At 42.7% G+C, this 144,179-nt stretch overlaps 1 protein-coding gene across 1 annotated transcript; it reads left to right on the forward strand.

Moving 5' to 3' along the window:
• The first annotated feature begins 25,907 nt into the window (after nucleotides 1–25,907).
• On the forward strand, nucleotides 25,908–107,004 carry LOC126249629 (CREB-regulated transcription coactivator 1-like). Its single transcript, XM_049951302.1, has 4 exons — nucleotides 25,908–26,090; nucleotides 51,207–51,415; nucleotides 100,922–101,901; nucleotides 106,445–107,004. The coding sequence occupies exons 1-3, from the start codon at nucleotides 26,064–26,066 to the stop codon at nucleotides 101,859–101,861; spliced, it is 1,176 nt and encodes a 391-aa protein (XP_049807259.1). The 5' UTR covers nucleotides 25,908–26,063; the 3' UTR covers nucleotides 101,862–101,901; nucleotides 106,445–107,004.
• Nucleotides 107,005–144,179: the final 37,175 nt, after the last annotated feature.

Consider the following 144,179-nt stretch of genomic DNA (forward strand, 5'->3'; position numbering starts at 1 on the left):
TCGAAGGCGTGCGAACATCGCAGGTCACTGATGATTTTCCAATGCGCCTGCGATGTCAATTATGAGTGCGAGTGCATACTTCGTTGTCTAATTTTCTAAAATATAAAGAGCTCTGTTAACTGCATCATCTATAGACTTGCCTTTTCTGAATCGACAGTGACACTGATTTATACCCAAAAGCACCCTGTGCGCCTGCAATCGATCACAGAGCAAACGTTCCTGAACTTTGGCCAAGGCTTTTAATTTAGCAAATAGATCTAGAGCTTTCCTGGTATGCTGGGTCCTTGTCCTTTCCTTGTTAATCATTACTTCTCTAGCTCTTTTCCATATCGCCGGGCTCCTACCCATTCGCAACGCCTCGTTTAGTAATGCTGTCAAATATGGCACTATCAATGGACTTACCATCCACACGACCTCAGGGGAGATGCCATCCAGAATAGGAGCATTTCCAATTTTGATCTTTTAAACCGCGGCAGCAACATCTTCTTAAGCGAACCATAGTGAGACAACGAACTGTTACAAATCAATTACTTCAAGGACAGCTCCGAGCCAGACTCCCCGTAGCGTACATTCCACTGAACCCAACCTACCGCCATTTACGTCTTCAGTGGTGTCGACCGGGGGCACTATGGAGGGCAGGCTGAAGGTATCTTGCGTCTTATGATAAAAGTTGATTTTGCCTCGGTGCCAGTAACGGCCGTATGGTGGACAGAAGGAGGCCAGTTGAGAGCCTGTGATCAACCTGTCTGCGTGCCAGACATACTGGACCTACAACTGGAGTTATGGTCTGACATGCGATTTCATATGACAGCAGAAGCACTCTCCTAGATATCCCACACAGCCTGACTGCAAATCTGTACGTCAATCTGCTGATTCGACCTGTTGTGTCACCATTTATGAAGAGCATTACAGGGACTTTTTTCGAACAGGATATCGCTGACCCACATACCGCTGTTGTAACGCAACATGTGCTACAGAGTGTCGACATGTTGTCTTTGCCTGTTGAATAACAGGATGTGTCTCCAATAGAGCACATATAGGACATCATCCTGTGACAACTCCAGCGTCATAAACAAACAGCATTCACCGTCCCTGTATTGAAGTACCAAGTGCAACAGGAATGGAACTCCATCCCACAAACTGACACCCGGCACATGTACAACACAATGCACGCACGTTTGTATGTTTGCGTTTAACATTCTTGGGGCAACAACGGTTATTAATGAACCAGCATTTCACGTTTGCAATGGCTTATCTCACGCTTACAGTAACCTGTGATATTGCAAAATTAAACACGTAAATATGTTGCTTAGACAAATGTATTCACGAAATTTCATTATTCTACATTAACTATTTTTTGGTGTCGCGAATTTTCCGGCTCTCTATAACAGCCACCATTATAAATTCCCGAAAGAACCCGTTTCATGTGTACTAGCAACAATTTGACGTGCTGCATTACAGTCACGTCATGGAGAGGATGTTTTTTCCCAAGAATTTATACCGGTGGCTATCGTATGAAGACCTCGGATTTTGATATAGTTCCAAACATTTCTAGAGTAACGAATATTTTTAAAATGGTGAATTCTATCCAGAATTTGACTCTCAAAAATGTTAGTGGATACTTGACATTGGTTACTTGTAAACTGAGTGCACTTAACATCTGTTACCATTGAGTTAGCCTATGACTGTTCACTTCCTGGGCAAGTTAATGAGACATTACTGTAAAAGCCATCAAAATACAGATTCAACAGGTCCGCATTGTGTAAGTTCATGGTACTAAGATTTGTGTTAACTTTTTTTTGTACAATGAAGTACAACCCAAAAAATTAATCTGCCATCCAAAACAATAAAAAATTAATTCTGTCACCGTACTACAGCACGTATACGATTTTAAAGATGACATCACATTGTATGCAGCGTATCAGTGGGGAATCCAAGGGGGGGAGGGGTATGAGCAATGACAGTGGGTTATGGGCCTGCAACGCCCCCTAGAAAAAAAAATTGTAGCATTGGTTTCAGACTTAACAGTTTCGAAAATTTTCTCGCTATTGTAGTTGATATTTATAACACCTATTAAGAAAACTCCTTCGTTTACTCTAGAGAATTTCTATGAGTCAGCGCCCCTCCCCCCGACTCCCCCCTACACCCCCCCCCCCCCCCCCGAACCAAATCCTTGATTCGAGTCTGTGACGTATTGCGTTTAGACGGAAAGACGCATTACTGCAAAATCACACGACTGATGACCAGTCACTGGAAGCAGTCAGATACAGTATATTAAATACCTGGTCGTATGCATACGGAGAGATTTACACTGCTGTGACAAAAGTCACAGGATACTTCCCAATACCGTGTCGGACCTCCTTTTGCCTGGCGTAGTACAGCAACTCGACGTGGCATGGACTCAACAAGTCGTTGGAAGTCGCTGCACAAATACTGAGGCACGCTGCGTCTATAGCCGTCCCCAAATTCTTAAGGATTGCCGGTGCAGTATTTCGTGCTCGGTCTGAAAAATGGTTCAAATAGCTCTGAGCACTATGGGACTCAACGTCTGAGGTCATCAGTCCCCTAGAACTTAGAAGTACTTAAACCTAACTAACTTAAGGACATCACACACATCCATGTCTGAGGCAGGACTCGAACCTGCGACCGTAGCGGTCGCGCGGTACCAGACTGTAGCGCCTAGAACCGCTCGGCCACTCCGACCGGCACACGCTGTAGCAGCCTTGAGAGTTAATTACCTTCGACATTAGACGTGATCGATTGATGTTAATCAAGAATGACTTTAAGGCGGCAAGGACGCCATTATCAACATCTAATTATGTTTGAACGAGGTCGCGTAATAGGGCTATGGGAAGTTGGATGTTCCTTCCGCGATACTGCAGAAAGACTTGGCAGGCAGGTAGCCAATGAAAATTACTGCTGGCAGTGGTGGTCAGGAGAATGTATGGTTGCATGAAGACCGAGATCCGGACGGCCACGTGACACTACCGACAGGAAAGACCAACGTATTCTTCGTATGGATTGCCGCATCGTACTGCATCTGCAGCAGCAATTTGAGCAGCAGGTGGTGCCACAGCGACAATTCAGTTCAGTTCAATTAAATTTCTTCCTACTGATTTTAGACCCATTTCCTGGAAACTCTAAACAGGTCGTACATATGTTATTCGTTAATCTAAATGTTTTATATTTTGTATGTACTAATAAATCATATTGACAGCAACCGTTGATAATATTAATGTAGAAATAAAAAAAATTTATAAAATAAGAATAACTTTAAAAAATAACATAAAATGTACGGAATTAAGTCACGTTCCAACTGAATAACTTCCATCTTACATTACTAGATATTTTACTGGCAGCGTCGGCAGAACTCGAGGTTTGCAAGGTTTCCAAACATATTATTCTACATTAACCGCAATGGTACGTGCGTGCCTCGGGAATCCTCGAGGATACGCATACCCGTGTGGGTGACCATAGTACTCTTTCTTCCCTTCTCTTAACTAAATTTACGTGTGCCTATCGTTATGTATGGAAATGAAGTCCCATGCTTCTTGACAGAGCGTAGGGGAACGATGCGGGAGACCCGCGCACCGCCGTACTAGGCAAGGTCCTAATGGACGTGGTTTGCCGTTGCCTTCGTCCGACGCAATGGGGATGAATGATGATGATGAAGACGACACAACACATCCAATCATCTGTGGCAGGTGAAAATCCCTGACCCGCGGGGAATCGAACCCGTGACCCCGTGCTCGGGAAGCGAGAACGCTACTGTGAAACCACGAGCGGAGGACATCGTTATGTATAGTTGGGAAAAGCTTGTTGCTATTTGCTGACTTTTGATATTCAGTGTCCACCTGATCTTATAGCCTGTAAGTTAAGCAGTTGCCTTTTAGATATCTGATATGCTATCATACTGACTTTAGTCCACAAGTTTTTTTCATTTACAATTGTTTGCAGGTCGAAGTCTAATTGTCTGCAGTCTCTCTCTACCTAAAGAAGGGGGCATCTGAGAACGACATGATCAGCTGAACCTTCCTCTCCACATTTACAGATTGGTGTGTTACTACATCCCACTAGATGCAGAGGTTTTTCGGATATGGACCGTGACATGTTATTAGGTGCAGCATACCTCGAGTAGAGGCAATGTCACGCAGTTAGAGCCTGTTCCTGATGCTTGGGAATATGCTGTAAACACGCCTTGCAGTGCTCTTAGTGTCAAATGTTCGAATGTGTGTGAAATCTTATGGGACTTAACTACTAAGGTCATCAGTCCCTAAGCGTACACACTACTTAACCTAAATTATCCTAAGGACAAACACACACACCCATGTCCGAGAGAGGACTCGAACCTCCGCCGGGATTAGCCACACAGTCAATGACTGCAGCGCCTGAGACCGCTCGGCTAATCCCGCGCTGCTCTTAGAGTCCCAGTCATACTCCACTCAATTAACTTCCAGGCTCGTAAATGTCTTTTATTAGTAATATGCGTTCTTTGATCTCATACACACGGTCACATCGCTCACGTCCCAACGAACACAGCGCTACCCTGTAATGTACCACAGTCCACGATATCCATCGAACATACCTCGACGATCACCAGTAAACCCTCTACATGTGTAATGCGAAAGGCACTGGTGACCCTCGTAAGTACGCTCCCCTGAATTAGTCACAATATTGTTTTGTAGCTGCTTAGTCTAAGGCGATGAGCCCAGACGCTGGCAGCGAAGCCCACAGTGGCGTTGAAGATAGTTTCGTGGCATGACTGCACCACATGCAACGGTAATTTATAGTCAGCTTCGCTAGAACTGGCAATCTTATGTATAATTTGGGCCGCTTTCTGTGTAACAGATTTTAAGTATTCTAAAAAATTTCTTAACTCGTCTAGAAGAATGCCTAAATATCAACAAACAGTGCTGCGTTTTACATGTATTCCGTCAAGCCCCAGGGAAGGATTTCTGGCAAGAAAAAGTCTTCCCTTCAAAAGTATGTACACTCCTGGAAATTGAAATAAGAACACCGTGAATTCATTGTCCCAGGAAGGGGAAACTTTATTGACACATTCCTGGGGTCAGATATATCACATGATCACACTGACAGAACCACAGGCACATAGACACAGGCAACAGAGCATGCACAATGTCGGCACTAGTACAGTGTATATCCACCTTTCGCAGCAATGCAGGCTGCTATTCTCCCATGGAGACGATCGTAGAGATGCTGGATGTAGTCCTGTGGAACGGCTTGCCATGCCATTTCCACCTGGCGCCTCAGTTGGACCAGCGTTCGTGCTGGACGTGCAGACCGCGTGAGACGACGCTTCATCCAGTCCCAAACATGCTCAATGGGGGACAGATCCGGAGATCTTGCTGGCCAGGGTAGTTGACTTACACCTTCTAGAGCACGTTGGGTGGCACGGGATACATGCGGACGTGCATTGTCCTGTTGGAACAGCAAGCTCCCTTGCCGGTCTAGGAATGGTAGAACGATGGGTTCGATGACGGTTTGGATGTACCGTGCACTATTCAGTGTCCCCTCGACGATCACCAGTGGTGTACAGCCAGTGTAGGAGATCGCTCCCCACACCATGATGCCGGGTGTTGGCCCTGTGTGCCTCGGTCGTATGCAGTCCTGATTGTGGCGCTCACCTGCACGGCGCCAAACACGCATACGACCATCATTGGCACCAAGGCAGAAGCGACTCTCATCGCTGAAGACGACACGTCTCCATTCGTCCCTCCATTCACGCCTGTCGCGACACCACTGGAGGCGGGCTGCACGATGTTGGGGCGTGAGCGGAAGACGGCCTAACGGTGTGCGGGACCGTAGCCCAGCTTCATGGAGACGGTTGCGAATGGTCCTCGCCGATACCCCAGGAGCAACAGTGTCCCTAATTTGCTGGGAAGTGGCGGTGCGGTCCCCTACGGCACTGCGTAGGATCCTACGGTCTTGGCGTGCATCCGTGCGTCGCTGCGGTTCGGTCCCAGGTCGATGGGCACGTGCACCTTCCGCCGACCACTGGCGACAACATCGATGTACTGTGGAGACCTCACGCCCCACGTGTTGAGCAATTCGGCGGTACGTCCACCCGGCCTCCCGCATGCCCACTATACGCCCTCGCTCAAAGTCCGTCAACTGCACATACGGTTCACGTCCACGCTGTCGCGGCATGCTACCAGTGTTAAAGACTGCGATGGAGCTCCGTATGCCACGGCCAACTGGCTGACACTGACGGCGGCGGTGCACAAATGCTGCGCAGCTAGCGCCATTCGACGGCCAACACCGCGGTTCCTGGTGTGTCCGCTGTGCCGTGCGTGTGATCATTGCTTGTACAGCCCTCTCGCAGTGTCCGGAGCAAGTATGGTGGGTCTGACACACCGGTGTCAATGTGTTCTTTTTTCCATTTCCAGGAGTGTATATGGTTTTATGAACAGCTATAGTCAGTTTGTTGCTCTTGCACCAATGTTGCGTCTGAACAAGCACATCATTCGCCTCTTCCTCAAGTGAAGCCCTGCAGTCTGCAGACACAACTACTAGGATATCGTCTGCGTATGCAACTACTCCTTCAGTAGCATCTGGCCCGCCTAACAAAAATGGTTGAAATCGCTCTGGGCACTATGGGACTTAACGTCTATGGTCATCAGTCCCCTAGAACCTAGAACTACTTAAACCTAACTAACCGAAGGACAGCACACAGCACCCAGTCATCACGAGGCAGATAAAATCCCTGACCCCGCCGGGAATCGAACCCGAGAACCCGGGCGTGGGAAGCTAGAACACTACCGCACGACCACGTGCTGCGGACACCGTAGAGAGGTTCAATACTAAGATCACAGAACAGTGGACCACGGACCATTTATGGAGCCTTGAGGATAGCCGTTGGCATTTTTTTTATTATCCTGCTCTGCCTCGTAAGTTACTGGACACTACTTCCAACACAATAAACTATAAAGCTCTTAGACAGACATCTGGAGACCCTGAGATCTCGAAGGCGTGGGAACATCGCTGGTCACTAATGATTTTCCAATGCGCCTGCGATGTCAATTATGAATGCGAGTGCATACTTCGTTGTCTAATTTTCTAAAATATAAAGAACTCTGTTAACTGTGTCATCTATAGACTTCCCATTTCTGAATCGACAGTGACACTGATTTATACCCAAAAGCACCCTGTGCGCCTGCAATCGATCACAGAGCAAACGTTCCTGAACTTTGGCCGATGCTTTTTAATTTAGCAAATAGATCTAGAGCTTTCCGGTTATGCTGGCTGTTTGTCCTTTCCTTGTTAATCATTACTTCTCTAGCTCTTTTCCATATCGCCGGGCTCCTACCCATTCGCAACGCCTCGTTTACTAATGCTCTCAAATATGGCACTATCAGTGGGCCTAACATCCACACGCCATCAGGGTAGATGCCATCCAGAACAGGTGCCATTCCAGTTTTGAGCTTGGAAACTGCGGCAGAACTTCTTCTTGTGCGAACCGAAATGAGAGAACGAACTGTTACAAATCAATTACTTCAAGGACAGCTCCGAGCCAGACGCCCTGTAGCGTACATTCCACTGACCCCTAACTACCGCCATTTACACCTTCAATGGTGTCGAGCGAGGGCACTGTGGAGGGCAGGCTGCAGGTATGTTGTGTTTTCTGATGAAAGCTTGTTCTGCCTCGGTGCCAGTGACGGCCGTGTGTTGGACAGACGGAGGCCAGTTGAGAGCCTGTGATCAACCTGTCTGCGTGTCAGACACACTGGACCTACACCTGGAGTTATGATGTGGCATGCGATTTCGTATGTCAGCAGAAGCACTCTCGTGGTTATCCCACGCACCCTGACTGCAAATTTGTACGTCAATTTGGTGATTCTACCTGTTGTGTCACCATTTATGAAGAGCATTACAGGGGCTGTTTTCCAACAGGATATCGCTGACCCAGATACCGCTGTTGTAACCCAACATGTGCTACAGAGTGTCGACATGTTGCCTTGGCCTGTTGGATCACCAGATGTGATTCCAATAGAGCACATATAGGACATCGTCCTGTGACAACTGCAGCGTCATCCACAAACAGCATTCACCGTCCCTGTATTGAAGTACCAAGTGCAACAGGAATGGAACTCCATCCCACAAACTGACACCCGGCACATGTACAACACAATGCATGCACGTTTGTATGTTTGCGTTTAATATTCTTGCGGTTACACCGGTTATTAATGAACCAGCATTTCACATTTGCAATGGCTTATCTCGCTCTACAATAACCTGTGATATTGCAAAATTAACACGTAAATATGTTGCTTAGACAAATGTATTCACGAAATTTCATTATTCTACATTAACTATTTTTTGGTGTCGCGAATTTTCCGGCACTCTATAACAGCCACCATTATAAATTCCCGAAAGAACCCGTTTCATGCGTCCTAGCAACAATTTGACGTGCTGCATTACAGTCACGTCATGGAGAGGATGTTTTTTCCCAAGAACTTATAGCGGTGGCTATTGTATGAAGACCTCGGATTTAGATATAGTTCCAAACATTTCTAGAGTAACGAATATTTTTAAAATTGTGAATTCTATCCAGAATTTGACTCTCAAAAATGTTAGTGGTACTTAACATTGGTTACTTGCAAACTGAGTGCACATAACCTCTGTTACCATTGAGTTAGCCTATGACTGTTTACTTCCTGGGGAAGTTAATGAAACATTACTGTGAAAGCCCTCAAAAATACAGATTCAAAAGGTCCACATTGTGTAGGTTCATGGTACTAAGATTTATGTTATCTTTTTTGGTACAATGAAGTACAACAACCCAAAAAATTAATTTACCATCCAGAACAATAAAAAATTAATTTTGTCACTGTACTACTGCACGTACACAATTTTAAAGATGGCATCACATTGTATGTAACGTATCAGAGGGGAATCCAAGGGGGGGGGGGAAGGGAGGGGTATGAGCAATGACAATGGGTTATGGGCCTGCAACGCCCCCTAGGAAAATTTTTTTTTTGAAACATTGGTTTCAGACTTAAGAGTCTCGAAAATTTCCTCGCTATTGTAGTTGGTAATTATAACATCGCCGGCCGCGGTGGCCGTGCGGTTCTGGCGCTGCCGTCCGGAACCGCGGGACTGCTACGGTCGCAGGTTCGAATCCTGCCTCGGGCATGGGTGTGTGTGATGTCCTTAGGTTAGTTAGGTTTAAGTAGTTCTAAGTTCTAGGGGACTTATGACCTAAGATGTTGAGTCCCATAGTGCTCAGAGCCAATTATAACATCAATTAAGAAAACTCCTTCGTTTACTCTAGAGAATTTCTATGAGCTCAGGGCCCCTCCCCCCGACTCCCCCATAACCAAATCCTTGATTCGAGTCTGTGACGTACTGCGTTTAGACGGCAAGACGCATTACTGGAAAACCACACGACTGACTAGTCACTGGAAACAGTCAAATACAGTATATTAAATACCTTGTAGTATGCATATGGAGCGATTTACACTGCTGTGAAAAAAGTTACAGGATACTTCCCAATATCATGTCGGACCTCCTTTTGCCTGGCGCAGTACAGCACTCGATGTGGCATGGACTCAACAAGTCGTTGGAAGTCGCTGCAGAAATACTGAGGCACGCTGCGTCTATAGCCGTCCCTAAATTCCTAAGGATTGCCGGTGCAGGATTTCGTGTTCGAACTGACCTCTCGATTATGTCCCATAAATGATGGACGGGATACATGTAGAGCGATCTGGGTGGCCATATCATTCACTGTCCAGAGTGTTATTGAAACCAATAGCGAATAGCTGTAGCCCAATGATACGTCGTATTGTCCTCCATAAAAATTCCATCGTTGTTTGGGAAAATAAATTCCATGAATGGCAGCAAATGGGGTCCTAGTAGTCGACAATAACGATTTTCAGTCCATAACCGGTTGAGTTGGACCAGAGAACCCAGTCCGTTCCATTTAAACACAGCCCACACCAATATGAAGCCACCACCAGCTTGTTCTGCGCCTTGTTAACAATCTGGGTCTGTGGCTTCGTGGGATCTAAGCTACACTCGAACCCTACCACCAGCTCTTACCAACTGAAATCGGGACTCAACTGACCACGCCATCGTTTTCCTGCAACCGATATGGTCACGAACCGAAGACAGCAGTTAGCAATGGCACCTGCGTCGGCCGTCTGCTAGCATTGCCCATTAACTCCAAATTTCGCAGCACTGTCCTAACAGATACGTTCGTCGAACGTCCCACATTGATTTCTGCAGTTATTCCACGCAGTACTGCTTGTCTGTTGACACTGAAAACTCTATGCAAACGTCACTGCTCTCGGCCGTTAAGGGAAGGCCGTCGGCGACTGCGTTTTTCGTGGTGAGAAGTAATGCCTGAAATTTGGTATTCTCGGCGCTCTCTTGACGCTGTGGATTTCGGAGTACTGAGTTCCCTAAAGATTTCCGAAATGGAATATCCCATTCCACTAGCACCAACTAGCATTCCGCGTTCAAAGTCCGTTTATTCCCGTCGGGGGCGTATTCATGTCGTAAACCTCTTCGTATGAATTATAGGAGTATTAATGACAGCTCCGCCAATGCTCCGCCTTTTTATACCTTTTGTACGCGATACTGCCGCCATCTATACCATATTTATATGTATATATCGCTATCCCATGACGTTTGTCAGCTCAGTATAAAGTGCAACGACCAGATAAAACTAATCATAGGAAAGGTATATGCTAGAAGTCGATTCGTTGGATGATATCTCAAGATGCTGTAGTCCACCCACGATGGAGGTAGCATACGAAATCCTTGTTTGACAGATATTTTACTATTGTTTGTCAGTCTGAGGCCGTCACCAGACGGAACTGAAAAAGGTAGAAGTTGTCTCGCTGGCGGTCAGGCATGTGGGTGCCCCTAATCAACCTGTGCCTCTCAACAACTAAAAGACACAAAACCACGACTTCAGTGACACTGCTGTGAAATCTATGCACGAAGGATATCAATGCAACGACTATTAAGGTTGCAAACATATAGTGACACAAGAAAGAAACTGTGTTTCTCACTACAAGACTACTTCTATTATCTCCCACATGAGTAAATAAAATTTGTAAAGGTAATCACGGGGTCCTGTGAACCTGAATGAAAGGAAGAATTAAGTATCACGACTGATTTATTCAAAAAACGCTTGTTACATGGAATGTGTGTCAAAATAACATCTTGATTATGCCCCTACTATTATTCATAAAGTAGAATGATCTGACTGGCTGTTGACAAACTTGAATCGTGGATGATGACTCTTAAATGCGACTTTACAGGGATAATGCTATGTGATCTTGGTTAATACGACTGACAATGGTTTGGAACTTTACTTGGAAACAAACTACAACAATGCAGTTGGATTGGATAACGACTGCTGCTTCCATGGCATGCGGAAAAGTAAGAGCATTTTTCTAATGATTCCTAGTGCCTGCGCTGCGAAATGTTCACCATACACACATAGAAAACTCGAGATGCGATGCGTAGCTTGCTTCTGCGTCCAGTTGGACGATTGACATCCGTCACTTCCTCTCGCTCAGATCCAGCTTTGGCCAGATTCAAAGCCCAAAAACCAAATCTCCGTATCATTCGGACTCCTCACTCCTCCACGGATCACGAACGAATCACCTTCTCTCTGTCCACTATCTCCCAGGTCAGGTTGGCTTTCGCCAACAAACTAAAACAGCCAGTCGAAAGTTGGAAAAAACTAGTGCGCCAATTGCATGTCACTTCACGTACTGTATAGCCTTCCTCCAGAAGACAGACGGAAAGCATGTTCTTCCAATCGCAGTACATTGACAGGTGTCCACTGTGACGATTTAAAACAAGGAAATATCGATATTAGTGCAAACAGGATACAATACCGGGCCCCCTGCTGGAACATGGACTGTACTTCGCTTCACCCGGAAGCAGTCGCAGCTCTCACATTCCTACAATACTTCTACGAAAGAAGTTGAGCATTTCTCCTCTGCTGTTGCCATTCCACTCCGTGTGAACCAGAGACTCCCTGTGGCTCGGCCTGCATCCTTCGTGATGGGCACCGCCGCGGCAAAGAGTCGACCGACTGCCCTTCACGCACCTGTGGCCCGATGCATTCTCATAACCTGGGTTATGCAGCCTCACCTGCCACAGCCGTGGCCGTCCGACCAAAACAAGCGCTCGTCTCCTCCACCTATAGTGACTGCATGCATCTAGCTACGATTAAATTCAGCTTAGAACCTCTGTCAACCTACTCTAATACTCTCAGTGACCATAGGGCATGTGACTATCAGTTCGACCGAGCAAATAAGGCGGAGCAAGGGCGGGTCGAAAGGACCTGCCGTCTCTCAAAGGAAACAGAAAATATCCTATGAACAGCAGTGCATTTGGCCACTAGGTTAGTAAGTATGAATATGTCTTGGTGACACTCATTTAGCTCCAGTGGAAAACTACAAGAGTGGTCTTGTACATCACAGTGTGATTTACTGTTAAAATTCCAAGAGCATACTGTGACCGAATCGACGGTTTTATAGTCCGCTATTACTGTCGACAATACACAACCTAGGCTACTAGTTTGGTTCGCTTCAGTGTCGTAGTGGTCGCTCATACACCAGTGCTCTGATATCCAAGACTTTTCTAAGGAATTAATCCTGAAATCATGGTAATTTAGAAGGCACGTTAGAGAAATAATTTATAGATAAATAAAATGTGTGGATAAATCCTGTGTGATTAATAATATTTTCGAAACAGGATAATTGTTGTTTAAATCAAATAAACGTTTATAAAAATAATTCACATTTTTGCATATGCTGGCCTTATATAAATTAAGAATCAAATGAAAACAAAGATGAATAATAACTGAGGTAGTGTAGCAGAGCAACATAAATCTAGCAGGTGCAAGAAAAGTCCATTTAACATCCCGTTAATGACCTAATTAAAACTGTTGCACGCAAAATACAACAGCAAATTTTTCACTACTAATCGTAATGTAAATCTGAAGTTCATTATTCTAAATGACCACTGTGAAAATAATCGAAAAAGTCAGTCATACGTGAGTCTCAGTATTAATTGCAGTAAAATTGATAATGTTCTCATCTGCTTTTAAGTTGCACAAAACGGGTAAGTTCATATGGGCACTCAAAGCCCCCTACCAAAAATGATGCAGCACCCAAACAATGTTAAAGAGTTCAACTAATGCGGTTGTTTCGCCGCCTGATTATTTTGTCCAGCACTAATGCAGTCTCCAATGAAGAAAGACTATCCACTACAGGCTAAAGACAAAAGACCCCATGAGTAGCAGTTGGGGTCACACCCTAGTTTAATGACTATTCTTAAAGATCATTAAGTCAGCAGATGTAAACTAATGGCTGAAGTCATTTCGCTCGAAGAACACTTAAAATATTGTTAGAGGAAGGCAGTAAAATGAGTGAGAGTTAAATTACACTCAAAGCCAAATCTACACGGTATCTGCAGTCACCTTACAAAACACCCACCACATATTCTTCAAGATCAGTTGTATGTCAGTTCATAACTTGTTATATCTAGCAGTGCACTGGGTGATAGTTGCACTAAGCAACACACTATAGATAAATTTGCACATACCTTGCGTATTCAATCCGAGAGATTGCACAGATAGAATATTAATTTAACGTTGATGCAAAAACTGAAGCATTAGCAAAGAAGTTCAAGGAAAGGAAAGTACAAGAAGTAATGCTGTTTTGGAAGGTTCCTATAAGTACGAGCTGGCGCATCCGCCATTTTGTTTCCCAGAGCTCTGAAGTGTGAATGTTCTGCAGTGCTATAGGATTTGCGTCACGTCACTTTAGCACAAAATTATGGGTGGTTGTGCTGCCATAAACTGTTCTAACCATTCTAGATGTGGTTCGTTTTCCAGAAGATTCGAAGAGAAGAAAAATGGACTGTTAATTATCGTCGCAAAAACTGGGAACCCGGACGGAACGCACACTTTGGTATTGTAAGTGAATAATATTTAGTATGACCTGAAGCAATATTTAATAGTGAAAATCGTATGTGATATACGAATGTAGGTTTTTGTTTAGCTATCTTGAAAGTACTAACTCTTAACAGAGATTTTATCTGTAGGGGGTTAGCAGCCCCAAAATATCATAACACAGCAAAACATTCGAGAACATACAGTATTTAGAGTACAATATGTGTGTCTTTAGTATATTGACAGTCATTAATCAAATACAAGCCACGATCACTTAAGACTTTTATTTAGATGGCCGTTTTCGTCAGAATTAGGCCTAAACTGCCGTCATAGGATCTGTATCACAATAGTAATCATAACACTTCAGAGCTATGTGCCATTTCTAGAGTTGAGGAAGCTCGCCAGTTGCACTATCTGCATTTCACAATAGGAACACATAATGTAAAACATTAAGCCCCTGGGCTGATAGGGCATAGATCACGTCAAAAGCTATACTCAGTTTAATTCTGCCAAAACTGGTCATCTAAGTAAAAGTTTTAAGCGATCTTGGCTTGTATTTCAATAATGTCATCGATATCAGATAGCCCCCCCCCCCCGCCCCAGGAGCCACAAAGACGAACTTTGATACTGACCGTTCCTCTGCAGTAATGTTTGTTGCTGTGTCTGTAGGGTTATTAGGCCTGTAGTATGTAGGGCTGTATCTTGAGATGGGCACTTGGTATTGTCCAAGATAGGTACCTCATATCATTCAAGAAAAGTTAATATACAAAAACATATACAGTTTTACATAAACGTTATATATGAGCAGAGAACATATTCAACTTTGCGGTATTGAGCTCATCGTATAATAATGTATGTACCAGAACTTCAGTTTGAAACATACTACTGGAAGTTTAGCAGAATCAGCAGATCGAAATCTTTATTTATATAGTTGATTTATATTTCTTGTAAATGCTGACTTATAAAAATCTTTGACACCCACACACACACTGACACCCACCCACCAACCCACTCGCCCCCCCCCCCCCCCCACACACACATGCACATGCACATACACACAAACAAATTAACATAAAATGTATTCCCTTTCGAAATGTCTGAAAAGGTGTAGATTGTTGAGGCCTCAAATTAACTAAGATAGTTGATGGAGCCTGAAGTAGTATATTCAAATTTACATCTTTGACAAGTGGGTTGCCACTCAAATTTTCAGATAGAAACTAAGGAAGTCACTACTTAAATAGAGTTTGAAAGTACTGATAAGTGTCAAACTTGTGTTTTGATTTTCATATGAGGGTGTTCCTTAGTATACTTCCACATTTTCTTGTGTTAATTATGTATGCATAAGCAATCTTTAGTGCGGTGTCTTCACAATTGTTAATTTCTGTGATTAGCTTAAGTCTTTCAGTTATTCTCTCTCTAAGAGTTTTTACTCATGATTAAAACAACAGTAAAATTTTATTTATAGTTCTCACTTAGTTACAAGAACTAAAGAAAAATTCAACAAACAAAAATTATAGGTACATTTCGAAGAGTCTCAGTTTGAGCCTCGCAGACAAGATGACTGGAAAAGGTTAAAATTAACAGCAGTTCCAACAGTTTTTGATGCGCATAATCTTCCGCAGATCTGTCCAATAGCGTAAGAAAGAAATTGGCTTGCCAAAACCAGGGACGCTTTTGTACAGAACTTCAACAGCATCAAAATTTGAATTAAGTCAAGTCGCATTGTGCGTGTTTTCTTTTTATCATTATTCAGGGTATTTAATTTTTCTGTATTTAAGTAGTGGGAGGAAAAAATTTAAAGTATTTTCCATATCCAGCACCATTCAGATATGACCCTAATCCAATCACTCATTTAAACGTCATTCTTCCAAATACTCGTAATTTTTCTTATTTTCATCAGAATATTCCAGATGCTTGCAGTGTGAAGCAATCTATTAACATGAGTGCAATATTGCCATCAAATGAAGAAACAGCTGTAAGTTCTTATCTCATCTTCGCAACTGAAATAAACTGATATCCACATTTCATTTTACTAAAATTATCCCCTTACGTAGTGTCTACAAATAGTAAATTTGAAAAGAAAAAATTGTGTAATATTGATGTAACAATTTTTAACAGATTAAAATGATGAAAAACTTATAATGCAATATTAATCCACATTTGTAGTTACAGCCAAAATTGATTGGATGTGAATGAATTATGTTTTAGACAAAAATATATTTTTATTGAAGTGTTCACATTTTTAGTAACATTCTTGTATATTTCAAAATCGCTTAGTTACTATTTCAGTACAACGTGTTTAATAGTATAATTATAAAGTGATATTTCCTTTGATATTGTGAAACAATCTATTTGTACATATCCATTCTCTTTTGTATTTCTAGGCTGCAGAAACGGAATCAGCGGCTGCATTAAAGCGAAGAGTAGCAGATTGGAGGCAAAAAATCAAAAGTTAAAAAAAGAAGTGGAAGAAGAAGAGGAAAGTCTCTCATTTCTCTCAGAGGAACAAATTTCCAATGTAAGAAAAAATCCGAACTCTACTACACAGTGGTCTGATGCTTGTATTATAAAAGGACTCAAATTACGTTTTCAGTAAGAGAAGACAGGATATAATTATTTGAGAGGCACTAAATATCCATCATCATCATACAGCACTCTGAATCGGAAAATATAAAAGTAGATTTTGGTGTTATTAATTTACCGATGACACTTCTTCAAACCAAAGTGAACGAAAATGATTGAATGTGCTGTATGAGCATTGATGAGTTGGAAATTAGTGGTACAAAGGATTTTGATAACGTAGGCAAGAAGCTTGTAGGAAATGTTACATTAGGTCCTAAAGGAGTAACAGGAAACCATTACACAGGTGTTCCTCTTCGAGGTTTAAAAACACAATGGAAGCAAATAGTGGCCCATGAAACAACTGGTCCATCTATTAATGGGTCAGATATGAAGACAGTTTGCTACAGCTGTAGGGTTAAAAGTTAAAGCTGTAGTCTCAGATATGGGCAGCAACAACAAGGCCTTGTGGAATGCTTTAGGTGTGAACGTTAATAAAAGTGACAGAAACACTCCTTTCACAGCAGATGATAAGGAAACAATACATGTTCTCGCTGATCCACCACATGTATTAAGGAATATTCGTTCTTTTTTCTTATGTCATGTTCTTACTTTACCAGAAGATATTTGTAAAGAACATGGATTGCCATCCAAAAATGTTTCAGCATTGTTTATGAAAGAATCATGGGAAATAGAAATCACTTCAAAGGATGGATTGTCTCTGCACCACTTACACAAGGAACACCTGTTTCCTTCACATTTTGTCAAAATGAATATTGCAACTGCAGTTTTCTGTAAAAACCGTTGCAGCTTTGGGAAAAGCAGTACATCTCACACAAATACGTAAGGATGCGCTAGCCACTGCATGGTGGATACGAATGATGAATGAATGGTTTGACATAATGCCTGCCAGACACCGTAAAAGATCCAATACTCTAAGGAATAAAGAGAGGAAGATTAAGTTCCTTGAAAGTGTTGTGAATATCTTCCAGAACATGTAATTCGGCAAAGGTTGGAAGCCTACGCAAACAGGTGTCATATTATCAACCAATCAGTGTTATGAATCTGGCAAAGGAACTCTTAAGGATGGGATATGAACTCCTTATGCCTGGACGACTTTCCCTGGATGCCTTAGAAAATGTGTTTTCACAGATAAGGAAAAGGGCTGGAAAAAATGGCTCTGAGCACTATGGGACTTAACATCTATGGTCATCAGTCCCCTAGAACTTAGAACTACTTAAACCTAACTAACCTAAGGACATCACACAACACCCAGCCATCACGAGGCAGAGAAAATCCCTGACCCCGCCGGGAATCGAACCCGGGAACCCGGGCGTGGGAAGCGAGAACGCTACCGCACGACCACGAGATGCGGGCGAAAAGGGCTGGAATGATACCATCTGCTTCACAAGTGAGAAGAGTAATAAAGATCATTTGTGTGTCACAATTCGTTTCCGAAGTGCAAAACACAAATCATGCTTCGGACAGTGATATTTATTTACTGGATTATTCTAGTCTCAATAAGTGTACTAAATCTGGTGAAGGTGGACAAAATGATCCCATAATGTCTGGCAATGAAGAAGAGGATGATACTGAAGATATAGAAGGTGAAACAGTTACAGGTGACTTGTCACTTCCAGCTGAAAATGATATGTATTATATTGCTGGAGCTACTGTGAATGCTGTTTTGAAGCGGAAAATATGTGAATCCTGCATGGATGCTACTAACTATGTCAATGATCCAGAAATGCCGAAAAAAAATGACAATATCACATATCTCACAAAATACTCAGATTTAGGAGGACTTGAGGAGCTATCATCTGGTATTTACAGGTTATGTAAAGTAGCGGAAATTCTTTTGCAAGACTCTAAGGAATCACGTGTCGAAGGAGAATCATGTGTAGAAGGAAATGAGTCTTTTGGATCTGCCTCAGTATATAAGAAGCAGAAAATGGCATGAGTTGTATATTTCATAATTAATGTTCAAGTGCAGATGCATTTAAAATGCCAGCAAAGGACTACTATATTCAACTTTTCAGCCCAGAGAGGGACTTGATGTTTGCCCAGTAATCCCGTAATCCCGCTTTCTCTGGCTATGTTTCCCCTTTCTCTCCTTTGGCCAAAGGTCACCGGTCTTTTGACGAGGTGTTCTGTCATGAAACCTCTTTTCTTTTAGTATCCTTCTGAGAAGTGCTCGGTTTCTAATGTCACTTTCAGTTATGTTCAGTTCCTGGATGTCCTTCTTGACTTCTGTCAGCCGTGGTGTCACTATCTTCCTTGTGATAGTCTGTAGAAAGCGAGACGTCTCTTCCTGGTTACATCTGTGATTTTCTCAGTATGACTGTATAGCACCTGGTTTAACTGTCTTCTGTAATCACCATCTGTTTTGATCGGTCCCAGAATTTTTCTCGGTATCGTCCTCTCCTGAATCTCTAGTTTATCTGTCAAGCCTTTCCTGTTCAGATTCAAGCATTCTGAGGCATATAGGGCTTCAGAGCGGATAACTGTTTGGTAGTGTTTTAGTTTGGAATTGCGAGATAGGTATTTCTTATTATAGATGTTCTTGGTTAATCGATATGCTAATTGCAACTTATTAATCCGAGTTGTTAGTGCTGTTCCTTCTGATAGATTAGGTTTCAACCATTCTCCTAGATACTAGAATCTGTCAACTTTCTTGTTGCAGCTGTAGTTCACTTGGAGTATCACTGATGTTGGTGATGTGTTTTGTCTTTTCTAGTGACAATTGAAGTCCTTCCTTGGCAGCCTGGAGTTTGAGCATATTGAGCAGCTTTACTGCTACTTCTACTGAGCTTGCTGTACGTGCCAGATCATCTGCGAAACCTAAACAGTCTACTAGTAGTCCCTTCCGTTTGTGTCCCAGGTAAATACCGCGTGGTACACTTCGTATTTCCATTTCTATTCGCCACTCTCTGATCACCTTGTCCAGTGCACAGTTGAAGAGGAGAGGTGAAAGTCCATGTCCCTGTCTAACTCCTGTCTTTATCTCAAAGCTTTCTGAAAGTGTTCCCTGAACTTTACTCGTGATATAGTGTTACTCTGGGTCTTTTGTATAAGGCTGTGTGTTTCCTGGTCCAAGCCCATTTCCTGCAAAATTTTCATGAGAATATGTCTGTCGATTGAATCGTATGCTTTCTTGAAGTCAACGAAAGTGACTACGTACTGTTTATTCGCTAGCTTAATTTGATTTAATACTGGTTTCAAGTTAAGGATCTGTTCAGCACAAGAACGTCCTTTTCTAAAACCACTCTGACAGTCTCCAAGTTTTGGGTCCAATTGAGGTTCGGCTCTGTTCAGTAATGCCTTCGATAATATCTTATAGATGACTGGTAGCAATGAGAGAGGAAGTGTCACATACAGACCAAGACACTAAACAACCAATAATAAGGCTAACTACAGACAAAGATGTAATATGCGATTCTTACTTTTCCACTTCTTCCTGTTCTGCGGGGCTGTGCTGGATCTCGACTGCTGCTGCTGACACTTCATGGTTCTTCTGCTGCTGCTGTCTGGCTGAGTGAGTCAGACGGAGGCTTCGCAGTATTTCTTCCCATAAATGACATCTCGACGCCATTCGACCAAGTTCGTTATCCGACAAGTCCTACCTCAGTTGCATGGCGTTACTCACTACTTTACCCAAAAACATGCACTTGTCCTTTATCTACAGGTAGCGCATGACGTTTTCTGCAGCACTGAATACTTTATAAACTATCGATGTGATAGAAATATAACTCGGTTTGAGTTATTCTTTCCGGGATCTGTTACGTTTTATGATTTATCCTAATCTATAGAAGAGAAGGTTTATCAGTTTTGTAATTGTTACAGTCAACATATACTAATACACTGCACAACACAATTAATGGATCACTTTTTTGCAACGTCCTAATTGTCTCCCACTGCGACGCATAAGTTAGAAATTTGGCTCAAAGTAGCCTACGATCTTCCTCTGTAATGGTACAAAAGCATGTTGCAATGCGCCATCACCATCGGACTCGACGCCTCTTCAAACAGCGGGAATAGGCCAGGGCTCAGAAGCTCATGTGAGGTGTAAGGTGGGTTAATGATGTCGCATTTGAACCAAATTGCACCAAAATTCGTCCCATTGCCACTATTGGCGTGTCACACGACGGGAAGGTCGACAAACCCTCTCTGACACACTTTTCACGCCTTCTGTTGACACCTCTGCGATGGAGGTCCGAACCAAGACTCCCAGAGTTAAAATTACGAAGTTTTCTTATGGGTGGCCGTGGAAGACATTTCAGACACACCACCATTCAAAATTGACACGGAAAGGCTTGAGGGTGGGGGGGTGGGGGGGGGGGGACAGGAGGTGTAAAGCCCATCAATGTAATCACCCCTTTCTTTGGGGCGTTCCTTACCACATATTTCTCGTTCGTAAACAACAGTTTTATGATGAGCAACAGGACGATGTTCTTGACAACCTTTGACACTGCTGACACCCCTCTGACTATTCAGGCCTTCTCCAACGACATCGTCGTCCACCAACCCCACTGAAAGTGATCGCACCCCTTTGGAGTGCAGTGCGACCTCAACTGTTGCTCTGGTGTACAGGATGGACTAACTAGGAACCGTTAAAGACCATTCGAAGAAATTTCAACGCTATCCGAAACAGCAAACGGTGCTTCTGCTTTCTCAGCCCTCCTGTTTCTCGCCCTCATGTTGCGCGTCCACTGTGGGGTGTGACATTGACACATGTGAGAATAAAACGGCAGAGGGTCCCAAGACCTACTAGTTCCGCAACACACTCGGTGCCCTCTACGCGCTTTTACTGAACGCTTTCAAAATGTACCTGAACAGAGACAACCAGTGAGGATGTCCTAAGCGCGTGCAGACAGGAGATCAACTAGCAGGCTCAAGGGTAACAGCGTAACTTCGCTGCACGAGCCCAGAACTCTCGTTATAGGGTTTCTGTCTGCACAAGAACATTTTAAGGTACTCAACAATGATGGCTGGGTGGCACCAAATGTGTTGCCAAAGTAGGTGGCCTTAGAGCGATCCTTTGCCATTTTATTCATCCCTATGTGATCACGCCATAGGAGGGCACGAAATAGAAGAGCCGAGGAAGCGTAAGCACTGTTTGCTGCTTCGGATCACATTCAAATTTCGTTCGAATGGTTTTGAATGGTCCCTAGTGGTTCCACCCTGTAACATCAGAGCGGAAGTTGCGGTCGCACAGCATTCCAAAGGGATGCGATGACATTCAATTGTCATTAGACTAGGGTTGTATCGTCTGGAGTCCTCAGCAGTGTCAATGTTTGTCAAGAACGTCGTCGTGCTGCTCATCGCACTATGAACTGCCGTTTTAGACAGGAACATGTATGAGATTCAACGCCCCAAGGGAAGGGATTGTTTCATTGACGTCCTTTATACCAACCCCTACGGTCTTTTCGTGTCGGTTCTGAGGAGCGGTGTGTCTGGAACGTTTTCCTCGGCCACCCATTAGAAAACATAGTGATTTGAAAGTTGGGCGTTGCTGTTCTGACCTGCACAGCACAGGTGTTAAAACAAGGATTGAAATGTGGATAAGAGAGAGTGTGACGACCTCCTCTTCGTGTATCACGCCCAAGGTGGCATTTGGCAGAATTGTGGTGAAAACTGGTGTCAAAGTTACGTCATTAATCCACCTTAGCCGCGCGGGGTTAGCCGAGCGGTCTTAGGCGCTGCAGTCATGGACTGTGCGGCTGGTCCCGGCGGAGGTTCGAGTCTTCCCTCGGGCATGGGTGTGTGTGTTTGTCCTTAGGATATTTTAGGTTAAATAGTGTGTAAGCTTAGGGACTAATGACCTTAGCAGCTAAGTCCCGTAAGATTTCACACACATTTGAACAATCCACCTTACACCTCACACTAACTACTGAGCTCTGGCCTTTCTTCGCATGTGTCGACACCTTGCTATTTGAAGTATCGCCAAGCCCGAATATGACGTCGCAGGGCGCCATGTATCAGCACCATTACAGAGCAAGGTTATAAGGATTGTTGAGCCGCCGGCCTGGGTGACCGAGCGGTTCTAGGCGCTACAGTCAGGAACCGAGCGACAGCTACGGTCGCAGGTTCGAATTCTACCTCGGGCATGGATGTGTGTGATGTCCTTAGGTTAATTAGGTTTAAATAGTTCTAAGTTCTAGGGGACTGATAACCTCAGTAGTTAAGTCCCGTAGTGCTCAAAGCCATTTGAACCATTTTTATTTTTTTTATTGTTGAGCCGAATTTCCAACTTATAAGTTGCAACGGGATACAATTACGATGTTCAGAAAAAGTGATTTTTAATTTTGTTGCACAGTGTAGCTATGATGCTACTGACAAACTGAAGGCCTCAAACACGGCCAAACGATTCTACTCATATTTGGCAAGGTGCTTGTCTACAACCCAAAACGAAAAACTCTAAGATATTTTGGCTCAACGCCCCCCCGCTAACGTTCATGACGGGCAGTCAGCTCAGAATTAACTGGATCGATCGATAATTGAAAACTGAGCATTGTTCAACAATATACATGTGGTCTGCAAACGATTATTTTGCTAGAAATCGAGAAAAGAAACGTTTCCGACTGCCGCTGATGTAGCCATATGGTAGGGGCTGTAAAACGAATGTGCTGCTGGTGTCGCGACCAAGGTATATGACTCGGAAGCATAAAACCTGCATTTGATTCCCAGTTGCGTTCTGTGCTTTTTTTCTTGTTGTTTCCACTTTTTCCACGTCGAATCTGGTAAGAATAGGAGTGTTAATGAGGTAAGTAAATAAATAGTGAATAACAACGAAGTAGACATATAAATTTCTTAAGCGACTAGGGTTAGTAATACATTAAAACTTTACTCCTCGGTGTATGAAAACAGTTTCGAGTAATTTTGCTGCGAACACGAGCATTCGGCGTACATTACAGCATAAAGCCGAAAAACTAACCCTATTCGCAGTTAGTAGTGTACATGAAGTAACATGTTTTAGTACTTCCAGCCTTTATCGTCCTACAGTTTGAAGAATATTCATCAGCGTAAAATGAGAAATGGAGGCCCGGAAGCAATGGTTTGACAGTAATGACAAATGCGACACATGTTATCACTTTTACAATGTATGTAATGATAATCTCAAGGTAAAACACTTAGACTGAGATACTTTTGGACACACATTTTGGTATCTATTAAAGTCTTCTATGGATAAAATATGGTAATTCTATTGTGGTATTGCACAACCATAGATGTGTAAAAGACGGTCGAGGAATATTTTGTGCCACAGTACTTCAACGTGTTGTAGTTCGTCAAAGAATGTGGTCGTCAATGGAGACCACACGTGATGGACTGTTATCATGGTGCACATGTACTCGCGTAAGTCAGATGATCTTAATGGTCAGAGAACTAACGGTTTCTTTACGAGAGTCCATTTTGTAATACGAGAAGTTAGGAAGCGGTAGACAATGCGAATTTGGGTTTCCGATTGGACTGAAGGCAACGTAGCAGACAGGATTCGATACACTTTACTTAACAGGAAGAAGACACCACATGTGAAAGTAGCTTCTGGTGTGCCATTACTATGGATGACACGCTGACAAGTCAAAACATTATAACCACTGCCCACTACGAGACTGAATGACACCTATTGGCATTACAGGTACGTAACGAGGCGAGGAAGTGTAGCAGAGACGAATGAGGAGTGATTCTGGCCACCCACGATGTGAGTCGCAAATGGGGAAATCCACCGACATTAGCGACTTTGACAAAGGGTAGAATTTTACGGTCCAACATTTGAGAATGAGCATATTGGAAATAGTGAAGCAGATTGACTGTTGGCGTAGAAACGTCATGATTATGTGTGGTAATTGGTTGAAGGACACTGGAACCGCGAGTAGGGGACAAGTTGTTGGACATTCATGCCTCAACACAGAATGTGAATTCTGGAGACTTGCCCGTCGTGTAAAGGAGAATAGGTGGTGATCTATTTCAATTATGGTGCAGAACGTGTTGCTGGTGCAGGCCCACGTTCTTGAGAGCACATTGTTCAGTGCACATTGTTGAACATCTACATTTTCCCATGTTCACCCAACGACATCGACACTTACGGTAGCAGTGGGTATGGGATCATCGAAACTGGAGCGTGCTTCAATGGAAACGTTCACTAGGTCGGATGAATCACGGTTCATGTGACACAGAGTTGTTGGACATGTCGAGATACGACGTCTGCTAGGCATAGGGCTGCTCAAAATATAAACCACATCACGGATGCAGGCTGGTGGAGGCAGTATTGTGGTGAGGGGAACGTTCATCTGGGCTTTATTGGAATTGTTTTATTAATAGAAGTCACCATGACAACTGTGGACTACGAACACGTTATTGCAGGCCACCTTCACTCACAATCATGCCTGATGTCTTCCCCAAGAGCAATGACATTATCCAAAAGGATAACTGCCCATATTACAAGGACAGAATCGTCCTACGACAGTTTGAGGAGCAGGATAATGAACTCACGTTGCTATCTTGGAAATCAGATTACTCTCATATGAAATAAATGATAAACATCTGGGTTGCTACAGGGTTTCAGCACCGGCTCCACAGTCTACTGGCCAGTAATTTACGAGAGTTACGTGACCTGTGTGTAGACACCTGACACCACGTAACACGAAAAACCTGCCAATGACTTATCGAATCCATGCTACATGAAATCACTGTTGTGTCGTGTTCAGAGGTGCACCAACTCGCTATTAAGTTGGTGGTCGTCATGACTTTGCCCATCAGTGCGTACATATATGACCTGATAGATAATGTCAAAGACATAGTGAGGCTGATCGCACACGAAACTATTGCACATAGGGAAATCACAGAGCCTGAAAATTATAGGGAATGAATGAGGAGTAAGTTGTAGACAATTTAAATTGGTGGTAGAACCTCATCCTGATGAAATGCAATATTTTTACGCATAAATAAGCGGAAAAGCTCTTTGAAATTCAGTTTTCACAACCTGATGAAATGCAATATTTTTACGCATAAATAAGCGAAAATGCTCTTTGAAATTCAGATTTCACAATTTGTGATTAATGTTACAATGCATCCCGTTTGTTTAATGCCTCATCAAGTGCTTAAAAACATATATAATGATTATGCTAAGTATGGAACAATAATTTAGCCCTGAATTTAGGATTATTGATTCAAATTCCTAAAAAGAGAGTTCATATTTTGTTTATAATACTTTTTAATCTCTTGTTGTAAAGATTATCACGAAATTAATTCCATGGGTTACTCAGAGCAACCAAGAGTGAATTGTGGGGCAATCAGTACTGTTGATTCACTGCTCTGTTTTGATGTCGAAAGGTCTGAGCGGAAGGAAGTTTGCATCTCTAAGCTACTGACTCATATACTGCTTGCCAGTAATCAGGCAGTCGGTCGCAGGCCTGTACGAGTCTTTGTCATCAGCGTAGTGGGAGGGGGAATGGGTGAAGTCCTGGGGCAGTCTGCCGACATTCCACAGACCTTGTGCTCGTAACATTCAGTTCACTTCAGTCGCCTGCGTATAACAACGGGATAGAGCAAACGACTTAGAGGGCCTATGGATCTTCATATATTTACTCTCTTGGTAAGTACAACAGAAAATAATCGTAAGTCAATTGCCGTATGTGTGCTTATATAGCAAAAATTTGCGACTTAAAAAAAAAGCGTCAGAGTGCCTTACCTGTTAACGAAATAAATATCAGTTAATCAACAGTGCATGGAATCATCCACACGTTCATGAAGCGATCACGTACTTGATCCAATCGAATTTATTTTTTATTTATTTATTGTGCGGCCAGTGATCATTCGATTCTATGAACACCTTCCAGTCTGTGCACGAGATACATACTGGAATCCTATTCTTGCCATATGGGAGAGTATGAAGCGACATCAACAGCTTTGTTGTTCTCTCGAATACTTCATCCCTCTAAGTATCAGTAAAGTGCTGAAAAATGGTGATGGTTTATTTCATATCAAAAATAGAAGGCTTTATTTTATATATTATAATTTATTTTCATTTTAGGTTCACAGAAGAATGCAATCTTGTATGTCTCAACCAGTAACAGTTCTTGACAAAGAGGATTTGTTGCCCTCACATAAACAATAAAAAAGGACATAATATGTTTTAATTTTCCCGTTTGTAGAACATAATTTTAGTCATTGATTCGTAATGGTAGTTCATTAGATCACATTAAAATTATTGTTTTGTTTTGTTTTTTGAATGTATTTTGAGGCATTGTTCAGCAATAATGAATACATTACAGTTATAAATGAAAAGCACAAAGATGTAGTTGTTCCACGCTATACAGTAGGACATTTTTTTAATGTATTTTGAGGCAATGTTGAGCAATAATGAATACATTGCAGTTATAAATGAAAAGCACAAAGATGTAGTTGTTCCACGCTATACAGTAGGACATTTACAATTCTGTGCTTTTCGTCTGTAACTATTAAGTTCTGCTACCAGGAAAAGATGGAAGAATCAGTTAATACTGATATATTGCACACTGAGATCTCATTGTGACTCTATAATTCTTTCCTCCCAATATAACAAACCCAGCAATTTGAAATTTCTTCAGCCAACTTATATTGCTCAAGCTTACCAAATACTTAAAACAGACAACTGATTTCTGAACTAAACCTAGCAATTTTTCACTTTGTAGAATTCGTTACTATAATTCCATTGCCAGTTCTGAGGAGCTGTGATTATAGCGTTTTCCAATATTAACAGTAAAAAAGCTTTACAGAAATTGTTTACATACGAAACTGATATAAGAATCATATTGTCAATTACATATTTCACCAACCTAAACTTGTGTAAATGTAAATGATTGTTATGTACAAATTTCGGTGTGTTGTTTCCTACATACTATAAGAAAGTAGAGTTTGATAAGTGAGAAATTCAGAAATGAGCCTGTGTCTAACAGCGAAGTCAGACTATGACGAAAAAACCCAGTTGCTTTTCTGGTGGAATATATGGTAGCATTGCTTTCTAAGCCTTTGTAGGACAGTACTCAAAATTTTAGCAATTTCTACTACTGGCTTTTCAGTTGAAACCAGTTTCCGTTGTTACACTTGTTATTTCGGAAAGTAGGAGTACAATCAGTTGTTGAATTCTAAATCAGTTTATACTCATCGAAAAATGCTTGATAACATATCCATCAAGACTTTTTCTGTATAGCTCCAAAACATGGTTTTTATGTTTACATAAAAATACAGAATAATACTTTTTTAAGTGGTTGTCCTAATGCAGGGAGGTTAAAGGAAATCTGAGATTTCTGTGTGAGGATATAATGTAAACGACGTTTTTAAGTTATTCAGATTTATAAAAAAATTATACACTTTTAATTAGTTCTTAATCAACCTCTTGTGTGGAAATGTATTAGTACACGTGAATGCGTATACAATCCTAAAATACCCTTAGCTTATTTATTATCCTATGAGTAATGTATCGGAATGAGTGGGGACCTAATAACTACCTGTCTATATTGATACAGGCTTGTTGTGATTTTCGCAGCTGTCTTGATGCATAAGAGAGGATGGTTCCTTTGATATTGACATAGCCGATCCCTTCCTTATCCTTGTCTTACCTGAGCTTGTTCTCCGCCTATAATGACCTCATAATTGATGGGGCATCAGATTATAATCATCATGCCTCTCTCTTGCTTCTCTCTACGAAAATGGTCTCAGTGTAATGATGGTTTGAGGTGAATGACTATAAGCAGCACCAAGGAAGTCATCCTTATAGACCTGTGTAAGTCCATGTGGATGGTCATGGATGAATAGTATGTATATTCACCGAAGATTTCTGTGTGTTAGTTGTAGGTAACTTTCTCATACATGTTTCGCAAGCTGCGATATGGTCGATGATTAAAACAGTGATCCAGAAAGTGTAGAATAAATTTCATTTATTTCTATCAATGCTCACAAAAGTTTCGTCCTTTGACTACCGGTTTTTGTCAGCGATAACCAACTTCAGATACGTTTTATAACATGTCCTAACATAGTAAAAACACTCTTAGCTTATTTATTCACGTATGTGTAAGGCAGTGGAACGAATGGGCCCTAAATAACTACCTAGCTATACTGACCTAGGCTTGTTGTTATTTTGCAACTCTCTTAATGCGTAAGAGGGAATAGTTCCTTTTATATTGACATAGCTGATCTCCTTCCATTAGGACAAGTTATAAAACCGATCTGAGGATGCTCTTTGCTTACAGAAACCAGTAGTCTAAGGATCAAACGTTTTGTGATTAGTGACGGAAAGAGAAGAAATTTATTCATGCATGGTGTCGGGAGATAATAGGTTTTACTTCTTGAAAAGTGAATACATATATATTGCCTTCTGACTTATAATAAAGAACAGGTTCTCTGTGGTCTGCCGTCTAGTCTACACGACTTCTACACACTCTTCTCTCTCTCAGAATCTTTGGATGGTACATACATATGTGGCTGGACATGTATCACCTCCATGAAATTTTTGGCATACAATATTTGATGACGTAATGCTTCTGGAGGTTGCTGCAAGATTTTCGTTGGAATGACGTCACAATTCTTTTATTTTTAGTGTACAACATCCGATAGTGGACAAGGATGTACGTTTTAGCTTTTGGACATAAGTGGCTCAACAGTACTAATGAGGAACATTTTGTATGGTATAGTGGTCATAGATTATGCACAACGAAACGTTTCAGCAGTCTGACTTTGACACGCCCCTAGTATCTTGATAACGCTCCAACATATTTCTTCCCGTGAATAACACGACAATGTATTTGACCAAGTTGGTTAGTCCAATAGCGGTATGGCTATGGGGATTTTGGCCAACACTTCGTGTGTCAATTGCTAGTCATCACTGCAGTCACCGAGAGGTCCAAGATGGCACTGGCGGAAAATTTAAAAAAAGCAAGATAACGTTTGTGTAAAAATTAAAAAATGTAGATGGTGGTGGCGAAAAATGTAATAAATGTAAAAACCTAATAAATTCAAGATGGCGGAACTGGTCCAGATGTATGTACTTTGCAGCATCCTTCTTACATTACACTCCAAGACTGCGTCATGTCCAAAATAGCCGGCCGTTGTGGCCGAGCGGTTCTAGGCGCTTCAGTCTGGAACCGCGCGACCACTACGGTCGCAGGTTCGAATCCTGCCTCGGGAATGGATGTGTGTGATGTCCTTAGGTTAGTTAGGTTTAAGTAGTTCTAAGTTCTAGGGGACTGATGACCTCAGATGTTAAGTCCCATAGTGCTCAGAGCCATTTTTTTGTCCAAAATTATTCGATTATTTATGAAAATACATAAGCTTAGCCTAAGTTGCATAAATTGGCACTATGTTCAAACGATTTGAATTTTTTATGTCATGTTCCATAGTAATTATAAAGCAATTATGTGAAGCAGTACTTCCACGTCTAAAGCATGTAAGCTTAGTCATCAAACCACACTCACACAAACACACACACACACACACACACACACACACACACACACACATACACACAGACAAACACAGGCTACTGCGGTCTTAAGCGTTTCGGAGGCTATCTTACTCGTGGTACAAAGAAAAAACTACGGTCACTTTTTTAGGAAATTTTCAGTAATGCTGCACCTCACCATGCTCCAAATTAGGGGGAAGACGATAATGCGTCACGCGCCCACACACACACACACACACACACACACACACACACACACACATACACACACACTATTTTGATCTTAAGTCTACTTGAGGCTGTCTAACTCGTGGTACGAAGATTGAACATCATCATCTTTTTAGAAATTGTTCAGTAATGCTTCACCTTACCACCCATAAAATTAGGGGGGAAGAAGACAAAGCATCATTTTTTACACTAGAAACACACAACCGAACGGTACAAAATACATGTGACTGAAATATCACGAAATGCAGGCAATTAACATTTCATCCTAGGCACAAAAACTGACCAAACATGTAACTGTACAAAACACCTGTTAGCTAAAATAATATACTAAACAGGCAAAAATATAAGAAACGAGTAGCATGAATTGCGGTTCTACAACTGTAATCTATTGGAAGAGGGCTATTAATGTGTGGTGCCTCAAACGTGACTGTTTCGACGACACCTAGCGGTTATTGCTAGAGTAGGTGCTTTTCTAAACAGCAGTCCCTACGAGCAAACCAGCTGCGTTTTTATCTGTGGTTACTCGTACTTTATCTAGAGGGGCTACGCACGGCTCTGTTTAAAAAGATTAACTCGATGTAGTTATAGGGTTGAGCCGTGTATGTCAGCTTTCATGCCCTGCTGCTAAAACGCTGCAAATAATAAACTGTAGCTGTGATCCTGTAGTCAAACAGTCTATGCACCGGCTCGAATTACGAATTAATAAAATACAAAGAAATACACAATAAAAGTTAAATAATTAATTTAAGAACAAGGGGTTTCTTCTAATGTCTATAACTGATGCAGACGACATATAATTATGATGAATAATGTTTATCCAAGAAAGGACATCTCAAATAAATGGGAAATGGTCCTATGTTATTCAGTTAAAATGCAGATGGAAAATATCCTTATCAAATGCGGTAAAGTTAGGTTGACAGCGAACGAGAATGGTAACAAAATCCCCAAACTAAAAAGTAATCAAAGACTACCGAGAACTAAGTCCATTTCGTGATCACAATACACGAAAGATTCACCAGCTCAAAATAGTTTAGAGCTCTACATGGTGATTCACAAATTAATAAACACGATGCAAAGAATAGTAACTCATCCTCTGTCTACTCTCAGTTCCGTAAATCGAGCGGAAATAGAGTCCTGTTCTGGAGCGCATTCAGCCCTTTCGAAACATCAAGTCCCTTCAAAAGTTAGAGCATTGTAGCGGCCTTTCAACGCCCACAAACAATCACCTATATGACTAAATCGCACATGTTACAGGCTGGTTTGCCTTGTTCCAGAACTCACCAACAAAATGTTTAGAATCGCTCCTTTGAGCTGTCCACTCGACAAGTTCCAGTCACCACCTGACTTCCATAGTGTTCCACTGCCGCCCACTTCTCCATTGTCTGAAGGCAGTTCCCACCAAAAATGCATCGTTCTTAAGCTCTTAAGACATGATTTGTATCAACATGACCACTTTCCCGTAATAAACTAATATATTACAACAGTACTTAAATATAGATATGTTATAAATATTCAGTCACACTCAGAACATTCATAATAAATATATGTAAAGGTTAGATCACAAATAAGTAAGCCCGTGTTCTTGTGCAAATCCGCTCACGTAAAATGGCAGCAGATTACGTTAAATATGGCTCAAACAATTATTTAGGCCTGCCTGTCAAAAGGGACTTATTGTTCTGTTTTCAGCTGTGGTGTCCGTTAACATATGCGATTGACCACTTTTAATTAGCACAGTTTTTTTAATTCCCCCATGAACCATGAACCTTGCCGTTCGTGGGGAGGCTTGCGTGCCTCAGCGATACAACTAGCCGTACCGTAGGTGCAACCACAACGGAGGAGTATCTGTTGAGAGGCCAGACAAACGTGTGGTTCCTGAAGAGGGGCAGCAGCCTTTTCAGTAGCTGTAGGGGCAACAGTCTGGATGATTGACTGATCTGGCCTTGTAACACTAACCAAAACGGCCTTGCTGTGCTGGTACTGCGAACGGCTGAAAGCAAGGGGAAACTGAAGCAGTAATTCTTCCCGAGGGCATGCAGCTTTACTGTATGGTTAAATGATGATGGCGTCTTCTTGGGTAAAATATTCCGGAGGTAAAATAGTCCCCCATTCGGATCTCCGGGCGGGGACTACTCAAGAGGAAGTCATTATCAGGAGAAAGAAAACTGGCATTCTACGGATCGGAGCGTGGAATGTCAGATCCCTTAATCAGGCAGGTAGGTTAGAAAAATTAAAAAGGGAAATGGATAGGTTAAAGTTAGATATAGTGGGAATTAGTAAAGTTCGGTGGCAGGAGGAACAAGGCTTTTGGTCAGGTGAATACAGGGTTGTAAATACAAAATCAAATAGGGGCAATGCAGGAGTAGGTTTAATAATGAATAAAAAAATGGGAGTTCGGGTAAGCTACTACAAACAGCATAGTGAACGCATTATTGTGGCCAAGATAGACACGAAGCCCACGCCTACTATAGTAGTACAAGTTTATATGCCAACTAGCTCTGCAGATCACGAAGAAATTGATAAAATGTATGATGAGATAAAAGAAATTATTCAGATAGTGAAGGGCGACGAAAATGTAATAGTCATCGGGGACTGGAATTCGATAGTAGGAAAAGGAAGAGAAGGAAACGTAGTAGGTGAATATGGATTGGGGGTAAGAAATGAAAAAGGAAGCCGCCTGGCAGAATTTGGAACAGCGCATAACTTAATCATAGCTAACACTTGGTTCAGGAATCATGAAAGAAAGTTGTATACCTGGAAGAAGCCTGGAGATACTAGAAGATATCAGATAGATTATAAAATGGTATGACAGAGATTTAGGAACCAGGTTTTAAATTGAAAGACATTTACAGGGGCAGATTTGGACTCTGACCACAATCTATTGGTTATGAAATGGAAATTAAAACTGAAGAAACTGCAAAAAAGGTGGGAATTTAAGGAGATGGGACCTGGATAAACTGACTAAACCAGAGGGTGTACGGAGTTTCAGGGAGAGCATAAGGGAAAGATTGACAGGAATGGGGGAGAGAAATACAGTAGAAGAAGAATTGATAGCTTTGAGGGATGAGGAAGCGAAGGCAGCAGAGGATTAAGTAGGCAAAAAGATAAGGGCTAGTAGAAAATCTTGGGTAACAGAAGAAATATGGAATTTAATTGATGAAAGGAGAAAATATAAAAATGCAGTAAATGAAACAGGCATAAAGGAATACAAATGTCTCAAAAATGAGATCGACATGAAGTGCAAAATGGCTAAGCAGGGATGGCTAGAGGACAAATGTAAGGATGTAGAAGCTTATCTCACTAGGGGTGAGATAGATACCGCCTACAGGAAAGTTAAAGAGACCTTTGGAGGAAAGAGAACCACTTGTATGAATATCAAGAGCTCAGATGGAAACCCAGTTCTAAGCAAGAAGGGAAAGCAGACGGGTGGGAGGAGTATATAGAGGGTCTATACAAGGGCGATGTACTTGAGGACAATGTTATGGAAATGGAAGAGGATGTAGATGAAGATGAAATGGAGATATGATACTGCGTGAAGAGTTTGACAGAGCACTGAAAGACCTAAGTCGAAACAAGGCCCCGGGAGTAGACAACATTCCATTAGAACTACTGACAGCCTTGGGAGATCCAGTCATGACAGAACTCTACCATCTGGTGAGCAAGATGTATGAGACAGGCGAAATACCCTCAGACTTCAAGAAGAATATAATAATTCCAATCCCAAAGAAAGCAGGTGTTGACAGATGTGACAATTACCGAACTATCAGTTTAATAAGCTACGGCTGCAAAATATTAATACGAATTCTTTACAGACGAATGGAAAAACTAGTAGAAACCGACCTGGGGGAAGATCAGTTTGGATTCCGTAGAAATATTGGAACACGAGAGGCAATACTGACCCTTCGACTTATCTTAGAAGATAGATTGAGGAAAGGCAAACCTACGTTTCTAGCATTTGTAGACTTAGAGAAAACTTTTGACAATGTTGACTGCAATACTCTCTTTCAAATTCTGATGGTGGCAGGGATAAAACACAGGGAGCGAAAGGCTATTTACAATTTGTACAGAAACCAGATGGCAGGTATAAGAGTCGAGGGGCATGAAAGGGAAGCAGTGGTATTCAATCTGTATATTGAGCAAGCAGTGAAGGAAACAAAAGAAAAATTCGGAGTAGGTATTAAAACCCATGGAGAATAAATAAAAACTTTGAGGTTCGCCGATGATATTGTAATTCTGTCAGAGACAGCAAAGGACTTAGAAGAGCAGTTGAACGGAATGGATAGTGTCTTGAAAGAAGGATATAAGATGAACATCAACAAAAGCAAAACGAGGATAATGGAATTAGTCGAATTAAGTCGGGTTATTTTGAGGGAATTAGATTAGGAAATGAGATACCTAAAGTAGTAAAGGAGTTTTCCTATTTGGGGAGGAAAATAACTGATGATAGTCGAAGTAGAGAGGATATAAAATGTAGACTGGCAATGGCAAGAAAGCGTTTCTGAGAAGAGAAATTTGTTAACATCGAGTATAGATTTAAGTGTCAGGATGTCGTTTCTGAAAGTATTTGTAGGGGTTGTAGCCATGTATGGAAGTGAAACATGGACGATAAATAGTTTGGATAAGAAGAGAATAGAAGCTTTCGAAATGTGGTGCTACAGAAGAATGCTGATGATTAGATGGATAGATCACGTAACTAATGAGGTGGTATTCAAATGGTTCAAATGGCTCTGAGCACTATGCGACTTAACTTCTGAGGTCATCAGTCGCCTAGAACTTAGAACTAATTAAAGCTAACTAACCTAAGGACATCACACACATCCATGCCCGAGGCAGGATTCGAACCTGCGACCGTAGTGGTCGCGCGGTTCCAGACTCTAGCTCCTAGAACCACTCGGCCACTCCGGCCGGGGAGGAGGTATTGAATAGAAGTAGAGAGAAGATAAATTTGTGGTACACCTTCACTAGAAGAAGGGATCGGTTGGTAGGACATGTTCTGAGGCATCAAGGGATCACCAATTTAGTATTGGAGGGCAGCGTGGAGGGTAAAAATCGTAGCGAGAGACCAAGAGATGAATATACTAAGCAGATTCAGAAGGATGTAGGTTGCAGTTGGTACTGGGAGATGAAAAAGCTTGCACAGGATAGAGTAGCATGGAGAGCTACATCAAACCAGTCTCAGGACTGAAGACCACAACAACAACTGTTTTTTTAATACCACTTGCAGTCAACATTTAAGTAAAGTTGTTGGCAAAATAATGAACTGTTATTAAATAAAAACAGAAGCATGACGAAATATGAAGTACTGATGCTGTGTTCACTTGTTGTGTAAATGTGGAGACTGCTATGTTCTGACAAACTTTTGCATAGTAAAAAAGGTATAAAAGACGTCATAAACAAAAAAATAAAATTCACACAGATACGTAGCTTTCAGGGATGATAGCGATAGTGCAATGTTATCATCTGAGATACCGTTTGTTGAAATCACATGAAACAATTAAAAGCTGTTAATTCAGAAGTTCGTTGTGTAAATGTTTATTCCCTGTGAAATACTAATTTTTGTAGTTTTGAAGATATTTAAATACCAATGTGTCATTGGATGCGCTTCGTTTATCTGAGATCGCCGATGTATTCAGATTTGCACTAATATTTGATGTTAGTTATTGTCGAATCTCAAATAGCTGTAACGTAGCTATTTTTAAGATTGTCTGACACTTCCCCCTTTCTTGGAACATATTCTGCATAAAGAAAATGACAGTAAAACCCGTCCATATCCCCAGCCTCGGGGTTTTCCACCTTTCCGGCGACATAGCTAGTACCTGGACTCGTTCGTACCGGCCACCCACCGCAAGCCGGAACCGCCACGGTGCGCCCTGAGACCTGGGTCCGCTAGCTTACAGCTGTACAACACAATTATCTCACCTCGCAACAACACTGGGCGGCCGATTAGCTCACCTAAATACGGGTAACGTTACTAAGTGGACTCTTAAATTAAGTCCAATTATTGTAACTGCTTATCTGAATTGTTCTATACGTATACAAACACAAGTGGCTAAAGCAAACATGCGAAGAAGGCAACTGACACTTCATTTTAGGCGCAAATGATATTACACTACCGGCCATTAAAATTCCTACACCAAGAAGAAATGCATATGATAAACGGATATTCATTGGGCAAATATATTGTACTAGAACTGACATATGATTACATTTTCTCGCGATTTGGGTGCATAGATCCTGAGAAATCAGTACCCAGAACAACCACCTCTGGCCGTAATAACGGCCTTCATACGCCTGGGCATTGAGTCAAACAGATCTTGGATGGCGTGTACAGGTACAGCTGCCTATGCAGCTTCAACACGATACCACAGTTCATCAAGAGTAGTGACTGGTGTATAGTGACGAGCCAGTTGCTCGTCCATCATTGACCAGACGTTTTCAGTTGGTGAGAGATCTGGAGAAAGTGCTGACCATGGCAGCAGTCGAACATTTTCTGTATCCAGAAAGACCCGTACAGGACCTGCAACATGCGGTCGTGCATTATCCTGCTGAAATGTAGGGTTTCGCAGGGATCGAATGAAGGGTAGAGCCACGGGTCGTAACACATCTGAAATGTAACGTCCACTGTTCAAAGTGCCGTCAATGCGAACAAGGGGTGGCCGAGACGTGTAACCAATGGCACCCCGTACCATCACGCGGGGTGATACACCAGTATGGCGATGACGAATACACGCTTCCAATGTGCGTTAACCGCGATATCGCCATACACGGATGCGACTATCATGGTGCTGTAAACAGAACCTGGATTCATCCGAAAAAATGACGTTTTGCCATTGGTACTCCCAGGTTCGTCGTTGAGTACACCATCGCAGGTGATCCTGTCTGTGATGCAGCGTCAAAGGTAACCGCAGCCATGGTCTCCAAGCTGATAGTCCATGCTGCTGCAAACGTCGTCGGACTGTTCGTGCAGATGGTTGTTGTCTTGCAGACGTCCCCATCGGTTGACTCAGGGATCGAGACGTGGCTGCACGATCCGTTACAGCCATGCGGATAAGATGCCTGTCATCTCGACTGCTAGTGATACGAGGCCGTTGGGATCCAGCACGGCGTTCCGTATTACCCTCCTGAACCCACCGATTCCAAATCCTGCTAACAGTCATTGGATCTCGACCAACGCGAGCAGCAATTTTGCGATACGATAAATCGCAATCGCGATAGGCTACAATCCGACCATTTTAAACGTCGGAAACGTGATGGTACGCATTTCTCTTCCTTGCACGAGGCATCACAACAACGTTTCACCAGGCAACGCTGGTCAACTGCTGTTTGTGTATGAGAAATCGGTTGGAAACATTCCTCATGTCAGCACGTTGTAGGTGTCGCCACCGGCGCCAACTTTGTGTGAATGCTCTGAAAAGCTAATCATTTGCATATCATAGCATATTCTTCCTGTCGGCTAAATTTCGCGTCTGTAGCACGTCATCTTCGTTGTGTAGCAATTTTAATGGCCAGTAGTGTATGTACGAAAACGAACTTTCGATGAAGTCTGACGTTTACCGATCGTAACTATGGTCCCAAGCCTCTACAATGTTTACAGAATGTATTTCCTTTCCTTTCCATAATCAACTAATAAATAACACCAACATTCAATCGTAATGCTCCAAATATTAGATTTATAAACACACTACACGGCCAAAGACGAAGGAACTGACCGAGGCCATTGTTGCTGTGGGGGCGGGGGGGGGGGGGGAGGAAGAAGTTATACTGAGTACATCGTAAATGCATTGTATCACTTAATACTTTCGTAATAAGCGAGGAGCGATTCATAATGTATGAAATACGGATGTAAATGAAAAATAAACGCCTTCAGGCAATGGTCATACAGGAATCACACATGCTTCCCAGTTGGTTCAATTTCCATACTGTATTCACTAATAATCTCAGGGTCAAACACGTAGACTGAGATAGTACTAGATATCAATTTTATTATCTCTTAGTCTCCTATAGACAAAATACTGTAATAACTATGCTATGCTATGCCAAGCTGTTATCAGCAATTTACCTGATATCTCAATAGAATATACTTCCGTCGTCTTCATCTACATCTAAATTTATACTCCGCAAGCCACCCAACGGTGTGTGGCGGAAGGAACTTTACGTGCCACTGTCATTTCCTCCCTTTCCTGTTCCAGTGGCGTATAGTTCGCGGGAAGAACGACTGCCGGACAGCCTCCATGCGCGCTCGAATCTCTCTAATTTTACATTCGTGATCTCCTCGGGAGGTATAAGTAGGGGAAAGCAATATATTCGATACCTCATTCAGAAAGGCATCCTCTCGGAACCTGGACAGCAAGCTACACCCCGATGCAGAGCGCCTCTCTTGCAGAGTCTGCCACTTGAGTTTGCTAAACATCTCCGTAACGCTATCACGCTTACCAAATAACCCTGTGACGAAAAGCACCGCTCTTCTTTGGATCTTCTCTATCTCCTCTGTCAACTCGACCTGGTACGGATCCCACACTGATGAGCAATACTCGAGTATAGGTCGAACGAGTGTTTTGTAAGGCACCTCCTTTGTTTATGGACTACATTTTCTAAGGACTCTCCCAATGAATCTCAACCTGGCACTCGCCTCACCAACAATTAATTTTATATGATCATCCCACTTCAAATCGTTCCGTACGCAAACTCCCAGATATTTTACAGAAGTAACTGCTACCAGTGTTTGTTCTGCTACCATGTAATCATACAATAAAGGATCCTTATTTCTACGTATTCGCAACACATTACATTTGTCTATGTTAAGGGTCAGTTGCCACTCCCTGCACCAAGTGCCTATCCGCTACAGATCTTCCTGCATTTCGCTGCAATTTTATAATACTGCAGCTTCTCTGTATACTACAGAGCAATGGTGCGATAACACTCCCCTGTGGCACTCCAGAGGTTACTTTAACGTCTGTAGACGTCTCTCCATTGAGAACAGCATGCTATTTTCTATTTGCTAAAAACTCTTCAATCCAGCCACACAGCTGGTCTGATATTCCGTAGGCTCTTACTTTGTTTATCATGCGACAGTGCGGAACTGTATCGAACGCCTTCCGGAAGTCAAGGAGAATACCCTACCGGGGAGCTTGTATCTAATATTTTCTGGGTCTCATGAACAAATAAAGCGACTTGGGTCTCACACGATCGCTGTTTCCGGAATCCATGTTGATTCCTACAGAGTAGATTCTGGGTTTCCAGAAATGACATGATACGCGAGCAAAAAACATGTTCTAAAATTCTACAACAGATCGATGTCACAGATATAGGCCTATAGTTTTATGCATCTGCTCGACGACCCTTCTTGGAAACTGGAACTACCTGTGCTCTTTTCAAATCATTTGGAACCTTCCGTTCCTCTAGAGAATAGCGGTACACGGCTGTTAAAAGGGGGGGGGGGGGCAGTTCTTTCACGTACTATGTTTAGACCAGACATTCTCCTACCATGTTGTACACGTATTTGCTCTAGTCAGGGGCTTGACGCTTATTTATGAGAGTCCATTTGGTAACATGGGAAGACAGGATACAGCATGTAATGTAAACTTGCAGAATATCGGGATAGCTTGGCGATTGGAAGCAAGACAACGTAGCAGATAGGATTCAATGCATTGTTCTCGACACGACAAAAGCGTCACACGTGGAAGTATTTTCGGTGTACTATTACTACTAATGATAAACGGATGAGACAAAACATTATAACCACTGCGTAACACGTTGTTTCTTTAAGGGACGAAGTTATCACATGTGAAAGCAGATTTCGGTAAGTGTAATGGGGTTGTTACTGTTGAAGATACGCGTACATTGTCTGATGGGTAACGTGTGAAACACAATGAGGCTGCCCGCGGATGAAGCTGTTGCACATAGTGAAGTCTCTAAACCCGAAAATTATACAGAAATGCATGTGGACCTAGTTGGCTGCTATGGATGTCTAAGTGTTTTTTCCTTTTTTTCATTTGGTAAGTGTAACAGAAAATAGTACTTTCTAGGTGATTGTCGTATGGGAACACTTCGTAAATTTACAAAACTTTATTACTATAATGAATACAAGGCAATATGTACTGTGATTGTAAATTTTGTTCACTGTTGTTCCCCAAAACAAATTTTCCTCATCACACAAATCATGTATGACGCCTAATTCTAAGTCGTCACATTCTTTCAATTAAAAAAGAAAAGATATTTAAAAATATATTTAACGGCGATTTTGTGCTTTGATTATCATCAAACTTGGTTCTGTCTTACTTTCAGCGCACGACAGAAAAGGCAACTAATTTCGAAGCGTTCTGGTAGATATTCTCTCGTACGTAGCGCGAGCCGTGATATCTTAACACTTCCGTCACTTACTCTCAATAGTATAAAATGTTAAATGAACGCCCTAAACATATGATTCTGCTGTAAACGAGCATTCTTTAATTTTATTTCATTTTTCACAACACATGTAATAATAAAGTCAGAGTCAAACACCTAGAGTAAGATGGTTTTTTCTGTGCTGAGGCACAATCATATACGAGTATGTGTTGGAGATCCTCATCGAAGACAGTGGATCATAATACTTCGATCTGTTGCAGTTTGTCGAAGGATATTGGCTGCCAATTGAGATCAGACCACAAGGTCTCCAGTCATGTTGTGAATTCGCACAAGTCTTGTCATCGTTATGGTAAGGGCATGAGGTTTGCATAAGACACACCACTGAGTTACATGAGAAGTCAGTAGGCAGTAGATAATGTGTCCCTATATTGTGCTGTGTTCCATGAATTCCAGAATGCATCGTATACAGTCCCGCGCCGTAGACTAGTGAATAAAATATGAACATACGAAAACGGGACCAACTTTGTGACTGGATTAAAGATATTGTAGCAGATAGTAGGTTCAAAATGGTTCAAATGGTTCTGAGCACTATGGGACTTAACAGCTATGGTCATCAGTCCCCTAGAGCTTAGAACTACTTAAACCTAACTAACCTAAGGACATCACTCAACACCCAGTCATCACGAGGCAGAGAAAATCCCAGACCCCGCCGGGAATCGAACCCAGAAACCCGGCAGATAGTAGGGAATCCGTCATTCTTAATTCGACGAAATCATGACGAGCGAAGGCAACTTTCGTGTGCTATATAGGAGTGTAATACGGCTTTTGCTACTGAAGATACATATAATTCGGCTGATGGATGATGTCTGAATCACAGTGTAGCGAATTGCGCATAAAGCTGTTGCACGTACGAAAGTTGCAAGAACCGAAATTAAATGCTACATGCACGAGGAACCCGGAAAGAATAAATACTTGGGTCTGGTGGCAGAGCCTGAACATAAATAAATGCAACGCACTGCGCGCAAATAGGTGGAAAGGCCCTTTCCGGTTCGATTTCACAATTTGTGATCTATGTTGGTAGTTCAGTGCGTCTTGTTTCTATTGACTATTACACCTCTTTAAAAACGTGAATACACAAATAATATTCATGTTGGATATGCCAACATTCGTTCACCTTGAATTTAGGATTGTGAATACGATTTCCTTTAATATGTGTTTATTTTTTGCTTACAGTACATTTTAGTTATAATATTATTATCCAGTTTATCACCAAACACATTCAATGGATCCCTCATAGAAACAAAGAATGCATGCTGAGGTAATTGTACTGTTGAGTCATTGCTCGGCTTTGGCGCCGAAAAGTTTGAGCAGCAGAAAGCGTATATTTCAAAGCTACCATGTCATATGCTGCTTGCAGGTAGTTAGTCAGCAACTGATTAACGCAAAAATAAATTATTACCACCTTTTATATACATTACGTTATCAAACAGTACATGTCGGGCAACCTTTTGCTGGCGTGGGTGCTTGCTCAGATAATTGTCCTAAAAGGACAAATTATCTCAGCGGGACAGGGACCGCCGCCATCGCGACCTTGGGACCCCGCAGGGCCCCATTTTTTTTATCAGTTGCTGACCCTCGAATCATGAAACGACGCGACGCAGTCATGTTTCAATTCATGAGGGTCAGCAACTGATAAAAAAAATGGGGCCCCGCGGGCTCCCAAGGTCGCAATGGCGGCGGTGCCTGTCCCGCTGAGATAATTTGTCCTTTTAGGACAATTATCTGAGCAAGCACCCACGCCAGCAAAAGGTTGCCCGACATGTGCTGTTTGATAACGTAATGTATATAAAAGGTGGTAATAATTTATTTTTGCGTTAATCAGTTGCTGACCCTCATGAATCTAACATGACTGCGTCGTGTCGTTTCATTATTCGAGGGTCAATTCGAGAGTCAGCAACTGATAAAAAAAATGGGGCCCTGCGGGGTCTCAAGGTCGCGATGGCGGCGGTCCCTGTCCCGCTGAGATAATTTGTCCTTTTAGGACAATTATCTGAGCAAGCACCCACGCCAGCAAAAGGTTGCCCGACACATGTTGATAACAGGAGTTGTTTTAACCGGCTGTACTCGAATTTTAGTACATAAGGGGGGTGATTTGGAGCACAGCACATCATGTCCTCTGAACCGATAACGTCGACATCTACGAGCAGCAGCAGCAAGAGTGTGTGTGTAACCTTCTTTCAAGATGTATACTGTAATCTTCGACTGTCAAGGCTTCAAGACATGTGCGAATGAATTTGTTCCTAAGGACTTAGCATTCCAAATCCTGTGCGATGATGGAACAGTGTTTGCCTCTGGAAGTTACATTCTTCAATGTACAACACTGTATTACGAACTTGATATCGAATCAGCAAAATGGTTGGCAGAGAACCATCACCACTACAACATCAATTCAGTTGGAGTCTCGCTGCATAGTGCATTAAACTCCATCCAATCAGTGGTACCAACAAACTGCACTGTACTTGTTAAAGGTACTGATAAAGTGAAATGGGTAAGAGAGTTCTTACCTGACTGCCTAATAACTAATGTGGAGGAGAAAGGCTGCCCTTCACTACATGCTCTACGTAAGCTGAATGGTATTGGCAGGTACCAACCAGTAACTGAAAAATTGAATACAAATCTGCTGGTGAAGTGGTACAAAGAGTACTACTTAAAACATTAAGCCGAACAGTGTGGAGTAAAGAGCGTAATGGCCCCTCACAAAAGCAGGCAAGTGTGAACTGTTAGACAATTGTGAATCATGTGAAAACTGTGAAGCTTATTTGCATTTCCTAGTATTCAGGCCTTTTTTGTAAATGCTTTAAAATTCCTGATGTGTTGTGTGATGGTGTGCATCTGTGGTATAACTATTAGGAACTTGAAGAAGCAGTTGTTCGTTTGGTATATCTTTAAAACATAACTGTAATTTTTTATAATTCTTTAAAAGTAACTGTAAATTTATATAATAAAATTACATTTTATGTTACTGTAATCCAACTGTTATGTTTTCTATCAGAACCTAACCATTTCACAAATGCCTTATTTCCTTTCCTGTACAATACTTTATCTACTAGATAAGTATTGGGGTACTTTGTTTTCTGTAATTCATGACCATAAAACGCACCAGCAATATTATTTAGTTCAAAATCTTGCAGAGTGTATGTCCTAGGATTTGTTTCTTGGACTCCAATTATCTTAAATATTTCTGTAGACCAATTTGGTTTGTATCCTTTATCAAAAATGGCTTTGTTTTTACTGATTCTTACGAACTCTCCTACTTTAAATTTCTGCTTTGATTTGTCTATGGTACGTATTTTATTATATACTGTGGATAAAAGGTGATTATCATTAACATCGCAGGGTCGCATCTTGGACTTAATGTAGGACACATTGTCCGATACAATAATAAGACGAATCAAATCGCTCCTCAAGACGCCGTAAATAGGCGTATAATCATTGGAAATGAAATTTCATTAGAAGAAGGTGCTGTAGAGGATTTCAAAAAACTTTGTGAAGGAATTGCATGCAACATTCGTGTATAATATAAAGGAGATGCTATTTTAAGATGTACTCCATTACTGTTAATTTCTAATTCTCAGCCAATTGAATGTAGTCTTCCAGATTTCAACAATGTCCGTGTGAGAACTATTAGGTGGAAAAAGTTCGATGAATTGAAAAATGCAATAAAAAAGCCTTATCCTTTAGCTTTCTTTTCATTGTTGTAAATGTATAATATTCCTTAATAAATAAAAGACAAGAATTTGTACAATGTATAATTTTTATTGTCAATTATTACAACAAATAAAAATAAATTACAATTATCCTTTGTTCTGTACACGTTCAACTATTTTTTTAACGCCGTAAGCAGCACCTGCGGCAGCAGCAGTTGGCGCCGTGCCAGCCGCTATTGCTATCTGCCCTGAACTTGTAACACCAGCTGTGCTAATTGCGGCCCTGTCCGTGACACTTTCAGATAACAAGGGCACTGTTTCGCTAGCAGTTGCTATATCTGAACTCTGGTGACCTCGGGCACGATTTCGTGGTCTATTTGGTCGGCGCCGTCGCACTCCAAGATTACTTTCTTCTGGCCTTGTTTCAGGCACCCATTCAAATTCAACTGTTTCGCCACTCGTATCCAAATCGTCGAATGCTCGATTATCTCCATACCGTATACGATTAGCAGCATCCTCTCTTTGCACTGTTCGAATATCATTACTGCTACGTGAACGATTGACATTTGTTAATGGAATTCTTTCCGCCATTTCAATATCTTCCTCTGGTCCCGGATATAAAACACCTCCGTCGTATTGTATGGAGCCATGGTTGCCCGTGCTTAAATACAGATTTACCCAAGACATTTTGCTGACTAAAATAAATAAATCATTGCCACCTTTTATACACATAACGTTATCAAACAGCACATGTCGGGCAACCTTTTGCTGGCGTGGGTGCTTGCCCAGATAATTGTCCTAAAAGGACAAATTATCTCAGCGGGACAGGGACCGCCGCCATCGCGACCTTGAGAACCCGTGGGGCCCCATTTTTTTATCGGTTGCTGACCCTCGAATCATGAAACGACGCGACGCAGTCATGTTTCAATTCATGAGGGTCAGCAACTGATAAAAAAAATGGGGCCCCGCGGGCTCCCAAGGTCGCAATGGCGGCGGTGCCTGTCCCGCTGAGATAATTTGTCCTTTTAGGACAATTATCTGAGCAAGCACCCACGCCAGCAAAAGGTTGCCCGACATGTGCTGTTTGATAACGTAATGTATATAAAAGGTGGTAATAATTTATTTTTGCGTTAATCAGTTGCTGACCCTCATGAATCTAACATGACTGCGTCGTGTCGTTTCATTATTCGAGGGTCAATTCGAGAGTCAGCAACTGATAAAAAAAATGGGGCCCTGCGGGGTCTCAAGGTCGCGATGGCGGCGGTCCCTGTCCCGCTGAGATAATTTGTCCTTTTAGGACAATTATCTGAGCAAGCACCCACGCCAGCAAAAGGTTGCCCGACACATGTTGATAACAGGAGTTGTTTTAACCGGCTGTACTCGAATTTTAGTACATAAGGGGGGTGATTTGGAGCACAGCACATCATGTCCTCTGAACCGATAACGTCGACATCTACGAGCAGCAGCAGCAAGAGTGTGTGTGTAACCTTCTTTCAAGATGTATACTGTAATCTTCGACTGTCAAGGCTTCAAGACATGTGCGAATGAATTTGTTCCTAAGGACTTAGCATTCCAAATCCTGTGCGATGATGGAACAGTGTTTGCCTCTGGAAGTTACATTCTTCAATGTACAACACTGTATTACGAACTTGATATCGAATCAGCAAAATGGTTGGCAGAGAACCATCACCACTACAACATCAATTCAGTTGGAGTCTCGCTGCATAGTGCATTAAACTCCATCCAATCAGTGGTACCAACAAACTGCACTGTACTTGTTAAAGGTACTGATAAAGTGAAATGGGTAAGAGAGTTCTTACCTGACTGCCTAATAACTAATGTGGAGGAGAAAGGCTGCCCTTCACTACATGCTCTACGTAAGCTGAATGGTATTGGCAGGTACCAACCAGTAACTGAAAAATTGAATACAAATCTGCTGGTGAAGTGGTACAAAGAGTACTACTTAAAACATTAAGCCGAACAGTGTGGAGTAAAGAGCGTAATGGCCCCTCACAAAAGCAGGCAAGTGTGAACTGTTAGACAATTGTGAATCATGTGAAAACTGTGAAGCTTATTTGCATTTCCTAGTATTCAGGCCTTTTTTGTAAATGCTTTAAAATTCCTGATGTGTTGTGTGATGGTGTGCATCTGTGGTATAACTATTAGGAACTTGAAGAAGCAGTTGTTCGTTTGGTATATCTTTAAAACATAACTGTAATTTTTTATAATTCTTTAAAAGTAACTGTAAATTTATATAATAAAATTACATTTTATGTTACTGTAATCCAACTGTTATGTTTTCTATCAGAACCTAACCATTTCACAAATGCCTTATTTCCTTTCCTGTACAATACTTTATCTACTAGATAAGTATTGGGGTACTTTGTTTTCTGTAATTCATGACCATAAAACGCACCAGCAATATTATTTAGTTCAAAATCTTGCAGAGTGTATGTCCTAGGATTTGTTTCTTGGACTCCAATTATCTTAAATATTTCTGTAGACCAATTTGGTTTGTATCCTTTATCAAAAATGGCTTTGTTTTTACTGATTCTTACGAACTCTCCTACTTTAAATTTCTGCTTTGATTTGTCTATGGTACGTATTTTATTATATACTGTGGATAAAAGGTGATTATCATTAACATCGCAGGGTCGCATCTTGGACTTAATGTAGGACACATTGTCCGATACAATAATAAGACGAATCAAATCGCTCCTCAAGACGCCGTAAATAGGCGTATAATCATTGGAAATGAAATTTCATTAGAAGAAGGTGCTGTAGAGGATTTCAAAAAACTTTGTGAAGGAATTGCATGCAACATTCGTGTATAATATAAAGGAGATGCTATTTTAAGATGTACTCCATTACTGTTAATTTCTAATTCTCAGCCAATTGTATGTAGTCATCCAGATTTCAACAATGTCCGTGTGAGAACTATTAGGTGGAAAAAGTTTGATGAATTGAAAAATGCAATAAAAAAGCCTTATCCTTTAGCTTTCTTTTCATTGTTGTAAATGTATAATATTCCTTATTAAATAAAAGACAAGAATTTGTACAATGTATAATTTTTATTGTCAATTATTACAACAAATAAAAATAAATTACAATTATCCTTTGTTCTGTACACGTTCAACTATTTTTTTAACGCCGTAAGCAGCACCTGCGGCAGCAGCAGTTGGCGCCGTGCCAGCCGCTATTGCTATCTGCCCTGAACTTGTAACACCAGCTGTGCTAATTGCGGCCCTGTCCGTGACACTTTCAGATAACAAGGGCACTGTTTCGCTAGCAGTTGCTATATCTGAACTCTGGTGACCTCGGGCACGATTTCGTGGTCTATTTGGTCGGCGCCGTCGCACTCCAAGATTACTTTCTTCTGGCCTTGTTTCAGGCACCCATTCAAATTCAACTGTTTCGCCACTCGTATCCAAATCGTCGAATGCTCGATTATCTCCATACCGTATACGATTAGCAGCATCCTCTCTTTGCACTGTTCGAATATCATTACTGCTACGTGAACGATTGACATTTGTTAATGGAATTCTTTCCGCCATTTCAATATCTTCCTCTGGTCCCGGATATAAAACACCTCCGTCGTATTGTATGGAGCCATGGTTGCCCGTGCTTAAATACAGATTTACCCAAGACATTTTGCTGACTAAAATAAATAAATCATTGCCACCTTTTATACACATTACGTTATCAAACAGCACATGTCGGGCAACCTTTTGCTGGCGTGGGTGCTTGCCCAGATAATTGTCCTAAAAGGACAAATTATCTCAGCGGGACAGGGACCGCCGCCATCGCGACCTTGAGACCCCGTGGGGCCCCATTTTTTTATCGGTTGCTGACTCTCGAATTGACCTCAAATCATGAAACGACGTGACGCAGTCATGTTTCGATTCATGAGGGTCAGCAACTGATAAAAAAAATGGGGCCCCAACGGGTCCCAAGGTCGCGATGGCGGCGGTCCCTGTCCCGCTGAGATAATTTGTCCTTTTAGGACAATTATCTGGGCAAGCACCCATGCCAGCAAAAGGTTGCCCGACATGTGCTATTTGATAACGTAATGTATATAAAAGGTGGCAATGATTTATTTATTTTAGTCAGAAAAATGTCTTGGGTAAATCTGTATTTAAGCCCGGGTAACCATGGCTCCATACAATACGACGGAGGTGTTTTATATCCGGGACCAGAGGAAGATATTGAAATGGCGGAAAGAATTCCATTAACAAATGTCAATCGTTCACGTAGCAGTAATGATATTCGAACAGTGCAAAGAGAGGATGCTGCTAATCGTATACGGTATGGAGATAATCGAGCATTCAACGATTTGGATACGAGTGGCGAAACAGTTGAATTTGAACGGGTGCCTGAAACAAGGCCAGAAGAAAGTAATCTTGGAGTGCGACGGCGCCGACCAAATAGACCACGAAATCGTAGCCGAGGTCACCAGAGTTCAGACATAGCAACTGCTAGCGAAACAGTGCCCTTGTTATCTGAAAGTGTCACGGACGGGGCCGCAATTAGCACAGCTGGTGTTACAAGTTCAGGGCAGATAGCAATAGCGGCTGGCACGGCGCCAACTGCTGCTGCCGCAGGTGCTGCTTACGGCGTTAAAAAAATAGTTGAACGTGTACAGAACAAAGGATAATTGTAATTTATTTTTATTTGTTGTAATAATTGACAATAAAAATTATACATTGTACAAATTCTTGTCTTTTATTTAATAAGGAATATTATACATTTACAACAATGAAAAGAAAGCTAAAGGATAAGGCTTTTTTATTGCATTTTTCAATTCATCAAACTTTTTCCACCTAATAGTTCTCACACGGACATTGTTGAAATCTGGATGACTACATACAATTGGCTGAGAATTAGAAATTAACAGTAATGGAGTACATCTTAAAATAGCATCTCCTTTATATTATACACGAGTGTTGCATGCAATTCCTTCACAAAGTTTTTTGAAATCCTCTACAGCACCTTCTTCTAATGAAATTTCATTTCCAATGATTATACGCCTATTTACGGCGTCTTGAAGAGCAAATTGATTCGTCTTATTTTTGCATTAAGTCCAAGATGCGACCCTGCGATGTTAATGATAATCACCTTTTATCCACAGTATATAATAAAATACGTACCATAGACAAATCAAAGCAGAAATTTAAAGTAGGAGAGTTCGTAAGAATCAGTAAAAACAAAGCCATTTTTGATAAAGGATACAAACCAAATTGGTCTACAGAAATATTTAAGATAATTGGAGTCCAAGAAACAAATCCTAGGACATACACTCTGCAAGATTTTGAACTAAATAATATTGCTGGTGCGTTTTATGGTCATGAATTACAGAAAACAAAATACCCCAATACTTATCTAGTAGAGAAAGTATTGTACAGGAAAGGAAATAAGGCATTTGTGAAATGGTTAGGTTTTGATAGAAAACATAACAGTTGGATTACAGTAACATAAAATGTAATTTTACTATATAAATTTACAGTTATTTTTAAAGAATTATAAAAAATTACAGTTATGTTTTAAAGATATACCAAACGAACAACTGCTTCTTCAAGTTCCTAATAGTTATACCACAGATGCACACCATCACACAACACATCAGGAATTTTAAAGCATTTACAAAAAAGGCCTGAATACTAGGAAATGCAAATAAGCTTCACAGTTTTCACATGATTCACAATTGTCTAACAGTTCACACTTGCCTGCTTTTGTGAGGGGCCATTACACTCTTCACTCCACACTGTTCGACTTAATGTTTTAAGTAGTACTCTTTGTACCACTTCACCAGCAGATTTGTATTCAATTTTTCAGTTACTGGTTGGTACCTGCCAATACCATTCAGCTTACGTAGAGCATGTAGTGAAGGGCAGCCTTTCTCCTCCACATTAGTTATTAGGCAGTCAGGTAAGAACTCTCTTACCCATTTCACTTTATCAGTACCTTTAACAAGTACAGTGCAGTTTGTTGGTACCACTGATTGGATGGAGTTTAATGCACTATGCAGCGAGACTCCAACTGAATTGATGTTGTAGTGGTGATGGTTCTCTGCCAACCATTTTGCTGATTCGATATCAAGTTCGTAATACGGTGTTGTACATTGAAGAATGTAACTTCCAGAGGCAAACACTGTTCCATCATCGCACAGGATTTGGAATGCTAAGTCCTTAGGAACAAATTCATTCGCACATGTCTTGAAGCCTTGACAGTCGAAGATTACAGTATACATCTTGAAAGAAGGTTACACACACACACTTGCTGCTGCTGCTCGTAGATGTCGACGTTATCGGTTCAGAGGACATGATGTGCTGTGCTCCAAATCACCCCCCTTATGTACTAAAATTCGGATACAGCCGGTTAAAACAACTCAGTTGTTAGTCGATTACGAGGCTCTATCGACAGTGTAGGGGGAGGGAGGTCTTGGGACAGTCTTTCGACATTCCACAGCTCTTGTGATCGTAATACTCTAGTTCGCTCCAGTCACCTGTGTAAAACAGACGTCAAGTAGGGTACTGTGAATCTTTGCGTATTTATTGGATTGGTAGGTACAACAGCAAATAGTTCCACAAGGTATCTGTCATATGTGTGCACAGGATAGCAACACTTTACAGTTTACAGAACTTTGAAACTGAAATGAAGACAGCCAATGTCTTTTGCGATTGTAAACCGCGGACACTGTAGTTCCCAAAACCAAGTTCACTTCTTCGTACAAAGCATATAATTTAGTGCCTTATTCTATGTTGTCGCCTTCAATTAAGGTTTTTTACGTTGATGGTTATGTTTCATCGCTGTTGCGTTAGACAGCACAAATTTATTATGCTGAACCATTACCGAAGTAAATTACAGACCATCAGACAAAGCACGGAAATGTCTAAGCGCCATGTAGTGTCGACGAGTAGCGACTGAACCTGTCAGAAACCAAGCTGAAGCAGATGTTTTGAGAGCTGGAGTGTGACAGCGAGTACGTGGTGTGCCGCAGGCTCTGGTAGAAGCCTTCGTGTTGGAGCCCGGAATGCAGCGGCCGGGTAGTCCTCGACCACCCCCAACGCCTCCACCAAGGCCGAGGCCACCAAAGCCACCCCCGCGACCGCAGCCTCCGCCACCTACGCCGCCAGCAGCAGCTGCTGCTCCAGTTGTCAACCTTCATCCAACGAGGCGAATCGATCTGGGAATGTTTGAGAAAGAATCGTAAGTAATCCTTTCTTTCTGTCTATAGTAAAACTAGCTGAGTACCCGGCGTAGTCCCTGTACGTATTTATTCCAGCCTTTAATTAGACCATCTGCTCTCTCCGACCCTCTCTGTCTACCATCCCCTTCACCACCCCTTTGTCCATCTCCTCCATCCATCTCTCTGTCCACCTCCTCCATCCCACCCACTCGCTATCTCCTCCTGCTCTTCTTTCTGTCCATCTCCCCCTCCTCCCCCCCACTTTGTCCAAGTGTTTCTCCCCCTCTGTACATCTGCTCCTTACCTCTCTGTCCATCTCCTCCTGTCCCCTCGAATTCCATCTCCTCTTCCCCTCCTCTTGGTCCATTTCCTCGTCTGCTCTCTTTGTGCATCTCCTCTTCCCCTTCTCTCTGTCCAACTCCTCCTTCCACCTCTCCCTCTCCTTCTTCATCTCCCCCTTTCCTTTCTCTGTCCACCTCCTCCTCCCTCCTCTCTCTGTCCATCTCCTCTTCCTCCTCTCTCTGTCCATATACTCATCTTTCCTTTCTCTGTCCACCCCTTCCTCCCTCCTCTCTCTGTCCATCTCCTCCTTCCCCCTCTCTGTCCATATACTCATCTTTTCTTTCTCTGACCACCTCCTTCTCTCCCCTCTCTCTGCCCATTTCCCATCCCCCTCTCTCTGTCCATCTCCTCCTTCCCCCTCTCTGTCCATATACTCATCTTTTCTTTCTCTGACCACCTCCTTCTCTCCCCTCTCTCTGCCCATTTCCCATCCCCCTCTCCCTGTCCATCTCCTCCACCTCCTGTCTGTGTCCATCTCCTTCTTACAAGGGAACCTCCCCATCGCACCCCCCTCAGATTTAAATATAAGTTGGCACAGTGGATAGGCCTTGAAAAACTGAACATCGATGAATCGAGAAAACAGGAAGCAGTTGTGTGGAACTAAAAAATAATAATAATAATAAAAAATAAAAAAAAATACAAACTCAGTAGTCCATGTGCAAGATAGGCAACATCAAGGATAGTCGGAGCTCAGGAGCGTCGTGGTCCCGTGGTTAGCGTAAGCAGCTGGGGACCGAGAGGTCCTTGGTTCAAGTCCTCCCTCGAGGGAAAAGTTTACTTTCTTTATTTTCGCAAAGTTATGATCTCTCCGTTCGTTCATTGACGTCTCTGTTAACTGTAATAAGTTAAGTGTCTGTGTTTTGCGACCACACCGCAAAACCGTGCTATTAGTAGACGAGAGGACGTGCCTCTCCAATGGGAACCGAAAGCATTTGATCGCAAGGTCATAGGTGAACCGGGGTCAGGGATTTTCTCTGCCTCGTAATGACTGGGTGTTGTGTAATGTCCTTAGGTTAGTTAGGTTTAAGTAGTTCTAAGTTCTAGGGGACTGATGACCATAGATGTTAAGTCCCACAGTGCTCAGAGCCATTTGAACCATTTCATAGGTGAACCGATTCTTCCACAGGGAAACAGGTCTGATATATTCTATGCGACACTGGTGACGGCATGTGCGTCACATGACAGGAATATGTTGTCGACGCACCTAACTTGTACACTTGGCGAATGGGTAAAAAGATTCTTCTACCTTGCCCGATTTAGGTTTCTTGTGGATGTGATAATCACTCCCAAAAAATTGATGAAAACATAACAGTTTGTCACATAAACTGCAATAAATGAATGCAACAGTTTCACAGTCACACAGTTTTCCCTGTGCTCTATCAAAACATATGTTTTTAACGTTTTCAAATTTTTCCGTGTGTAGACCGTCAAATCCTGCATATGTCCAAGCAAATCTGAACATGTCCTGGAATTTTGGAGAGCGAAGTTGATTATGTGTGAGTGCCTGAACTTTGATAATTGTCTGAAAATAAAAAATTAAACTTTTCACTCGAGGGAAGACTTGAACCAACGACCTCTCGTTTCGCAGCTGCTAACGGTAACCACGGGACCACGGCGTTCCTTTTTTTTTTTTTTTAATGTTGAAACTTCCTGGCAGATTAGAACTGTGTTCCCGACCGAGACTCGAACTCGGGACCTTTGCCTTTCGTTTTTTTTTTTTAACAAGGGAACCACTTTATTTGCCAGGAATGAGGGTTTCCTTTTAAGGAAGGCAGGAGAAACAGAAACCTTTATTATTCACAAAATAAACATAGTACGTCCTGACACATGATAACTGTCCTGGAAGGAACCTCACTGCGTTCTACTATGCAGCATGAAATAACAACAAAATTAAAGTGGGGCCACCTCCGGCACCCTAAAGAAAAGTATTTATAGATATGAAAACAAAATATGAAGTACATCCTTTGCTAGCTATGCAAGCGTTAATTTTTCCTAGGTCGCATACTCGCATAGTGTCCTTAGCCGATCACTTTACTTGGTCGGTTTCACAACGACAGCACCGCCGCTCATCTTTGCGTACCCGGCACACCCCAAGTATATGGCGGGTGCGCAAAAACCGTTACTAGGAAATTGGCATACCAATCCTTGTACTTGTGTAGCCGTAATAGTTTTGTGTGTCCATCTTGCAAGTATTGCCAGTAATCCAGGACGTTCAGTACGTTCTGACGTGTGTCTCTATAGATGGAATGGACCGTCATACCTGTGATCTACGCCACTGCGTTCGTCTTATGACGCGGAAAATATGTTTCCTCTGAAAAAAATACTATGTCAGGAGAGACTGCTGTATAGATAGTGCGCCGCATGAACGCTATTATCTTTATTGCGAGAGTTCAGACAGCCAATGCCTCGCCGCAGACCAGCCGATGGTCGTCCGTATCCAGCACGCCGCATTGCTGACACAAGGGCGAATCCGCCAAATGTATTGCGTACTTTTTATCATTCGTAGGGTATTTTCGGTTCACGACAATGTACCATGTTGATCTGACTGATGTAGGTAGGTGGGGGTGGTGGACCGTGCACCACACCACGTGCCAATTAACAGCTGGCTGTTTCCGTTCCACCCTATTCCGGGCGATCTGTCGAAGAAGCAGATGGTACACGTCCTTCGATGTCGACTGCCGGGTCGTCGGTAAACGCTCTCGAACGTAACTGTGTTCCACGATGAACGTGCGCATATACGTTAACGGGGGCGCTATATGGCCGATACTGACTGGAGGAAGATGCGATGTTGGCACTAGTTCTTCGATGATCGTCCCCGTAAGCGAGTGATTCCTGTTGCGCCACCGTTTGAGCATAGTATTAATATACATGGCACGCGCTTTCTAGTGCACGTTCACTAAACCAACGCCCCCCTCTCGCGCTGGGAGGGTATCTTAAAGAGCTGTCCCAGGCATACATAGTACCCAAAAGCCGCCTGAATCCTCATAGCCATCGCGCGCGTCAAGGGGAGAAGGTGTGTCAGGTGGCACATCATGGGCGCGAGATAAATGTTGACGAGTAACACTCGCTGCAGCATATCTATTGACCGTAGGGCGTTTAGTCGTACTGCCGTGCGGAATCTGAGTAAAAGCCTTCGGTAGTTGTCCGCAGCCGTTCCCGCTGTCTCCTTATGAAAGTTGATACCAAAACAGCGGAGAGTTTGCACCGCAGGTAACGGTCCTTCCGTTCCTGGTTCTAGTCCACGCCCCACATGCATGAATTGTGATTTTCGGTAGTTGACCACGCTTCCAGCTGCCCTCCCATACGTCTGTAGCCAATCCAGTGCTGTTTGAGTCTCCCCCTCATTCCGTACGAGGAACACAATGTCATCCGCGTATGCTCTGCATTTGAATGATAAATGCCGTAGGGAGATCCCGGTAAGACGGCGGCGAAGGCCTGCGAGGTACGGTTCTAAGGCGATCGCATAAAGGAGGATCGACAAGGGGCAACCATGTCTCACTGATCTTAAGATCTTAAAATACTCAGTTCTCCCTCCGTTGACCACCATCGCTGATCTGGCGCCATGCAACAGTCGCACCACAGCAGTGGTCAATAAAGGCGAGACACCCATGCTGTTCATCACCGCCGCGAGGTACACATGATCCACGCGATCAAAAGCATGAGCGAAATCTACTGCAACCATCGCCCCCCGGAGGCGGCATGCAGCCGCGAGGGCGACGACGTCACGATAGTCTCCCAAGGCTGTGTGGGTATTACTGATGCCACCAAGACAAGTCTGATCGGCATGTATTCGATTCTCCAGCGACTTTTTGATACGACTGCCCAGGATGCGCATGAAGATCTTGTAGTCACTATTAAGGAGGGTCAAGGGGCGATAATCACAAGGCCGTTTGCCACCACGGGGCTTTGGTATCGGTATCATGAGCCCTTCCGTGAATTGAATGTGAACCGGTAATTCTTGCCGCAGAAGCTCATTAAACATGCATAGCCACATCGGTGTCATAATGGTCACAAAGGCACGGTAAAATTCCAACGGGAATCCGTCTGGACCTGGGGACTTGTTGCAGGCACCTCGTGTAATCGCTTCCTTCAGCTCTTCACACGTAATTTCAGATAACCCGTCCGTTTCCCCGTTCACACTCGTCGCGTCTGGGATTTCTTCCAGGACGTTCCCCAGCTCCCTCTGACCCTCCCCGTTGCTCGCATAGAATCTGCGAAAATGATCCGCGAACGCCTGTGCTATGTCCCTTTGTGCTGTAAAACGACGGCCATCGCCGAGATCGATATCATGTATTAAATTCCTTCGTCTTCTTCGTCTTTCCTTTATCACATAATGCATCGAGGGAACCTCATTGGGCAGGAAATCCTGCGACCTCGCGCGTATCATCGTGCCTGCCATCCTCAGCGTCACAAGTTGTACCAACTTCGCCTTAAATCGGTGGACGGCCGTCTGGCGTCCTGGTGTAGGTGGTTGAGCTAACAGTTCCCGGAGAGCCGTAAAGTAAAACTCAGTGGTCGTGCGCTGCCATTGAGAAACCTTCTTCCCGTAACCTATTAACGTCCTCCGTAAAGCTGGCTTCGCGCACTCGATCCACCACTGCAGGACAGAACCGAAAGAATTTCGTCGACGGAGGCAGCCATGCCACGCGTCCTCCACCATGCATCGGCATTCAGCATCTCGCAGGTGGGAGACGTTCATCTTCCAATTACCCCTCCGTCTCCATACCTGCTGTCTATCAAGGTTAACCGTACAAATATATGCCTCGTGGTCTGTAAACGCTGTCGGCCATATTTCTGCGTCCACCGTCGACATTGCTAACGCCCTTGAAACGTAGATCCGACCCAAACGGCTCGCGGAGTGGCTAGTAAAAAATGTATATCCTGGTTGGTTACGATACTTCAGGTCCCATGTATCGACTAATTCCATCCCGGTGACCAGCTCCCTAAGTTCTTGGCTAGTAGTGTAGTTAGGTTGTTGGTCCTTTCTGTCGAGCACACAATTAAAATCTCCGCCGAATATGCAAGCATCGTACCGTCCCTGGAACAACGGTGTAACCTTATGGGCGTAAAAATCTGCTCGGTCCCTCCTCTTATCCGAGCCTGACGGTGGGTATATGTTGATTAAACGTATTCCACCTATGGGCACGGCCGTACCACGGGTAGAAGGCAAATACTCTACTTCGTTTGCACGTATCCCTTCCTTTAATAGTATAGCTGTGCCAACGCCTCTCTCGTCACATGGGGAACAGTAAATGTCGTAACCGTAAAAGTCCGAGGGGGAAGTACCCGAACTTCCTGTAATAGTGCTATGTCTAAATCCGCAGCCTTTATTATGTCACTGAGCACCTTGATTTTTACCGGCGTCCCAATGCTATTGATGTTAACAGACCCTATCCGATAAGCTTGTTGCATGGCTGTCAACGTACATAGGCTGCTGTCGTACTAACGTCCCCCGCCGTCCCCTCATGTGGTCTACCGTTATTCCGTGCACTCTTCCGGTCTTACACCGGGAGAGTGCGTGGGCGCAGTTCCTCCGGCATCATCCGTTCCCCACGGGAGTGGGTCTTCTGACCAGTCCCCTAGTGTCCCATCGTTGTCGTGCGGTGCAGGCGCCGTAGCCTCCTCAGTAGCCTGTTGCCGTCGATCGAACTCCTTCGCTGTGTCTGGAGCATCGTCAGCGTGAGGTCGTGTCGCCGTCCCGCTGGCCACCGTTGCATCCACGCTAGGCAGTTCTTCTGTATCCATGGTCGTCTGCTCTGTATTCGTAAACGTCTCAGAATTGTCTGCTAGATTAGAGTGGTCATTCTCCACCGTGACGCGGCGCTTCTTCCGGCATTTTGGTGATCGCTGTTTACGTTGCCGGGCCTCGGAATCAGAGGTCAGCATGGTCTCCAGTTGTTCGCGGGGGACGTCGGAATCGTGCGTCGTCGTATTATCGACGTTTCGAAGTGCCGTATCTGAAGGGACCGCAAGCGGCACCGAAGAGAGGGCGTCCTGTGACTGCTGCAGGCGATCCGGCGCAACGTCGTCCTTCCGTGGCTCGCCACGATCTGCCGCTGTCTGTGTGTTCTGGTACGCGTCTGTCTCGCGGCCCGCGTCATCGCGTAATGCGGCGACATAAGTCATGGGGCGCACAGTCGGATGCGGCGTGAGGGGTGGATCATCCCGCGGCAGCTGTAATAACCTTCGTTGAGTACACTCAGAACGTACGTGTCCCTCCTTCCCACACCCAGAGCACGTCCTTGGTTGCCCGTCGTAGATGACAATCGCCCTACAACCAGCGATGTACAGGTATGACGGAACGTGTTTTCGGAGTTCGATCCGAATTTGTCTGACGCCATTGAGGACAGGATAAGTCTTGAAACTCGCCCACTTTTCAGCCATGTGGGATAGGACCGTTCCGCAAGGACGCAGGGCGTCTGTCACCAATTCTTCTGGCGCTTCGAATGGAAGCTCAGAGACGCGGATCGTTCGGAGTCCCACGCCGGCGTGTTCAACTGTTACCGCTCCAACATTCCCGTCCGAATGGTTCATATGGTTCAAATGGCTCTGAGCACTATGGGACTCAACATCTGTGGTCATAAGTCCCCTAGAACTTAGAACTACTTAAACCTAACTAACCTAAGGATATCAAACACATCCATGCCCGAGGCAGGATTCGAACCTGCGACCGTAGCAGTCGCGCGGTTCCTGACTGAGCGCCTAGAACCGCTAGACCCCGTCCGAATGACAGAAACGAAGTCCTTGTCGGTGTCGGAGTAGTAGTTCGTCACATGCCGCTTCATTTATGAGCTTGACATAGACCACGCTGCGCCGGCCGGTGTGACCGTGCGGTTAAAGGCGCTTCAGTCTGGAACCGCGTGACCGCTACGGTCGCAGGTTCGAATCCTGCCTCGGGCATGGGTGTGTGTGATGTCCTTAGGTTAGTTAGGTTTAATTAGTTCTAAGTTCTAGGCGACTGATGACCTCAGAAGTTAAGTCGCATAGTGCTCAGAGCCATTTGAACGATTTGAACCACGCTGCTGACTATAGGTAAGTGTATTCCAACTAGAACGTCAGATTTGATTTTCACCTCGTCCCCTAAATAACGTTCGATCTCGTAAGCCTTCGGTCGAGCATATTCGTTAACAAAACTAAATTTCAGGGTCGATTTGCGGAACGACAAGGCCATGATCCGTTCTATGTATACCGCGTCAGACCGCTACACAGTTTACGTAAACACCTCTCGCACAGACGTGCGGCAGGGACGTAAACACCGTCCGAACCGCTGCGCCGCTGAAGGCTAACTGTGTCCTGAGCTCACATTATCCTTGATGTTGCTTATCTTACGCATGGACTACTCAGTTTGTATATTTTGCTTATGTTTTTCGTAGTTCCACACAACATCTTCCTGTTTTCTCGATTCATCTGTGCTCAGTTTTTCAAGGCCTATCCACTATGCCAACTTATAACTAAATCTGAGGGGACTGCGATGGGGAGGTTCCCTTGTTAGCCCCCTCTGTCTGTTCATCTCTTCCTCTCCCTCCTCTCTCCACGTTATCACAATCACCTCAGTAGGAGGCTGGTGGTTCTTACCTCCATAATATTTCTTTCCAGATCATAAAAATGTGTACCAAATTTAGTTGAATTCTTTCCAGAGGTTTAGGATAAGCTTTCTACCCGTGGCTTTGCCCGTATACCCACATGTCAAATATATTACACATATATTTAACACGTTACACACATATTTGTACACCTGTATAGCTAGCGAATTTCGCCCTGCAGTTTCATTTTCACACACTCAATGTTTAAGACGTCGTATCTCCTGGGCTATGTGCTGTACAGTAATATAATTTGGCAAGAATATCCACTACCATAAGTTGCCACAATTTCTGAAACGTGTTGTGAATAGAGTAAGTAGTAAAGAAGTAATGCAGTAAAACATCATACACGATGCTGCGGTTTTTCACGAAATTCAGTATTTGACCTCATATCTCCTGAACTACGTGCATTACAGCGATATATTTTGTAGGCACATACAGTGGCTTATGTGTGTACCGTCTGCGAAAAGTGTTGCGAATATTGTTAGTAGCAACGAAGTAATAAATTTAAAAGTCTTGCATGATGTGGCAGTTCTTCACACATCTCATGTTTATGATGTCATATCACTCGAACTACGTGTCATAATTTTGATGGTACATTTAGTGGCTTATTTGAATACTGTCTGCAAACTGTGTCGCGAATGCTGTTAGTAGTAAGGAAGTAATAAATTAAACCGTTATGCTTCATACGGCAGATTTACTGCATGAACAGTCAAAATATAGTAAGCGATAAAATATTTTGTGGTGGTTATTAGCGAGAAAAAAACTCGCAACGGTTTAAAATTATGTGTAAAGTTTATCGAAACCCAAAAAGAGCTCTTATTCTCAAATACTGGGTGTCTAATGCATGGGTATTCACCCATCATGAGCTACGCTGCTTTTTGACCCCCGACCCCTTTGTTAGGTAAGTAATACTTCTACCCACAGCGCCTCTTCCCTTCCACTCATCTGTGCATCCCTCCATACACACATACATACTTATTCATGGAGATTCAAGTCCCCCAACCATTTTCGTTTTATTCAACCTGCAACGTTACAGCTGGCCTTCAAAATCCACTGGTGAGATTTTCGTATTCTCTCGCTCACTTCGAGCGAATTGTTAATCCCACAGAAAAAAATGAAGAGGACCTTTTTTGTAGTTAAATCTTGTACGTTTTTGCTGGAGGTCGCGGTTTTCGAGTAATTCAAGAAAAGTACAAAAGTGACCTTCAAATGCAACTCCACGCGCACACTCATCCCTCACGAGTCTGGGTTGCTAGTATGTTGTTCGCGGCAATTCCTCCTATCACCGTACATGAGCTATTCCCGATATTCGGCCAATTTTGGTCTCTGTTGATTCGACTATTACGCCAACAGCACAGTCGTCTATTTTGTTAGCATTATTAATGTAATCCTTCTCGTGAGGGTAATGAAAAAAAGTAACTTTTGTAAACGTTATGCTAAAGCTAATTACTTCGACAATTCGACGCAAACTTAACCCTTACAATCATAGTGGTTTCGTAGTCAGAAGGCCTGACAAATACATCTATGTAATCGTTTATTTCATGCTGTTAAAACACTCAAAACTGTTACGTAAAATTTACACAAGTTCAGTTTTACCATTCTTCTAAGTGCTCTACTAAGCCGGTGGCCCAATAAGGCCCGTCAATGAAAACCAAAAAAGGTGAAATGTAAGAAATAATTCGTGCAATTATAAGGTGATTATGAGGATTGTATCCTCGGCTGAGGGCCCCCCTTAGTATTTTTCGGGATTATTGCGGGCATTGAGTCCATGAGGTACAGAAATACGCGAACCACGAGCTATTAACCATCATCACTTAGTTCCTATAAAGACATTCATAATAACGTGCTCCCTACGCCGACCCGTCATAACTGTGTCTGACGTCCTACCACGAACAAATACGGATTTGTCAATACTCCATTGTGAATCGAAGAAGACATTCCGCGTCGGAACCACGCGCGTTGGTAACTGTTCTGCCCGTACAGGAGGACAGCGACGCGACTACAGGCCGGTTCCCACTAGGGCTGCCGCGCGTCAAAACCTCGCGTCAGCGGCGTGGTTGCCATGGAAACAGCGTCAGCGTCACGGCGCGGCGGGCTGTGCGTCGCGGTTTGACCATGTCGAACTTTCGCCGAACCGCTGGCGCGGACGTGGCGGCAGCTATGAAATACTTATCATCCGATTCCAAGGAAACTATTTGGTAGAAAAATTTGATTCTTGGGCATGTTACAGATTGATATCTTCTCTCGATAAAGGACCGAATTTCTTTTCGTTATTCGTCGTGGTTACTTGCTGTATCGCATTTACGTAAACCTTTACACGAAATTTGAATGAGTGTGCAGAGGTAAAAACACATTGCGTGGACTTTGCGTACAGTTCATTTTAGGTAATACATTATTGCGTATGAAATTTAGTCAACATATCGGAATTGTTTTTAAAGCTGAGAGCAGAACGATAGCTATCACCGTTCTCGAGATATTGGATGATATGTCGGCGGACGGGCTGTGTGGTGACCGCGCGTGGGTCGCTCGCAACGCGACCGATACTTTCGTCCTGCTCGTCGTAAACCATGTGGTTGTATCAACTGCAAATTTCGTAAACGGTTCAAGAAATCGAAACGTGTTTTTTGCAAACGATAACTTGTGAAGATTCATGTATTTCGTCGCATGATAAATATCCAAAATCTGTTTATCTACCGAGATATGAAAGAAACTAAAGTTTTTCGGAAGGGATAGATGAATTTTTTTAAACAGCATTTAATAGCATGTGGAATGAGAAGTTAAACCGAGACTAATTTGCTGATATGTCATAAGATGTAATTTGCTAAGTATCCACAGCTATTGATTATTTCCTTTGGAAGTAGCAAACGTTTTTTTCTATATCCAGTGTACTTTATTGGTTCAAGACGCGTTTTGCCTTTTACTTTAAGGCATCTTCGGTGGAAACTAGAATGATTCAGTTTTGTTTTGATATGTGATGGTTGCAGATTATAAAACAGTTCACATTTCTTTTTTTTATGTGAATAACTGATTACTTACAGTGAATCGAGTTTTTGGCGGACATCTGCGTTTCTCCTCACCTGGTCACAAGCTGGAGGTTGAACTAAAACTTAGTTTGTGGAACATAAGCACATTTTCATGTTCGCTCTTTTTTCTTCTGTCACTAGCTGTAGACATTTTACCGAAAACACTGAATTGAAGTCGTAACTAGTGTGTTCACCTTATGTCCCTTCCTGTTTGGTTTGTTTATGTAGATGTTGCCAACCTAAAGAATTATATGCTGAAAACTAATGTTTGTTTATCTCTGTTCTCCTTATATTTGTATGTGTGTGTGGCTAGCCGCTGATAGTTATAGAAAGTTGAAAGTGAATGCAGTAGTTGTCAGACAGTGGTTGAAAGATTTGGTGTTCAGCTGATATCAGTTTTGGTTTAAATGTTTTGTGGAGGAGTGCATGGAAGAGTAAATTCACTGCTTACATTAATAGATCAAATAGTAGAATAGCATTTCAACAGATGATTATTATCAGAATACTATCACCAACCCCTTTGTCCCCATTCGTTGACGCCTCATAATATATCCTGTCAACTTACCCCTCTTGTAGTCAAAGTTGTGCCGTAATTTCCTCTTCCTCCTCTATTTAATTCCGTTCCTCTTCTTTAGTTACACGATCCTCATATCTAATCTTCAGCATTCTTATTGATCACCACGTTTTGAAAGTGCCCATTGTCTTCTTGACAGAACTGTTCATCGCCCACATTTCACTTACATACAAGGCCGCACTCCACACAAATACCTTTGTAAAATAATACCCAATCATTAGAATTTATATTCGATGTGAACAAATTTTCTTTTTCAGAACGCTTTTCTTGCTGTTCACTGACTTCATTTTATATCCTCTCTACTTCTGCCTTCTCAATTACTGCTTCCCTTTCAAGTCATTGAAGTCTTAGAAATGCAGTTTGGTTTCGGTACAAGTTGTAGATAATCTTGTGGCCCTGTGTTTTATCGATGACATCTCCAGAGCTTCAAAGAATGTTTTAATGAAGATTGTCAAAATCTCTCTCTTAACATGCAAATGCTATAAACACAGTTTTGCAGTTCTTCAGTGTGTCTACTTAGCTAAGTGGTAGGATCAGTATTGCCTTGCGTGTTCAGACATCTCACAGGAATCTAACATTGTGCTTATGTTAGTTTGTACAACCCCTCCCCCTCTCCTCTCTACATACTCCTTCCACTTTCTAGCCTTCTCTTATTTGCTTAGTTCTGGCTTGCCAAATGAGTTCTTGACAGTTGCTTCTCCTTTGAGCAAAGTTTTCTTTGTTCTTTCTCATTTTCATTCCCTTATGTTTTCCAAGTGCAAAATCGCGTTGCAATTTTGGACTTTCTGTCAACGTCATGTTTAGACATTTCTATTTCCTATGGCCTACTTTATTTGCTGCATTTTTATATTTTTCTCTCGTGTCAAATTTAATATATCACGTTTTATGTAACGATTTCTACTGTACCTTCTTCCCGTTCACATACTCTGCTGCACTGACCACTTCTTCTCTCAGAGATATCCATTCGTATTCTAGCGGATTCCTTCCTCTGTTTCAGTCAGTCGTTGCATTACGGTAACTTTAAGATTATCGAATAACTGTGGGTCTTGACTTATTCAAGTTCCATTTCCTTAATTTGCCACCGTTTACTGTCTCTTTAGTTGTAAACCGCAGCTCGTAACCAATAAATTATTGTAGGTTTGCGTCTGCACCAGGAAATGTCTTATAATTTAAAATCTGGTTTCGAAAACTTTGTTCCAAATATGTATTATTCTTTCATGATTCTTAAGCAAGGTGCTGGCGATGATTACATTATGCTCTGTGCGAAATTCTATCTGGTGGCTTCCACTTTCATCCCTTCCCCCCAAGCCTTTGTGTTCTTACTGTTTTCCTGTACCTGCTACCATATCACATTTTAAATTTTTGTCTCGCTTAACTATCTGAATAATCTCTTTTGTCGTACATTGTTTCAATGTGTTAGGAAATAGTGAACAATCATGAACGGTAGTCATCAAATCTGTTTATGGGGAAATGAGAAAACATGAATAATGAAATATGTGAAAGAGTACATTGTACAGAACGTGAAAACATGGTATGTCTTCACCCAACTTCGTCTTTCCTTCATGTAGGTGTAAGATATAGTTATTCAAACGCACCGGGCGTTTCGGTGGGTCTCGCCCCGTACCTCAGTGGCTGTCCGTTGTTGGCTACCGCTAGCGTCTGCCGCTTCCAGATGGGAACGCCAATTCCACGAGCCGCCGCGTCAAAGCGGAAAACGCTTGCCGCTGCCGTTGCCGCACGACGCGCTGCCGCGCTCTAGTGGGAACCGGCCTTACTTGTGTGTGAGGCCCTCTGCCGCCGGCGGATACTGACACCGCAGTTCGTCAGCATTCCACGATAACGCCAACTCACACTCGTACCCGCACGTTGCGGCTGCGTCCAAGCCTGTGAAGCTTACACCCTCCCCCCCCCCCTCACCCCAAGAAGATGAGCTACCGAATGTGGCTCAAGACAACCACCTGGGCGTCATGAATCTGTTTCGCCAGTTCCTGCATCAGAAGCCATTGCACCGTTTATCCTGTTCGCAGACACACTAACGATTGATACTGACGAGCGGGCTTTCAAAGTCACAACTTGGTACATGACATACGCTGCAGGCACACGACACATCGATAAAAATAAGAAGTACACAATACTGACAATTAAGTATGGATTAACATTACTTGAAGATTCAAAAGACTTAATCCTATTTGCTGTTTCAATGAAATTCAAGTCATTGTTAGTAGTTGACTTATAGTAAGCATACAAATTATAAAAATTAACAAGGTAAACCATAGTAGATGTTGCATTTAGCATTCGTTCAATCTGTAGCAATATCTGTAAGAATTGGTCTGGATGCTAAAGTACACTGCTTAAGCAATAATTTGAACTACTTTCTAGAGCTGTTCTTAAATTGTAGCATTAGATATACTGTCAGTAATTCTTAAAAGCAGAGCGTTTAAATCCACGTGAGCACTCGCAGCATTTAATCCTTCAAAGAGCTCGTTGATGATTGCATTCATCTAAGCACGAATCATGTTGAAATGTGTAAGAAATTGCTTTACGATTTGTTCAATAAAACTATGTGATTAGCAACGGCTCTTTGCATATTCCTTAATACAATTATTTCATTACACATGTTAATTGAATTCGTACTAGACAATTATTCAAGCGCTACAATTTGGTCTTTAACCTCCAATAGATCTCGGCTTGTTAAAAGTGCCAAGCAGAGCACGAAGGACACTACTTCCGAAATCAAACCAGGCACGTTTGCGCCTAATCAAGATTTTGTGCGGCAAAAGGTTTAAGAAACAGTTAATCTCTTTTTCATAATTAGCAAATGCAGACTCTACCTGCATTTTTGCGGTAATCCAATTGTTATACCAAGACATTCTCATTTCCAAAACGGTGTCATTATCCTTGACTGAATTTATCAAATCAATTTGCTTCTTAACAGAATTGAATTGTTGTTGAATTTCACTCAAATTGTATTAAAATACAAACTTAGCATTATTTGTTGAAACTTCCATGTCTGATCGTGGTTCAAACAGAACACCTGTTGTCTGTGGTACTACTACTATAGCATTAACGGAACACATTGTCATAGTAAAAATTAGGATTACAGTAAATATGGATAATTATTTCTAAATATTAGAGTTAAACAATGAATATGACACAGATGTGTCTCTTGTGGTAACCTGTGGAATAAGATTTAGTTACACTTGCGCAGCCGGCGCAAGAAGTTTTGGAAAGGACCGTATCCGATATTTGAGGGTTGTCGCCAGTCATTCTTATGTTCCGCCTGCCTATTCGTTCTATTGTCGTTCATGCCAATCGTGTCAAGCCATTTCTGGGTAGACGTCATGTAGCATCGCAAGGCGACGACGAGGAGCAACCTAGAGGCCGACTAGCTGTTCCTAACTCCATAACACGAGATCACACTCCAGACTTCGAGGCCGAGGCGTCGCTACACACCCAGCGACCCAGTCCCAGACACTCCTACAATCTTCGTAGACGTGTGTAGTGTGAGTGAGTGTAAAACGTATGTTTATTTCTCAGCCATGGGCATATATGAATGTGTTGCGCAAATATAGATTGCAGCTGTTACATAAAGTGCGCAAGTGTTCAAAATTCAAATGGCTCCAAGCACTGTGGAACTTAACATCTGAGGTCATCAGTCCCCTAGACTTAGAAATACTTAAACCTAACTAACCTAAGGACATCACACACATCCATGCCCGAGGCAGGATTCGAACTTGCGATCGTAGCAGCAGCGCGGTTCCGGACTGAAGCGCCTGGAACTGCTCGGCCACACCGGCCGGCTTTTCCTTACAGTCTTTACGTTTATGACCAGGCTTGTTACATCTCTAACATTCTGCATTTTTGTTGAACACGCGACGCTCTTCTTTTCGTATATCATTCGGCCGTCTCAATGCTTCCACGAAGCTAATAGCTGCTTCTACTGCTTCCTGAAAGGTCTTACATTGCGTAAGTCTGACTGCTTTGCCCATTTCCTCGCCATACAACCCGTGAATGAATGTGTCTAAAAGCTCCCAGATCGGCTTCGAACAGCTGAATGCGAATCTCATTCTTGTCTTCGAGCAGCTCGTATGTTTGAGCGTGAATGTTTCTAATTAGCAAACAGCTCAATACATTCGTCCCGTCGTATCCGCAGACTATGCAGTTGCTCTCTGTGGAATTTGAAGCATATTTGCGTTTAAATCTATGATCAACTCTTGCTTTGAATTCATTGTAATCTTCTGATTTTATACAAGTGGGTTCCACGCTGATGAAATCCTGTGCGGCTCCCTGAATTCTTAATTTAGCAATTGATAATTCATCTGAATCAGTCCACGAATCCAACAAGGCAGCTCCTTCGAGTTTACTGAAGAATACTTTTACGTCTTCCTCGGGTTTGCCGCTTAACACTGGTACTGATGACAACAATGTAAAATTCTTTATCGGGCCAGCACTGCAAGAGCTATCACTTGACAAATCATGTGAAAGGCTGCGTTCATTTTTGCCTGCTTTTAAACTTTTAATCTCTTTCCGCAAATCGTTTATAACGGTTTGGAGATCGGCCATGTGAAGCAGAAGTTTTACGAATCCATCACTGCCATTCGTATTGTAGCCAAATTTGCGTAGACTAACTTGAATTTCAGAGCTGGATGACCCCGTGTTGTCGGGTGACGTCTACGCTGCTGCTGCTGCTGATGATGATGATTCGCTGAATCCCCTCAGGACTGTAGGATTTCCATGATTTATTCCCACGCTGACACCACTTTTATACGACATCAGGTTTGTGTCCTCCGCTGAGGGTCTCCATTGGTATTTGTCAGGATCATTGAGGGCGTTGAGTCCAAGAGGTATAGAAGTGCGCGAACTATGAGGTATTTACCATCACCACTTTGTTTCTATGAAGACATTCATAATAACGTGCTCACTACGCCGACCCGTCATAACTATGTCTGACGTCCTACCACGAACAAATACGGATTTTTCGGTACTCCATAGTGAGTCCAAAAAGACATAATTTCGCGACGGAACCACGCGCTCTGGAAACTGTTCGGCACGTGCAGGTGGCCAACGACGCGACGCGACTACTGTGTGTGTGAGGCGCTCTGTGGCCGGCGGATACGGACACCGCAGTTCGCCAGCATTCCACGGTAACGCCAGCTCGCACTCGTATCCGCACGTGGCGGCTGCGTCCAAGCCAGTGACCCTTACACAGATGCAAATACTTGTACAGTGTTAGAAGGGAGCGCCATTAACAAAATCCTAGAAATATTAATCGGTGGGGAGCTGAGTGACGGAGAGCAGTGCGTGTGAAGGTCAATTTTGTATGTTTCTCTTGGATAACTGGAAAAATACACACTCTAGCTGAAAAGAATCCAGGTACAAAATCCAACTACATTAAATTTTCTACAAAAGGGGTCCCATTATTTTTTTCTGTTGGACTAGTAGTTAGTGCGTAAGTATTGTGGTAAAGCCATTATGAGCACACTCTGCATTGTTGCCAGATGTATCCAAGATGGCGGCAATGACGCTATCAAATATGGCTGTTTGTAGACTTGGCAACAGCGCATGACATCATCTAAGATGGCAGCCATGACGTCTTTCAAGATGGCGGATTTTGCAGGAATTTGAATTTTGGCAGGAAGAAGGTCAATTGGGCTACCTCCACTAACCTAAGTCACCCGACCGCCACTTCTTCCTATGAACTGCCACCAAGTTTTAATTTTGGCACTGGCCGCAGTGGCCGCACGGTTCTAGGGGCTTCAGTCTGGAACCACGCTACTGCTACGGTCGCAAGGTCGAATCCTGCCTAGGGCATGGATGTGTGTGATGTCCTTAGGTCAGTTAGGTTTAAGTAGTTCTAAGTTCTAGGGAACTAATGACCCCCGATGTTAAGTCCCATAGTCCTCAGAGCCATTTGAACCTTTTTTTTTTATTTGGCGGTAAATAACAGTCACTTAAGCTTTCGCTAACACCCTAAGAAAATCGTGGGAAGACCGAGCGAGGTGGCGCAGTGGTTAGCACACTGGACTCGCATTCGGGAGGACGACGGTTCAATCCCGTCTCCAGCCATCCTGATTTAGGTTTTCCGTGATTTCCCTAAATCGCTTCAGGCAAATGCCGGGATGGTTCCTTTGAAAGGGCACGGCCGATTTCCTTCCCAATCCTTCCCTAACCCGAGCATGAGCTCCGTCTCTAATGACCCCGTTGTCGACGGGACGTTAAACGCTAACCACCACCACCACCAAATCGTGGGAAGATAGGCCATCTGGCCTACCTCCACTAATCTAAGTCACCCGACCGCCACCTCTTCCTAGGAACCGGCGCCACGTTTGAATTTTGGCAGTAAAGAAAGGTCACTTCGGGTTTCGCTACCAACCTAAGAAAAACTGCTGAAAGAAAGGACACTTGTAGTAACCTCAGCCACCTGACTGCCACCTCCCCCAGAAAAATGGCGTGAAGTCCAAATAACAACAGGATAATACATCACACTGCGGTTATCTCTACTAAGCTAAGAAAATCACGGGAAGATAGCTCACTTGGCCTACCTCCACTAACCTAAGTCACCCGACCGCCACTTCTCCCTATGAACTGGCACCAAGTTTGAATTTTGGCGGTAAACAAAGGTCGATTCGCGTATCTCTACTAAGCTAAGAAAATGGCGCAAAAGAAAGGACACTTATACTAAGCTCAGTCACCAGACCGCCGCCACCTCCTAAGGATTCTTTGGGAAAGGATTTGGACATAGGTGTTTATTTAATCATTTTCATGCAGTACTGCCATCCAGTGTGTTCACCATGAGGCCTAGTAAACATCGGCACCACCAGAGGGCGCTCTCATATTTGATGTAACCCAAGATGGCGGCAAGCAGTGCGTTCACCGAAAGTTCCAGAGTCCAACTGACTTAGTACACAGTACTGGCAACAGAGGGCGCTGTCGTCCGTGACATCATGATGACACGACTACCATTATTCAAGATGGCGGCATACATTGTGTTCACCGCAAGGCCTAGTACATATTGACACCACCAGAGAGCACTACCGTGGACTTGGAATGTATTTTCACGAATGCCACGCCCACCTGCACTTGAAAGGAAATTCTTAAACTATCCACCATGATCCTCAACCAACCACCACATCCCCTTATCAATCCATGTTGTAGGGCTAATGTACACTAACATGTACTAAAGTGTACTAAAGTGTACTAATGTGTACTAATGTGCACAGTGCATGACATCATCCAAGGTGGTGGGGAGAAATGGCGGGAAAACGACTCTGCCTATGATGAGATCTAGACTCCAACTGACCTAGTACACATTACTGCCACCAGAGGGTATTGTCATCCTTCCTGTGACCTAATCCCAGATGGTGGTCTGTAGGGGGAAAATGGTGCGAAAATTACTCAGGCTGCGCAGGGCTGCTGGGGAGAGTAAGAAAGCAGTGCACTCTATTTATTTTGGAACATTTTATTTCGGGATGGATTATATTTATTACACTGACACAAGATACTCGCCCTCAAGTGCTTGGGATCACAATACACAGTCTGCAGACAGTCAAACAACTCCTAATTATCCCGAAAAATTTCAGTACAGACCTGCAAACTGTTCCTGAATAATGTAGCACAGTGATGTGTAGACACGCTCAGTACTCAAAAACTGTCCAAATAATGCATAGCACAGCCTACAGACATCCTCGCAAAATAATACAATCAACGTGTGCTAGCACCCTCCACCACCCCCTGTCCAGAATAGCGCACGAGAGGTTTGCAGCAACCCCCATCAAGTGACGTGGCCTTCAACTGTCAAAGCAAGCACAGCTGCCCTCAAGCATGAGGTGGCGACATCCCTTTCATACTTGACACCTAACAAATTCCTATCCAAATATGTGTTCACCTAGACACCGGTGCAGACGCTCCCGGGGCGAGGACAGCCGCAAGCCGACGCCGGACGCAGGTGAAAGTTCCCCCTAACAGAACATACGAGATGCGTTCAGCCGTGCATACCCACGAAACATCCACATGTTGACTCGCCATCTAAAATATTCTGAATGTTATTCTTACTTCACATGGCTTTGTAAAAAATAACAGTCGACCCCTCCCGAATTGTATAGTGTCCCAGAAATAGTTAACGTTCGCTTTGTTGATGTCTCAGTTTGTATGCACGGAAATTCTTGCCCTAACAGAACCTGTTTACGAAAATCACGCCGAATGCACTCTTCCCAGCGCTCCTAACGTCATAGCCTTCATGCTCTCAACATACACAAATGTTCTCGCCGCTTTGTAGAGGCTCCTGTATCCCATCACAAATCATGTGAATGAATCGAGCATTATGATTGGCTCTTATCGAATTTACCTGCCGAATTACTGATGCCGCCGGTATCGAAACACCATCAGCCTTTTTTTCCTTCTGCAGACCAGACTCTCAGCCGTTATTTCACACATATCAACATTTTACAACGACAACTAAACCTCGCAAAGTGCCATACATATCGTCAAATACAGTAAGACTCTTACTCAGTCACACTGCTCTCCCACCGAGGAAAGCTGCTCGAATATTAGAACGTGAAACAGACCTGCGACCCGTCAATATATCACTGCGTACCCTACATAACGTCAAATACGTGAAGACTCCTACTCAATTACAGTGCTCCCCCTTTTACATCAGAGCACCCTCAGCGGACCGAAGTCGCACGCAGAACTGTTCTACAACTTCGCGATCGTTACCCCTGGGCTCAAACGCGTTACTGTTTCTGATCCGAACCTGCTTCTCTGCTTGCTCGCTTTTCTACGCACATCTCCAGACTCGGGGATTACAAGAACACACGTATTTTCACCATATTGTTATACAATTTTCGCGGTACTCCTCTATAGCAAGCACTAGACATCATCCTAACGATCGCTAGCGCAACATAATTCCCAACATATACACTGGAAATTATTTCTATTCAAACCCCAAATTTTAGTGAGGTGCACTGTGCTGTAAACCACTGAGTAACTAGAAACAAATAGAGGAATTTGATATTTTCAACCTCGAATACCGAAGTCGGCAATGTAACAGATTCCAAATTATTCCTATAATTTACGAGGGCTATTCCGAAAGTAAGGTCCGATAGGTCGCGAAATGGAAACCACGGTAAAAATCAAAAATGTTTTATTTGCAACAGTTAGATACACCTTGCAGCTACTTATCTCCATAGTCGCCGACCCGACTTAGACGTGTATCGTAGCGTTGTACCAACTTTCCCATACCCTCGCTATAGAAGGCAGCCGCCAGTGCTCTCCGCCAATTCTCTACGCTGGCCTGCGGCTCGTTGTCTTGTGCCGAAATGTTGTCTTCATAACCAGCGGTTCATGTGACCTGAGCTGAAACTCAGAGGGAGACAATTACGGGCTGTATTGTGGGTAATCTCACATTTCCATTTGAAAACGATGCAGGAGCATCTTCATTGCCCCTGCAGAATGCGGCTGAGAATTGTCTTGAAGACGAAACAGCACGACAGTTATGTAATGTTAGCTGCATAGCTTCAGGGGAAATTTCTCACCAGGCCCCCGTACTTGGCGGCAGACACTATTTTCTAGACATCTTTACGCACTCACTGCGAGCTCAGAAATGAGAAGAGCGACGTGATGCTAACTGGGGTTATACTAGAGACACTACCCAACACATCTGTGCAAAGCTTTATCGGATTTTCATAGTCGTTTCCATTTCGTGACCGATCGGACCTTACTTTCGGAATAGCCCTCGTACAAGCCAACTAAGGTCTTTCCCACGTGTAGATAACAGGCAAACGTGTTTTCCACACACCACAATCCATCTTCTCTCAACTAAATAAAAGGCGCGAAATGTGCAGAAGCAGTCAACCGAACAATTTACATGGGAGGGAATAACGGTCCAGCGCAAACGCTCTATCTTCTCAAATGTCCACTTGATCACGAAAGCCGCCCAACACATACTAAGTATTAATTCGCTATTCGGTCGTCTAGAGGACGGGAAAGTTAACTCAGATACATGCCTACACTCCAACAGGGCTCTGCACTCGGACGGCTGCTGCCGTTAACGGGAAACGGGAATCATTCCCACCACAGGTCATGCATGCACGGAATCATTCTAGAAAACCGGTCACATATATGTTTTATCATTATACTTACAATTAAATGTTACTATAGTGGTCTCATTGAACGGCATTTGACAAGGAGCCAAGAAAGATCGGACTAGGCCGTAGCAACTACAATCTAGGAAATCGTTCTTCAGATCGTTCTCAAAGGAGCAGCAATACTGACGTCGTGGGAATGGGCCGCCCAAACGATGCATCAGTTCAAACCGTCCCAGTCGATGTTTAAATTGATCAGCCTCAGCAAATTCCCAAGGGAGCAGGAAAGACAATCTGCTTAAGTTAAGTCACCCCGATGCAAAGAAGGAACTTTGTTATTAAATGAGCGATTCGAGAAAAGTGAGTTACTGGATGCAATGCATTGTTATGTTACTAGAAGTGTAGGTGTCGCTGCAATGGTGAGACAGGATGTCGCAAAAGTCCCGGTTTCAATAACGAATATGAGCAATGAGTATGTCGTTTTGCCGCGAGGAACAAAAGTTGTTGAAGTATCGAGCGCAAGTAACAGTGACGCAATACAGAGTCCAGATGAGGTAACAAATGCTGCAGTTATAAAAAACAGATTTTCGTAACAGAACCGCAAAATTACAACGAGGAGACGAAGTTAATTATGAATTGAAGCGCAAGATTTGGGAAAAGAACATTTAACAGTTGATGAACAGAAGATTTTAGCACCTGTTTTGTTGGAGTATGCAGATTTATTCCGAGAACGTACAAATTTACCTGTCACTCATTTAGTTCAGCACCGTATTCATACAGGGAATGCAGCCCCAATCACACAGAAACCTTACCGAACACCATTCAGTCAAAGACAGTTGGTAGAAGACATGGTTAAAGAACAGTTAGAAGCCGGAATTATAAAACCAAGAGATCCTTCAGACCCACCGTGGTGTTCGCCTGTTGTAATTGTAAGGAAGAAATCAATTTCTGGAGAACCACAGTTCCGTTTTTGTGTTGACTGCCGATCTTTGAATGCTGTGACCACACCCGACATTTATCCCTTACCAAATTTAGTGGAAACCTTGGATTACTTGGGCAGATGTTGATTTTTTTCAGTATGAGATTTAACATGTGGTTATCACCAGTTAACAGTGCAGCCAGATGATCGAGCAAAAACTTCATTTGTAACAGCAACAGGAGTACACTAGCATCTTCGGATTCTGTTTGGACTTCGTAATGCTGCAGCTACATTTCAACGCCTGATGGATTCAGTTTTACGGGGGCTCACCCCAACACAGCCACTTGTTTACCTTGATGATGTAATAATTTTTGGTGAAAACTTGAAGCAGCATACTGAGACACTACAAGCTGTTTTTGAGCGTATAAGAAGCGCAAATCTGTCTTTATCAATAGATAAATGTCATTTTGCTCAAAGTAAAGTTAACTATCTTGGTCATGTCATAACCAGTGAAGGTGTTCGACGTGATCCAAAATTAACTGAAGATGTAAAGAATTTTCCTGAACCACAGAATTTGAAAGAACTACAATCATTCTTGGGATTGTCAAATTTCTACAGACGATTTGTAGCCGGTTATGCGAATATAGCACTTCCAGTGACACAGTTACTGAAGAAAAGAGCCACATTTAATAGGTCAACAGAATGCAAAATGGCAATGGAAGAACTTAAAACTGCTCTAACCACAGCCCCAGTGTTAGCGTATCCGGATTTCAGTAAACCTTTTATTCTTTCAACAGATGCATCCAATTTTGCCATAGGTGCAATCTTGTCTCAAGAAGTTGATGGTTATGAACATCCAATCTCATTTGCTTCCAGACGAGTAAACAAAGCAGAATGTAATTATACTACCACTGAGAAGGAGCTTTGTGATTTGGTTTTTGGTATAAAACATAACAGATGTTTCTTAACAGGAAGAGAATTTACAGTTATTACAGATCATGCCGCACTTAAATGGTTATTGAGCTTAAAGGATCCAAGTTCCAGATTAACAAGATGGGCATTAAGATTGAGTGAGTACCAATTTAAGGTTATTCACCGACCTGGTAAACAACATGTGAATGCTGATGTAATGAGTCGAAAAGACAATGTTTGAATTACAATAAGTCGAGAAGAAGAGTTAAAGGCAGCTCAAGAAGAAGATCCACAATGTAAACAATGGAAAAATGATCAACGTTTTGCCGAAATGGATTCTTGTACAAAATCACTAGTAAGGGAAACCGCCTAGTTATTCCAGAAAGCATGGAAGAGCAAATCATGAGAGAACAACAAGTTTCTTTATTAACAGGACATTGCGGTAAAAAAACAACAAACATTAAAATAGCTTAAATGTTTTGGTGGACGAGCCGCAAAGTTGACGTTTTCGAGTTTGTTTTTCAATGTGATTCCTGTAACAAATGGAATAATGTTCGGCCGGCCGCGGTGGTCGGGCGGTTCTAGGCGCTCCAGTCCGGAGCCGCGCTGCTGCTACGGTCACAGGTTCGAATCCTGCCTCCGGCATGGATGTGTGTGACGTCCTTAGGTTAGTTAGGTTGAATTAGTTCTAAGTTCTAGGGGACTGATGACCACAGCAGTTGAGTCCCATAGTGCTCAGAGCCATTTGAACCATTTGAATAATGTTCGAAAAAGTAGAGCACCATTGCAAGAACTGCCAGAGACAAGTGAACCTTTTGAACTAGGACTAGATGTCGTAGGACCGTTGCCTAAGACTAAAGATGTAAACAAATACGTATTGACAATGTTAGATCATTTCTTTAGATACCTTCTCATGATACCAATACCTGATCAGAGCACTGAGACTATAGTTAAAGTTTTTGTAAAAGAATGGATTCTTAAGTTTGGATCACCATTATGTATAATTAGTGATCAAGGAACAAATTTTAAGAATGAATTACTTAAACAGACTTGTAAGCTCATGCAAATAAATCAGTTAAGGACTACACCAGCACACCCTGAAGGAAATGGAAGGGTCGAGCGAGTCCACAGAACAATTATTCAAATGGTTAGCCATTATGTGAGCAGCAAACACGACAATTGGGATGTCTGTTTACCGTACTTGGTAAGTTGTTACAATGCCAAAACGCACAGCTCAACTGGCCTAAGTCCATATGAGATCGTCTACGGAAGAAGAATGCATTCACCTTTGGACTTTGCACGATCGACTGCCGGAATCAGCAATGAACACGTAAGGGATCTAGCACGCAAGCTAAAGGAAGCATGGAGGGGAGTGAAACAGCGAAATTATCAATCCTTTCCTCAGCGAGCAAGACAACACGACCGCCAAGCGGCAGTGCCACAGTATCGACATGGAGATCTAGTGTATCTGAGCAACGTAGTATTAAAGAAGAGTCAAGTAAAAAAGTTTAAGAAGTTTTGGAAAGGACCATATCCAAACTTGAAGGTGTTATCGCCAGTCACTCTTAAGCTCCAACTGCTCTTTCGTTTGATTGTCGTTCATGTCAATCGTGTAAAGCCATTTCTGGGTAGATTTCCTGTAGTATCGCAAGACAATGAGGACCGACCGAGGGGCAGACCTGCTGTTCTCAAACACAGGAAGCGAGAATCGCGAGGTCGCAGTCCAGACTTCAAGGCCGAGGCATCGCCACGTTCCGAGCGATCCTGTTCCAGACACCCCTACAATCTGCGTAAACGTGTGATGTGTGTGAGAGTCCAATTCGTGTGTTTATTTCAGCCATGTGCTTATATGAATGTGTTGAGAAAATGTAGTATTGAAGCTATTGCACGAGTGCACAAGTGAAACTAAACCTTTTATTCCACAAGTTACCCCAAGAAACTCATTATTTTATGTTCATTGTTAACTCTAGTATTGAGAGCTAATGAACCATGTCTATTTTTATTCTAATGTTTGCTGTGACAGCGTATTCTACTAATGCTGTAGTAATTGTACCACAGAGTACAGGTGTTTTGTTTGAACCATGATCAGACATGGTAGTTTCAACAAGTCACACAAAAGTTGTCCTCAAGTACAATTTGAGTGTAATCCAGGAACAGTTCAATTATGTAAAGAAGCAAATTGACCTAATTCGTTCTGTTAAGGGTAATGATACAATTTTGGAAATGGGTACATCTTGGTATAATAACTAGATCACAGCCAAAATGCAGGTAGAGTCAACATTTGCTAATTATGAACAAGAGATTTACTGTTTTTTAAAGATTTTGCCACACAAACTTTTACTTAGGCGTAAACGTGCCTGGTTTGGTTTTGGAGGGTGTATGCGTCGTACTGTATTTGGTACTTTAACTGGTCGAGATCTACTGGAAATTAAAGGCAAAATATTAGCTCTTGAACAACAGTCCAGTACAGGTTCAACTAACCTCTCTAATGAAATTATCGTATTAAAGAATATGCAAAGGACCATTACTAACCACACAGTTTTCATTGAACAGATTGTAAAGCAATTTATCTCACATTTCCACGTAATTCGTAATGAAACGAACGCAAATATCCAAGGACTATTCCAAGGATTAAATGCTGTGAGTGCACACTTAGATTTAAACACTCTTTTGTTAAGGATTACTGATAGTTTATCGAATGCTAGAAATGATGCCCTTAACTTAAGAACAGCCTTAGAAAGTAGTTCAAATGATTGTTTGAGCAGTGTACTACTACATCCAGAACAATTTTTACAGATCTTACTGTCAATTGAACGAAAGCTAGATGCACCACATACTATGATTTACCCTGTTAACTCTCACAATTTATATGCTTGCTACAAGTTAACCACCACACACTCCTTAATGATTGAAGATGAATTAACTGTTATTGTTTCTATTCCCATTGCTGGATCAAAGCATAATTTTGAAATGTATAAGATTTATACTTACTCTGTGATATGGACACAGGCAGGTATTCATGTAAAGTACGCGCTGAATGATTATCTACTTATCAGCAAAAAAGAAAAGCACTCCATCTTCAGGCCACGAGTGGCCTACCGGGACCATCCGACCGCCGTGTCATCCTCAGAGGAGGCTGTGGATAGGAGGGGCGTGGGGTCAGCACACTGCTCTCCCAGTCGTTATGATGGTATTCTTGACCGAAGCCGCTACTATTCGGTCGAGTAGCTCCTCAATTGGCATCACGAGGTTGAGTGCACCCCGAAAAATGGCAACAGCGCATGGCGGCTGGATGGTCACCGATCCAAGTGCCGGCCACGCCCAACAGCGCTTAACTTCGGTGATCTCACGGGAACCGGTGTATCCACCGCGGCAAGGCCGTTGCCACTGATCAGCAAGAATCGAAGATTTTTGTGTCCCTAAATGAAAATGATCTGCATATGTGTAAACATAGTCATAAGTTAATTTGCCCTGAATCGGCAATATTCTTAGATGGTAAAGTGTACAGCTGTGGAAAAGAATTGTTTATGAATCATCCCCCAAGAGATGATTGGCCTAGAGTTTTAACGCATCTTTATCATCCATTTCATAAACGATGTTCTGAAGGTATAATTTTCTCATTTAACTCCACCCTTGATGTCACATTTACATGTAAAAATTATGATACACCTGAGCTACCCTTTACACTAAAATTGAACAATAGTGGATTAATCTTGAATGCCACACATTGTGATTTATCATGTGAACTATTTGATATGCCTAGTGTATTGCCGACTACATTTCATGCAACTGGACATTTGGTATTAACGAGAATGTTATCTGTTTATTACAATGATTCATACATATTAACATATGGAAAGCGTTCCTTATCAAGTTTTTCTGATGACAATGATTTAATTAAGGACATCCATGAAAATGTAATCTCTTCCAATAATCTACATCTACATCTACATCCATACTCCGCAAGCCACCTGACGGTGTATGGCGGAGGGTACCTTGAGTACCTCTATCGGTTCTCCTTTCTATTGCAGTCTCGTATTGTTCGTGGAAAGAAGGATTGTCGGTATGCCTCTATGTGGTCTCTAATCTCTCTGATTTTATCCTCATGGTCTCTTCGAGAGATATACGCAGGAGGGAGCAGTATACTGCTTGACTCCTCGGTGAAGGTATGTTCTCGAAACTTCAACAAAAGCCCTTACCGAGCTACTGAGCGTCTCTCCTGCAGAGTCTTCCACTGGGTTTATCTATCATCTCCGTAAGGCCTTCGCCATTACTAAATGATCCTGTAACGAAGCGCGCCACTCTCCGTTGGATCTTCTCTATCTCTTCTATCAACCCTGTCTGGTACGGATCCCACACTGGTGAGCAATATTCAAGCAGTGGGCGAACAAGTGTACTGTAACCTACTTCCTTTGTTTTCGGATTGCATTTCCTTAGGATTCTTCCAATGAATCTCAGTCTGGCATCTGCTTTACCGACGATCAACTTTATATGATCATTCCATTTTAAATCACTCCTAATGCCTACTCACAAATAATTTATGGAATTAACTGTTTCTAGTTGCTGACCTGCTCTTCTGTGGCTAAATGACAAGGGATCTTTCTTTCTATGTATTCGCAGCACATTACACTTGTCTACATTGAGATTCAATTGCCATTACCTGCACCATGCGTCAATTCGTTGCAGATCCTCCTACATTTCAGTACAATTTTCCATTGTTACAACCTCTCGATATACCACAGCATCATCCGCAAAAAGCCTCAGTGAACTTCCGATGTCATTCTCAAGGTCATTTATGTATATTGTGAATAGCAAAGGTCCCATGACACTCCCCTGCGGCACACCTGAAATCACTCTTACTTCGGAAGACTTCTCTCCATTGAGAATCACATGCTGCGTTCTGTTATCTAGGAACTCTTCAATCCAATCACGCAATTGGTCTGATAGTCCATATGCTCCTACTTTGTTCATTAAACGACTGTTGGGAACTGTATCGAACGCCTTGCGGAAGTCAAGAAACACGGATCTACCTGGGAACCCGTGTCTATGGCCCTCTGAGTCTCGTGGACGAATAGCGCGAGCTGGGTTTCACACGATCGTCTTTTTCGAAACCCATGCTGATTCCTACAGAGTAGATTTCTAGTCTCCAGAAAAGTCATTTTACTCGATCATAATACGTGTTCCAAAATTCTACACCTGATCGACGTTAGAGATATAGGTATATAGTTTTGCACATCTGTACGACGTCCCTTCTTGAAAACGGGGATGACCTGTGTCCTTTTCCAATCCTTTGGAGCGCCACGCTCTTCTAGATACCTACGGTACACCGCTGCAAGAAGGGGGGCAAGTTCCTTCGCATACTCTGTGTAAAATCGAACTGGTATCCCATCAGGTCCAGCTGCCTTTCCTCTTTTGAGCGATCTTAATTCTTTCTCTATCCCTCTGTCGTCTCTTTCGATATCTACCATTTTGTCATCTGTGCGACAATCTAGAGAAGGAAAAGACATTTAGTATTCCGACCTTTAGTCTGTTCAAAAATGGTTCAAATGGCTTTGAGCACTATGGGACTCAACTGCTGTGGTCATCAGTCCCCTAGAACTTAGAACAACTTAAACCTAACTAACCTAAGGACATCACACACATCCATGCCCGAGGCAGGATTCGAACCTGCGACCGTAGCTGCAGCGCGGCTCCGGACTGGAGCGCCTAGAACCGCACGACCACCTTTAGTCTGTCATCCTCTTCAGTACCATTTCTGTCACAGAGTGTCTGGACATTTTATTTTGATCCACCTCCCGCTTTGACATAAGACCAAAATTTCTTAGGATTTTCTGCCAAGTCAGTACATAGAACTTTACTTTCGAATTCATTGAACGCCTCTCGCGTAGCCCTCCTCGCACATTTCGCTTCGCATAATTTTTGTTTGTCTGCAAGGCTTTGGCTATATTTATGTTTGCTATGGAGTTCCCTTTGATTCTGCAGCAGTTTTCGAACTGGGTTGTTGTACCACGGTGGCTCTTTTCCATCTCTTACGATCTTGCTTGGCACATACTCATCTAATGCATATTGTACGATGGTTTTGAACTTTGTCCACTGATCCTCAACACTATCTGAACTTGAGACAAAACTTTTGTGTTGATCCGTCAAGTACTCTGAAATCTGCTTTTTGTCACTTTTGCTAAACAGAAAAATCTTTCTACCTTTTTTAATATTTCTGTTTACGGCTGAAATCATCGATGCAGTAACCGCTTTATGATCGCTGATTCCCTGTTCTGCGTTAACTGTTTCAAATAGTTCAGGTCAGTCTGTCACCAGAAGGGCTAATATGGTATCGCCACCAGTCGGTTCTCTGTTTAACTACTCAAGGTAGTTTTCAGATAAAGCACTTAAAAAAATTTCACTGGATTCTTTGTCCCTGCCACCCGTTATAAACGTTTGAGTCTCTCAGTCTATATCCGGCAAATTAAAATCTCCACCCAGAACTATAACATGGTCGGGAAATCTACTCGAAATGTTTTCCAAATTTTCCTTCAGGTGCTCCGCCACAACAGCTGCTGAGCCAAGGGGTCTATAGAGACATCCAATTACCATGTTTGAGCCTGCTTTAACCGTGACCTTCACCCAAATTATTTCACATTTCGGATCTCCGTCAATTTCCTTCGATACTGTTGCACTTTTTATCGCTATAAACACGTCTCCCCCTTCACTGTCCAGCCTGTCTCTGCGGTATACATTCCAATCTGAGTTTAGAATTTCATTACTGTTTACATCTGGTTTCAGCCAACTTTCTCTCCCTAGTACTATGTGGGCATTGTGACCGTTTATTAATGAGAGCAGTTCTGGGACCTTTCTATAGACGCTCCTGCAGTTTACTATTACCACATTAATATTGTTATTCCCTGTTGTGTTTTGCTTACTGCTACCTTGCTGCGTCTCAGGAGGCGTCTTGTCGGGTCTAGGGAGGGAATTCTCTAACCTAAAAAACCCACATGTGCACCCCACACGTGCTCCGCTACCCTTGTAGCCGCTTCCTGCTTGTAGTGCACGCCTGACCTATTCAGGGGGACCCTACATTTCTCCACCCGATAGCGGAGTTCGAGAAATTTGCACCCCAGATTTCCGCAGAATCGTCGGAGCCTCTGGTTTAAACCTTCCACTCGGCTCCAAACCAGAGGACCGCGATGGGTTCTGGCAACGATACTACAAATAGTTAGCTCAGATTCCACCCCGCGAGTGAGGCTTTCCGCCTTCACTAACTCCGCCAACCGCCTGTATGAACTGTGGATGACCTCTGAACCCAGACGGCAGGAGTCATTGGTGCCGACATGAGCAACAATTTGCAGTCGGGTGCAGCCAGTGCTCTCTATCGCCGCCGGCAGGGCCTCCTCCACATCTCGGATGAGACCCCCCCCCGGCAAGCAGACAGAGTGAACACTGGCCTTCTTCCCCGACCTTTCCGCTATTTCCCTAAGGGGCTTCATCACCCGCCTAACGTTGGAGCTCCCAATCACTATTAAACCCCTCCCCTTCGTGTGCCTGCTCGGACCATGCTGAAGGAGCGGCCACATGTCCACTCACAGGCAGAGCGGTCGACGCCACACGGCCAGCCTCCACATTGACCCTCCGCCTCGTGCGCCGCAAACGCCGCTGAACCCGCCACTACCCTTGAGGAGAGGGTGGCCCAACCGCGCCCGGTACCCGCGAAGATGTCTCGACAGCAGGGACCGTGGGTGAAGCATGTAACACCTTGGGTGTACCATGCGACGTACCAGACTCCCCACTCCGCTACACTCCGAGGCAGCAGCCTGAAGACGGCTGACCGCGGCCATCAACACGTTCAGCTGTTCGCAAACAGTGGCCAGCTCCTCCTGCGTCCGTACACAGCAGTCACACATCCTATCCATCCTAAGAAATGAATTTACTGTTGAGAGTTAATCAACTTTTAACTAGACTGCTAATTCACTAAAGGCGGCTGATAGCTGACTAAACTGTGGTTACTAGACACTTCTTGTAGAAAATAATGAAAATAGCACTACCTGTCTTTGGACTGTATTCAAAACAAACACTAGCACTACTGTCACTACAGCTGACTAAAGGTAATCTCTCTGACTGTATTCAAAACAAACACGAAATCTATGGAATACTATTACTAGCACTCGAAAATTAAAGCTTACTAAAAGCAAAAACACACGGAAGAAGAAGTGACAAGTACGAAAAATACAGTTAGTAGTTAAATTAACGTAGTTCGCTGCACAGCAGACGTGACGCAGAAACTTCATTGAAGCAGCAAATAGAATTAAGTCCTTCGATTCATCCAGTAATGTTAATGCATACTTGATTGTCAGTATTGTGTTTTTATTGCTTTTATTAATTTGTCTTTTGTCAACAGCATTTGTCATGTATGAAATTGTCATCTTGAAGGTACGCTTCCCTGTACCGAACATTACTGTGTCTGCAAATGAAATACATGTTGCAACGGCTCCTGATGCCACAAATGGAGAAATAGATTCATAACACCCAGGAGGACGTTTTGAGCCACCTATGGTTGCTCTTTTTCTAAGGGGAGAGTGATGTAAGGGTCTACGGGCTGCACGCAGCCGTACGGTGCATAACCGTCGCTCGCCAGCCGACCTATCTGGAATGCTGACAATTTGCTTGGTCAGTACACGCGTATCCGGCCGCAGTGCGAGGCAGAGCGAGTACGCGACTGACCGACGTCCGCAGCTCGTAGTGTTAACTAGCGCGGCTTCGGTCACGAATATGTCTCTTTTCTTAGCTCACCATGGAGCCTGTCGATACGACTGTAATTAGCCGCTGGTAGGATGTCAGACACAGTGATGATGGATGCGAGTAGCGTGCGTGCAGCAGGCCGCGGTGGCTGAACGGTTCTAGGCACTTCAGTCCGGAGCCGCGCGACTGCTACGGTCGCAGATTCGAATTCTGCCTCGGGCATGGTTGTGTGTGATGTTTTTAGGTTAGTTAGGTTTAAGTAGTTCTAAGTTCTAGGGGACTGATGACCTCAGATGTTAAGTCCCATAGTGCTCAGAGCCATTTGAACCATTTTTTTAGCGTGTGTGTTTTATAATCCGCCTTTGTTAATAAAGCTGTTTAAACTTACTTCAAGTGTTCGCGTATTGCTGTACCTCAAGGACGCACCGCTTACAAATACTGACAAAATATTCCTGTAATCATCATCCGGGGCAACAATACAAACAACAACCTTACACTCGGTTAATTTTCTGGTAGTGGGTGAAATTCACTGATAACATTCGGGCAGATACGGGAGAAAATATGCAAACCATTTGGTCATACGTAGGAAAAATTATTATTATATATAAATTTTAACTACCTAACTCTATTTCAGTGTTGTCATGTGGGGAAGGCTAGCTTCAATCTCGATATTGATTCATGCCTGGAACCAGAACCTTGAGCTTGGAGATCTGATACAGTTCGAAGGAATAGAAGGAGGTTAGAGTTACTAACGAAAGAGTGTATATTCTAGAAACAGAAGTACTTCAGTGACAGGGAATAATCGGCTGTAGGCTTATCGAAGACAGAATCTAGAGATTCTGCTGAAGTGATTTATGGAGACTACAGAAAACCTACGTCAGAATGACTGGGTAGCTCTCTCCACAAGTACAAGTTCATTACCTTAATTTGCACTGCACTAAACAGTTACACAAAGGAGAAACACTGTTTATGAAATATGGAAAAGATTGTCCATAAGGTAAAAAAAACTTACCTCATAAGGCAGCTGCTGTAACGCTGTATCACTTTTAAATATCCTTCGTAGATATCCTCCCGCTCAGATACGAACTGGTGCAGCTATAGGCACCCAACCAGCTTATATCGAATAACGCGCACACTGCTAGCTTTCAAGACGGAGAAATATCCAGACACAGATGGAATCCACCAGAGGAACCGGCATGAACTGTCCTTTACACTGACTAGCGTCAGTGTGATTTTAGGTTATTTTGCAAGCTTTTCCACCCCCAACAAGCTGGTCCCCCCAGTATCACTCCCTTAATTTCAGAAAAAGGAGAAACAATGGCTCAGAACAATGTACGAGGGGTGTTAAATACGTAATGCAACACATTTTTTCCTCGGCCAAATTCGGTTGAAAAAAATGCGGAATTTGTTGTGGACATCGTGGAATATTCCCGGTTCAGTCCCTATAGTTTCATGAAGTTCCGTCGGGTGGCGGCGCTATACGTAGCCTTCAAACTGGCGCCTGTAAAGGAAGTCCTGTCATTGAGTTTCTTTTGGCGGTAAACCAAAGCATCGCAGATATTCGTAGGCGCTTGCAGAATGTCTACAGAGACCTGGCAGTGAACAACAGCAAGCTGATTCGTTGGGCGAGGCATCTGTCATCATTCCGAGAAGGTCGCGCAAAGCTGTCTTATCTTCTGCCTGCCGGCAAATCGCACACAGATGTGACCTAGCAGTATTGGAACGTGCGGACAATGTCATTCGAGGTGGTCAATGCATCACAATCAAACATTTCGCTGCTCAACTGGACGTTTCTTTTCGTAGTGCCGACACAGTTGTCCACCACTTCGGGGTTCCCAAAGAAGTGTGCCTGCTGGGTTCTTCACAGCCTCACGGAAGACAATAAAGAGCTACCTAGGACCAGTTGAGTGGAATGGCTTGCGCGTTACAAGGCTCATCGTGCAATTTTTTGTCGAAAATCGTCACAGGTAATGAAACATGGGTTCATCACTTTGAACCGCATATAAAACCGAGAACTGCAATCCATGGAGTGGCGCCACACCTTCTCTCCTCCGAAGAAACAGTTCAAAGCCACACCCTCAGCCATTAAAGTCATGGGTTTATTGTGTTTAATGTCCTCCTTTACGGTGCAACGATCAACTCTGAAGTGTATTGTGCTACCCTCAGAAAACTTAAGGAAGAACTTGAGCGCGTTAGTAGCCACAAAAATGTAAACTAACTTCTCCTTCCCCATGACAACGCAACGCCACACAAGTGTGCGCACCCGAGAATAGCTCACAAAGCTTCACTGAACTGTTCTTTTCATCCACACTACAGCCCAGATGTCACACTTTCCGACTTCCATATGTTTGACCCAATGAACAATGCATGGCGCGGGAAGCAGTGCGTGTATGATGGGGAAGTTATTGATGCAACAATACGTTGGTTCCGCATCGAGCAGTAGAGTGGTATCATGCGGGCATATAGGCCCTTCCAGTAAGGAGGCGTAAGACCGTCGCTCGGAATGGAGATGGTGTGAAAAATAGGGATTTGTATCCAAAAGAGTGGGGAACAATATGATGCACTGGAATTCTGAACAAAGCAAACCTGCTTTCAAAAAAGAAATGTTGCACGAATTAATGAATGCTCCTCGTAAGATCCGCAAACAAATAGTGGACACGACTTTGTTCCTTTCAGTGACGTGTTAGACGGAAGGGAAGTATCTGGCCATAGAATAACACAGAAAATAACTGACATATCATGACTCGGAGAATGTGCATAAATAGCAGATTCTAATACAAGCAGAACAAATGCTAAACGATTTTCTGTAATTTCCTTGTTTCAGTTAAAAAGGAAGGAAACAAGATTTAGGGTCCAGTCCAGTTCTAGGTCGTTAGAGACGAAACATTAAATCGGATAGCACAATAATACGCAATAAATCAGTCACGTTCGTTCAAACGTATCGCGCCGGTATTCTCGTTATGCAATTAAGAAAAACAGAGGAAAACTTAATCTGGATGGCCGGGCTACGGATTAAATCTTGTTACAGAGTACTGGGCCATCAGGATTAAAAGGGTGGAGCTACTGACTGAGCTTGGGTCACGTCTTACATAAAACATTTATTGTAATTTTTATTGAATTTAACATTAACCCATTTCAGTCATGCAAAAGCCGACTTATATGGACTCACAGCTCAGTGAAATATGAATTCAAAAACGAGTCAAAATTACGTAAAAGACTTAAACATTCACTTATATGAATCACTTAAGAAAACAGTTCAGCTAATAGCCTCTCATCAAGACAGTTTAGCCAAACTGCATTTCAATTATATGAACAGGTTTGTCAGAAGCAGTGAATTCAGTAAAGTCTTACACTATTAGAAAAATAAAGGCTGGCACGTAACGCAACAGTCAAAAATTCTTATCTGAAGAAGGAATTAATGTTATTGACGAAAATATACTTCAGTTAAGACAAACTGACAAGTGCAGGTTAATTTTAACGATTAAACCAGGTTATACACACAATACAACCATAGCCACCAAAGGAAATTCTTGATCATATGCTTCTCTTCGTTACATTGTTACGCAAACAAAGGGAATGAAAATGCTTAAGAGCTGTTACAGCAATCATAAGGAAAACTATCCTTCAACACATCCAAATAACATTAGAAAATGGTATTATAACAGTTGCAGCACATTCATGATGGTATAAGGCACACACAACGTTAGATTCCCTTGTCAGTGCCCGTTGCACCGGCGTCACTCCACATGTGGCAGGCAATCAGCACATCGATTTTTTCAAGTAATAAATGTAGAGGGAATCGAAACTGCGACAGACTATAACTAATGGCTAGTAATCACTGTTCTTAACATCAAGGCAGTTCCACACTTATTCCTTTTACTACAGCTGCTGGCCAACGTAAATATCAGTACACATCTCAGTAACTGAAAAATAATAATGTGAGTGCAGCTCCGATTCAGAAAATAGCAAGCAGAAACGGCAGCGCCCGAAGAAGCATTTTGTGTGCTTTAGTACACGAATAAAGTCTGTCGGTGGACACAGTACAGCTCACTGACATCCAAGGTGGAGCTCAGCAAATATGACACCACCTTTTAGCGCAAAGAGCAAGCGCTGTCCAGGCTCATCACAAATGCACACTCTTCCACCGTACAAGCCCAGCAGGATACAGACGTCAGATATTCAATCTTTTAGTGCATAAACTTAAGGGCACAGGCCAAACCAGCCGCGGACGTATGTTTACGAGAAAGGCCGTCAAACTGTCCGCCTCCACCCACTCCGTACTTTCACTATCGATTTCCTTCTTGCTGCCCCACAGATCAACACTCCTCCTGGTAGCGATCTCGTAAATCGCTGACAGTGGAAATATTGCCAACGTACACCGAAAAGCCAGAACACTACGACCACCTACCTAATGGCTGCCTAATGGCTGCTATTCCCACATTTTTCACGGATAACAGCGGCAATGCGTCATGGCATGGGAGCAATGAGGCCTTGGTAGGTTGTTGGAGGGAGTTGGCACCACATCTGCACACACAAGTCAACTAATACCCGTAAGTTCCGGGGAGGAAGCCCATGAGCTCTGACACCACGTTCAATCACATCCCACATTAGTTCGATCAGGTTCAGACTCTGGCGTGTTGGGGGGCGAGCACAACAACTGGAACTGCCACTGTGTTCCCTGGACCACTGCATCAGACTCCAGGCCTTGTGACAAGGCGCTTTAGATTGTTGAAAAATGCCGTTGCTGACAGGAAACATGATCGTCATGAACGGCTGTACGTGGCCTGCAACCACTGTACGATACTCCTTGGCCGCCATGGAGCCTTGCATGAGCTCCATTGGACCCATGGATGCCCAAGTGAATGTTCCCCAATTCGACATTCCACTTGAATGTACTTGGTAAAATAATAACGAGTAGGGATTCACACGGAGTTGTCGTATTACGACAGCAGGCTGAGATATAACTGGCAAAACTTACTGGGACATGGACATTTATCTTATCGGAAAAGTTTCTTGATTTTATCAGACATGCTCTTCGCAATATGTATATGCCGTCTACTATTTGATGTACCGTAAGGATCCTGTTCAATGAATTCAGCTGGTACAGGTGCACTAAGTGTTGACTGAATATTTGATGATGTTAAGTGTGTACATTCTCTCTGTGGTAGCCGCTACAATACACTGGTCAGCAAGAATACTATGACCACCGACCTACTACCTATATAAACCCGTCCACGAAATAGAAGCCTCACCTGGCAAGGACTGACTGCTAGGCAGACACACTCAGAATGCGTGTAATATCAGTGAGCGTGCACTCTTCGCGCCATCTATCTGAGTTTGATCGAGGGCGGATTGTGATGGCCTGGAGTATTGGCACGAGCATTTCGGAAACTTCACGACTTGTCGGTTGCTCAAGGAGTGTTGTGGTGAATGCCTTCATTCCAGTATAATGATAGTTGACATTTGTGGATACTTCTAGAATGTACTCGAACCGAATATAGAAATTAAAATTTTACGTTTCAGGTGAGTTTTGAACTCACGACCCTCCACGCAACGGTCTACTATCACAACTACTACACCACGGCTTCTGCAACGTTTCTCCATTCTTAAGAGAACAGTGTCTTGGTGTTACGTCGTCCTAGTCCGGGAACGAATCATTGGTCCTGCGTACTCCGAATCCCGATGACTGATGTTCGCCCTGACGGTGATCTTCTTAGAACTTCCTTTGCCGCTGCGCCCTTCGTCACCTTTCCGCTTGCTGCCTGTCACTGGAGCTTCGAATTTACGCTGGGTTGCAGGATCCTTAAAGGGCTTCATTCTAAGGACGTAGACCGTATCTCTGATCTTTCGTCGTCTTGTGTCGGGGTCGAAATCTTCAACTTCATAAGTAACATTAGACAACTGTTTTACAGCCTTATAAGGTCCAAAGTAGAGCCGGAGGAGGAGCTCAGAGAGACCAACCTTCCGAACAGCAGTGAAGATCCAGACGAGGTCACCAGGCTGGTAGACAACAGGACGGTGGCTCGCGTCATACCTTCAGCGATCGTTTTCTTGAGCCTGCAGCGTGCGGAGTCGAGCTGCCTGCCGAGCTTCCTCAGCTCTGGTTAACACCTGGGCGATGTAGTCGTCATCAGGATGTAACGGAAACACTGTCTCCATCGTCGTAGTCGCCTCACGCCCATGCAGCAGGAAAAATGGCGTAAATCCTATGGTGTTTTGTTTGGTGGTGTTGTAGGCAAACGTCACGAAAGGTAGCACCTCATCCCAGTTGCTCTGCTCAACACGGACAAACATTGATAGCACGTCGCCATGGCCTTATTAAGGCCTTCAGTAAGCCCGTTAGGTTGCGGATGGTAGGCAGTCGTCATGTGATGAGTAATGTTGCACCGATAGCTTATCTCTGTCACAATATTCGATTGAAAAACTTTCCCTCGATCCGTAATTGACGAACTTGGGGCACCGTGTTTTAATACAATGTCTTCCACGATGAATTTGACTACCTCGGATTCTTCATCTGTTTTCACGGCTTTTGTAATGGCATAGCGTGTCAGATAATCAGTGCAAACAATAAACCATCTATTGCCACTAGCAGACGTTGGAAATCGTCCAAGGAGGACAATCCCAACACCCTGGAAACGCGTTTCGGCTGGTGGAATTGGTATGAGTCGGCCAGGTGCTTTCTGAGCAAGTGCCTTTCTCCTCTGGCACTCTCGACAGTGCAACACATAGTGACGGACACTCCTAAATAAACCTGGCCAGAAAAATCTCTTGCGGATCCTATCGTATGTCTTAATAAATCCTAAATGTCCGGCCTCTGATGTCATGGAATTTCTGTAGAACATCTAAGCGCTGGTAGCCATCTCTTTCCAAATGGATCAAAGTTTTACTTGCAAAGTAATCCATTAACTATCTTAAATTGTCCTTTCACATCATCTGAGCGATTTAAGGCAACCATAATTTGAGATATCTTGGCATCCTTCTTCTGTTCAGCAGAGAGATCCTGGAGTGCAGCGAGACAGTCACTATCTTCATCAAATTCTTGATGGTCTTGCACAGGGTTTCTTGAGAGACAGTCAGTATTTTGGTGGTTTCTTCCACTTTTGTACACTATGGTAATGAAATACTCTTGAAGACGTAGTGCCCACCTGGCGAGTCGTCCTCTTGGATCCTTAAGACCTGTCAACCAACAAAGTGAATGATGGTCTGTAACAGCTGTGAATGGCCTTCCATAGAGATACTGTCGAAATCTGCACATGGTCCAGATCACAGCAAGACATTCTCTTTCTGTAGTTGAGTAGTTTCTCTCGGCTTTTGTAAGTGTCCTAGATGCATAGGCTATAACCTTCTCTTTTCCATCCGAAATTTGCACCAGAACAGCACCGATCCCATACCCACCGGCATCTGTGTGTAGTTCTGTAGGTGCTCTAGCATCATACGTACCGAGTACAGGGTGAGTCGTCAGAGTTTTTCGCAGCACATCGAAAGAATCTTGTTGAGCAACATCCCAGATAAATTAAGCATCGGCTTTTAACAATTCTTGGAGTGCTCTGGTTTTGATACAAAAGTTTTTTATAAAACGATGGTAATGAGAACATAATCCGAGGAAGCTTCTCATATATCTAATACTTTTAGGAATAGGAAATTCCGTTATAGATCTCACCTTTTCTGGGTCTGGCGGCACATCTTCGTTTGACACAAGGTGTCCAAGTATTTTGATTCCTTTCTCTCCAAAGAGACACTTTCTTGGGTTAAGCTTCAGTCCACCTTGTTGGAAACACTTAAGAACGGCCATCAGTCTTTTTATATGTTCATCAAATGTCTCTGAGAACACTAGAATGTCATTTAAGTAACAAAGACACATCGTCCACTTCAGGTGTCTTAGAAGATTATCCATCATCCGTTCAAAAGTTGCTGGTGCATTACGCAAACCAAAAGGCATTATCATAAACTCATGCAGGCCCTCAGAGGTGATGAATGCAGTTTTCCCACTATCAGCCTCATCTACTTCGATTTGCCAGTATCCCGAGTACATGTCCATGGTTGAGAAAAACTTAGCCCCTTCAGACAATCTAGTGTATCGTCAATTCGTGGAAGGGGGTAAACTTCCTTTTTAGTTATCTTATTAAGCTTCCTGTAATCAACACTAAAGCGCCAACTGCCATCCTTCTTCCTGACGAAGGCCACTGGTGATGACCATGGGCTCTGCGAAGGCTGAATGATATCATTCTTCATCATTTTCTCTACCCCGTCGCGAATTATTCGACGTGCCGTTGCTAACACACGGTACGCTCTCTGGCTTATTGGTTGGTGGTCTCGCACATGCATCTTGGATGGATTTGCGGTTCTCGGCGACAGTTAACTATCCACAATTCACCGAATCCGTTTTTAAATGAGACGACAGAGGCTTGGATGACCAGGTTAGTCTTCACTGGTATGTTTCTCTTACATTCCAATATAAGATCCATGGGTTGATGCATGGCATGACACATGACAATTACCTTTCTAGCGCTGACTGCAGGAATGATCACTTCATCCAGCACACATAGTCTCCACACACTCGGATGCGCATCTTCCTGTCCACGGTATCTCATCTCGTCTAGCATAATCTTCGAGCGACCACAATCCATAACTGCCTGAGAAGCTTTTAAAAAGTCCCATCCGAGAATGACGTCATGACTATACTCTTGTGAGACGATGAATTCTAAGGGCTGTGTATGGCCAATTATACCCACACGAATGGTACATCTTCCTGTAGGTTATACATATTTCCCATTAGCCACCTTCAGCAGAGATGTTTTCTTGTCGACGAATACGGTTTTCTGCAACTGGCGACGGTACTTCTCCGAAATGACTGAATATGATGCTTCAGAATCCACAAGAGCTTGGGCTGGTCGGCCATCCATGAGGATATCGACGTAGTTTCCTATCATTGTTGTAGTGATCGACGAGAGAGGATTTTTTCTCTTCGGCGGCGTCACCTCCAAGGAAGGTCGCACCCTTTAGTTTTCTAGGTCGCGGCGGCTAGATGATCGGTTGGAGCTTTTAAACGGCGATGGAGACCTTGATCGGCGTGTTGGGGAACGTCCTCTCCAGCGGCTAGCTTGCGGCGATAGTGACCCACGTCGTCCTGCACCCACATCTTCTTGTTCATCTTCGTCGTCCCGGAGTTGGCGTCGGCTAAGATCGGTCTGCTATCTTCTGGCGCGGGCGCCATCAAATATCCACCGCCTTTCTGGACAATAGCGCACCACATGTCCCGGTCGTCCGCAGTGGAAACATACTGGTTGGTTATCCTGGGTCCTCCAGACGTCAGTCTTCCTTGGTGCCCAAACAGGTTCCGCATGCGGCACTGTAGGAACGTAACTCCGTCTGGGTCTGTACATTTTCACCGTTTTAATGGGAAATGAAGGACGAGAGTTTGGGTTCAATGTCTGTTCACTTACCTCCCTTATGACCTCTTGAAGTGTCTCGGTTTCTTGCTCGCCGTGCAATCCAAGTGCCTTCTGAACTTTCTCTCTCACTATCTGACGAAGAACACTTGTAAATCAGTTGCTTCCTCCATTACAGACGTCGATACGACGTTTGGAAGCCGTTCAAACTTCTTGCGTGTAATTGTTCTGTGATGCATTGTCTCGATACACTGGCACCATTTTATGTAGTCGTCTGCTGTCGAAACCTTCTTCAGGAGTAGGGCTTGATACATGTTCTCAGCAACACCCTTAATGAGATGTGCAACCTTATCTTCCTCCTTAATTCTAGGATCCACTATTTTACACAGCTGCGAGACGTCTTGAAAGTAGGATGCTGTAATTTCATAATTTATCTTCAGCCTTGCAGTTCTGTCGTTATGTGTAACCGATATACTTGCGCAATTCCACCTGCAATACTTCCCAGCTTGTGAACTTCTCATCGTTGTTCTAATACAATTGCTTGGTAGTGCCCTCCAAGTAGAAAAATACGTTAGCCAAACAAACGATGCCATCCCATTTGTTATGTTTGGCTATAAGCTCATATACCTTCAGCCACTTGTTTGGATCCTTTTCATCGTCACCAAAGAACCCGGAAGATTGTCTCATGTGGTGGCACACAGTTGCTGTCATCGTAACGTCCTATTCTTCTTCTGTCTCCGATAGAAGGTAATCTGGCGAGGTAATCTGGCATGAGCCAGAGTAGTGTTGTTCGTGTTCTGCATCTCCATAAATATCATCCTTACCACATCAGAATTAACTGGTTCGGATTGTATGCGTCACACTGAATTTTACCGTTGTGCTCAACTTCAGATTTCGAGAGGAGACACCTTTATTAATTTGATTTTATTTACTGTCGAGGCTACATTCACGAACCATGGAAACGTTAATTTGCATAACATGCATTATAGGGCAACTGAAAATCCACGTTAGCTGCGGCAAGTTGCACACCAAAACAGTGGTCGGTGAATGTATGGTGTGGGATTCTGGAGGACAGAATTATATGACCCTATTTCATCGAAGAAAATCTTAGTGGTAGGAAGTACACCACATTCCTGCAAGAAGCATTAGGTCTGTTATTGGAAGAAATACCTTTAGGAATAAGGAACAGAATGTGGTATCAACACGATGGGTGTCCAGCACATTTTTCGCAGATGGCTAGAAATGAGTTGCAGAGACAATTCCCAAATCGTTGGATTGTATGCGGAGAGGATGTGTCGTGGCGGGATCGTTCGCCAGATTGCCGGCTCTGGATTTTTTCTTGTGAGAATTCGTGAACGACATTGTTTATGAAGACGTACCAGCTACACCTGAAGATATGCGAGAGAGAATTGTCAGAACATGTGCTTCGATAAGTGCCGATGCGATAAGGAGTACCACTCAATCCATGACAAGAAGATTGCAGCACTGCATTGATACCAATGGTCATCACTTCGAACACCTTCTGTAAATGGACGTTCATGCCACCTTTGTGACCTTCGTTGACCTTCAAAGACCTTACTGTTACGCATCATTGGATCCGTCTCGATAGCCGCTATCAGGAAATAAGTACCAAACTATAGCACCCCATTTAAAATTCCCGGGTTCGATTCCCGGCGGGGACAGGGATTTTCTCTGCCTCGTGATGACTGGGTGTTGTGTGGTGTCCTTAGGTTAGTTAGGTTTAAGTAGTTCTAAGTTCTAGGGGACTGATGACCATAGATGTTAAGTCCCATAGTGCTCAGAGCCATTTGAACCATTTAAAAAAAAACAAGTTGACCTTCATATTTCTGAAGCGACCCCACCTATTAAGAAAAAACCGACGTCATATTCTGGCCCCCGTTGTCCCATGCAACATTTGTCCCACAAACTTTTCAGCTCCTATCATACTTTCGGATGTGACTACGAAGGCTTTCCTGGCGTAATAATTGATAATATTCTTCTCGGGTATGCAGCCGGATCATGACGTCTTCCAGACACAATATTTCCGCGGTCCAACTGGCCGCCATCATCAGGTGAGTGCGCTGGTGCACAATCTCGCCGGAACTGACTTCCCAGCGCAAGCGGCAGCCCATATATAGGCCGCAGAAGACCCACAACGCGTGCGCGAGAAGATGCCGTAGCTGCCCTCTAGTGCAGTAAACATGCCGCGCCGCCAGTGGTGGAAAGAGGCGAAATCGAGATATCGCTGTCAAAAATAAAAGAAATTTCAAAAAATTCTATTCCGACGATTGAGACGCAGACCGTTGTTTTTTAATGTCAGATAACACCGGGTCCCATGTCTTACTTAAAAGATAACCCTTGTCTCTATTAATAAGATTGTCAGATAAACGAATCTCTATGGATTCTTTTAAAACACAGTCCCAATAGCGAGATGCAGGGGCAACTATTTGTGTCGCGTCATATAGCATTCTGTGTCCCTCGGTGAGACAGTGCTCCGCCACTGCGGATTTCTCGGGTTGAAGCAGCCGTGTGTGCCGCTGATGCTCAACACATCGGTCCTGAATGGTCCGGATCGTCTGACCAATATAAGCCTTCCCACAGTGGCAAGGGATCTTATACACACCGGGCTTCCTCAAACCCAAGTCATCCTTAACAGAGCCAAGAAACGCTCTAAGCTTGGCCGGCGGACGAAAAATACTTTTGATGTGATATCTTTTTAGAATTCTTCCAATCTTCGAGGAAATGCTCCCAGCAAAAGGCAGAAAAGCCACCGATTTGCAGGTATCTTCTGGTGGTTCAGGCGATGGTCCAAACTGGAAAGCACGACGGATCTGTTTATCTGTATAGCCATTCTGCTTGAACACAACACTAAGGTGGTCCAATTCTTGTGTCAAGCTTTCTCAATCTGAAATGGCATAAGCTCTTCTCGCCAATGTTCGCAGGACGTACGCTGGAACGATGGATGACAGCTAGAAGCATGCAGGTAACGGTCCGTGTGCGTAGGCTTTCGATAAACACTGTGTCCCAGTGTCCCATCATCCTTTCTGTACACCAGAACATCCAGAAACGGAAGCTTTCCATCACTTTCCACCTCCATGGTAAACTTGATGCTAGGATGCAGGCAACGCAACGGTTCTTCTGTCACGTGATGACTATCTGGGAAAGATGGATCTCTTACTTGAGGACTCAGCATACAGAACATTGCAGGACGACCCAACTGAACGGATAAAACGGAAGACGGTTTCACTGTTGAAGAAGAGTTCTTTACCTGACGACGTTCTCAAAAAACTTCGTCCTGGTGCTGCCGTGCCACCGAGACTATACGGCCTACCCAAGATTCATAAGAAAGGGGTCCCGCTTCGTCCGATCGTGAGTAACTTGGGTGCTCCTACCTACAATCTAGCCAAGTATTTAGCATCTGTTCTTGGCCCTCACGTCGGTAAATGCGAACATCACATTCCCAATTCTATGGTGTTTATTCAGAGATTGAAGTCCTTGTCTCTTAGTCCCGGCGATTTGCTTGTGAGCTTTGATGTCATGTCGCTTTTTACCCGGGTTCCTCTGAAAGAATCCTTGCAATTAATTGGTGAGAAACTGGATGAGGACACAACCAGGCTTTGTCGCCACGTGCTGACGTCGACGTACTTTTTATTCAATGACAAATATTTTGAACAGACTGACGGAGTGGCTATGGGGAGCCCACTGTCCCCAATAGTCGCCAACCTTTTTATGGAAGATTTGGAGGACATGGCGCTGAAGACGGCGTCCTTAAAACCAACCTGTTTCTGGAGGTACGTTGACGACACGTTTACGGTGTGGCCTCATGGGAGAGAGGCTCTTGACCGCCTCCTAGATCATTTTAAGTCCCTGCATCCTAGCATCAAGTTTACCATGGAGGTGGAAAGTGATGGAAAGCTTCCGTTTCTGGATGTTCTGGTGTACAGAAAGGATGATGGGACACTGGGACACAGTGTTTATCGAAAGCCTACGCACACGGACCGTTACCTGCATGCTTCTAGCTGTCATCCATCGTTCCAGCGTACGGGGGTCCTGCGAACATTGGCGAGAAGAGCTTATGCCATTTCAGATTGAGAAAGCTTGACACAAGAATTGGACCACCTTAGTGTTGTGTTCAAGCAGAATGGCTATACAGATAAACAGATCCGTCGTGCTTTCCAGTTTGGACCATCGCCTGAACCACCAGAAGATACCTGCAAATCGGTGGCTTTTCTGCCTTTTGCTGGGAGCATTTCCTCGAAGATTGGAAGAATTCTAAAAAGATATCACATCAAAAGTATTTTTCGTCCGCCGGCCAAGCTTAGAGCGTTTCTTGGCTCTGTTAAGGATGACTTGGGTTTGAGGAAGCCCGGTGTGTATAAGATCCCTTGCCACTGTGGGAAGGCTTATATTGGTCAGACGATCCGGACCATTCAGGACCGATGTGTTGAGCATCAGCGGCACACACGGCTGCTTCAACCCGAGAAATCCGCAGTGGCGGAGCACTGTCTCACCGAGGGACACAGAATGCTATATGACGCGACACAAATAGTTGCCCCTGCATCTCGCTATTGGGACTGTGTTTTAAAAGAATCCATAGAGATTCGTTTATCTGACAATCTTATTAATAGAGACAAGGGTTATCTTTTAAGTAAGACATGGGACCCGGTGTTATCTGACATTAAAAAACAACGGTCTGCGTCTCAATCGTCGGAATAGAATTTTTTGAAATTTCTTTTATTTTTGACAGCGATATCTCGATTTCGCCTCTTTCCACCACTGGCGGCGCGGCATGTTTACTGCACTAGAGGGCAGCTACGGCATCTTCTCGCGCACGCGTTGTGGGTCTTCTGCGGCCTATATATGGGCTGCCGCTTGCGCTGGGAAGTCAGTTCCGGCGAGATTGTGCACCAGCGCACTCACCTGATGATGGCGGCCAGTTGGACCGCGGAAATATTGTGTCTGGAAGACGTCATGATCCGGCTGCATACCCGAGAAGAATATTATCATACTTTCGGAGTTATTCGTGGTGGCAATAGTTATGACTCACCCTGTATATCAGAACGACCGAGAGGTATGGTTTGGGAGAAAGGACTGACTCATTCCGAAGCGTGCAGAGAAACATCAACAAGTGTGTCATTGACATTATTGTATCGAAGGTGCACAGCCGGTCTTCCGATGACCCCGGTGCGTGCGTGGGTCACCTCCAGTGCCTAGGAATCTGCTGTGTCAGTGTCTGGTCACCCAACCTTGAAGGCATAGCGTCCCTACTCACGCCACGGCTAAGTGACCGCAGCGTGTGTTGGCTGCGCAATAGCCCGCGACTCGGCTCACTGTTCTCTGAAGCGCAGCTCGTGGACCAGGTGTAGAGCGCCTAAGGGAAACCGCTGTCCGCTGTCGTTGTAGTGAGCCTTAGCAGCTCTGGTTGTCCGCCAGGGCAGCTCTGTCAGTGACCGCTAACAGCTCTGCACCATGGAGGCTCTGTTGTAACTGCAATGTATGGGTTCTTCCCAGTGCGTCAGTGCCCTGTGCTGCCCTTATTACTTCACACTGGTTTACAGTGCCTGCTGGGCCGTACCTCATCGCCTGCGAGCGTTGTATACTTGTCTTGCAGAATCGTTTGGTAAATGCAGCCACCATCCGATGTGACTATTGGTAGTTGAACTACTACCTTCCAGCCACAGTTGGGCGAAATTTACAAGAATTCCCCAAATCCGTGCCTGTACTTATTCGTGGCGCAGCAGTACTTAATGTATATCAGGTACCAAGAAACTCTTTTCCCGAGCCTACTAACACCGTATGTATATACATGAGATTTTTTCCCCCTTACGCTAACGAACTATTTCTAAAAAAATGGTTCAAATGGCTCTGAGCAGTATGGGACTTAACTTCTAAGGTCATCAGTCCCCTAGAACTTAGAACTACTTAAACCTAACTAACCTAAGGACATCACACACATCCATGCCCGAGGCAGGATTCGAACCTGCGACCGTAGCGGTCGCGCGGTTCCAGACTGTAGCGCCTTTAACCGCTTGGCCACCACGGCCGGCTAACTATTTCTAAAACTCCAATCCCTTTTCTCTAGTAATTTAATTACAAGCTACTATGCGGTGTTGCAAGCAAATCGCTCGTCGTCATGATCGCTGTAGATTTTGTACATCTTCCAGATGAGACATGCCGGTCAAGGTATACTGTAGCAAGCTTATGTTACCCCTTAGATTCGTAGAGTCAACTACAGGTTTCTAATGTGGAAATACAAGTTCTTCGCTGAATGAGTGAGGTAAGCGATTGTCAATAATTTTTTTCTTTGATGAGGTCTGACACATTTACGTCGTAAAAATCATTGCGCAAATCTTGTTAGTAAAGAACTGGGAGAAATTTAGACTTCATATGCTACAGAATAGAAAATGCCGTGTGGAACTGTTGGCCAACAATTTACCTACGCTCTTGGTGACTAAATTTTAAACGGTTTCCTACAGTATCCCTACTATGCACCTTTCCCTTGCAATACGTATGTGTTGAGACTTCCGTTTAATCTTTCTGAGTGATTGATGGGATGGCCGTTAATCGTTGTGTCGAGTTTGTGTTGTCGATGACAGTGAAAGACAAGGCCAGAGAGGGAAATCCGATACCTAGGGATAGCCTCCTGCTCTCGAATGTCAATAAGGGGACCATACTGTAAAACGACTTTATTCGAAGGACTCATAGTCAGCAAGGGACTCAAGCCCTTATGGCTGGCTCTGAGCACTATGGGACTTAACAGCGGAGGTCATCAGTCCCCTAGAACTTAGAACTACTTAAACCTAACTAAGCTAAGGACATCACACACATCTATGCCCGAGGCAGGATTCGAACCCGCTACCGTAGCGGTCGCGCGGTTCCACACTGAAGCGCCTAGAACCGCTCGGCCACTCCGGCCGGCCAAGCCCTCACTTCATGAAATACTGCTGAGAAATTTCGAGTGAAACCGAGTAAATTGGCACGTAGTTTGATCACATTGAAAGTTGTGCCATCATCACGCCTCCTCTAGCTGCTTGAATACTTGTAATAAAAGTGACTTCTGCCACCATAAACCGAGCGTTTCGTCAATTAGATTCATCGACTATAAACGAAGGTGAGCAGAGCATCACAGGAGGTTGATCAGATTACTCCTGCCACCTAACAAACTGCACGAACAATACAGGAGTCCTGACATAGTAGGCTGCTACTCGACATCACAGTTTCCAATCACGAAGCGCCACTGGAGATTATATAGTGGAATTCCACACTATCTTTCTCTGCGTAATCTTTCCACAGGGCATCGGGGTTGTCCATTATGTGGTTCTGCAAACGTTTCAGAAGTCCACATGGACAATAATTCATGAGTCTCTCATTAGAATTGTTTGAGTCAACGACATATATTACTAAAGTCATCGTATTCCGAACCCAGTAAAAAAATTGAAATCTAGCGACTCCTTTCTTAGCATTGCCGATAAAAGGCGGTTTGTCTCTTACCAGCCAGATAAATGTCTGTAATTACCCGAATGACACTGGTATGTAGTAGATAAACGTGGGCACTTGACCGATGTGACTTCTTTTCATTTTGACACAGCACGTGTTTTCCATACACTTTCCAGAACTACGTGCTATGTTCCAATATGATATGGCACAATGTTGTGGTCTTACTGTTGTATAAATGGGTGAAGACAGAGATAAATTATACGGTCTGGCAGAGCACTGTGCCATGTTTAAGGTCTTGACTAAGTCACATGTGTAAATAAGTCCTCCTGAAATATTAGTCGCCAAGGTACATTATGCCTCTCAGGCACTTCTGTCACAGGCAACAACACAACATTTCTTTTCTTTTTGTAATCTAGAGTAACATTAAATGTTATATTAGCTGATACTGCATTCTTTAAAGGAGACGTAAATAACTTCTTTCTTGAATGGTGTTCAGCAAAGACTAACACAGAGGTACATTTTGCTCTTTCCTCAGGTGCCCTGAAAAGGATATTGCAGAGAGGCAATTAATTGAAGATCATAAGGTGGTCGCACCAGTAATAGCTACATTTTTGTTCCCCGTAGATGGTGGGTCTATGATCATTGTGGACCTGGAGAAGAAGTTGCAAAATCTACTGACTTTTCCAAGTGCAGCATCTACTGTAGCTACTGAGTCTCGTCACCACTCCATACTGTCATCCTCTTTTGCTTACCATGCTATGGGAAGTATGTGTCGACGTCCAGTTGTCCATGGTTCTGACGACCAACGAACAGATTTCAATTATCTGGAAGGAACTGCAGCTCAGCAGGACTGCCCTGACGTGAGCGTCAAAACACCATACACTCTCAAGCTTAGCTCCTCCGCTCCTGAAGGTCCAGGTGGTTTTGTTGACCAGAACAGTGCTCCTCTATCTACTGTTACACTGCCGAAAGGAGATGAACAGCAGCTGTCTGGTCGCCTACCAAAGAAGCGTTGGGAAAATTCATATTCCGACTCGACAGGCGCGCCTGCCGTACTGGAGGTCTACAGTTATATGCCTTCTCAGACATCGGAGACCTGCGCATCTCCATCCGCTGCACTGGACAGTTACAGCAACACACAGCCTGGTGCTACATCTGCTGATAAGCCTGCTGTGGGAGCAGGACTCCAACAAGAGCAGCTGTGGCAGCACCCTGCCCAGCTCCCGACAGCTGTGATTCCAGTACCGGAATATAAGGCACTGTTGTGGAGTCTATGTATTTTCGCCTGTTTGCTCCCCACCTCTCCTGGGTATGTTGGTCACAATACGAATCCACAGCCTGCTGCAGGAACACTTCTTCTTCTGCAAAATGAGAAGGCTGGGAATCCGACTGCTTTCGCAGGACCTGCAAGAGAAGCTGTGCTAGCCTGCAGTTGGGACCCTGAGAAACCCTTTAACCAGGACGGTCAGCACTAGGGGCTAATAATGGGCCCCTGCTGTCTTACATCTGCAGAAGGTAAGGAACGTCAAATATTCTCTACTATCTAGTCTTCAGTAGCTGTAGTTCATACGTTTTTATTGAATACTACACTGTGGCACGACTGGCAATCATAAAAATCATAAATTAGATCTAATCAAAATTAAAATCACCTCTAACGACTAGAGAGCACAGTTCTAACGTGAACATGGCCAAGTGCACGGCAAAAGGTACTACATAAAGTGACTGTCAAGTCTGTTACAGTACGTATGGTAGGTAATATTGACCGATATTGCAAAACATCTATCCTTGGCGGTTACTACGGATGTTTGTTTGACCTGCAAAGATGGGATCCTTCAGTAAGACGGGACGCCAATTTGAAACTGCGAATAATGCTCATATGTTGAACTGTATCAACGGCAAAAGAATACTGTAGAAACTCGCGGTATTGAAACCGCTGCATGGTTTGTGATTCTGCGTTGCACACGACGAAGACGTGCTTCTCATCCTGGAAGTTAAGGCCCAAGGGATGTCTACCGCCCGCCGTGAATTGCGTCACCATGCGGATGTGGTACTGATGGGCATGTGGTCAGCACACCGCTCTCCCGACCGCTTTTGCAGCTTTTCCAGACCGTGGAGCCGCTACTACTCAGTCAAGTAGCTCCTCAGTTGGCGTCACGAGGCTAAGTGCTCTCCGCGCCAGTCCTCCCACCAAGGAAAAATCCTCGGCAGTACGGGGAATCGAACCCAGGTCCACGGCAGTCATCTACAGTGACGACTCAGCTATGTAGGCGGACACGCAGGACAGAGGTTAGAGTGAATTAAACCTGCTAGCCTCCCACATGTACAGCGTTCTCACAGCTTCACCTGCCGAAATAAACTTGTTATGACTTAGTAGAAAACTACCGGCGTCCAAGGTCTATGACACAGAAGGTTCCTAATATGGGGCTCCCTTCCATCCCACCCTCACACGTGTAATGTAGTCGCCGTCAATAAACACAAAAATTACTGGACATTAAAAATGCTACACCACGAAGATGACGTGCTACAGTCGCGAAATTTAACAGACAGGAAGAAGATGCTGTAATATGCAAATGATTAGCTTTTCAGAGCATTCACATGGTTGGCGCCGGTAACGACACCTACAACGTGCTGACATGAAGAAAGTTTCCAACCGATTTCTCATACACAAACAGCAATTGACCGGCGTTGCCTCTGGTGAAACGTTGTTGTGATGCCTCGTGTAAGGTGGAGAAATGCGTACCATCACGTTTCCGACTTTGATAAAGGTCGGATTGTAGCCTATCGCGATTGCGGTTTATCGTATAGCGACATTGCTGCTCACGTTGGTCGAGATCCAATGACTGTTAGCAGAATATGGAATCGGTGGGTTCAGGAGGGTAATACGGAACGCCGTACTGGATCCCAACGGCAGTCGAGATGACAGGCATCTTATCCGCGTGGCTGTAACGGATCGTGCAGCCACGTTTCGATCCCTGAGTCAACAGATGGGGACGTTTGCAAGACAACAACCATCTGCACGAACAGTTCCACGACGTTTGCAGCAGCATGGACTATCAGCTCGGAGACCATGGCTGCGGTTACCCTTGACGCTGCATCACAGACAGGAGCGCCTGCGATGGAGTACTCAGCGACGAACCTGGCTGCACGAATGGCAAAACGTCATTTTTTCGGATGAATCCAGGTTCTGTTTACAGCATCACGATGGTCGCATCCGTGTTTGGCGACATCGCGGTGAACGCACATTCGAAGCGTCTATTCGTCAGCGCCATACTGGTGTATCACCCGGGGTGATGGTATGGGGTGCCATTGGTTACACGTCTCGGTCACCTCTTGTTTGCATTGACTCCCCTTTGAACAGTGGACGTTACATTTCAGATGTGTTACGACCTGTGACTCTACCCTTCATTCGATCCCTGCGAAACCCTACATTTCAGTAGGATAAAGCACGACCGCATGTTTCTGGTCCTGTACGGGCCTTTCTGGATACAGAAATTGTTCGACTGCTGCCCTGGCCAGCACATTCTCCAGATCTCTCACCAATTGAAAACGTCTGCTCAATGGTGGCCGAGCAACTGGCTCGTCAGAATACGTCAGTCACGACTCTTGATGAACTGTGGTATCGTGTTGAAGCTGCATGGGCAGCTGTACCCGTACACGCCATCCAAGCTCTCTTTGACTCAATGCCCAGGTGTATCAAGGTCGTTATTACGGCCAGAGGTGGTTGTTCTGGGTACTGATTTCTCAGGATCTATGCACCCAAATTGCGTGAAAGTGTAATCACATGTCAGTTCTAGTATAATATATTTGTCTAATGAATACCCGTTTATCATCTGCATTTCTTCTTGGTGTAGCAATTTTAATGGCCAGTATTCTATTTAAACGCTGTGAAATACTCTTGACGTTTGCACAGTTCTTTGATTGGATACTAGCGGGTTCCTTCTATCTGTTGTATGCATTATCTTACATTTATAGAGAGCTGACATTCACCAAATAAGAGAAAGTTTGGCTAAGTGTTTCGACATTCCCTTAAAAACGTGCAATGACAATACTCTATTTTGACATCAATGTGGTGAGCGGACACACCAATAGCGCTACTAAACGAATCCGATAAATCATTTGTGTACACTGACAACGTAAGTGATTCTATTACACATCCTTAGGACACACTCGACTTTCCTTTTATTCCTGTTGGATATTGGCTATCGAATACAACGTACTGGGTGTTATTAATCAAAAATTTATAGAGCTAATCGAATATGTGTGAAGATGTTACGTATGATCCTATCTATGTTGGTAATAGACTGACGGCTCAGCTACGGAGGTCCACCATAACTTGTTTCAGTGCAAAAGCTGAGATCTAAAAACAATGCACTCACCATAAATAAACGTTTATACTAAGGATGCTACTGAACTGTCTGACAGTACAACATGTCATTCCATGAGATATTCATCAGATGTTTCTGACAGGTGAAAGAAACAAATGCCTGACAGTCTAATCGGTGTAACAGAACTTCTGGGGGGGGGGGGGGATACAGTGCACGCTGGGGCATACATTGCAAGAATAATCGTGACATATTAATACGGTGCTACGGACTGTGACTCGAATTTGAGACATTTCTGCAGTTCAGAAGTGTAGAAGGAAGTATTGGCTAAGTTAAGTCTTTAATTGGATTGTGAGACGTACTCTGACGGCTCAGTTTGTTACGCCATTTCCCGCAAAAATTCGGGTTTACCATTTTAGAACCAACCCCTTTTCTGTGACTGAGTCGTTCTCTGACAAGGCGTCTTCATAAGTGGTTCTATTCAGCAACGTATACCACAGAATTTTCGTATAATTTGGAAGAATAGTTGTGGCAAACTAGTAGGTTATTACTACTACTATAATAATAACAATAACAATAATAATAATAATACTTTTAGTGAGATAGCTTTCATTTGCATGTTTCATTAGTTACCAGTTTTCTAATATTTTTATGAAACGAAAATAGCTTGTAAATTTTTGAAAGAGCTTTTTCTTCTTTTTCCTGTTGGTATTCAAGTTGCTTAACGAATCAAAATGTCATTGTCGATATTATTTATAAAAGTTGTTATATTTCCCTGACATCAGCATGGTAACAAGAAGTTTTATCACAACGTAACATACATTTAACATAGCTTCAATAGGTCTCTGATATTCAGATCTCAGAAACATTTTCCAAAAAACTGTATCAAGATGCAAGAAAGGACAAAGCATTGTTCTTAAAATCTGCCGAACATGCTGTGATGGTGCTGTTCCTTCGATTGAGATTCGTAATAACTGTTCTGTTTTCCATTCCTAATTGACGTTCCGTTCTTCCTAGTTCATGAAGTTATGAAGTATTCCCACTAAGTTGTTTTGTGCCTTTCTTGTAGTTTTTCCCCATTTTCCATTTCGAAAATGTTAATTAAGTTTTCTGATTAAATTATTGCAGTCTGCGACGCTTGTTTCTCATACGTTTTAAAAACTTGATCGCAGAAGGGACATGCGCAAATTCCGACAACTGTTGAACAGTATGGGCCTTGAATGCTTTTATTTTAAATCTTTTCAGTTAACTTCGGACCTAATGCTGTTCGTAAATAGATTTCTCCGTATTGCCATTTGCTCACTGTTTTCTACAGCAGTTGTTGTACTTACGCTGTTGATGCCAAGAAGCAGTTATAAATGTTGCAGTGCCGTGATAAAAGTTTACTTCGCGATGTGTCTTAAAATATCGCATTATCCAACTGATTGTACATTATACGGAAAAATATTTCAGAATAAAGTTTTTTATACTGCACTTATCTTGACGCCACATTTATAATTGTCATTACACGTGTAGAATATTTTGATTCAAGCTACAATGTTACTAACAAGTCCACCTTTGTGTCAACTAGCTCATTAGACTAGCCCGTTTCACTTTCTTACTTTACTTCAGGACAACAATCCAGCATCGGTATGTTAATTTAAAACAAATTTATCACAACATTCCATAGTTATAAATGTTATGCAAATACCTGATATATTTAATAGGCAAATTTGTTCTCCTTTTTCTGATTCTAGAGCTTGCTGCGGAACACGTTTGGGTTATCATCCGTTTTGCCTGTCAGCATGCGCACAGCACAATGAATCCAACAGAAAATGATGCATCACAGGACTCCCTCCAGAAGATTTGCTACAATCTGACAATAATCGTTGTTATGAGTTCGGTGTTATTTCTTTTATGGCTTTCCGGACGGACTTCAAGAGGAAAACATTACCACAGGTGTCTGGAAATGCTGGGGTAGCCTCTGAAGTCGTCTGAAAATGAGAAGTTGTTTTTCGGAACGCTGTAGCTGTAAAAATGAAAGGGAGAGTGAAAGAAAATCTAAGAACGTAAGTTTCGAGTCTCTTTACAATGGATTTTTTTTTTACCGAAGTCTGATATCTGACGATTTCATGCAATAGTCAGATAGTCAATAATTTTGGCTCTTCAGAAGGTGAAACCTATTTTTACAATCTTGCTAAACTAAAGCAACTTTGATTGTCTTTTATGGCGTGACCACAGCCCAGAATCGCATCCAGTTAATATTGCTTTGCGACTATCTGAATCATCAACACAATACATATGTAAAAATGCACTTTCTAAATAAACAAATTATTGTGATCTCAGATTTGTCAGTAGTGTGTTCATTAATGTTCGAAGGTGTTTTGTGTTCATTGTACCAACTGACAATTAACAGTTCACAGCATTCATAATATGTGTTACGTGAATACAACAACAAAGTTCTATTGCTGGGTGAATACTGTCACATAGAATTCGAAAGCAAGTAGGAGTTACCAGAGCAGAGTCATAAAGAACAAGTAATACTTTACACTGAAAGCGCTATTATTAAGTACACACGAAAGTACAAACACGGCTATACTCCCCGCGTCGGCTAGAGCGTCCTGTTTATACACACATCAGACGTTATATTGAACTGCAGTATTCAGTAAATAAATAAGTTCCAGAACCTTTAAGATGTCACAAATGTTAAATGGGAAACAAGTGACCAGTTTGTGACCCAAACCTGTGACCGACACATTGCCAGTCAGCTGCTATACCATGGCGTAAAGCCCATCTCACACAGAGTAAGGTTCTCTGCCAGTTTACTAGATGGCACGCATGACTGTTAGCCATACCCCGTTCATCACAACAATAAACCTCATGTAAACATTACACTATGTATTCTTCCGCGTCTGCTGGACCCAACTGTCTCGAGTACAGTGAAGTACGATAATAAGGATACGTTTCATGCTGCGCGTTACGCGTACATCGACTCAGCGATAAAGCCTAGTTTACACGACGACACTAGGTTGCAGGCAGCTGCGCAACCGGCCACTGCGCATGCCCGCCGCTCGATTGCGCAACTCGCCGGTGAAACTAAACACTATCGGCGTGTTCCAACTTTGATGACATTAGTTGCATGAGTTTTGAGGTTATGTGTGTTCGTAGAGTGTAGACAAACTGAAATATGAAGTAGGGAGCGGAAAATAATGTTTACTTATTGCATATCTATGTTTTGCATAGGTGTTTGTGGGATTTCAGTGATGCTGATTACAAAAATATGCAATATATTGCTGCTCCTGAGTCCTTCATGTGCGATCAGAACATAGATAGTTTGACAGGAGGGAAGGCTTCACAAATCAAGAAGCTACATTCTTTGTTCATCTATTTACAACATCGCAGCAGTGCTCCCCATTCATATATGTTTGAATTTTGAAATACTGCCACTGTGCAGATCTATCTTCAAGAGAGTAGTTTGCAAATCATTCTCTTCTTAATGCGATCTGCTTCGAATAATTACTGCTGTTAATGTTAATAATTATTACTGTTAATAATCATTGGTGTTAATGAAAAAGCGTCATCACCAACTAAAACCGCATCTTGTAGTATGCCGAGTGTTCTCGATTGTAATGCATGCAATGTGATATGTAATTTCAGTTCTGGCGACAGTGCTTCATGCATTACAATATCTATATTCCTTATTGCATAATTAACTCTATTTAGAAGAAACGTTAATAGTTCTGGTGACATTCTAAGATAATTAAAAGAAATTCTTGGGTCTTCCATTACAAATTATTTCAGCAAGGATGCTGAGCAACCGAGCTGACGTCTTTTCTTCATCCAGTCACAAATTGAAAGACGTTTCTTATTTTTTCCTCGTGCAGCGATTCCACGCAACAAGCTTTAACTCCATCCCGTGCGACGTGCAGCTGCCAAAACTTTCGTTTCAGACACAACTCGGGAACCCACAAAACGACGAAACTGAAGTGTATACTGGTTTCGCCGTGTCTACTGTCAAATAAGAAACCATCTGCGTGCAACTCATTCCACGCAACGAGTGGCGCAATCCAATGTCGTCGTGTAAACTAGGCTTAATACGGCGCAACAGCTTTACTGGCACATTGACTTGGACAGCACTGGCCAGCCACCAGGTCCAACTAACTTGCGGTGATGTGAACAGTTGTAGTAAAGACGCAAAAAGAGACAGGCAGAGAACAATATAGCCTTGAATGTCTTTTAATTTTTGAACATAAGGAAATAATGGTAAAACTCAGGCGATACGCTTCTTAGGTGATCTGCTGGAAAACATAACATGTCCTCGATCTTAGCTAACACAGTAATGCAATTAAAAACGAGACTAATGAAAATTCCTGACTTTAAGAAGGGTAATTTTTCTACATGAGCAATACGCAGCGTAAAAGCGCACTGCTGTGACTTCACCATGAAGTTGAATATCCAAGCCACTGAAGGCATAACAATCAGTCGCTGGTAACCCCTGAACTTCTTCCATATCGGACTCTGAGGAATGCGATACATTTCAGTGCTGCTGCGTTGATAACGATGCGATCAGCAGTAGAAGCTCAATCCATTGTTTGTCTTGAAAACATGGTGGTTAAGTATGAGTTATTTGATAAATTTCATATTTACATGATTTAGATATTCAAATTCAACAAAAACAAACTGTAGCTCACAAAGGGTTACGAACTGCCGTTCATCAGCTCCCTCTCCGACGCAGTGGCCGAGCGGTTCTAGGAGCTTCAGTCTGGAACCGCACGATCGCTACAGTCGCAGGTTCGAATCCTGCCTCGGGCATGGATGTGTGTGATGTCCTTAGGTTCGTTAGGTTTAAGCAGTTCTAAGGTCTAGGGGACTGATGACCTCAGATATTAAGTCCCATAGTGCTCAGAGCCATTTGAACCATTTTGAACCATCAGCTCCCTCGATTAACAATTCCACGACGCTACAGATTACGCCAAAAATGTAATTTATGTATAGTTACTGATATTTATTACATACTGTTCCTCGAAAAACTTCAAAGCTGATTTTACTCTGTAATGTTGTGAAAAACATTAAGAATAACTTGTTTCTATTCATTAATGGTGTTGCGCGTGTGTGATTCAATACGTAGCAGGAAACAGTGTTACCCATTTTCGCGGTACATATGAGCAGCGAGACAGTCAGAGCACAAGTAGCGTTTACAGAGACTGTGACTGTACACGACTTTTAAAATAAAAAATACGTAGCTAAAGTATGATTAAGAAAAAGTTGATCGGTGTTAATATATCAGAATGTCTTAAAGTTTCATTTACAGTGACATTGTAGTAAGATATCTAATACATAAGTTGGACCTACTTCCAAGAGCGGAACAACACCAGTGCATGAGAGCTACGGCTGCTGACCAATCAACGCGTTTGTCTTTGTTTACATCAAGTTTATTGTTACAGAACAGAGTATAGCAGCTAGGGGTGCATGCTACCACGCATGATAAACCAGTGACATGGCTTATGATCTGGCGTGCAAGCTAGCTGACTGCTTAAATGTGAAATTCAAGTCGCGCAATTCGACCGTATTGCAATCTTTCTCAAACGATTATGAAGAAATTATTTGATAAAAAAATGATTCTCACATATCTTATAGCTTCATTCGCCAGTTTCGTGAATAGCTGACAATCGTTTCGTTCATGGTCATGTTTATTGTGATATTTTAGGATTAGTAAATTATTGCAAGAATTTCTAAGAGTTTGCAGAGAAAAATACATGTCACTATGAATTTGCTTTTGGTGCATGTTAGGTCGTATGTTACCGTATTATGAAATATAGCTAATATATTGAATTTTTATTTAAACTTCCAAGGATATTGCTACCTATTACCAATCTCGAGAAAACGGATCGTATGTAAAGTTCTTCGTCCCGAACTCGCGGACCAGTGAAAAATTCAGAACGAAACAATATTTTGGCTCGTGATTGTTGTTGTTGTTGTTGTTGTTGTCTTCAGTCCTGAGACTGGTTTGATGAAACTCTCCATGCTACTCAATCCTTTGCAAGCTTCTTCATCTCCCAGTACTTACTGCAACCCATATCCTTCTGAATCTGTTTAGTGTATTCATCTCTTGGTCTCCCTCTACAATTTTTACCCTCCACGCTGCCCTCCAATGCTAAATTTGTGATCCCTTGATGCCTCAGAACATGTCCTACCAACCGGTACCTTCTTCTTGTCAAGTTCTGCCACAGACTCCTCTTCTCCCCAATTCTATTCAATGCCTCCTCATTAGTGATGTGATCTACCCATCTAATCTTCAGCATTCTTCTGTAGCACCACATTTCGAATGCTTCTATTCTCTTCTTGTCCAAACTATTTATCGTCCATGTTTCACTTCCATATATGGCTACACTCCATACAAATACTTCCAGAAATGACTTCCTGACACTTAAATCTATACTCGATGTTAACAAATTTCTCTTCTTCAGAAACGCTTTCCTTGCCATTGCCAGTCTACATTTTATATCCTCTCTACTTCGACCATCATCAGTTATTTCGCTCCCCAAATAGCAAAACTCCTTTACTACTTTAAGTGTCTCATTTCCTAATATAATTCCCTCAGAATCACCCGACTTAATTCGACTACATTCCATTATCCTCGTTTTGCTTTGGTTGATGTTCATCTTATGTCCTCCTTTCATGACACTGTCCATTCCGTTCAACTGCTCTTCCCAGTTCTTTGCTGTCTCTGACAGAATTACAATGTCATCGGCGAACCTCAATGTTTTTATTTCTTCTCCATGGACTTTAATACCTACTCCGAATTTTTCTTTTCTTTCCTTTACTGCTTGCTCAATATACAGACTGAATAACATCGGGGACAGGCTACAACCCTGTCTCACTCCTTTCTCAACCACTGCTTCCCTTTCATGCCCCTCGACTCTTATAACTGCCATCTGGTTTCTGTACAAATTGTAAATAGCCTTTCGCTCCCTGTATTTTACCCCTGCCACCTTCAGAATTTGAAAGAGAGTATTCCAGTCAACATTGTCTAAAGCTTTCTCTAAGTCTACAAATGCTAGGAATGTAGGTTTGCCTTTCCTTAATATATTTTCTATGATAAGTCGTAGGGTCAGTATTGCCTCACATGTTCCAACATTTCTGCGGAATCCAAACTGATCTTCGCCTGTCTCATACATCTTGCTCACCAGATGGTAGAGTTTTGTCAGGACTGGCTCTCCTAAGGCCGTCAGTAGTTCCAATGGAATGTTGTCTACTCCCAGGGCCTTGTTTCGACTCAGGTCTTTCAGTGCCCTGTCAAACTCTTCACGCAGTATCATATCTCCCATTTGATCTTCTTCTACACCCTCTTCCATTTCCATAATATTGTCCTCAAGTACATCGCCCTTGTATAGACCTGGCTCGTGATAGCACACAAAAATGAGAGTATTTCGCCCTATGATCAGTATGCGAAACTACCATATTTATGTCGATATTGAACTGACTACAGATGTTTTCAATGAAAGGGACAGCGATAGCTGGGGAAACGGGAATAACTACGAATTTGGAACAATATACGTAAATAAATTTCGGAAATTTCCTCGCAGATTAAAACTGTGTGCCAGAGCGAGACTCGAACTCAGCATCTTTGCCTTTCAGGGGCAAACGCTCTACTATCTGAGTTATCCAAGTACGACTCATGACTAATCATCACAGCTTCAGTTCTGCCAGTGCCTCGTCTCCTACCTTCCAAACTCCACAGAAGCTCTTTTGCGAACCTTGCAGATTTAGCACTCCTGGAATAAATTATATTGAGGAGACATGGCTTAGCCACAGCCTGGAGGATGTTTCCAGAATGAAATTTTCAAAATGGCTCTGAGCACTATGGGACTCAACTGCTGAGGTCATAAGTCCCCTAGAACTTAGAACAACTTAAACCTAACTAACCTAAGGACATCACACTCATCCATGACCGAGGCAGGATTCGAACCTGCGACCGTAGCAGTCGCGCGGCTCCGGACTGAGCGCCTATAGTCTGGGAGGAGGAGGAGAAGGAGATTAGTGTTTAACGTCCCGTCGACAACGAGGTCATTACAGACGGAGCGCAAGCTCGGGTGAGGGAAGGATGGGGAAGGAAATCGGCCGTGCCCTTTCAAAGGAACCATCCCGGCATTTGCCTGAAGCGATTTAGGGAAATCACGGAAAACCTAAATCAGGATGGCCGGAGACGGGATTGACTATAGTCTGGGAGACGAGTCTTTGGTATTGACAGCTCGGTAGCGTCTTTCCGTTGCCTAGCGACCGTAGGCAGGCAGCCAATGACGGCCTGACTTTGAGCGGGTAGCAAGGGCCACGTTGCCGCTCTGAAAGCCGGTCGCGCGCGCTTATGAAACTTACCAGTGTCTCGCGTGCAGGTGGTGCGATCGTTCGTCGTTTGTCTGAAGTTGAATTCGCAGTTTATTTCGTTTTTGTTGTTTTTAGTGTTTCTTTGTTTATGTTTCGTTGTAAACAATGTCTAGTGCGGCGGTTAGTACCAGCCCAACACAAGAAGTGAAACGGAGGAAGAAAAGTGTGCTACACACCCAGGTCCGTGAATTCGTGTGCTCTGTGAGGGATTACTTTGAGAAAGAAAAGGACAAAGGTGGGCCCTTAATTCCTGTTGTTCAGGTTGTGAAGAGAGCTGCAGCAGCATTGAAAATAAGTAAGAACACTGTTGTAAAGATAAGGAAAGAACAGTATAGTGTAGATTGTGACGAGAGTGGCACAACAAAGCTGCACACACCAGGAAAGAAGCGACCGAGAAATAAGCAGGTGACAACTTTGGACGATTTTCAGAAAGACGCTATTCGTCGTCATATATACAGCTATTATAAGAGAAGGGAACATCCCACTCTATCTAAATTACAGGTGTCGCTTCAGAAAGACGATCTTTTTAAATGGAGCAAATTTTCATTGCGTACAGTGTTGAAAGACATAGGCTTCAGCTATTCACTGTTTAACGGACGCAAAATATTAATGGAAAGGACAGATGTAGTTGTATGGTGGTGCAGATTTCTGCGCAGGATCATGGGTGTGGAATTCGAAAGTATAGTGTGGTTAGATGAAACTTGGGTCAATGCCAGCCATTCTTTACGTAGAGGCTGGAATGATGGAACGCCCGAGGGGACAATGGCAGTGCCTGTTGGCAAAGGAGGGCGTATTATTGTCTTACATGCAGGAACATCGAAAGGTTTTGTGCCAAACTGCTTGAAAATGTTTCGGTCAAAAAAGACGGGAGATTACCATGAAGAAATGAACAGTGTAGTATTTCAAGAATGGTTCGAGACATCGCTTATGACGAATCTGACAAGTCCATCAGTGATTGTTATGGACAATGCGCCTTATCATTTCGTTGTTCACGATAAGGCACCAACCTTGGCAACAAAAAAAAGACGATATCATTCAGTGGTTGAAACGGCGAAAAGTAGATTTCAGAGAAGATTTAAGGAAGGCGGAACTGCTCGAAATTGTGGCACAAAAGAAACCCCAATTTCCAACATATGTAATTGACGAGATTGCTAAAAGGCACGGGCATGAAATCGTTCGGCTTCCTCCATACCACTGTCACTTCAATGCAATTGAAGGAGTGTGGGCGCAGATAAAAAATTACATTGCTGCAAACAATAAAATATTCACGATCTCTTAAGTGGAAACTCTCCTTCCAGCAGCTATCACTAAAGTGACAAGCGAGACGTGGGCAAAAATTGTAAACAGCACTGCAAGTGCCATCAGAGAGGCGGCCAAAACCGAAGGGGTTGTGGAAGAATGCATCGAAAATTTAATTATACATCTGGGAGAGAGCAGTGATAGTTCGAGTAGTGCTGAGGAAGACAATGCCAAATCAGATTCTGATAGTGATGTGAGTGGTGTTTTTCCATTACAGTAACTACAACGTATTCAGGAATGTAAGGAGGGAGTTTGCTATCGATCTACAACCAGATCATCATATTGTGAGTACTTTCTTCAGATTATAACTCTTAATACACTGACCAATTATTCTGTAGCTTGTAGTAGAACAAATTAATAATGCTAATACTTAACAATGGAAACCAAAACTGCTAATGTTCAACAACTTGCGAAAATAGTTTTCATTTTAGTTGTGAAGTTTAACAAATAACTTTATTATGTTTCAGCATCTTAGATACTTGTACTAAATAGCTCTTATCAGTTTTCGAGTTAATATATTTCAAGCATCAATTTTAAATAAATTCACGCGTACCAATACGACTTGCATTTTGTCTCGCTTTTATTTTTGCTGCTACAGAATGCGTGTAGCAGACAGGGCGCCGCGTGCTGTGAGCCACGTTCGGCAACAGCGCCGTCTGCCCGCCGGAACTGTCAGCACCAATCACTCGTCTCACGGACTATAGAACCGCTAGACCACCACGGCCGGCAATGAGATTTTCACTCTGCAGCGGAGTGTGCGCTGATACGAAACTTCCTGGCGGATTAAAACTGTGTTCGAATCCTGCCTCGGGCATGGATGTTTGTGATGTCCTTAGGTTAGTTAGGTTTAACTAGTTCTAAGTTCTAGGGGACTAATGACCTCAGCAGTTGAGTCCCATAGTGCTCAGAGCCATTTGAACCATTTTTTTGATTAAAACTGTGTGCCGGACCGAGACTCGAACTCGGGACCTTGGACAGCTGAGATTGCAAGCACTTGCCCGTGAAAGACAAAGGTCCAGAGTTCAAGTCTCGGTCTAGCACACAGTTATAATCTTCCAGGAAGTTTCATATCAGTGCATACTCTGCTGCAGAGTGGAAATCTCATTCTGAAAGAAATTTCTGTTTATTTTTATACCGAGAGCGGGCATTTTCATAAACTATTGACTTGTTTTTTTTTATCAATTGCTGTTTTATGATTCTATCGCAATTTCAATCGCATTAGAATCTCAGTAACATAAATATTTACAAAATCTGCTGTGTTTTGGTGAAAGAAGCAGATTTCAACATGGAAACAAGGGAACTTAAGTATCACTCAAAACTCGTCACTGATAACGACTGTCTGAAGAAAGATAAAGAAAATTAAAAAAAATTGGCGAAAATAATTCACTGCTTCTGTTGAAATTTTAATGGAATCCTATAACCTAGTGAGTTTTTAGTAATGAATGATGTGGAATGACAATGGTCAAAGAATTTCATTTCTGTAACTCAATGATCTGACAAATATTGAAACATTTAAATCTGCAAAATCCAATCAACTACCCATCAAGTTATAAATAGATTACCAGTATTTTCGACAAACTGAAAGATGTTGGTGGTGAAAAAGTACAATCCCTCATTCTCTATAGCGATGAGAAAGAAAGGATGGCATGCTATGTGCTGTTATTTGATTCCATTTCTTAGATTACTGAGATACAGAAATAAAATCTGTTGCCCATATTCAATCAATATCTTTCGTTATTAAAATGCACTGTGGTATAGGATTTCGCCCAAATTTCAAAGTAAGTAGCGATGTATTTACACCAGACTTACCACCACCTTTTTTTTTTCTTTCAAAGAAACGTTACCAGTGACGAGTTTTGAGTAATATGCAAGTCTCCTTGCTGTCACATTGATCAGTTTCTTTCGTCAAAACACAGATGAGATTACAAATATGATGGCAGTAACATTCTAGTGCACTTGAAATTGTGACAGAACCATGAAACAGCAACTGGTGGAAAGACGAAGATTCTACTCTGGACTTGAACGCACTCGAAAATTAACGCAGAATGACCAATACCCACTGATGTTTTTTTCAGTCTAGCTGGGAACTATTCACGGTTGTACAATAGATTACCGCAGTTGATAGTCAGTAATGGCAGCGTAGTGTAACCTTCCGTCGATGGCAATGGGCTGACTTTCTTGCACTGGTTTATCTGGCTCGACGCACGTACTGTTAGGGAACAGCCTTTGGATCTTCAAACATAGTCTTCTTCAGCTGACAGTCATAATCATTCTATTTCACAGAACATGAAGACCAGAACTCATCAGTGTATCGACAGGTTAGTCGTTGATAATGACTTCGACATCATTTTCCTGACATCTTGGCATCTGTCGCCCATGGTGGGGATTATAGTACCAAGGGGCCTAAGCTATATAGTCCAGGGACAGCCGAGAACTCAGCTCACGATCTGTACCCTGGCACGAGCGTCATAGCACTCAGCCTAGCTACACACTTTCCCCATCACCAAGGCACACTGGCTGAGTATTAGGAAGAGGAAAATACAAACGCAGTGCATTTAAATGGCAATGCAGTCGCACTGCATGTGGTGCTGTTTTATGTTTCACACATATCAACAACTTAGGTCACAAATAAAACAAATTTTCAGTATTTTTCAATTGTTTTTGGTGTGCTGAAGACGTAATGTAATTTTTATTTGGTGCAAACTGTCGACATGTGAAAAGATGCAGACAATTCCACAGATTTTTGCAGTCACGTTGCCAGCTCCTCGTGATTTATTTAATTTCATAAAGAAAAAAGGTCTTTCATACACATATGTTGACAGATACATTGCAGCACTTTTGTGGCCTAGTTATGGAGACTACCTGAAGAAAACATTGGAGACATCCTGGACAAATTTAACCTAAAAGAATTTTTCTTTAAAATGGGAATCCCACTACAGATAAATCAGTTACATCTGACCATGTGCAGGGGCGCTTCCAGCTGAAAAGGATACGGTCTCGAAAACAACTCGAAAATATATGTAAGATTGGCAGTGTCCTCAAAATGTTTAGAGAACTGTCCTTGTAGTTCTCTCAAGACCACGATGAATTCATCAAACATCACGTTTTTGTTTGACGCCAATGATCTCAGGGAAATGGACGGTGGTTTTAGGCAGGTTTGGTCACTTCCACAATGCAGTTTTCTTTTTAAAATGCATCCCCATCAAATTAAAAATTAGTTGTTTCTCACTGCACATCGCCAGTCAGCGGCTGTATCCACCACACCACGGCAGACGACGCACAGAACGTGGAAATATTAAATAACCAAAATAAGAATAACTCAGAAATGATGCAGTTTGATTATGAGAGACGAAAGTAGGTGGAAGAAGACGGAGAAAGAAGTGAATTATGTAACTGGAGAAACATTTAGAATAAGAAGAAGTAAGAATTAACACTAGGAAAAATAGCTTCATGTAATTCACTGTTAATTACAGATCATAACATATAGTCATTTAGATATAAGCTTTTGAATTTGAGATAGCAAGAGTAACAAATTGCGTTAAAATAATATCCACAGTGCGGTGTATTGTGGCAACCTAATTACTTTAGGAGGAGGTCGAGCGGATACTACTCCACGCACATAGATTATTAGTTATTTATGAAAACTTGAGCATGGTTAATGCTTAAGTTTGGTAACAGTTAGTGTCCACACAGATGACATGTATTTGATGGTGTCGCGAACACTTGTAACACATAGCATCTGTTCATTGCAGAATGATTGTTTGAAATCACAGTACAATTGTCCACAACTGGATTTAAAGTTCAGAATAACTATTCTATTAGCAAGTAACTAAATCTGTGCTAAGCCTATACTATCGTCGTTAGCGATGATTGCAAGTTGTCGCTGATTCCATAGAGACTGGTGCAGAGTGACAGTGGGTTCGAACTTACAGTAAGTAGCTTTCTGGCTGTAGCGGCGAAAGGAAACACTTGGGTATGTTAATGAAGGTAGCTGTATACACACATCAAAAAACTTCTGCATCACCCCGATTCCGAGAGTTCCGGAACCTGTACAGAAAATTGGACTAGAGATCAACATAAACATCATTTCCGCCCTTTTTATTGCTCATGAAATCCACACGTTGCATGTTGTACCACCATACAGCGACCGTCAGAGATGGTGGTCCAGATTGCTGTACACACCGGCACCTCTAATAGCCAGTAGCATGTTCTCTTGCGTTGATGCATGCATATCTTCCTCGTGGCACAAGTTCATCAAGGCACTATAGGTCCAGATTGTCCCACTCCTGAACGGCAATGTGGCGTAGATCCCTCAGAGTGGTTGGTGGGTCACGTCGTCCATAAACAGCCCTTTTCAATCAACCCCAGGTATGTTCGATTAGGTTCATGCCTGGAGAACATGCTGGCTACTCTAGTCGAGCGATGTCGTTATCCTGAAGGAAGTCATTCACAAAATGTGCGCGATGGGGGCGCGAATTGTCGTCCATGAAGACGAATGCCTCGCCAATATGCTGCCGATAAGGTTCACTATGGGTCGGAGGATGGCATTCACGTATCGTACAGCCGTTACGGCGCCTCCCATGACCACCAGAGGCGTACGTCGACCCCACATAAAGCCACCCCAAGAGAGCAGGGAACCTCCACCTTGCTGCACTCTCTGGACAGTGTGTCTAAAGCGTTCAGCCTGACTGGGTTGCCACCAAACACGTCTCCGACGATTGTCTGGTTGAAATCATATGCGACACTCATCGGTGAAGAGAACGTGATGCCAATCCCGAGCGGTTCATTCGGCATGTTGTTGTGCCCATCTGTACCGCGCTGCATGGTGTCGTGGTTGCAAAGATGGACCTCGTCATGGATATCGGGAGTGAAGCTGCATATCATGCAGCCTATTGCGCAGAGTTCGAGTCGTAACACGACCCCGTGTAGCTGCACGAAAAGCATTCTTCAACAAGGTGGCGCTGTTGTCAGGGCCATAATCCGTAGGTAGCGGTCATCCACTGCAGTAGTAGCCCATGGACGGCCTGAGCGAGGCATGTCATCGACAGTTCTTGTCTCTCTGTATCTCCTCCATGTCCGAACAACATCGCTTTCGTTCACTCCGAGACGCCCGGATACTTCCCTAGTAGAGATCCACTCCTGGCACAAAGTAACAGTGCGGAAGCGATCGAACCGCTTTATTGACCGTCTAGGCATGGTTGAACTAAAGGCAACATGAGCCGTGTATCTCCCTCCTAGTGGAATGACTGGAACTGATCGGCTGTCGGACCCCCTCCCTCTAATTGGCGCTGCTCATGCATGGTTGGTTACATGCTGGGCGGGTTTAGTGACATCTCTAAACAGTCAAAGGGACTGTGTCTGTGATACAATATCCACAGTCAACGTCTATCTTCAGGAGTTCTGGGAACCGGGGGTGACGCAAAACTTTTTTTGATGTGTGTATTTATAAGAGATAACATAAAAGGACCAGTAGTAGTACGTTTCGTGGGATTCTGTTCTACAGTGTAGCTGTGCAAAAATTGTAATGTCAAGTGTAACTTACGTTTTAATGTGTGTACACAGGGCTTTGAGGAGAAATTTATGTGTGTTCATGGTGATCTCGGATCTCTTGCAGACACACTTTTGGAAGAACCCTACAATTATATGCAGGCTTCTAAGAAACAACACTTTATCAGACTCAAGATGTAAAATACAGCCTGAAACTTCATTATGACCAGACATTCACAATAATTTTCACAGGTTTCCTTGAGCAAGAAAGAATAGACAGTTTGCCACTGATTTTATCAACTACACTGGAGTTCAAAACTTGAGGACAAAAGTAATTTTGGGAAATAACTGCTGAAATATGGTATATCTCATGTAGAACAACGTCGTCAGTAGATACGCAGCTGGAAGGGCACGAATCGGGAGAGTGGGCGGTAGTGGTGTTAGTGGCAAGCGCTGTAGGGGAAATGCCAAGCGCTGGAGGGAAAGTGCCATTCCAAACAGAAGCCCACACTCACAGTTTTTGTAAGTATTTAGTGGAGCCCCTCCATACCCATACTTGCATGGTGACCATTCAAAAAGATCTACTGTCACCACGGCTTTGGCTAGCATCTAAATAGAACTCTACTGAAAATACGACAAAAATAGCGATTTATTTTCGTCTGTCTTGTTAACCACTTGTAACTTACAGAGAAACGTCATCATGTAGAGTTCTGAGTAAAATCTACATTCCTCTTGTAGCCATGTTAAAATTTGCTTCTCTTTCCAATAGACAGCGGAGTTTAGACAATGTCAGTCACTAACATGTTGTGCAGATGTAACTGCGAGAGCATTCTGAAACAGAGGTTCACTAATTTTATTAAGTGAGGAACTGAAGTAAATTTAGGTCAATACCTTATGAAAAAGCACATCCTCGGCACAAAAACAAATGTGTAATGTCTTCACTTACATTGTTCCAAAACCCACAGGATTTCTCATTTCACCAGTTATTGATGTCTCTTAAAAATTACCTTCATTTATCTAAAAAGTCTGTAGTTAGTGGAATAGCTCTGTAGATAATGAAGTTCTGCATAATAACCACATGGCAAAATACTCTCCTCTTTGCGTGCTATCATTTCCCAAAATCTCATTTCGATATTTCAGACCGTTTATGAAATATGAGGAATGTGGAGTATATTTCTTTCTGGCTTTATCACTGGCGGTCCTGATTGCAAATGAGTATGCCACATCAGATAAATTTTCTCGAGTCTGGTGACAGATAGATACGTCCACACAAGTCTAAATAAACATTCAGTATGTTAGCTAAATTTCATATACAGCAAAATACGAGAGTTGGAACTAAATAGTAGCAACTATTTATTCACAACCGATACAGAAGAGTTACATGTTTGCACCTGTTACTCTCCTTCAAACTAGTCACCAGCGTTGTGTACAACTCGTTGCTAGCAATGTGGAAAGCGTAGTATACCGTTAACAGAGCCTGTTCTGTTAATGTGAATGGAGCGGTCTACTGGCTGTCGAATCTCTGGTACAGTTTTGAAGCGAATGCCACGAAGTGGTTCCTTCATCTTCAGAATCAAATCAAAGTCACAAGGAAATAAGTCCGGGGAGTTTGGTGGATGGTACAGTACGTCCCAGTCCCATCGACCGAACAGGGCAGCCACAGCTTGCATTGTGTGTGCTCGCACGTTGTCGTGCAAAATGATGGGTGTATTGCACAGAAAGTGTCGGCGCTTCTTTTGCAAAGCTGGTAAAATAATTTTAAATTCCTTATTTGATTCCAAACATGTTTTGTCTCCTTGTCTAGTATTGAAATATCCATAATCAGTAATTTCATATAAAACGTCTACTTGTAGCTCACTAATTTTTTAAAACAAATTAGTAATAATAGCATCATTGTGCTTCTTGAGTAGAACCTCACTTATATAGATAAAATTTTTATTAATATTTTATTTTTTGTTTTTATATTGTTGATAATGGAGCATAGCATCCCTATAGTATTTATATATAGTATAGTATTTATTCTATTTTCGAAAATTAACCTTTTATCATCATGTGGACTCAGTGCCTTTTTATTTACCTCAACTGAATAAATTTCATGCTTTATGCTTCTTGTTAGATTTATAGTTCTGTGTTGTTCCTTTTGTTTAAACAAACAGTCTTTATAGTCTTCTAAGCTTATTTTATTTTTAACATTACATTTCCTGACACCTTCCAATGTTCCCTCTGTGTTGTCACCAGACTTCATAAGCATTCATTTTTGCTCTCAAACCACAAAATTCTTCCATTGTTTTTCTGTTACTTTCATCTTTCAATTGTCCTAAAATTTTATTGTTTACTTAGGTAATATTGTATGTATTATCTAATGGATAATCACTAGTATCAAATTTATCAATCATCGACTTCATGCCATCCTAGAAATGTTCATTCTGTATATGGTATATGTAACTGTCTGTATATTGATTACAAAACTCAATTTTCTCAGTGTATTTTGGTTGTGTAACTCTACTCTGAAAATCATGAATTGGCTCTTTACATAAATTAAGTGTATTCATTCCAACATAAATTGGCTTATTAAACAGAATTTTGGTTTCATTCATATGGGCAGGAGCAAGATTTTCATTAAATAATGTCCTCCCTGAAAGAATGGCTTTGCTACAAGTATATCACATTTTTCTCCATTTGAAACTAATTTTATATCTACTCTGTTTTTGTATTTTGCATCGTTTTCCCAAATACTGATTTATTCATCATTTTGTAGAACTCTGTTTCAAAACCATTTTTTGCCTTGGTTCTCATTTCTGTGTTCAAGTCCCTGTATTTCTCTTATCTTCATTTCTAGAGACAGACACTGTTTAATTTTTATGTAGCAAACTATATTATATTGCTTGTGTTCCAGAGTAGTCAGTAACTTGCTTTCTTTCTTACCAGGCACAATTTTATTTTCAGGGTCAAGTGGTAAATCTTTGTGTAGATCACATAATTTTTTATATTCTAGATCTAATTCAAATATGCATCCAAGGGGTGATGTGTTAGAAATCTCACTTATTTATATAGAATTAAATGAATTGGGATAATCCCATACAAAACCTCTATATGGTAAATATTGGCTCATATAAATTATTTGCATCTAAATATACTAAATAATTTGATATTTTTAACATCATAATCTTGCAAGTACTCATTATTTTCTTTCACATATCTTCTAAAACACTGGGCTGTACCCCCTCTCATTCCTTTTTCAATCATAAAAATGAATCATAATCATGTAATAATTCAAGTGGTTGTCCAGTCATTTTTAGCATTCCATTAAAAGATAAACTGGGTGCATTAAAATACCAAGATGGATCTAAGTCATAAGCTTTTATACAAGTTTTCCTAAAGTTTTCAAATACATCAGCCAATAACGAAAGATCAGTTTTAAAATATAAATCACGATACTCACCAAGATCGTTTATGTTAAATTTTCCCAAATTAAATGTGCCTGTTTGTAATCTTCTTCATTTCATACCTTGATGAAACCTATTTCTTCAGATTTCTTCCAACTACTCCTGTAATCATAGAGATAGACACCTTTCTTGATTACTAGATTTACTAGAGTTTCTTGAAAAAGCTTTTTAAAATTTTTTCATTTGATTTTTTTAAAAATTTGATGGAAGTTTATTTAGAGTTGAAGCCACATATCTAATAGTGTCTGTGAAAATCCTCTTTAAATCTTCTGTATTCTTGCTAAAAATAACATATCTATCTTCATTATTTGGTATTAAATCTACATGCTTTCTATCGTAACCAAATTCTTTTACAAACAAATGTGAATCATATCCAAGATACATTATATAGCTAAATATGTACAAAATTTGGGTGTTTTAATTGTACATTGCAAAGATTACATAGTAGATTTATATATTTTCCAGTCAAATGATCATGACGAACTTTTTAGTTTGTTTTTAAATAATGAAGTGTACATAACGAATAAATATTTGAACTTGCATGGCTTGATTGTTCTTCATGTGTTATGGTCTCATTTCTTCAATTTCACAAAAAAATTTTCCAATTTCTTCAGCCCCTTCTTTCATCCATTTGATAAGTTTTTTATGACAGTGTGGCCCACAATAAACAACTGGAACTTTATAGTGTTGATTTATATATTCAGTATAATATCAGAAACCACTTGGCTCACATTTTTGATACTTCATAGTATGTGAATTTCTTGGGTTAGGTAGTGAAGTATCCATCTTCAACAGCACACTTTAAAAATCAGCATAAATAATGAATGGAAATTTCTAAGTTTGCTGATAAATTTTAAAACTTATGTATTCACCATTATGTGACAATTCAACTTTTAATAGTTTGTTAACTAGGCAGTTTGTTGGGTGGCTACCAAATTTTTCTTTACTCTTGAATTGGAGTAAACACATATTATGAGTAAATTTTACTTCTTCATACTTTTTAATTTCACTTTAAACAAGCCTAGATAAATGTTTTATATAACAATATTGTGAATTACTTTCATTCTTAAAGTAAAAGAGATTTCCATGATTCTCCCTTTTATATTTTGGTATGCTTAATCGATACATTTGATATTTTTCATCAAATTAATAGACATTAATAGACACATTAATTCTATTTTCAATTTTTGGAATACTATCAACAACCACAGAATATTTAAAATCTTAGAATTTCTGATCAAGATCAGAACCAACATTGCTATATTATAGGACTCTATCCATATTTTTATTTACAGGATATACGGCAGATTTTATAACCTATAGAAAATATTTTTGTTCATTATCGTTTACAAGCTTTCTTATTTTTTATTGTTTCTGGTAAGTCAATATAAGATGAACCCCTCTTAGGAACATATCTTTTTCATTCCTAATTGCAAGCTGATAATTCTATTTCATAACAAGCCAGAACCATGAGCTTGGCGATTAGAAATTGATGGTAAAACATTTTGCTCAACATTCTTAAATTTTTAATTATGAGTAACTGTCTGTCTGTCTGTCTGACTGTCCCCCCCCCCTCTCTCTCTCTCTCTAGTCATTCTCTAGTTTCTTGTCTGAAATATAAATTCTGAAATATTTTCGTTCGTCTGCATTCTGCACTCACAAAAAAATTAAAAATTAGATTTCAACTGATGAAATATTTTTAGGTAATATGTCAGAATTTTCATAATTTTTGGCTTAGAGGCGTTCTAGAAGAAATCTGGGTCAAATGTGTTACGTTGTTCTCAAAATTTATAGTTTTGAGCCTATTTGCAAATGCTTTTTCATTGAGTTGATTTCTAATTATTCTCCTGTTCCTTAATTTCTCAATTGCATCATTAGAAAAAGGAAATATTTCTTCCAGTGGTTTAGTTTCATTTTATGAAAATTTTTTCATGATTTCCAATTTTAGAATAGGACAATTGTTTTCAAAGGTTTCCACCCCAATGTCTGTTAATGAATACGATACTTCATTTAATTCAATACATCCAGTTAAATTATTTCCTCTACAACAATCAGTAAGTTGGGGAATTGTGAATTGCTCCATTTTAATCCTTTCTTTAATATAAAAAATTATTTTGGATTTTGAAAAAGTCTCTGCCACATTTCTTACTTTTGACATATTTTCGAGTAGTTTTCTTACATCTGCTTGTATATTTGTCTTTACATGATGGATTTAAGTAAAAACATTCTATTTCTTTAACCTCATGATATTCAACACTTTTTTTGTATGTTATTGATATCAATATGTTGTTCATCATTCTTCAGTGACAGCAATATCTTTGAATGTTCTTAACTCAGAATTATTTGTAAGTGATTTTTATAATGATATATATAAACGTTTTTTTACTACACAGACACACAAGAATTTCATTTACTATTGTATACTCTTATATGATATTCATTTATACATTCTCTACTTGTTCTCATATACCCAGCTTTTGTATGTTTCACAATATTTTCACAGTTTGAATTGGATAGATTCCATTAGGTATAGAAAATATTTTTATTAGAAAAATGTAAATTTTTCTCGTTTTTGCTGTATATCTTTTAATATTTTTGTATAGACTTAAAATATTATGAGATTAATCTAAATCGCTCGACATTGGACGTATTAAAGGGAATGACAAATCGACTGTATTTATTAATGAATATATGATCTATAAATAACATTTTTATTGACAAAAATAAAAAAATCCAATGAAAATTATTTTTATTAAGTGGAGCGAGTCATTGACCTTGCTAACAACAAGATAACATAAAATAATAAGCAAGTGTTTATGATTATTCATGTAAAGAATAATCCATGTTTTAATGCAAATCGGGGTGCTGATCTTTTAGGATATGAATGTCCTAGGAATACAACTAAAGACCATGTTAAGGAAAAATATAGTAAAAAATACAAACATTTCAATAGCTACTTAAATATATAAGAAAATAACAAAATTCATCGTTGTGCCTGGTCTATATTCTTTAGTTGTGAGATCCAAAATGACTTTTGCAGAAAATTTGCCAGGCTGTGTTTATGAATAAGTCGTATAATCAGTTCATAAACATGGAGAATATAAAACTAAAGAGATGCATTAAGGTCAAATATCTCATTCGGAAAACATAAACAAAATTAACTATTAACAAATAGAGAATTTAAGTTGAATAGTTCATAGTTCCTTAGAAATAGTGCAAGAAAGAAACAGAGAAAGAGATACTTTATTACCTCATGTTGTTCCACAAATATTCCATCAGAATTTACGACCAACTTCTGTTCTTTTAAAATTATTTGATGAAAACTTTGTATATAATTATCATGTCATTACAGCATAATGAAAAAATTTACAAAGGCAATTTTATAGAATCGAAGATACACATCCAAATTGTGAAGAAATGTTAAGGCTTAACTATAATCCTAATACAGTAATTTTATACCAAAGAGTGAAATAATCTTTAAGAACAATTTATTGACAAAATTATTTCAATATTTTGGATAACTATACACAAGAAAAAGTGATTAATGATATATTCTCGCTTCACAACGCATAAATTTTTTATATATGACGGTAGTATCTGTTCCCGAAAGAACAGTTACCGTTGATGACCATGCAGTTCTTCTAGAAATGAAACAATAATTAAATGGACACCCTAGCTCTCAATGCCTGTCAATGCCTGTCTGCAGCTAGGGTGTCCATTTAATTATCATTTCATTTATAATTTTTTTAATATCGTTTCTACACATTGGACAAGTATAATGAACTGGATCTGATATTTATTAATACATACTTCATGAAACACTTGCTCTCAAAATTAAGAAAATCTAATTAAAAAAATTTTCTTAAATGGAACCAAATCCAAGCACATCTGTCTCAGAACCACCAATGATGAATGTTTTTGAATTTATTCAAAAGTGAAGTTATCAGTTAAATTTTTGCAGTTGGTTTACAGATATTTGGTTTCCATTATTTGAGGAATAGAGTGTGTTGATTGTAAATGATATTTTGTGTTTTATTCACAATTGAATGACAGAATTCTAGGCCCAACGTTTGAAATAAATAACCAAATTAAGTCAAATTTTATGAAATCTGTAGGCCTACACAGTTAAAGTTTCGAATATACTGAAATAAAATAGGGATACTGCTTTAGAATGGGAATACATTCAAAATGAAGCCAGAACAGCAGCTCCTAATAATTTAGTCCTAAAAATGTGGATTTTATTGCCTGTTAAGAACTTTAACAAACTCTTAATGAGATTAAGAGCTGAGGTTGCTAGTGACATTAAAGATTATTATAAAAGGCTTCTATTTATATGTTATGAATATTTGAAATATACAGAAGAATGTAAAGTCATTCAATGGCAACAACTAGCTAGAGAACTTCAAAATAAACTAAAAAGAAATGAAGAATAAAAACAATAATGTGCTATACAACTTGAAGAAGAGACAGTAAGAATGAAAACTACAAAAAATTAAAAATAGAATTCAATGACACCACCTACATCATCACAACTCATAATCTAAAGTGTTCATTTTCTAATTTGTATTGTATGATACATTTATATATATAAAATATTTATTATTAAAAATTAAAAATCTTGTAAATATTGTTTTTCTGTTAAACAGAATTAATTCCAAATACATCTGCATCACCTTACACACCATTAATGAATATATCTAACAGTATTGTTTATAATACCAAGGAAGTGTTTGTGATAACTGATGAAGAGAATAATCCATGGTTTAAAACTAAGAATGTTGTAGGGATATTAGAGTGCGAAACTCCGCAAAAAGCGATTCATGACCATACTTGAGAAAAACATTGCAATATTTATGAAAATTTAAAGATGTTTTCCAAAATGAGTATTTCTCTTTACTGAAATATCTTTAAAGTTATCCTAAAATGATGTAAATACTCGTGTATTACTATGATTATTATAAACAAGATATTATTTTTTTATATTCTATTGCTGTTGGAGTTATTATTAAATGCATCACATCAGAAATGGAGCTGATTTGAAGTTAAATTTGGGGGTTGGGAGGGAGGGGTATGAAGACTAGCGAACAAGGAACCCATTCCAACAGACCAAAATCCTGCATCTGTGCCTGGACCACTGGCAAAACTAACAAAACACATGGAGTTTAGTAAGACAAGACGTAATAAAAGACCATCCCATAAATAAGAAATCTTTCCCAGATATTTGCAGAACGAATGAAAGAAATACCATCTCTTTCCCAATGTATATGATCAAATAGTCATGTATTCACTATCAAAGTTCTAAGTAAAGTACTAATGATGGTGAGAGCACACTTAAAAAAAAGTAAAATGAAAAAGGAAATCCTGAAGCTCAGGAATGTCGGGAAAATGGCGTTTGATCATGTGTCCACTTGCATTCTTATAGTGAGAAATTTCTGCATGCCTCTCTGATGAGTCCCATACCCTATGTTGGAGCCGCTGTAGCGTTGGTAGTTTGCAGACTTTCGGAAGCTCATGGTCCTGATGTGTGTGGGCAGCAGCTGCAATGCCCCCTGTCTCCATATCCAAATGAGCCAGTTTAAGCTGTTTGATTGACACAATCTCCTCACATACATCCCATCGAATGTTGAAGGTGTGTGGGCCCTGTTGCATCACTCTGAAATGTCCTGTGTAAGGGGGCAATAATGTGGGCGATCATGAAGTAACACATAAGACAAGTTGAACTGGCTCCTGTGGTCGAAAATGGAATTGTCCCCGTGAAGACTAAGAGCAGTTTGTCAAAGGTGGCCCAAGGTCACAAGGAAACGGTTTTCAAACTTTGAAATCGCGAGGTGGAAGATATACATATTGGCTTGTCCAAGATCTTCGTCTAGTAGACATAATGCTTCACCATAAACCAACTGTGCTGTTGTATCTTCCACACCTTCCTTGAATGCTGACTGCTGCCAAAACAATACAATCAGTTGAACCACTGTCGATGTTACCTTATTGCACATCAGTGCCAGCTTCAAGATACAGTAGAATATTTCTACCATTCCATTGCTGGATACGTGGTAGCTTGGTGTGTTCATGTGGATGCAACTGCGCAGGCGAAGTAGCTCTTCGAGTAATGTGGCCTCAAATTGCTAAATGCTGTTGGTTGTTATTGTTTGGTATGCGCCGAATTTTGCAGTCCAGCCGTTGAGTAGTGTCATCACTATGGCTGTGGCAGTGATGATGTTGATAGGAAAGTCCATATCATCAAACGGTACATGATGGTAACCAAATAGCAGTAGCCATTTCAGTATAGTAGTGGTTCAACCAAATTCACATGAATGTGGCAAAACTGTTTTAAAAGTGGCGATGGATCCTGTCGGTCCTGACATGTGCCTGTCCATTTTGCATCTCTGGCAGCGATCACACTGCTATGCCCATTTCCCATTTGTGAAAGTCTTTCTTAATTATGGGCTGCAGCCACACTCCTTGGTATAACATACCGTGAAATACACGTAACACAATGCTGAAAAAGCATGGGTACGAAAATCTGTCATGCTGTGCGAAACATTGCACCACAAGGTTTAAGTAGCTGACGGTGCCTTCACTTACTTCAGATTCAAACTGGATCGTCCCAGTCCTGCACAGTACGTATCTCTGGGTCATGTGGTTTTGTGTGGGCAATGTTATCCTATGTCACAGTCTTCACACTTGCACAACGCCCTGACAGGCAGTAGGCTACTGTGTTTTTCCTATCGTTTATGTGGCACACTTGTGTTGTAATCTGAAATGCAGTTACATGGCGCTTAAGAACTACTTAATTAAATAATTAAACATTTTGCTCCAACACTCAAAAACAGTTTACAGAGGTTAATTACGATAAACGCTTGGATAACAAGTCACCCTGTCGACTCTTGCATGAACTTTGTCCACTACGAGCACTGAATTTGCTGATAGAATAGTTCTCATGCATGCTTCAACTTGAGAAGCAACCAGAAAATATGAGGATACTTTTTCCAGTTGACAATGATACCCCCTTCAAGTGTTGACAGGAAAACTGAAGCTATGGTGACATACTTACAAGGGAACCTCCCCATCGCACCCCCCTCAGATTTAGTTATAAGTTGGCACAGTGGATAGGCCTTGAAAAACTGAACACAGATCAATCGAGAAAACAGGAAGAAGTTCTGTGGAACTATGAAAAAAATAAGCAAAATATACAAACTTTGTAGTCCATGCGCAAGATAGGCAACATCAAGGATAGCATGAGCTCAGCAGCGCCGTGGTCCCGTGGTTAGCGTGAGCAGCTACGGAACGAGAGCTCCTTGGTTCAGGTCTTCCCTCGACTGAAAACTTTACTATCTTTATTTTCGCAAAGTTATGATCTGTCCGTTTGTTCATTGACGTCTCTGTTCACTGTGTTTTGCGACCGCACCGCAAAACCGTGCGATTAGTAAACGAAAGGACGTGCCTCTCCAATAGGAACCGAAAACATTTGATCGCAAGGTCAGAGGTCAACCGATTCCTCCACAGGAAAATACGTCTGAAATGTTATATACGACACTGGTGACTGCATGTGCGTCACATGACAGGAATATGTTGTCGACCCACCTAACTTGTACACTTGGCGAATGGGTAAAAAGATTCTTCTACCTTGCCCGATTTAGGTTTTCTTGTGGATGTGACAATCACTCCCAAAAAAGTGATCAAAACATAAGAGTTCGTGACATAAACTGCAACGAATGAATGCAACAGTTTCACAGTCGCACAGTTTTCCCTGTGCTCTGTCAAAACATATGTTTTTAACGTTTTCAAATTTTTCCGTGTGTAGACCGTCAAATCCCGCATATGTCCAAGCAAATCTGAACATGTCCTGGAATTTTGGAAAGTGAAGTTGATTATGTGTGAGTGCCTGAACTTTGATAATTGTCTGAAAATAAAAAATTAAACTTTTCACTCTCGTTCCGTAGCTGCTCACGCTCACCACGGGACCACGGCTCTCCTTAGCTCACATTTTCCTTGATGTTACCTATCTTGCGCATGGACTACTCAGTTTGTGTATTTTGCTTATTTCTTCATAGTTCCACACAACTTCTTCCTGTTTTCTCGATTGATCTGTGTTCAGTTTTTCAAGGCCTATCCACTGTGCCAACTTATAACTAAATCTGAGGGGGGTGCGATGGGGAGGTTCTCTTGTTAGAACCGAAAGTTAACAGTGCTAAGGACCGCATTATTTTGGCTAGTGCCCCCAACTGAGTATTTCAGAAATGAGTACACGCATATCATGCAGGGGGAAGCACAAGATTCCGCTACTGAGAAGCTAGCAGAAAGCATTCAGGTTCTGGTGGCACAAGTGGCAGCCCTGCAAAATAAGCAGTGTGCATCAGAAAGAAAATCAAGCTTTTGGCAACAGTAAGGCAGCAAATAGTGTGATGAAAGTCTATGGAAGTATAAGACTCACTGGTGCTGGTTCCATCAGAGGGTCAAAGACAAGACATGGAAATGTTTGACACCGTGTCAGTAGGGGCCTACATAAACTCATTCGACTGCCTCTAAAGGGCATTGTAGGCTGTCATATGAGAACTCTCAGTCGTCCTTCCATGTCCCCCTTTACAGTGGCTACTGGATCTACAGGTGTCGTCCACAAACGATATTTTAAGCAGTGCGCATCCTGGCGTGCATTGCACAAATATGTCTACAGAGGAAACATCAAATCGCCATTCTTCACTCACACCCAACTGTTCAAATTGGTATGTGTCCCTATGTTCAGTGGCGGCAGTACAAGAGGAGGCTACTGGGCGTTTGAATATGTTTAGCACACAGGAAACGACATGTGGGCAGCAAGCTTGTTTCTCGCAGGGAGTTAGTGCACAAGTGACAACATTGCATTACAGCCATACCTGGATGCAAGAATTTTAGCTTGCGATTCTGTGATCACAGTCAAACAAAGAGTAAGCGCAAACTTGAAGGTCAACATCTGAGATTAAGATTTACAACTGCCTCAGATGATTCCAAACTGTTCGTGATGAGTAGACTATGAGTGAATGATTTTTCGTTTGATATGGCGTCTGATTCCAGTTTGTTCCAAAGAGACTTGTTTTGACCAGACAGCATAGAGGTACCTCTCCATTTAATGCCCACCAATAATTCACCAGTTAAAGTGACAGCGTGGCAGCGCTTCATTCACCAGGTGCTCTGTGGACTCATAGCTTATTCTGTCCTGTGGACGACATTCTAGTCTTTTTGCAATCGCGAAACAAGCATGAAAAGTATTTATGGCAAGATTTTGAGCGCCTAAGGGATGCATGTGTCGTAGTCCACAGAACGATGTGTGATCTTTGCCAGGCCAGAATGAAATTCCTCGGTTTTATCGCGTCAGCGGAAGGGCTCACACCACTTGCGAAACATGTAGCGGCCATTCAGAATGTTTCCAGGCCAAAAATATACGAAGATATAAGAGCATTCACCAGGCGGTCAGCTGAGACTGTGACATATTTTCCATTTTTATCAACTATGAAGGTCTTGGTGATATGGAAAATCACAGTGAATACTTCTAAATAAACATTAGCCAATAGGGGCATGAGAGTGTCGTCTCTGATCGATACCTTGATGAGTTATTTGGTTAAAAAAATGGTCTAGAACCGTGCTGCAAAGGGAGAGGATGCTGTAGTAAGTGCATTACAAGCTGCAGCTGCAGCTGAAGCAGAAATTGGCTTTACTCTCCCATTCCACAGTCACTCAGAGGGCATGAAGCAAAAAGTTCATTGGGCACCTTCAGTGCTTCCCCATAGACTAAATGCTCTAAAGAACACCCGATATCCTCCTTTAACATATTATGGAGTCCCTAAAAAACCATATGCAAGGCAACTGTCCACACCGTACCATTGCATGCCAAGGCAGCCGTCAGGGTATGGTGCATACATTCTACCACCTCATTGCTACAGGGATGGTAGTTCGAAGTTTTCAGGTGGTTGCAACCTGTGTCATACATAACAATTCATTAAATAATTCGAAATCAAAATAACGGCCTCAGTCAGATGTAACTGGTGTAGGAATATCGAACAGAACAAATCATGTGGAGATGATAGCTGAAGCAACGGTGCAAGCCAATATCTCAGACACAGGGCACTCCTCTGGCCAACTCATAAACCTATTAATTAAAGAGACAACATAACGAAATCCCCTAAGCAACAAGGAGTGCTGCAATGTCAACATGAATGTGGGCAAAATTACCTGTAGGGGTGGGGAATGCGTCCATGGGAGAGATCGTCTGGTGAGCAATTTTGTTTTTCTGCTGTGGTATGCAATTACATGCCTAGCGCTGGAAATCTTTCCACATTCCCGGCCACATCAATTTGGAGGCCACAAATTTAGTAGAAGTGTTGACGCCAAGATGTGACAACTTATGCAAAACATCAAAGATGGTGTACTCCGAACATAATGGAATAAACGAGCGCAAAACATTCTGAGAAGTGTCACACCTTAGACTGGATTGGGAACCCTGCAATGTCGCATGTTCAAGATTCAGACAAATGGATGCAGGATCGACATGACACTGTTGTAAAATTGCATCAGAATCTTGGTCTCTTGCAATAGCTGTCCAATCGATACACATCAAAGATGCACAGTTGCTTGATAAGCAATCTTCGAAAATGTTGTCAAACCCAGAGATGTAGTTGACATCAGTATAGTATTGGGCAATAAATTCCACATCATGGATTTGACATTAAGAGTTCAATTCACACATCCACTAAAAAAGTGAAGCTAAGTGTACGTCGTGTGTGTAAATTTTGAATTCCACACCTTCCAGGCACAGTCGAAAATGTTTGATAGAAAGATGTGCACTGATAGGCCAAAACGTTATGGCCACTGTCCCCCACGAGGCTGAATGCCTTGTTGTGATGTCGCATGCATGTGACGCAGTAAGTAAAGAATGTGAGCAGAAGAGACATGAATGGGCAGTCAGTATAGCGAAGATATTGACAGCTAAAGTGGAAATCTACTGGCATAAGCAGTTTTGACAAATGGCTCATTCTTATGGTCCTGCAGCTGGAAATGAGAATCTCTGAAACAGCGAAGCTCGTCGCCTGTTGGTGTACTACTGTCGCGATCACCAATGGAAAGTGGTTGAAGGACTGTGAAATAACGAGTAGGCCATATGGTATTGGACAACAACATCTCATTACAAAACGTAGAGGTAGGAGGATCCCTCACTGTGTAATCCAGGTTAGGCACTGATCTGTGACAGACCTGAAGACGGAGTACAATGCTGGTGCAGGTACAAGCGTTTCAGAGCACACTGTTCAAAGGCCATTTTGAAGATGGAGCTCCAAATCACATGACCCCTATGTGTTCTTGTGTTGACTCAACGAAATCGTCAGTTATGATTGTGATGGGCATAGCGTCACTGAGTTTGCACTATGGATCAGTAGAAACGCGTCGCCTGTCAAATGAATCGAATTTCTTGTTACACTAGGTCTCTCGTTGAGTCCTTACACATTGCACAGAACATTCATGCACTGCACTACAGATTCAGGCAGATAAGGGTAGAATTATGCTATGGGGTACATTGAGTTGCGCTTCCATTGGATCTGTGGTGGTAATCGAAAGCATCATGACAGAACATTATTGCAGACCACCAGCATCGCTTCATGTTCGAAGTCTCCCCCTATGGTGATGATATCTTCCATCAGGATAACTGTCCATGTACCAAGGTCAGAATAATGCCACATTGGTTTTAGGGGCGCTACAGTGAACTCATACTGACGTCTTGGACAAGAAACGTGACTGATCTGGACCCACTGGAACACATATCGAACCCCAGTTGTGTGCCCATAATCCACCATCCTGTAATTTGCGGAAATTGCTTGACATGTGCGTAGACATCGTTTGCCGCATACCTCTGGAATAATGTCAAGGACTTGTAGAATCCAAGTCAAGCAGAATCTCTGTTGTGGTGTGTTTGGAAAGGGGAAAAACATGTCATTAAACAGGTGGTCATAATGTTTTGGCTCATTGGTGTACAGCAAGGAACTCTCTGTCAAATGCACTCAAGTTTTTTTGTTGTGTAGACAGACCTTTAGAGAAGAAAGCCAGTGGCTGCCATGCTCCTAATACTAATTGCTGGAGTACTGCCCCCCACAGGCGTCTGGCTGGCATCAACAAAAAGAGCCATCTGTGCACCAGAAACTGGGTGGCCCAATAAGAGCGTCTTCACTAAAGACAACTTCACTGATTTGAAAGCCTTTCAGCTTGACCCTTCCAGGGGACTTTTCTAACACCTGAAGTGTGTTTGCCCTTTAGCAGGTCACTGATAGATTCTATAATGTCTGCAAACTTCAGCAGATGTCGCCGGTAATAATTGACCATACCTACAAACCTTCATAACTCTGAATGTGATGGGAAGGGGCATCTGCAAAATATGTGAGACCCTCTGAAGAGTAGGAGAGATATCATCCTTTGATACAAGGTAAACCTAAGCATTGTACTTTGTCCTCAGCGAATACACACTTTTCCTTGTTAATTTTGACGCCATATTCGTCAAGACGAGAGGAAACTGCCTTCAAATGGGAAGTATGGTCACTCATATTCTCAGAAGAAACCAACACATCGTCCACAGAGCAAAAAAGTGGCTTAAACCCTGTAGAATTTCGCCCATAAAACACTGCCACGTCTGAACGGCCTATGAAGACCAAAAGGCACAATGTTGTGTAGAAATAGTCCGAAAGGTGTCGTGACAGCGGTTTTGTGTTTGTATGTCTCTGTCATTGGAATTTGTGCAAAAGTCTTAGCGCAGTCTATGATGCTGAATATAGAGCACTTTCTAAACTGCTTGTGAAATCCGAGATGTTGAATATTGGATACCTGTCTGGCGTAGTGTGACAGTTCAGTCCCCAATAGTCACTGCACAAATGCCAAGACTTATTCTTTTTGAGGATCATTTGTAAGCGGGCAGCCCACGCACTGTTAGAGTGAGACACTGTTCCGTCTGTTAACATTGCTTCAAAAGCAGCTTTAACCGTCCGTGACTTCTCCAGGGGTAGGCAGTGTGGGCAGAAAGTAACAGCCTATCCCAGAGTCGTCTGACTTTGGTGTACAGCGAAATGTTGCCACTGGATCAGTGCCAGTTCTGTATCTGGAATCACATGAAATTTTTGAAACAATTGCGGCGTATTGTCGTTGGCCAGTTGGGCAGCATCAATGGGCGCCATCGTTAAAGCTCGTAATTCTGCCTGAGCAACATACAGAGCCTTTCCCCATATCAGCGATCTGATGCCTGAGTATATCACTGCTGTCAGTAAGGCCTCTTACACATCCTTCTTTTTTGCGGAAAAGTTCATTGAGATGAGCAACCTCCCGCTGTAGTGAATTGCGCTGCTGTTGAAGTGAAACCCGGTCTCCATAGTCATGCAGAAGAAGTAACGCAACCTTCTTGTGTGAAGCACCCATGTGCATTCCGCAGTGAGGTGTGTATGGAATGGGCAGAAGCTGTCGCGACGAGGGAGACATGGAAGACACATTAATCTTCATGCCTTCTGATCTGGCAGAATGGCATCTGGTGTCCAGCGTAGGAGACAGCATGCCTAAAGCCGGAGATTGCACAAGAAGATGATTATAGAGGTCCATAGGCAATGGAAAAATTTAAGAAAATCGGCACCCAATATGGGGCTAGACATGAGGGCCATTAAGAATCACCAGGAAGGTGAGAAAACATCTTGCAGATTTAATGTCATATGCCTCTGAGGCATGTCCTTCACATCCCGTAAAACACCACTTATATCCAAACCTGTGTTGACCAAAATTCCATACCAGATATCTTTTCAAACACGAATTATCGTGAAGATTCACATTTAGCAGAAGCTGTGGCACTGTCATTTCAGCTACATGGTTACTGGTTATAGAATGGACATGCACGCCTATACACATCCGTTGTTGATATCTGGGAACCCACACAGTTTGGAACATCATCTAGCATTTCGCCTGAAGTGTCTATGGAACCAACACCATTCGAATCTGCGTGGCTGCCGCTCGTCAACGCACCGTACGCTCCTTGGGCTGTCGGCTACCAGCTTGGCGCAGACTCTTGCCAATTCAGTGAGGATTCTCTCAACAGGTGGCTCTGGTGGTTGCACAGCCGAGACAGGCTTGAGTGACAGCGAAACATGGGAAGTGACGTAGTTGAAGGCGTTGTGAATATTGACTTTGAAGACAATATTTTAGGCGAGGCAGAAATATCTGTGTTTGTTATATGTTACTGTTTTTGTTGACGTGGTAGATGCTGCATTTAACCTTTTCAGGGATGAATTTTTTAAATAATTTTAATTTTGACAATTATTTTTAACACTATTTTTGAGATGTAAGGAAGTCATTGCAAATATATTTCTTCAACAAATGTTTCAATTTACTGTACAACAATGAATATAGGAAATGGCCACATTTGTGTACATGGTGCATAGCAGGTTACATGAGAGCAAACATGGTGAAAACATAAAGAAACTAAAAAATGTGATAAATAATAGCGAAATTCAAGTAAGAAGGAATTGTTCACATCATGTATTGTGGAAGAACTCCATACATTGTGGGCAAACAGGAACCTTGCACTTTTGCAAATGTATCTTGTTCTTCTTTTGCAGTTTTTATTTCTGTACCTAGGAGGATTCTCACATTCCTTTTTTTTCAGGGTAATGGGCTATTCCATCCAGTCTTATATCTGCAGTACACCCAGTGCGTTGCCTTTTCTTCCAGTGAGCATGGTCAGTGGTGTTAGATGGTCTGCCACGCTTCCTTTGCAGGCTTTCAAGCTATGTAACTGTTGTAGCAACTGAGGCCTTGAATTCCATCAAAGAAATATTTCTTTCAGTGCCTCTTTTGTAAAGAATCTATGCGTTTACTAGTGCAACATTATAAAAGTGGAAAAATATTCTCAAATAAAACTTCTTGCTCTTCATTGTGTGAGGGTAGTGTGCAACCATCTGGTCAGTCATGCCTACTCAGCCCATGAATTTGTTGTAGCATGCTACAGCATCTGGCCTCTCGATATCTATGCGAGGATGGTTCTTCATGTCCCATCACAGTATCAGTTGGTGTCCCTCCAGAGAAGGTAGATATCATGTGGACAATGTTACTATCCACCCATCACACAACTGTAAAATTGTCATTAGAAGTAGCAATAGACATTGAACCTCGACCTGATTCCATTAGAGCTTTGCTGTTGGTCAATTTAATCTCTGCACCCTACAGTCTGTTCGACCTTATGGTTCCCAATACATGAATTTTCTTTTGCTTGAGATATGAAAGCCATGGGATTGCTGCGAATAAATTGTCAAGAATGATCTTGCGATTTTTTCCTTCTAGCCCCTGGCACAATCTTACGACAGTGTCCCCAATACGACCGAAGCTCAGTGTGTGATTCTGCTCCTGCCTTTCTCTTGGTACATCTCAAAAAATGTCACGCATCCGTCTGAGCTAGAGCGTACCCATGATTTGAATCCCCACTTTTTGGGCTTAGACTTTATATACTGTTTTGCCCTGCTTCTACCCTTGAAGGGGATAATCATTTCATCTATAGACTGATATTCAGTAGGAGTTACTTTCCCTAAAAATGTCTCTTTCAGTGTGTCCAATATGGGTTTCACCTTCACAAACATGTCAGAGTTGTTTTCCGGGATTTCGTCATTGTCCACAAAACGTAAATACGTTTTTACACTACTGGCCATTAAAACTGCTACAAGACGAACATGAAGTGCTACGGACGCGAAATTTAACTGACAGGACGAAGATGCTGTGATATGCAAAGAATTAGCTTTCCAGAGCATTCACCAGGGTTGGCGCCGGTGGCGACACCTACAACGTGCCGACATAAGGAAAGTTTCCAACCGGATTCTCATACACAAACAGCTGTTGACCAGCGTTGCCTGGTGAAACATTGATGTGATGCCTCGAGTAAGGAGGATAAATGCCTACCATCACGCTTCAGACATTAATAAAGGTCGTGTTGTAGCCTATCACGATTGCGGTTTATCGTATCGCGACATTGCTGCTCATGTTGCTCGAGATCCTATGACTGTTAGCAGAATATGGAATCTGTGGGTTCAGGAGCGTAATACAGAATGCCGTGCTGGATCCCAACGGCCTCGTATCACTAGCAGTCGAGATGACAGGCATCTTATCCGCATCGCTGTAACGGATCGTGCAGCCACGTCTCAATCCTTGAGTCAACAGATGGGGACGTTTGCAAGACAACAACCATCTGCAAGAACAGTTCTACAACGTTTGCAGCAGCGTGGACTAACAGCTTGGAGACCATGGCTGCGGTTACCCTTGACGGTGCATCATAGACAGGAGCACCTGTGATGGTGCACTCAACGACGAACCTGGGTGCATAAATGTGCAAAACGTCATTTTTTCGGATGAATCCAGGTTCTGTTTACAGCATGTAGATGGTCGCATCCATGTTTGGCGACATCGCGGTGAACACACATTGGAAGCGTGTATTCGTCATCGCCATACTGTCGTATCACCTGGCGTGATGGTATGGGGTGCCATTGGTTACCCGTCTTGGTCACCTCTTGTTCGCATTGACGGCACTTTGAACAGTCAACGTTACATTTCAGATGTGTTACGACCCGTAGCTCTACCCTTCATTCAATCCCTGCGAAACCCTACTTTTCAGCAGGATAATGCACGACCGCTTGTTGCACGTCCTGTACGGGCCTTTCTGGATACAGAAAATGTTCGACTGCTGCCCTGGCCAGCACATTCTCCAGATCTCTCACCAACTGAAAACGTCTGCTCAATGGTGGCCGAGCAACTGGCTCATCAGAATACGCCAGTCACTACTCTTGATGAACTGTGGTATCGTGTTGAAGCTGCATGGGCAGCTGTAACTGTACATGCCATCCAAGCTCTGTTTGGCTTGATGCCCAGGCGTCTCAAGGCCGTTATTATGGCTAGAGGTGGTTGTTCTGGGAACTGATTTCTCAGGATCTATGCACCCAAATTGCGTGAAAATGTAATCACATGTCAGTTCTAGTATAATATATTTGTCCAATGAATACCCGTTTATCATCTGCATTTCTTCTTGGTGTAGCAATTGTAATGGCCAATAGTGTAAGCTGGGTTGGTTCAAATGATTGTGGTTAGAAAATCGTATTTTCCCACAGAATATAAATGTATAGGATTTATTTAATACTGTGACTATGTACTCTAGCTGCAGGTGTAGTGTTGTACTGGTGAACGTTATAAACTGCAGATTTAGTTTCATAGCTGTGTGCACACGAAAGGATACACAGCTGTGTTGTATGCAACGTAGTGCTGTTGTAATGGTTGTTGGAAGGCTTCTTCAAAGTTAACTCTCAAGATGTTGAGTTGTTAAGTAATGCAGTTGTTGAATTTTATTTTTAGTCACGGAAGCATATAACGATGGAACTAGCTAAAAACATGAAGAGACATGTAGAAAAACTGGAGATACTGTGGGAAATTTGGATTTGGAAAACAAGATGCTGAAATAGCAGGTGAGGATTTATATTGTGGCGCCGATGAAATCGACGCCAACATCGACATGTATTCATCTGTGGACTCTAGGCATTATCTTTGGCTGTTCCGCCATATTCAGTTAAGTTTTTTGTGATTCTTGTGTGTGTTAAGGTTAATAAATGAACTATTGGTAAATGGGTGTGATTATTCGTGTAACCAACACGGTAACCCTCCTCACTGGTGACCCCGAGTTGTAACATCTTTCGTTTTTGCAGTTTTACTGTGTCTGCGACCTCCGCGTCGGTTATTTTCGCGTGTATTACATCGACACAGCATTCCAACAATGACTTCGTCCCAGCGCCTAACGCCGGATTTTGTGATCGACATGCATCGTGTTGTGGGCAATGTACACCCGCCAGGTATGCAACATGATGCCTCTCACTCGATGATTCTGCCGGACGTTTTCGAGCCTGCAACAATAACTGAGATTAGGAGTGCGCATGACTCTGGCTATCAAACGCCTTTGTTCCCGCCCCATGTGCCCTCCCTCAGCGACTGTGCAGTTACCTCTTACGGATCTCCGTGCAGTGCAGGACCAATGCCGATTTCTGCAAATGCTTCGTCGGACAACCTACTACCGCCAGGACAACGATTTTCCACGCTGCAATCCGTGCAGTACCATGCAGATTCCTGCCATGTGGCCAGAACTGCTTCCTTCACAGGTCTACCTCCTCAGCATCAGACCACACCCGCACCTGTCTCGGTTCAGCATTAGCACATGCCTTCCTAATTCTATACCTCGGCCTGCAACAGGAACAATAACCTGTTATCTGTGCCTGAACTCCACCTCCATCCCACTGCTACATCTCAGTGTTTTGTGCCATGACATTCACCTTATCCGCACACCATTTTGAGTGGAGTGACTGTGAACAGTGAACATTCACACATTCTGTCCCACGTTAGACATCATTTCCCACACTGTGGGCTGGCCGCGGTGGTCTCGCGGTTTTAGGCGCTCAGTTCGGAACCGCGTGACTGCTACGGTCGCAGGTTCGAATCCTGTCTCGGGCATGGATGTGTGTGATGTCCTTAGGTTTGTTAGGTTTAAGTAGTTCTAAGTTCTAGGGGACTTATGACCACAGATGTTAAGTCCCATAGTGCTCAGAGCCATTTGAACCATTTTGAACCACACTGTGCTTCTGGACAGCCCACACCTCCACAGGCTCCCTGCAACACAGGTGGCCCTGGCTCTGATCATACGTCAAGCTTTCGGCGGACTAACACGCGTTCTCAAACTCTGAACTTTTTCTCACCTGTCGCCCCCGCGCCGGCTCCAGTCGAACTTCCGCTACCGTTCTTGGCACATCTCGGTGCCTCATCCGCGTTGGTCTTCTGCAACGCATCAATCCGAACACACCCGCATCGTGTTGAGCTTCTGCAACCGCAATCGTCACATTATGGTATCTCACCCACGTCGGCCTTCTGCATTGCTACAGATCACGCTCAACCACAACGTGTCACCTTCACACTGGCACCCGAACAGCCGTCGTTGCCACATCCCCTGGAGACACACTCTCCTTGAATACTACAGCAACAACAGCTTGATTCAGGCAGTGCCCCGACGAACTCAACTCAACCTGTTCTTCTGAACATTCTACAACGCTTACCGACGCTGCCGCCGTTTAATCCCGACAGAGCAACAACCTGGTTCAAAATTGTGGATGAAGTGTTCGACCATTACAAACTCGACGAGTCAACCAGGTTTCTGTGCCTCATCACCCACCAGCACGACCAGGAGGACTTGATTACAGACCTGGTCGATGCCCCGGACTCATCTACCCAGTAAACTCCAGCCAAAAAGATAGTTCTACATCGGCTTGCACACTTAACTGAGGCAGCAAACTGGCAAGTGCTCCTCATCCAACAACTAGGCAATGACAAACCTTCCCACCTCTGGAGACAGCTACGTGCCCTGGTCAGCGCCGATCTGCTCTCTGACGCAGCTCTCCTCGCAATCTGGTCAGATAAACTATCTCCTCACATCCGCTTTGCTCTGGCTCGAAGGACTCCTGAACCTGTCGAGAAAAGAACGACAATTGTTGACAAGCTACACGATGCATCACTGCTCTATTTCGCCAGCCACTGCCTACCTCACAAGTCTCAGGTTCAAGCTCATCGCCCTGCGTCCAGACGCGGCCGGGGCCGTACTGTGCCGGACGTTCCGCTCGCTCTGGGAAGCAGTAAACAAGCAACTGGGACGTCACCGGCTCTGTCCGCGGTCACGCCCCTCCTCCAACCGAACCTGCTGCGGCCACCGAACCTCGGCCACCGCCACTGGCAACAAACCTTCCACAGGAAATCCAACCGCACTACCCGTACTATTACTTCCACACACGGTTTGGTGAGGGGGCATGGAACTGAAGACCACCCTGCTACTTCCCAAACGCAGGTAGGTCCGGGTGCCGCCTCCTGCGCACAACATGACATGCACCCTCCCCAGTGCTCCATTCTGTCCGGGAATGACCGGATAATTGCCGACGACCTTACATTAAAGACATTTCGTCGGGATACCTTTTCCTAGTGGACACAGGCGCCAATGTTTCGCTGCTGCCTATGTCCTTAGCATCGTCGAACATCCGCCCTCATCATACTTCACTGCAAGCCGTGAATTCAACTAAACTACAATGCTCGGGTTCAACTTCCCACGTCGTCTCACTCTCTGCAAACTGCAAACTCGAGTGGACTTTTTTAGTGTGCGAAATTGACGAACCTGTACGACCACTGGATCTAGTGCAAAACACCATGTTTCATCATCTGTCCAAGACTCACTTCCCCTGTGCTCCATGGAGCAACCTCCCCGTGACACATCGGTCTGGGCTCATCTCATCCGTACACGCTCATCTCTGTCGACGACGTTACAAGAAACCAGGCACAAGTACCTTGTCGAGCTCGAACACGTCGCTCACCTACGCAAGGAAAACTTCAAGCTCTCCCTTTGGCTCTACGAAACACAGCTCCAGCTCTCCGATGCAGTAAAGGAATTACAGACACTACAGCAAGGTCAGTAAGTGCGCCGAATCTGCTTGCAATCCCAGCAATCGAGCCTCCGCTAACCCTTGCAACTGTGCTATCAAGACTGCCATAACATGTACTGACAGCTACGCGGGGCCACACCCTCCTAACACGGCAGCGTTTGACACTCGGTTGTACACAAGTGCCCATGTGCGATGAGCGTCACGTGTTCCGGAACTGACAGCTCCTACCCGACCCCTCGCGGACAGTAGCTCAAACTATCCAACTTCGGCTCCTGCACGCCGCCGTGCGACCACCACTGACAACACAAACAGTGCACTCGCGCCAAGCGTTTCGCCCACGACTGTGCTGCCACAGGCCGCGCCCTTGGGCAATGGACTCACTAATGGCTCACGAG

This window comes from Schistocerca nitens, chromosome 3 (assembly GCF_023898315.1).
Source record: "Schistocerca nitens isolate TAMUIC-IGC-003100 chromosome 3, iqSchNite1.1, whole genome shotgun sequence".
Taxonomy (NCBI): Eukaryota; Metazoa; Arthropoda; class Insecta; order Orthoptera; family Acrididae; genus Schistocerca; species Schistocerca nitens.

Excerpts from the sequence above, each read along its gene's own strand:
- LOC126249629 (XM_049951302.1), top strand. The coding sequence starts at position 26,064 with ATGGATCTTCATATATTTACTCTCTTG. Across the intron at positions 26,091-51,206 it reads TTCATATATTTACTCTCTTG|GCTCTGGTAGAAGCCTTCGT; the intron begins GTAAGTACAACA and ends GGTGTGCCGCAG. Across the intron at positions 51,416-100,921 it reads GGAATGTTTGAGAAAGAATC|GTGCCCTGAAAAGGATATTG; the intron begins GTAAGTAATCCT and ends CTCTTTCCTCAG.